The sequence below is a fragment of the Hevea brasiliensis genome, chromosome 9 (genome assembly GCF_030052815.1).
Source record: "Hevea brasiliensis isolate MT/VB/25A 57/8 chromosome 9, ASM3005281v1, whole genome shotgun sequence".
NCBI lineage: Eukaryota > Viridiplantae > Streptophyta > Magnoliopsida > Malpighiales > Euphorbiaceae > Hevea > Hevea brasiliensis.
This window is the reverse complement of record NC_079501.1, coordinates 95,602,941-95,747,119: the sequence shown is the minus strand read 5'-3', so window position 1 is coordinate 95,747,119 and position 144,179 is coordinate 95,602,941. Positions and strand designations below refer to the sequence as shown.

Genomic DNA, 144,179 nt, shown 5'->3' with positions numbered 1-144,179 from the left:
ATGACAGCTACTCTAGCTGGGTTGCAGAGAACCATCGACATGATGGCGCAATGTATGGTCCACCCTCCACAGCAGCACCAATCTACCGCATCAAGAGAGGAGCCTTACAAACAGATAATCAATTTCAAGAAGTTGGTGCCTGGTATTTATGATGTGTCAGACGATGCATATCGGTTTTTAGATTCCTGTAGACAGGCAGGAACAGAGTTGTAGTTGACTAATAGAAGATTTATAGAGTGTATACAGCATGTCATGGGACCTATGCCTAGACAATGGATGAATGACTACATATTACCTCGGATGGAGGGTTTGTCGTGGACTCAGTTTGTGGAACTGTTCATCAACCGGTTTGTACCAGAAAGTTTCAGAGATCAAAAGCAGTGGGCCTTTGAGGCCTTAAGACAGAATGGCAGGTCTGTAGATGAATATGTTCTGAGAATCGAAGGCGGCGGTATGCCCCTACAAAGAGAGCTACAGAAACTATGAAGGTGAAGAGGTTCCTAAAGGGGCTTGACAGGAGGTATGCAAACCTGGCCATGATGTCTGATCAGTCTTTTGATGTGGTAGTTGATCGAGCCAGACAGATAGAGATTAGCTATGCTGTGGATGACAGCGGAAGGGCAAAGAAAAATAGAGCAGAGGGTTCCTCAGGTGTTCTCCACATGGGTACTACGGATAGTGGTAGCCAAACTAATTACAGCAGAAGAAGCAGGAATAAGAGGAGTGATTTTAGACACAAATCCCGAGGGTTCAGACCAAGGTACGGATCCAGCAGTGGTCACAGTTCGGGGTACAGCAGTTCTGGGTCTGGTTCAGGATCCTCCTTGGCACCTTGTGCACAGTGTGGAAGAGGACATTCAGGACCTTGTATGATGGGTTTAGGAGTATGTTTCAGGTGTGGCCAACCAGGTCACTTTGCTAGAGAATGCCCCGTGTTCAGCGAGCCACAGATGGGGTCACAAGGTTCTGCTGCAAATGTTCCTCGTCAGTTGTATCCTTGTGCTTCCAGCATGGCAGGCAGTCAGTTCAGTGGCCAACAGGGCCGAGGACAAGGGAGACGTGGATTTGGAGGCAGATCAGGAGGTAGAAGTCAGTATCAAGGTTCTGCCACCCAGGGTAGGGGTCAAGCTCGGGTTTTCACCCTGACCCACCAGAATGCTCATGCTTCCAATGCAGTTGTGGCAGGTATTCTTCTAGTCTGATCCTATGAGGCTCGTGTTTTGATAGATCCAGGTGCTATGCACTCATTTGTCTCCCCTGTGTTTGCCATGAGATTGGGTAGAAACCCTACAACTTTAGAATGCCCTTTGTCTGTAGCTACCCCGCTTAGTGACAACATAGATATAGATATGGTTTTTTCGGGTAGCCCAGTAGTAGTGGATGGAAAGATCCTCCCAGCAGACTTGGTTCCTCTACCAGTAATGGATTTCGATGTAATCTTGGGAATGGATTGGTTGGCAACTCCTTATGCCACTTTAGACTGCAGGAACAAAAAGGTGTATCTCCACATACTTGGTGTGGAAGAGTTTAGCTTTGATGGTGACAGGAGCATGGCTCCATATAATTTGGTGTCAACAATTAGTGCTAGAAAAATGTTGAGGCGTGGATGTCAAGGGTATTTGGCATTGGTGAGAGATACATCTGTAGAAGGTGTCAACATGGAAAATGTTCCTGTTATTAGAGAATTCATGGATGTCTTCCCTGAGGAGCTTCCAGGGTTGCCACCAGGAAGGGAAATAGAGTTCTGCATTGATGTTGTTCAAGGTACAAACCCCATATCAATGCCGCCTTATAGGATGGCACCAGCAGAATTGAAAGAGCTAAAGGAGTAACTACAGGAGCTTTTGGACAAGGGTTTTACACGTCCGAGCACTTCATCCTGGGGCGCTCCTGTGCTATTTGTAAGGAAGAAAGATGGGTCATTGAGGTTGTGTATTGACTATAGATAGCTGAACAAGGTGACTGTGAAGAACAAGTATCCACTTCCTCGGATCGATGATCTGTTTGATCAGCTCCAAGGGGCTAGATTCTTTTCCAAGATAGACCTGCGATCAAGCTACCATCAGTTGAGAATTAGGAATGAGGATGTGTCCAAAATGGCATTCAAGAAAAGATATGGTCATTATGAGTTCTTGGTGATGTCTTTTGGACTCACTAATACACCAGCAGCCTTCATGGACTTGATGAACAGGGTGTTTAGGCCATTCTTGGACCGTTTTGTCATCGTATTCATAGATGACATTTTGGTATACTCTCAGACCGAGGAAGAACACGTGTGGCACTTGAGGATGGCGTTGCAGACTTTGAGGGAGCACCAGCTGTATGCCAAATTTTCAAAATGTGAATTTTGGCTAGGAAGCATCTCATTCTTAGGACACGTGGTTTCTAGTGAAGGCATTTAAGTAGATCCCAAGAAAATTGAAGCTGTAACTGATTGGCTTAGGCCTACAATAGTCACTGAGGTGCGAAGTTTTCTGGGTCTAGCTGGTTACTATAGGCGTTTTGTGCAGGATTTTTCCAGGATAGCGGCTCCCCTAACTAAGTTGACTCGAAAGAATGTTCCATTCATTTGGACAGATGACTGTGAGGAGAGTTTCCAAAAGCTTAAGGAGTGTCTAACCACCACCCCAGTGTTGACACTACCGATGAGTGGTGAAGGATATACCGTGTACTGTGACGCCTCCAGAGTTGGCTTAGGATGTGTTTTGATGCAGAATGGAAAAGTAGTGGCTTATGCTTCAAGACAGCTGAAGAGGCATGAGCAGAACTACCCCACCCATGATTTGGAAATGGCGGCTGTAGTCTTTGTACTAAAGATCTGGAGACACTACCTGTATGGTGAAGTGTGCGAGATATACACCGACCACAAGAGTTTGAAGTACATCTTCCAACAGAGGGATTTAAACTTGAGACAGAGGAGACGGATGGAGCTTCTGATAGACTATGATTGCACCATCCAGTACCACCCTAGGAAGGCCAATGTAGTAGCAGATGCTTTGAGCAGAAAATCTTCTGGCAGCTTGGCGCATATTTCAGCAGAGAAGAGACCGTTGATTCAGGAAGTACATGAGTTGATGGATCAAGGTTTAATCCTAGATCTTTCAGATAAGGGGGTATTATTGGCTCATTTTTTAGTGAGGCCAGACTTGCGAGACAGAGTTAGAGTTTCCCAGCACAGAGACTAATAATTGATGAAGATCATAGAAAGAGTACAGCAAGGTGAAGGTGGTGAGTTTGGATTTGCCAATGATGGTGCCCTAGTGCGAGGTTCTAGGATATGTGTGCCCGATGTCGACAATCTCAGAAATGAAATCATGCGAGAGGCACACTATACACTGTACAGTGTCCACCCAAGTTTCACCAAGATGTACCATGATGTGAAAGATAGCTATTGGTGGAATGGCATGAAGAGAGACATAGCAGACTTTGTGTCCAAGTGCTTGACTTGTCAAAAGGTGAAGTTTGAACACCAGAGACCGTCAGGGAAGCTGCAAGAGCTCCCTATCCCAGAATGGAAGTGGAAAATGATTACTATGGATTTTGTGACTGGGTTGCCTCGTACCACGCGAGGATATGATTCGATATGGATAATTGTAGACCGCCTAACTAAATCAGCTCATTTCTTGCCTGTAAAGACTACATATTCTGTTGCACAGTACGCCCCGCTCTACATTTGAGAAATTGTCAGATTGCATGGAGTTCCTGCTTCCATAATATCTGACAGAGGGCCTCAGTTCACTTCTCGATTTTGGAGGAAGTTGCAGGAGGCACTTGGCATACAGTTGAACCTTAGTACTGCTTTCCACCCTTAGACAGACAGACAGTCCAAAAGGACAATCCAAACACTGGAAGACATGCTTCGCATGAGTGTTTTGGATTTTAGAGGTCAATGGGATGATCAGCTAGCTTTGGTGGAGTTTGCCTACAACAACAGTTACCATTTCAGCATAGGGATGGCACCCTATGAGGCATTATATGGAAGAAAGTGTAGGTCTCCTCTGTGTTGGACGGAAATGGGAGAAGCGAAGGCGCATGATGTAGACCTAGTGCAGTACACTTCAGAGATAGTTCCTTTAATCAAGGAACGATTGAAAATAGCTTTCAGTAGGCAAAAGAGTTACGCAGACCCCAGACGGAGGGATGTAGAGTTTACAGTAGGCGACTATGTATTCCTGAAGGTTTCTCCAATGAAGGGAGTCATGAGATTTGGAAAGAAGGGCAAGTTGGCACCTCGATATATTGGACCTTTTGAGGTTACTGATAGAGTTGGAGCAGTTGCCTACCGGTTGGAGCTACCACCCAACCTTTCTCATGTTCATCCTGTGTTTCACATCTCCATGCTCAGGAAATACGTTCCTGATCCTTCTCATGTGCTACAGCCGAATGTAATAGAGTTGAAAGAAAACTTGACATTTGAGGAGCAACCTGTAGCCATAGTGGACTACCAAGTGAGGCAGCTAAGATCAAAACAGATCCCTATGGTTAAGGTTTTGTGGAGGAGCCAATCAGTGGAAGAGTGCACCTGGGAGTCAGAATGGGACATGCGTAGCAAGTACCCTTATCAGTTCAATGTATAATCCTATACTTTATTCTGCCTTGTGTAAAATTCGAGGATGAATTTTTTGTAAGGGGGGAAGAATGTAACACCCCTAATTTTTAAAGTTATTATTTTTTGGTAAATATTGATATTTTATTTTATTTGAATTTTAGAAAATTATTTGAAATTTTTTTCGAATTTTAGAAATCGAGTTCGATTTTCCGAAAATATAAACTTTGATGATTTTTAAAAATTAATTTAAAGATCACGTGGCAAAACTAAAAATATATTTGGAGTCTATGAATTTTTCTGAGTTTTCTAGAATTTTTTCAGAATTTTTGGGCCTCGTTTTCGGTCCCAAGGCAGAGTAAAAATTCAAAATTTTGTATCCTGAATCGAACCGGTCGAATCGAACCGGACCAGATCGGACCGGCCTTTCTTCTTCCTTTTTCTTCCTTCCCGCGCGTGTTCTCCTTCCTCTCTCTCTCTCCCGTTTTCTCTCTCCTCCCACCTCCCCTCGCCGACCAACTGCCTCCCCAACCACCCCAACCCACCGACATGCCTCTCCAGCCACCCCAGCTAGCCGGCCACCGCCTGGAACGCCGGCAAACGTTGCGCGAAGCGACGCAACGCGCAGCGCGTGATGCTTCGTCTTCCCGGCCAAAATCCGGTCGATCCGACCACCGATTGGGCCGGGTCTTGTGTCTAAACCCATCTACTCATTGAGAGCTTTCCATAGACACTAAGAACACCGAAATCCATTGAGCGGTTTGTCCAATTTTTGCCCAGGAACTTTTAGCCCATTTTGACTTTTGGGCTAGATTTCTCGCAAACCGTGAACCCCACGAGAAAATCGAGAGTACCAGAACGCTCCACTCGTCGAGAGCTTCGCGACGATATAAATTTCAAATTTTTCCGATACCATTTTTCGGTGGGTCCCACGGAACTTCATAGTGTTTTTCTGAGTATTAAATGAGCTTAGAAAATTTCGTAAAATTTATGTACTAACCCCCGTATTGTGGGCTTCATGTAGGTATCTTCAATTCACAGAAATGCGACAGTTGTCCGGATCTGTGAATTTCCAGCCAGACAGACCGGCTACAGAAAAAGTCTTCGAATTGGATCGAGGTTTTAGCTACCCCACCATTGTCAAACGTCCCAAGCGCATCCTCGAAGTCGGAATCGGCATAGGTAAACCTAAACCTTACTTTTTCGTAATTTTCTAGTACTTAAATGGGATTAAAAATCCATAAAATATTCGTGGTAGCTTAGAAATTATGATTCTTTTTGCAATAGCCTAATAATATTGCTAAGGACCGCAGGGCAAAGTTTTAGAATTTTTAGAGCTTATTTGTGCAGTTTTTGCAAAAATAATCAATTATAAGGACTAAACTGTAAATTTACATATTGTGATTGATGACTGTTTGGATGGGCCCAGGAGAGGTTGTGTGATATGATTGAGTTGTGGGTATATGGTTGGTGAATATAGAAGTGCGTTTTGAGCCCTTTTGCAGGTTGGGTAGGTCCTAGGTATATGGGAGACTCTGCCGAATTTTCGGCACGACTTAGGACGTATTTGGTCTTTTCTTGGTTTGTATTGAGTCAATTGTATTAAATAATTGTAATGTAATTGTCAGGTGAGCCGGAACAGCTTTCTTCCTCCGCCCAGCCGCTACAGTGATTGCTATCAAGTCTGTGAGTAAAATATTAATTTTAATTGCAATTTCGATATTATTATATGTTTAGGCATGCCCATGCATCATTTATATGTATTTATCTATGTAGTTAAACTCTAGGCATGTTTTATGTTGCATTCATAACTGTTAAAGTGCCATGGATGTTGTTGTGGTAATTTGGAGCAGTGTGCGTGCGTTGGTGTGCGTGTGATGTGGTGTTGACTATGGATAGGACATGGCTTGAGATCTTTGCTGGGACCCGGTCCTTCGGGGTAGACACGGCTTGAGTTCTTCGCTGGGACCCCGATTTGGTTATTAAGTGGAAGTCCGAAATTTGAGTTCTTCAGTACAAAGTTGGATTTAAGAGAGCTGTATAGGGGATCAGCTCTCATATATTATGATTGATATTACTGGGTTTGTGAGTGCTCCAAATTACCTTTTTACTGTTATGATATGAAATTATTGCTGATGTTGCATTTCACTCTACAAGGTACATTAGCTTTAGATAGTTATAGAGATTATGGTTAAAAATGATATTTTACTCTCTGAGTCGAACGCTCACTCTTGTTCAATATTTTTCCTGGCCACAGGAGGATATTTTTGAGGTTAACCTGCTTTTCTCCCTCACAGGTCGTTTATTTATTTTTGTATATACCTGTTAACTCTTAGAATTTCCGCATGTATTAGAAATATTTATTTGAATTGGGTTTGTAATATATATTGTTATTTTGGACCTGTAAACTTATTATTTTATGCATGTTGATGGGCTGGATAAGGGAGCTGAGCTCCCATTTATTTTATGACATTTGAGTATGTGGAGGGCGAGTTGAGCTCCCCAATTGATTATATATTGTGTTTACAGGTCGGGTGAGTCAAAAACTCCCCGTTGAAAGGTCCATTTTATGGCTGGACTCTGTCCGGTTGAATTCTTGAAATTGGGCCCAAATGGGCCTTAGAGTTGGGTTAAGGAATAGTTAGGCTTACTACGGGCCTCGGGATCTTTAGGCTAGCCGAGGTCCTAGTGCCGATTCGGCCCATAGGTTGGGTCGTGACATCGGTAGTTCATTAGGTATTCTACAGGAATATGTCATGCCTTACAGAGGGGTAAGGTGTAACATGGCTCGTTAATATTGTTTTAAGCTCGAGCTTGATCTCTAACTCAGTTTAAATTTTAACATTAAGGCTCGAGTTTAGCTCATTTGAAATATGTTAAATTCGAGCTCAGCTCATTTTAAGTTCATTTATTATATTAACAAACTAAACTCGAATTCAACTCATGTCAAGCTTGATAAACTTATTAAAACGAACTCAAACGCAAGATTGATAAGGTCAAGCTCAGTTCGAGTTCGATAAGCTCGAGCTCGAGCTCGAGTTTGAGTTCAATAATCTTGAGTTCAATTGTTATTATATTTATTTTATATAATTATTTTTATAATACATTATTATATGAGTCTATAATCATAATAATAGAAAATAACAAGAAAAACAGTTTAAAACACACTGCAAGTTATTTTAAAATAATACAAATAATAATACCATCATGATTCAAATAAAATTAATTATTTTTTAATCTTTCAATTCAAAATCACATAATTTTAAATCAAAACTATGTAGTTTTAAAATTACACTATAAATTTTATATAATTATAATTAAATTATTATTTTATTTTTCTAAAGTTATTCTGATAAAATATATTACTTTTTACATTATTAATTAATTCATACTGTCAACAAATTTTATTGTTTTTATATATAAATATATTATAATTTGAGCTTTTTACTATTTTTATATTTAATTTATTTAAATAAGTTTAAAAATATTAAATATATTAGATTATTTAATTTATCAAATTATATTTTGTACTTTTTACTAATACTCTTTTTAAGATATGAATAAATTAATTTGTATAAAATAAGTAGACCATTCATATTAAGTACAATAGTAATTATGAAAGCACATATCTAAGTTATACATAGAGAAGATAGACTAGTGCTAAACTTAAATCTTAACCTTTTAAAGTTTTACAGTTTAAAGAGAGAGATATTATAAAAGCATATACTAGGAAATGGATATTATAGAGAGTAATAATAATTATGGATAGATTAGTTAGTGTTAATAGAAAAAGATGAGTGAGAAACTGTAAAGAGAGAAAATAATAATAATAATTAGATAAATTAGTATTAAACTTGGAGTTTAATCTTTTAAAAGTTTAAAATATAGAGGAAAAGAAGAAGAGAGACAAATGAATTCATGTCTTAAGTCGTATGACCACCAGTAAAATTATGTAATTAAGTTCTGGTTTATTTAGTACTTTAATACAGATAAAATGATTTAAAATAATTTTTATGGATTTATTATATAATATTTTAAAGTTATTTCTCATATAAAAATTAACTTATTTTTTATAAAACTTATATTTAAAATAGAAATAATTATATTTTATAAATGTACTTTTTATTTTGATTATATCATAATTTTATATAATAATAAAATATTTAATAATATATTATTTTATTATATTGACCCCATATATTTAATATTCTTATTTTATTTTTATACAAATTAACTTTATTTAAAAAAATAAATTACAAATAACTATATTTTATATATTGATTATATATAATTTTAAATAATATATTTTTTATATATTATTCTTAAAACAACCATCAATAAAATAAATATATTTATAACATTATAAATTATAATTATTAATATAAATATTTTTGTAAATGAGCTAGTTCACAAGCTTATAAACGAGCCTTAAAACGAGCCTATTTACGAACTTATTTAAGAGTTAGTTTATGAGCCTGTTTAATGAGTCAGATCGCAAGCTTGTAAACGAGCCAAGCTCGAGTCAAATATTACTAAGTTTGAGTTTAGCTTATTTATTAAATGAGCCTAAAATTCGAGTTCAAACTCAGGTCGTTTAGAAAATTAATTGAATTGAGCTGAACTTTTATCGAGTCGAGTCTCGAATAACTCACGAGTGGCTTGATTTATTTATAACCCTAAGTAGGTCATCTCTCTCTCTCTCTCTCTCTCTCTCTCTCTCTCTCTCTCTCTCTCTCTCTCTCGTTTTTCTAGATAAAGAAAAAGAAAATCGCGAATAAAAGTTTCGTATTTTATTTATTTAATTTTATTGAAAACTTATATTTATATAATTTTAAATATAATTTTAATATTATTAATTAGAGTCTATTAGTATTATTATTTTTATCATTATTAAAAAATATTTTATTATATATTATTTGTCAACTATATATATAGTAAATACCAAATTTTAAAAATTATTTCTTAATAGTTAGCAAAAATATTAATAATAGGCAATAAATTATATATTTTAAGATAAATAAATTTTTAATATTTATGAAATTCTAAAACATAACATAATAAATAAATAAATAAATATAGAGAGAGAGAGAGAGAGAGAGAGAGAGAGAGAGATGAAGAAACCGTACTTGAGACTGGGGTGTAGAAATTTAAATCTATCATATTATTGATGACAATAATGGATTAGAGAAAAAAATTTCTAGGGTAAATATATTAAAAAAAAATATACACATTAAAAATTTAATAAAGTCAATCAAACTAATATTTTTATATAAAAAATTCAGAGAGCGAACTACTATATTCAAATAAGTTAAATTACTTTTAAATGCTATAAACTAAATAATTTTATTTTTAAAATAATTTATAAGTTAAAAAATATTTTTTAAATAAAAAATTAAAAGTAAATAGTGCATTGAGAAACTCATTTTATTTTATACACTTATGTTTCTTTATTCAAACATGAGTATGGAGGTTTAATTATTACTATAACATAAATTAGCCTTCATTTGAAAATTTGCCTAAAAATTAAGGTTAGTTTGTTATATCCCTAAATTATTTCCAACTCCTTTCTTAAGTCTTGACCTCATTAATTAATTAATTAGTTAGTTAATCAATAATAGATTAGGTAGTATGAAGCTTACTTAAACTCAATTCATCATGAATCCAAAATATAAGGATCCTATTTGATAATATTAGTTGTTTAATAGCTGTTAGTTATTTTAGTAATTGTGAGTTATTTTACTAGGTATTAAAGGTTAAATATTAATTGTTAGTAGTTAGTTATTTATATAGTGATTTAAAGCAGAAGTATTCAATAAAAATAATTATTGGATTAACAATTAAATGTAAAAATAGTGGTATTATTTTATTGATTCAAGTCAAAATGCTCTTTCATCCTCTAAAAGCTAGAAGGGATAAATTTTCATAAACCACTCTCTCAACCTCTAAACACTACTATAAATATTATGTCATTGAATAACATAAATAAGAGAGATAGTGTTTTAACTATGGTAAAAATACTAAGCGCTACCTTACAAGCTGTTACTAAATAAGGTCAAGATATATAACAATGTTCACTTATTAAATATATAGATTATATATAATTATATTTTAGGTCTATGATGGATCGAGTTTAGACAAAAATTTCTTTGGTAGTATAATTGTCTGGGACCTTCTAGCCCCTTCTTGTGTTTTTGTCAATTAATAAAATGTTGATTTACAAATCTTAGTTGCCATGGTCCATAAGGTTGAATATATATATATATATATATATTACTTAAGTAATTTTTATTAGAACAAAAGCTGTCAAGATATAATTCTGATTTAATGATGAGTTAAAATTTGTACAAATCATTTATAAATAACTCATTGGTATTTATTATATAGAAAGTTATTTTTTTAAAAAAAAAATCATTAAAGTAAATATTTATATTTAAATTTATGTAAAATTAATTAATTTTTATATAATAAATATATAAATTTAAATATAAATATTTAATATTACAATTACTAACCTCATTCTTATATAATACCAAATTTATAACAGCCATCTTGTTAAAAAAATTTAGGTATTACCATTTAATAACTTTATTTTTTTAATAATTGTTGAAATGATCTTTCTTGCTTAATTATCTGAAAGATTCAATGTAAATTCAAACCCTGGGAAGCCTATGATACAAAAGTCCACACGTTTATAAATTCTTGGCTACCCCAAATTCCTTGCATTAGCTGTTTATTAAGGTGCTATTGTGACGTTGGACATGGAAATGGAATTTTCACAAAATGTCTGTACATGAAGCTGTGTTAAGGAAGAACCTTGGAAATTACACCAACCCAAGAAAATTACTAACTATAATAAGGATACGTTGTATAAGAAAATTTTTTGCCTAAATTTGATTTATTATAAACTTAAAATATAAATTATTTAATAAGTGAATTCCATTGTATATTTTATATTTTAAATTCATAATAAATTGAATTTAGATAATTAAAATTTCATATCAGCCAGAGTTAAAATTAACCAACAAACTTTAGTTCAATAGTACTAAAATAATTTTTAGGACTATAAAATTTTAGGATTTTTTTTATTTAAATAAAATATATAGTGAAATCCACCTATTAAATATATGGTCTCTCACATTTATATTTTAAGTTCATAGTGATATGAGTTTATATAAAAATTTTCTAAAATTTTAAATTTGTTCTTAATAATTGTAAGTTCAGTTTCAAAATTAGATTGAAACCAATTAAATTGAATTGATGAAATTGATTTTGAATCAAATCAAAATTAATTGATTAGGTCTAATTTTAAGTCCAATCAAGTTTTTTTCTTATAAAAATTTAACTATTGAATTTAATTAAAATTAAAATAAAAAAATGTTTACCGTTCAATCTCAATTTCTCTAAATCTTAAGATTCATTATAATTTGTAATTAAAAGGAATGATATAATCTTTAAAGTAATGCTCATGCTAGAGAGTGGGCTTAGGGGTGTAAAACCGAGTTGAGTCGAGCCGAGCATAGCCAAATTTTAGCTTGTTCAGGCTTGGTTCGATAATATTGGTTTAAGCTCGAGCTTGAACTCTAACTCAGTTTAAATTTTAACATTAAGGCTCGAGTTTAGCTCATTTGAAATATGTTAAATTCGAACTCAGCTCGTTTTAAGTTCATTTATTATATTAACGAACTAAACTCGAATTCAACTTATGTCAAGCTTCATAAACTTATTAAAATGAACTCAAACCCAAGCTCGACAATGTCAAACTAAATTCGAGTTCGATAAGCCTGAGCTCAAGCTTGAGTTCAATAAGCTTGAGTTCAATTGTTATTATATTTATTTTACATAATTATTTTTATAATACATTATTTTATATAATTATTTTTATAATACATTATTATATGAGTCTATAGTCATAATAATAGAAAATAACAAAAAAAACAGTTTAAAACACACTGCAAGTTATTTTAAAATAATACAAATAATAATACCATCATAATTCAAATAAAATTAATTATTTTTTAATCTTTCAATTCAAAATCACATAGTTTTAAATCAAAACTATGCAATTTTAAAATTACATTATAAATTTTATGTATTATAATTAAACTATTATTTATCTTTCTAATGTTATTCTGATAAAATATATTACTTTCTACATTATTAATTAATTCATACTATTAACAAATTTTATTATTTTTATATATAAATATATTATAATTTGAGCTTTTTACTATTTTTATATTTAATTTATTTAAATAAGTTTAAAAAGTTTAAATATATTAGATTATTTAATTTATCGAATTATATTTGGTGCTTTATACCTTTTACCAATACTCTTTTTAAGATATAAATAAATTAATTTGTATAGAATAAGTAGACAATTAATATTAAGTACAATAACAATTATGAAATTACATATCTAAGTTATATACAGGGAAGATGGACTAGTGCTAAACTTAAATCTTAACATTTTAAAGTTTTACAGTTTAAAGAGAAAGATATTATAAAAGCATATACTAGGAAATTGATATTATAGAGAGTAATAATAATTATGGATAGATTAGTTAGTGTTAATAGAAAAAGATGAGTGAGAAACTGTAAAGAGAAAAAATAATAATAATAATTAGATAAAGTAGTATTAAACTTAGAGTTTAATCTTTTAAAAGTTTAAAATATAGAGGGAAAGAAGAAGAGAGAGAAATGAATTCATGTCTTAAGTCGTATGACCACCACCAAAATTATGTAATGTAGTTCTGGTTTATTTAGTACTTTAATATAGATAAAATGATTTAAAATAATTTTTATGGATTTATTATATAATATTTTAAAGTTATTTCTCATATAAAAATTAACTTATTTTTTATAAAACTTATATTTAAAATAGAAATAATTAGATTTTATAAATGCACTTTTTATTTTGATTATATCATAATTTTATATAATAATAAAATATTTAATAATATATTATTTTATTATATTGACACCATATATTTAATATTCTTATTTTATTTTTATACAAATTAACTTTATTTAAAAAAATAAATTACAAATAACTATTTTTTATATATTGATTATATATAATTTTAAATAATATATTTTTTATATATTATTTTTAAAACAACCATCAATAAAATAAATATATTTATAACGTTATAAATTATAATTATTAATATAAATATTTTTATAAATGAGCTAGTTCACGAGCTTATAAACGAGCCTTAAAACGAGCCTATTTACAAACTTATTTACGAGTTAATTTGTAAACGAGCCAAACTCGAGTCAAATATTACTAAGTTTGAGTTTAGCTCATTTATTAAATGAGCCTAAAATTCGAGTTCGAACTCAGGTCGTTTAGAAAATTAACTGAATCGAGCTGAATTTTTATTGAGTTGAGTCTCGAATAAATCACTAGCGGCTTGATTTATTTATAACCCTAAGTAGGTCATCACTAAACTCCTCTCTCTCTCTCTCTCGTTTTTCTAGATAAAGAAAAAGAAAATGGAAATAAAAGTTTCGTATTTTATTTATTTAATTTTATTGAAAACTTAAATTTATATAATTTTAAATATAATTTTAATATTATTAATTAGAGTCTATTAGTATTATTATTTTTATCATTATTAAAAAATATTTTATTATATATTATTTGTCAACTTTATATAGTAAATACCAAATTTTAAAAATTATTTCTTAATAGTTAGCAAAAATATTAATAATAGGCAATAAATTATATATTTTAAGATAAATAAATTTTTAATATTTATGAAATTCTAAAACATAACATAATAAATATATATATATATATATATATATATATATATATATATATATATATATATAGAGAGAGAGAGAGAGAGAGAGAGAGAGAGAGAGAGAGAGAGAGAGAGAGATGAAGAAACCGTACTTGAGACTGGGGTGTAGAAATTTAAATCTATCATATTATTGATGACAATAATGGATTAGAGAAAAAAATTTCTAGGGTAAATATATTAAAAAAAATATACACATTAAAAATTTAATAAAGTCAATCAAACTAATATTTTTATATAAAAAATTCAGAGAGCGAACTACTATATTCAAGAAAATTAAATTACTTTTAAATGCTATAAACTAAATAATTTTATTTTTAAAATAATTTATAAGTTAAAAAATATTTTTTAAATAAAAAATTACAAGTAAAAGTGCATTGAGAAACTCATTTTATTTTATATACTTATGTTTCTTTATTCAAACATGAGCATGGAGGTTTAATTATTACTATAACATAAATTAGCCTTCATTTGAAAATTAGCCTAAAAATTAAGGTTAGTTTGTTATCATCCCTAAATTATTTCCAACTCCTTTCTTAAGTCTTGACCTCATTAATTAATTAATTAGTTAGTTAATCAATAATAGATTAGGTAGTATGAATCTTACTTAAATTCAATTCATCATGAATCCAAAATATAAAGGTCATATTTGACAATATTAGTTGTTATAATAGCTGTTAGTTGTTTTAGTAACTGTGAGTTATTTTACTAAGTATTAAAGGTTAAATATTAGTTGTTAGTAGTTAGTTATTTATATAGTGATTTAAAGCAGAAGTATTCAGTAAAAATAATTATTGGATTAACCATTAAATGTAAAAATAGTGTTATTATCTTATTGATTCTTGTCAAAATGCTCTCTCATTCTCTAAAAGTTAGGAGGGATAAATTTTCAGAAACCACTCTCTCAACCTCTAAACACTACTATAAATATTATGTCACTGAACAATATAAATAAGAGAGGTAGTATTTTAACTATGGTTAAAATACTAAACGCTACCTTACAAACGGTTACTAAATAAGGTCAAGATATATAACAATGTTCACTTATTAAATATATAGATTATATATAATTATATTTTAGGTCTATGATGGATCGAGTTTAGACAAGAATTTCCTTGGTAGTATAATTGTCTGGAACCTTCTAGCCCCTTCTTGTGTTTTTGTCAATTAATAAAATGTTGATTTACAAATCTTAGTTGCCATGGTCCATAAGGTTGAATATATATATATATATATATATATATATATATATATATTTTACTTAAGTAATTTTTATTAGAACAAAAGCTGTCAAGATATAATTCTGATTTAATGATGAATTAAAATTTGTACAAATCAATTGTAAATAACTCATTGGTATTTATTATATAGAAAGTTATTTTTTTTAAAAAAAAATCATTAAAGTAAATATTTATATTTAAATTTATGTAAAATTAATTAATTTTTATATAATAAATATATAAATTTAAATATAAATATTTAATATTACAATTACTAACCTCATTCTTATATAATACCAAATTTATAACAGCCATCTTGATATAAAATTTGGGTATTACCATCTAATAACTTTATTTTTTTAATAATTGTTGAAATGATCTTTCTTGCTTAATTATCTGAAAGATTTACTGTAAATTCAAATCCTGGGAAGCTTATGATACAAAAGTCCACACGTTTATAAATTCCTGGCTACCCCAAATTCCTTGCATTAGCTGTTTATTAAGTGCTATTTTGACGTTGGGCCTGGAAATGGAATCTTCGCAAAATATCTGTGCATGAAGCTGTGTTAAGGAAGAACCTTGGAAATTACACCAACCCAAGAAAATTACTAACTATAATAAGGATACGGTAACTCAAAATTACTAACTATAATTTGAGTTACCGTATCCTTATTATAGTTAGTAATTTTCTTGGGTTGAATACGTTGAATAAGAAAATTTTTTGCCTATTATAAACTTAAAATATAAATATATAAGATTAATGTATTTAATAAGTGAATCCCATTATATATTTTATATTTTAAATTCATAATAAATTGAGTTTAGATAATTAAAATCTTGATATATAATGATAAAAAATTTCATATCAACCAGAGTTAAAATTAACCAACAAACTTTAGTTCAATGGTACAAAAATAATTTTTAGGACTATAAAATTTTAGGATTTTTTTTATTTAAATAAAATATATAGTGAAATTCACCTATTAAATATATGGTCTTTCATATTTATATTTTAAGTTCATTAGTGATCTGAGTTTATATAAAAATTTTCTAAAATTTTAAATTTGTTCTTAATAATTGTAAGTTCAGTTTCAAAATTAGATTGAAATCAATTAAATTGAATTGATGAAATTGATTTTGAATCAAATCAAAATTAATTGATTAGGTCTAATTTTAAGTCCAATCAAGTTTTTTTCTTATAAAAATTTAACTATTGAATTTAATCAAAATTATAATACAAAAATGTTTACCGTTCAATCTCAATTTCTCTAAATCTTAAGATTCATTATAATTTGTAATTAAAAGGAATGATGTAATCTTTAAAGTAATGCTCATGCTAGAGAGTGGGCTTAGGGGTGTAAAACCGAGCTGAGTCGAGTCGAGCCGAGCCGAGCCAAATTTGACCTTGTTTGTCACACCTTACCCCTCTGTAAGGCATAACATGATCCCGTATAATACCTAATGAACTATTGAACTTTACCTACTGATAACTCATTAAGTACCTTACAAGGGATTTTAAAATAATTTTCTTACTTTTTAGAAGTGGTGAGCATTTTTTAATTGGTATTAAAACATTTAATTAGAGTTTGAAAATTAATTAAAATTTTTGTCCATTTTTATTTGTCCGCAAATTTTAGAAAAATTTCAGCAGAGTGCTTTCTGTATTTTAATAAAATAATTCTTCAAATACCTGTAAAAACACTTCCAATAATTTGTTTCATCAATTTAACAACTACCACAACAAATTTCAACATCATTTCTCAAACTCCAAAATTCAAATCAATAATTTACAACTCAATATTTCCATTCATTTTTCATTAAAGTAAAAACAAATTACATTTATCAACCACTTTACATTAGCAAATCCAAAATGATATTATTACAACTTTATACAACTGCTCATGACCAGTTTTTACATATACATACAGTTACATACACAAATATAAACATTACATTCAGGGTATAAATTTATACCTGACAAAACTTCAGGAAAGGTGGCTCCAAGATCCTCAGCAGTTCACTCTGTTACTCTTCTAGTCTCTATATTTGCGACAGCAATAACAACCATTGCTGAGTACTATGACTCAGTGGTGCACAACATACTAAAAATAACAGTTTATGTATAATTCAAATCACATTTATTCAAATATTGAACTGAACATGAAAAACAGATACAATACATGATTTATAAATTTTTTAGTCCAACAATCTCATTTAGGAAAACTCAAAACGAATTCATAAAAACACATAGTTATATCATGCCATTCGAAACATATTCATCTCAATAGTTAGAGACTTATGAGAAATCACAAGGCTAGCTAGCTCAAATATATGGGTACCCATTTAATTTCTTGGCACACACCTCAATACTTCAGCCAGAGAAGGAATCAAAATTCGAAACTATTTCTTTCCACTAGTCATGCTAGTGAGGTATTCAAATATATGGTCATGACACTGTGGTTTCAAAACTATCTTAACAATTTACTAAATATTTATTGCCATTTCAAACACATACAAGTAAACTTTCAACAATTTAAGTCAAAAGTATAATACACATTTTGCAATATAAGTAATTCATTTCATGCACTTTGCAAATAAATTTTAAAGACTATTAATGTTGCGCACAAACCTTAAGCGAGTCGCCTCTTGGCCTTGACTCGATGCTTCGGGTTCTTTCCCAATATTCTTTTCTACTGAAACACACAATTTTACAGTGTTTCAATATCATAATTTATCATAAATCCAACAAAAATTTCAAATCTATTTATATCTAACTTTAATATGCTTAACTTGACGTTTTAAAAATTTGTATTTTGGAGTTACTATTCACGATACTATTTAAGTCAATTTGTTGACTTTCTAATGCTTAATAGGTATGGGAATTCTAATTTCACCCACATACCACATTTTGGTTACCTAATTTGTTGGTTTTGGTTATTTTCTCAAATCCTAAGTCTTTTAGGCACAAATTTCAAATTTTCATTTTTGGTGTCCAGTTTTGCACTATTTTATTGGTCATGTTGTTGTGGTAATTTGGCTAAGTTTTCTTCATAAAAGGTATTCCTTATTGTCTTAACTTTATTTCCCTTTTTGAAACACTCTATTTGGAGTTTTGTAGCCTAAGTTATAGCTATTTGAATATGGCTGGCCGGATTTAGGGTTACCTAGAATTCTGGGCAAATTCTGGATTTTGGCAATTTTTGTAGTTGACTGCAGGTGGATTTTCAGACAAGTGGATTTTCAAATAAGTTATGGTCAAAATTTAGATTTGTTTTCTTCATGAAAGTTGTAGGGCTATGTCTCAGCTTTCTATTGGTAAAAATTTAGGTCATTTGGACCTTCCTAAACCAAGTTATGGTCATTTATGTAACTACTATTCATTTGGTCATTTTTGTACAGGTAAGTATGCCAATTTTGGATTTGGCGTAATTGTTCACTAAGTTATGGTCACTTTCTGGGCATGATTCCTGAATGAAAAATGTGTCATTTTGTGTCTAGTTTCATTCCCAATTAGCCTAATACCAATTGGATTGGTAAATTTTTAGTTTTGGTCCCTGAAAGGGACCTAGGTCAAGCTGCCTGCAGATTGACCCTCACCAATCTGAATTTAAACTTGTTTCCAACAATTCATACACACCACAAATGGTCACAATTGACCATTTATCAACTCAAATAAGGTTAATAACATCATTTCGCCAATTCTCAAATTTTTCTTCAATTTTTCACATGCTCAAAACCCTAGCTACACACAAAGCTCAATCTAATTCAATTTAAAGTGTGTATTCCTGTTCTACACATCTAATTCACCTCAAATAGCAATTCAAAATCATCAAACTCATTCTTAACAAACCCTAACCCTAGCTGGATGAATTTCCTATTTACTCCCCCAACAATTATTTTTGTTTGGATTTAAGTTAAAATCTAAGTTAACTTAACTAAGAACATGGAAATTTAACAAAAGAATCCAATTTTACATACTAACCTTTGTTTGATTTTCCAATCACTAATTTTCTTCCTTTTTTTCTTTTTTCTTGCTTCTTCAATCTCCTCTTCTAGTTGCCCAAATAAGGTTTAATCATAATTTAGTGAAATTTTTGGGGGATTTCTAGGGTTTGTGCAGCTTTGAATTTTAGCTTCAATGGAGGAAATATGTGAGAGAGATGAGAGAGGGATGAGGGACGGCTGAATGTGTTGAGGAAGATGAAAATGAATTTTCTTTTTGTTTTTTTATGTCATTTATCTCTTTAAATTAGTCATTTGACTTGGTCAATTATTGAGCAAAATTCATTTTTATTTTGACATCATTTGTGATGTCATCAAGATGATGAAATAAAACTTTTTTCTTTTCTTTTTTTCATTTTCATTAATTTTTCAATAGTTCTTTAATTTAATTCTCGATCCCAAAATTTTCTTTTCTCCAATTTTATTGGACAGTTAGGTCAGGAGTCAGCTCTAGGGATGAATTGACCAAATTGCCCCTTGCTGGTTCAATACGGTTTGCAAGTTATTCAATATTTCTTTCGGATCCCTGACCTAATTATTTGACCTGCTTAACAACTCTTTTTCGTGATTTTCTCTTTTCCACTGTGTTCGCAATGGTCCTAAGGACCGCAGCGTCACATTTTACGATTCGAAATTTGAGTTTAGACTGACCTTGCAATCATTCCCAAAAAGGTCACCCATCGCTGTGACTCCCAGCTCATTTAACTTTTTGTGTTCTGTTTTTCTTCTTTATACTTAACTATTTGGCAATTACTAATTATTTGTGTTCAGGGCTTAACTAGGTGTCTTAGACATGGTTCTACTTCTCTTACTTGTCTGGACCGACACCGACCACCAGAATAGTAAAATATACCAGGCTATGCAAATAGGGGTGTTATATTGTTCAGGCTTGGTTCGTTAATATTGTTTTAAGCTCGAGCTTGAGCTCTAACTCAGTTTGAATTTTAACATTAAGGCTCGAGTTTAGCTCATTTGAAATATGTTAAATTCGAGCTCAGCTCGTTTTAAGTTTATTTATTATATTAACGAACTAAACTCGAATTCAACTCATGTCAAGCTTTATAAACTTATTAAAACGAACTCAAACGCAAGCTCGATAAGGTCAAGCTCAGTTCGAGTTCGATAAGCTCGAGTTTGAGTTCAATAATCTTGAGTTCAATTGTTATTATATTTATTTTACATAATTATTTTTATAATACATTATTATATGAGTCTATAGTCATAATAATAGAAAATAACAAGAAAAATAGTTTAAAACACACTGCAAGTTATTTTAAAATAATACAAATAATAATACCATCATAATTCAAATAAAATTAATTATTTTTTAATCTTTCAATTCAAAATCACATAGTTTTAAATAAAAAATATGTAGTTTTAAAATTACATTATAAATTTTATGTAATTATAATTAAAATATTATTTTATTTTTCTAATGTTATTCTGATAAAATATATTACTTTTTGCATTATTAATTAATTCATGCTGTCAACAAATTTTATTATTTATATATATAAATATATTATAATTTGAGCTTTTTACTATTTTTATATTTAATTTATTTAAATAAGTTTAAAAAGATTAAATATATTAGATTATTTAATTTATCAAATTATATTAGGTGCTTTATACTTTTTATTAATACTCTTTTTAAGATATGAATAAATTTATTTGTATAAAATAAGTAGACAATTAATATTAAGTATAATAGTAATTATGAAAGCACATATCTAAGTTATATATAAAGAATATGGACTCGTGCTAAACTTAAATCTTAAATTTTTAAAGTTTTATAGTTTAAAAAGGGAGATATTATAAAAACATATACTAGGAAATGGATATTATAGTGAGGAATAATAATTATGGATAGATTAGTTAGTATTAATAGAAAAAAGATGAGTGAGAAACTATAAAAAGAGAGAAAATAATAATAATAATTAGATAAATTAGTATTAAACTTAAAGTTTAATCTTTTAAAAGTTTAAAATATAGAGAGAAAGAAGAAGATAGAGAAATGAATTCATGTCTTAAGTCGTATGACCACCACTAAAATTACGTAATTAAGTTCTGGTTTATTTAGTACTTTAATATAGATAAAATGATTTAAAATAATTTTTATGAATTTATTATATAATATTTTAAAGTTATTTCTCATATAAAAATTAACTTATTTTTTTATAAAACTTATATTTAAAATAGAAATAAGTATATTTTATAAATGCACTTTTTGTTTTGATTATATCATAATTTTATATAATAATAAAATATTTAATATTATATTATTTTATTATATTGACACCATATATTTAATATTCTTATTTTATTTTTATACAAATTAACTTTATTTAAAAAAATAAATTACAAATAACTATATTTTATATATTGATTATATATAATTTTAAATAATATATTTTTTATATATTATTTTTAAAACAACCTTCAATAAAATAAATATATTTATAACATTATAAATTATAATTATTAATATAAATATTTTTGTAAATGAGCTAGTTCACAAGCTTATAAACGAGCCTTAAAACGAGCCTATTTATGAACTTATTTAAGAGTTAGTTTATAAGCCTGTTTAATGAGTCAGATTGCAAGCTTATAAACGAGCCAAGCTCGAGTCAAATATTACTAAGTTTGAATTTAGCTTATTTATTAAATGAGCCTAAAATTCGAGTTTGAACTCAGGTCATTTAGAAAATTAACTAAATCGAGTTGAACTTTTATCGAGTCGAGTCTCGAATAACTCACGAGCGGCTTGATTTATTTATAACCCTAAGTAGGTCATCACTCAACTCCTCTCTCTCTCTCTCTCTCTCTCTCTCTCTCTCTCTCTCTCTCTCTCTCTCTCTCTCTCTCTCTCTCGTTTTTGTAGATAAAGAAAAAGAAAATGGCGAATAAAAGTTTCGTATTTTATTTATTTAATTTTATTGAAAACTTAAATTTATATAATTTTAAATATAATTTTAATATTATTAATTAGAGTCTATTAGTATTATTATTTTTATCATTATTAAAAAATATTTTATTATATATTATTTGTCAACTATATATAGTAAATACCAAATTTTAAAAATTATTTCTTAATAGTTAGCAAAAATATTAATAATAGGCAATAAATTATATATTTTAAGATAAATAAATTTTTAATATTTATGAAATTCTAAAACATAACATAATAAATATATATATATATATATATATATAGAGAGAGAGAGAGAGAGAGAGAGAGAGAGAGAGAGAGAGAGAGAGAGAGAGATGAAGAAACCGTACTTGAGACTGGGGTGTAGAAATTTAAATCTATCATATTATTGATGACAGTAATGGATTAGAGAAAAAAATTTCTAGGGTAAATATATTAAAAAAAATATACACATTAAAAATTTAATAAAGTCAATCAAACTAATATTTTTATATAAAAAATTCAGAGAGCGAACTACTATATTCAAATAAGTTAAATAAATAAGTCATTTTATTTTAATATTTATTAAAAAGAGGATTTAATAATTAAATTTATTATTAACACTATAAGAAAATATCAGTACAGAAATCGACTTTAGAAACGGAATTAAGTCGGTTTATAATTTGAAATGGCTTTTGAAACAGAAACTGAGTAGAACGGGTTAAATGTATCAGAAACCGATTAGCAACAATTTTGAAACCGACATTTGAAATCGAAAACCATCGGTTTCTAAATTACGCGGCACATTTTTGCGGTAAATTTAGCATCGGTTTAGAAACCGTTTAAAAACTGACTTCTGAAACCGAATAACGTTCGGTTTCTAATTCAAAGGATCAATACTAGTTCCATTATAATTGAGTCATATTAGAAACCGAATATCGTCGGTTCCTAATTTACTTAGGTTTATTTTAGAAACCAATTACATTCGATTGCAAAATTAAGTTACTATCTATTTATATTTAGAAACCGAGTTATATTGGTTTCAAAATTAATATAATTTTTATTTTATTTACTAAATATTATGTTCAAAATAGAAACCGATTCATGTCGGTTTTTAATTTCATAAATTACATTTAGAAACCGATTATTTTCGATTTCAAAATTTATCTATTATATATTTTATTTAATAAATTTTAAAGAGAAGTTAGAAATCAATTTCTGTCGGTTTCTACTTTCCTTGGTTATATTTAGAAACCGATATATTTCGGTTTCAAACTAAATGTAGATCAATTTTATAAAGCTAAATTAGGAACCGATTTATATCGGTTTCTAATATTTTAGGTTATTTAGAAACTGATTACTTTCAGTTTCAAAAATTAAAGTGTTATCTAATTATATTTAGAAACAGATTTATGTCAGTTTCAAACTTAATATAATTTCTATTTTATTTAGTAAATATTAAAGTCAAAATAGAAATTGATTTATGTCAGTTTTTAATTTCTTCATTTTGCACTTAGAAACCGATCTATTTTGGTTTTAAAATTTATATATTATATATTTTTTTAATAAATTTAAAAGTGCAGTTAGAAACCGACTTTTGTTGGTTTATACTTTCCTAGGTTATATTTAGAAACCGATATTTGTCGGTTTCAAACTAAATGTATGATCGATTTTATCAAGTCACATTAGGAACCGATTTATATCGGTTTCTAATTCCATTAGTTATTTAGAAACCGATTAGTTTCGGTTTCAAAAATTAAAGTGAAATCTAATTATATTTAGAAACAGATTTATATCGGTTTCAAAATTTATATAATTTCTATTTTATTTACTAAAGCGTAAAGTTAAAATAGAAACCGATTATTTTGGTTTCAAAATTTATCTAATTATATATTTGCTTTAATAAATTTTTAGTTTATGTTAGAAACCGATTTTTATCGATTTCTATTTTTATGGTATGCCACCTTGAACATCGTGTCGGATTAGAGCCCTCCTATCTATAATCTTCCCACTTAAATTCAGCCATGAAATGTTTCTCTCTTTACTCCTTTGCAGGTCCCTTCTCCTCTCTCTCTTTCTATGCTTTTAAATAATGATGTCATGTTATCCATAATACCTTTTCATTTTCGCTTCCTAAGTACGAGTTTGATAGTTGGTTTGTCTTTTCCGTTCCTTGCAATTTCTTTTTTCTAATCATATAGTATATTCCCTTTATTTTGATGTGTTAGTTTTGTGTTTTGCTAATTTTTTTCCTGTTTTTGCAGGTATTTTTTGAGCAGGGTGCCTGCTGATTCTAAATCAGAAAGCGGAAAAGGGAACTAAATTCCTCTCTTATTATAAAGGTATTCCACTGTTAATATCTTATTTGCTTTCATAATTCTTTCTTTTTGGGTCGATGTTGAGGGTTGTTTTCATGTTGGATCTGCTTTTGGATTTCTGATATTCCCTAATTTTGTTTTCTATTGATTTTTCTCTCCAGATCGAGTTTAACTTTAAAACCCATATGGGGTTTCTAGTGACGAGTTAGATCTAAACAAAAGCTACCAAACATAAATAAGTTGGTGCTGTCACAAATTGAGGGTCATATAGTTTCATTTGTTTATGTTTAAAAATACAATTAAGTATATTTTTCTTGAAAGTTTAAGCAAGCTTTCGTAAAAGTTAGCACTTTTCTCTTGTCCTTTTGCATATATAGAGTACAGATTTAAGATTCCACATGGTTAGCCGAAAAGTTTCTGGCTCTGAAGTCATTTTTTTGTAGCCATTATTTTTGAAATTTGTATTTCTTTCTTTTTAATTTTTTGGTGTTTAACTGTTTAAGCACTTTATATTCCAACATAAAAATGGTTTTGGGAGGGAATATGCTTATCCATTTATTGGGAGGACATGGTTTGTCCCGCTTGCATAATCTCTAACACTTTCTGGCGTCCACTGGCCCAAGAAAACAGAACCTGCATTGGCAATCATCAATGTTTTAATTTTTAATTTGTTTGTTTTATGATGCTTGATTGTACCTATACGGCTTGGTTTTATTTTCCCTCTTTTCTCCAAGGGCTTCAAATGTGTTGGAGCATAGACTTTAGGACTTTAGGAAAAAATATGCTTACATTGAAGGGAAAATGAAGTTTGGGGGAAAAATATTATCTTGCAGCAATAGTTACAAGATCTAAAAAGGCCACTATTGAGGTAGAAATTGATGGTCATAATAGAATCAAACACATTAATAGCAGTGATTGGAATTAGAAATTTTAAATCAAACACAACCTAGATGTCATGCATATAGAGAAAAATGTTTTTGAAAATATTTTTAACACTATAATGAATGTTGAAGGGAAGACAAAGGACAATGGAAAATCAAGGGAAGATTTAAAAGAGTTCTATCATCGACCTGAGTTTGATTTAGAAACAGGTTGTGTTTGATTGGAATTAGAAATTTTATAAATTTATGATTTAAAATTTTAGTAGGATTAAAACGATGAAGAAATATTTGTCATGTAAAGTAGAATTGAACTTTTATTGTAGTATTATTCCTAAATTATAAGAGTGGAGCAAAAAAATTTTTGTTGTTTCTTTTAGGGGGAAGGGGGGAATTGTAATACATAAGTAAAATAATTTCATGCACACGTATACACATGTATAATAGAGTATAAAATATATAATAAATAAAAACAACACAAGATTTCAAACTATAAGAATTATTTAACCATTCAAAAAAATTATAACAAAAATCTCTATAATAAATATAAGTATTACAAAATTATAATTTTGATTATTATATAACTTCATAATATAAATTATGTTATTTAAAAAATAAAAATCAATAGCATCAAGGTATTATGTCAAATTCTTATATAAAATTCATATATTCAATAGTAAAAAAATAAATATAAATAACAAATAACTAGATTATATGACATAAAAACATAAGATTAAAAAAGTAATAATCATTAAAATTAAAGAGACACGGAAAATTATAGCTTAGTAAAATAATAAATGTATATTTAAGTTGGTCAATTCAAAATTTACATGAGAGATGAAATCATTAATTTTTTCTTTTGTTCTTATGTATATAAAATAATTTTTTAATTAGAATGAAATAAAAGAGAGAAAGCAAAATGAGAGGGAATATAAAAAAAAAATTATATTTGTAGAAAATTATTAAAGCAGAAAATAAAAACAAAAAATCCTATATAATTTTAGGTTTTGGTAGGAAATTATTAGATTCACTTTTGCTTAATTTTCATCAAATAGCAACTACCAATAAAAAAATTTAAATAATTACTTTTTAATTGAACTTTTATGCGTATTTAATGAAAGCAAAATTTAAATTTAAATAATAAAATGCAAATTATGAGACACCAATAGAAAATTTGAAGGGCCAATTGATAAACAATAAAATTTATTGCACTTACTTAATATTTTTTTATAAATATTTATAAAAATTAATATAAATTTTAGAGATTTGAAAAATAATTTTTATTATATACATAAAAAAAATTTTAAAAATGTTTGGGAGGCCAAGGCCTCCCTTGTCTCCACCACTACTAAATTAAATAAGATTTCTAATTAGATTAAAATTGAAGTGACCAGCATTATATTATAGAAAGAGTCCATGGAGAGTAAAGATAGGATGAGCATTTGATTAAAACGAAACCAAACCGAATCGAATTATATATAAGTTAAAATCAAACCGAATTATATAGAGAATCAAATCGAATTAAAAAAAAATCAGTTCGGTTCAGTTTGATTTTTCAATTTCAAAATTTTCTTTGGCTTACGAGATGTTCTGCTTTTTTCTCACATTTTCTCTCAAACCAAACAAGAAGATTTTGATCTATTATGTCTTTTTTTTTTTGAATTCTATCACGTTGTACACAAAATCAAAAGAAATAAAAAACACAAAGCAAAAATAATTCAAATAAGAAATTACAAATAAAAAAAAAACAACAAATCTTTAATCACACTAATAAGAATCTGTAATGGAGGCTACGAAGATATGCAGGCGAGAGGAAATGCGAGGTCATGATGGGTGGGTGTGGGTGTGCCACTGATAAGTGAGAGGCTGTGTCAGGGACGAGGCGATGCATGGACTGCCATGGAGAGCGAGGGACAGCATAGCCATTGAATGCGTTGGCGAGATAGGGCTCACTGGCTCACATCTGTTACTACATTTTGCGAGGCATGGTCGCATGGAGAGTGAGGAATGGAGACTCAGGGGTTGAAAAAGAACAGTAAAATACTAATGGAACATAAATCTAAGCCTAACTCCAAAGATGGAAGAAGAAGATGATGAAGAAGAGAATAGTGTAGATGGAGGCTGGGATAAGAAAGAGGTAGGGTTAAAGAAAAGGATAATTATATAGTAGACAATGGATGGCTAAGATTGAAATAAATGAATGGCTAAGATTAAACTTTAAACGTTTAGTAAAAGTAAAAAAAAAAAAATAGAAAAAGAAAGCTTAGTAGCTTAGACTCAATCCTACGCCTTTGACATGCCTAACTTACAATTCACCACTAGGCTAGATCAGAACATGTAACATTTTCCCCTTCATATTACATATATTTCAATTTGATTCAGTTTTATTGATTTTTTTGGCTCTAAAACTGAACCGAACTGAATAAACTGAGATTTTCTAAAATTAAAATCGAACCAAACTGAATTTTGGAAAAAACCAAATTAAATCGGTTCGGCCTGTTATTTCGATTTAAACCGAATAGTGCTCACCCCTAAGTGAGAGTCTATAGGGTGAGAGGCTTTGCCTACTGTTAAGGAGTGGCTTTCGCTAATTGAAGATAAAGGTTTTTACCCATTGAGGAGAGTGTTGCTTGCCTACTACAGTTCCATGGAGAAAGAGAGGTTTTGACCTAAAATGGAGAAGGGCATAGTATAAGGGTAAAGATTATTGTCCATTGTAGTTGAAGACATCTTTGTGTTATAGTAGTTAAAGTAGTAAATATATTAAATTATATCTAGAAAAGATTGAGAGGATTATTGTGAGGGTTCACTTATGTGTAGTTGGGATGATAGGTAGTTAATTCTGAGCTTGTAATTGATGATTTATTTTATTGATAGTGAAAGATGATATACCTATAGACTTAACTCTTTATGAAGAGGGTGAACAATGTATTGGTGTTTTGTGTATTTATTTTATTTTTTTTTTAATTTACACATTTCTACAAAGTTGAACAATTATGAAGGGTCAATTGAAGTATATATATATATATATATATATATATATATATATATATATATAAAAAGAGGGTCAAATTTACCCTCATTTGTTAATGTAATCCACCCCTAATTGATGAAGTAAGGAGTTATTGAATTGAAATTGTTTCTTTTTCTATCCTTTCAAATTCCTATTCATTTCTCATACTTGTTCACATAAAATTTTTTTTTACTAACTACATTCATATTTGTCAAGTTTCCACTTCTCAATTTTCTTCTCTCATTATTTCTCATAAATATATTGTATAGTCTCATCCTCTCACAATTAGGATAACAAAGCATCCACTTATTAACAATAAAATTCATAATTGGCACACTTCTAAATCAATACAACACTTTTAATTAGTAATATTGATAAACTATTTATTAAATGAAACGCAGCGTATACAAGAGCAGAAGAAGAATTGTGGAATTTAAATGAAACAGTGCGTATAAAGAAACTGAAAGAAAGGTCAGCCAAGGGTGTGATGCCTGCCTTCGAGTTCCTCTTCAACAGACCTAAAAAATAGAGTAAAGCAGAGATAGAAGTGAGTTTTCAGTTGTAACAAATTGGGTAGAAGTTAGTTAGAATCTTCTGGAAGAAGTTGTAAAAGCTAACTCATTCTGTATATAAACCTAGTTTTACTTAATGAAATACATACGATTTTCTTCCATTTTTGTTATCACACATTTTTTATCATGGTATTAGAGCACCTACAATAACCGTCTTTCTTGAGATTTGCTAACCAGATCTGGAAACTCAAGAAACTAGGGTTTCAGATCTGATTCTTTATTATTTGTTATTCTTGTTTAAATTGTTTTCTCAAAATGACTGATGCCAGTATCTAATCTATGAGTTCTGAAGGAAGTACCAAAAATGGAGATACAATGATTAATCTCCAAAATTCTGATTATCCTGGTATGATCTTGGTGAGTGCACCACTCATTGGAGGTAACTACCTGTCATGGAGCACATCTATGATGATAGCACTCCAGGCAAAGGATAAGTGACGCCCCTTACCCGTCTACTGTATAGCCGAGCAAGAAGTGTCACATTCGGTGCAGGAGCACCCTATCATATTTTATCATATCGATTGTAACCATTTAATATCATTTAAAAGTAGTAATCCATGTGTAAATTTTTTTTTTTTAATATCTTATTTCTATGGCGACCCGGACAAAGCCTTTCTTATTTTATTAGCATCTGGCTAGTTTCCACTAATCAGCTGTTAACATGTCCATATTCATTTCACACATTTCCATATCATATTCTCTTTTATTATATCATTCACAACTATTTATGAGATCTCAAAATGAAGTATCATCTATTGTATTCATATGGAAATTCATAGATAATAAATTACAAGTTTTCATTTCAATCTCAAGTTTAATTACAAGTCCAAAATGAAATACATCATAAACTAGTAATTACATCATGACTAAACATAATGAACCAAAATACTAGTCTATACATGGGCCCTACCAAAATACAAAAGACCGGTGAGGTGACTCTGGACAGTGGCAGATTTAGTCAAAACTCTGTCAGTGCACTACTAGTTCTGCTGCTGCGGCTGCTGGGATTGATCTTCAGTATCTATGCGATGAAAAACCAACGCGCTAAGCATAATGCTTAGTGGTGCATAATTTATAATAACAATAATTTAACAATTGAAATAATAATTGCAATTCGTAATTTCTAGATCTTTTACATTTTTTATTACACTTTAGAAATAATTAAAATTATTGAGATCTTTTCTGTTTGCTTATTGTATATTCAATATTAATTAATCATTATCAATGCCCAAGAAACCTATAACAAATTATAAAAGCTGGATGCACAAGAGTATATTGGTTAGACAGCCATATGTCTATCCAAAGATATCGTCAGCACGAGGCCACCGGTATCGAGCACGAACTGCATCAAGCTTGTAAAGCCAGAAATAAATTAGGCACAATAGCCAGTAAGTAGGTATATAGCCTGTAGAATAATCATACTAGACATATATTGTTAGTTCATGATTTTCTCGGTAGGCAATATTGCTAACTGTAGTCCCTAATTGGTATACCAATTTATCCAAATTAAATAAATAAATCTAAGTATACTATGGGCAATTAAATATTTTCAATTATTTTAGTACTATTCATTGTCACTATTTTCTGGTACTGTTCAGTGGTACCATAAATTTCATATTAATAGGACATTAGTCCCAATTTACATATTAATATCATTTTTAATATTTAATTAGCCTTATGAGTATTTTAATTACCATGTATAGCATTTTTCTTATGAACCTATCTTTAGATTTATTTTGATGTATTATTTTTATTTAGGAATTTGGCTAGGTTAGGATGTCTATTTGGTCACACTTCCTTCATAACAATTGCTCCTCTATGTTTGAACTTAAATTTCAGTTTTTGAATCACTCAATTTGGGGTTATAGAACTCAAGTTATGGTCAAAATACCATAACTTATCCCTTTTCCTCTAAGCTGTCCAGAATTGATAATTCCTAGTCAATAAAATTTGACCAGTCATTTGATCATTTTATGGTCATTTTTAGACTTAGGTTCCTTCACAAGATATGTTCCTCTATGTCTTAGGGACTCCCAGGTACAATTTCATAATTTTTCAAGCTTGTTATAGCGAGTTATGGTCAATGTATTGACCTAGACTCTTAATTCTATAATGGCAATAGTCAAACTTCAGGGCAGTATGTTTGACCCTCTTTTTAGGGTCTTTACACTTAGAATTTGGCAAAGGTGTCTAAATCAATATTGTAGCCCTAAGTATCATGTTTTCAAATCATATTGGCACATCTCAAATGGAATTTCCTAGTGGGAGTTATGGCCAAATGAATACAAGGGTATCAAATGGCATTCTAGGTTCAGTTTAACATTTCCAGATTTCAATTCCTAACTTTGGCTAATATTTTTCCTAGGATGCAATGGTTTCTGAGCTTGGTCAAAACATAAAAATTGTTGAACTATGTCTTATAAAACTTTTGGCACTGGTTTCACTCAATTTACAACTCTGGAGACCAAGTTATGGCAATTTCGCCAAAACTGGTCAAGCATACCAAAGGAACAGTGTTTTGGTTAATTTCTGGGTTGGCAGTTTTAGTGACCCAAATTATGCTAACAATTTGATTTGGTTAAAGGAAAAACTGGGTCAAGTGGTCCTCATAAAAAGTGTAGCCCCATGTCTAAGCTTTCCATTGATATAAATTTTAGGTCATTTGGACCAGTATAGAGAGAGTTATGACCAAATGAACAGTACTGTTCATTTGGTCATTTTCTAGATTTCAGTGTTTGGTCATCCGAGTTTGGGCAGAGAATTAGTCATGATTTTGACAAAATTTAAGTAGGGTTCCTTCTTGAAAAATGAAGGTTTGGATGTCCCAAAACATCTCCAATTAGCCTCATACCAATTGGGCTAACCCAAAGGGAGATATGGCAATAAAAAGCTACTGGATTCAACAACAACACAACCTGCAAAAAATTCACACTCCCAATTTCAATCTCCTCCTTCTTCCAAACTCCAAATAAGCATATATGGCACTTCTATAAGCATCAATCTCAACTCAATTAGGTCAAATTCATGCATTTACATAAGGTTCTCAATCATTTACACAAATCCTAGTTTCCAAAGTTTCAAATTTACACAAACCCTACACAATCAACTCTCAACATTTCAACTCATCACACATTCTCATTGAATCATTTTTTTCATTACTTAAAAGCAACAAACTTCAAGTTCCATGGCTGCCAAAAATCAAGAGTTCTTTCTTTTAAATTTTCTTTTCAATTTCATGCAAATTTTCACTTGATTTAGCATGATATTCATGCTTAAAGAGGAGATTAAAAGTTTAAAACACTAACCTTTTTGGGTGTCTTGCTAAACTTCAATCTTCTTGCTTCTTTTTGGTATCTATAGCTTCCTTAGGGTGTGGGGAGTATTTTTTGTGAAGGGAGTTATGAGTTTTGGTGTGTGGAAGCTTGGGAAATCAAGCTTGAAAGCTTGACAAAAATGGTGGAGAGGGGGCACAAGGGTGGACGGCAAGAGAGAGAGAGAGCGGAGAAGAAGATGGAGAGAAAAGTAGGTGGGTTTTGTTTCTTGTGCTTTATATATTTATATATTTATGTGTACTTAATTTGTTTTAAATTTTCATAAACCTTTTTCTTTTCTTTTCCTTTCTTTTCTTTTCTTTTCTTTTCTTCTCATTTCCCTAATTCAAATTCATAATTTTTAATTTGTGTTAATTATTTTATTCTCTAAATTTTTATTTTGATATTTAGGTCAAAATTCATCTTTGGAGGTAAAATGACCAAAATGTCCTTCATAATGCATATCGGGTCATTTTTATTATTTTTTTTGTACCAATTAATAAATTCTCTAAATTTTTTCTATATTTTCTTTACATTTATTTCTTCAATTTATGCTTTCTCACTATAGTTTAAGTGTAGTTTCAGACATTCTGACTGTCCGAACAAACATTAGTAGTCAGAACAGTAAAATGTACGGACTACCTATGGTGAGGGCATTCCAATTCTTCCCCTCTAATAGAAATTTCGTCCTCGAAATTTGCCTGATGTGAAGAGCTGAGGGAACTGCTGCCTCATCGTCTCCTCGCTCTCCCATGTTACTTTTTCTGTGTTGTGGTGTCTCCACAAGACTTTCACTAGTGGGATCCTCTTGTTTCTGAGTTCTTTCACTTCCCGTGCCAAGATTCTGATTGGTTCTTCTTCATATGTCAAATCAGGTTGCACAATTATCTCCTCTACTAAAATGACATGTGAAGGATCTGATCTGTATCTCCTGAGCATCGACATGTGGAATACACTGTGAATCTTGTCCAGCTCATGTGGTAAAGCTAGCCTGTAGGCTACTGGACCCATGCACTCAATGACATCGTATGGACCAATAAACCTAGGGCTCAACTTACCCTTCTTACCAAATCTCAGCACTTTCTTCCAAGGTGATACCTTGAGAAACACCTGTCTATTTGTGGCGACTTTCAAATTATCTATATCCTTTCTCCTCAGGTCGGCATATGACTTCTGTCTGTTTGAGGCGACTTTCAAATTATCTCTGATGAGTTTCACTTTTTCCTCTATCTGTCTCATCAAATCTGGCCCCACTACCTTTTCTTCACCCATTTCTGTCCAGCATAGGGGAGTCCTGCATCTCCTCCCGTATAATGCTTCATATGGAGCCATTTTTATGCTGGCTTAGTGGCTGTTATTGTATGCAAACTCTACCAAAGGAAGATACTTCTCCCAACTTCTTTCAAAATCAATGATGTAGCTCCTTAACATATCCTCTAATACCTATCATGTAATTCATGTCATTATTAGTAGTCTTTTAACATCTATAACAATTTACTAGGTTCTAAGGGTTACCTGAATCACCCATTCTGACTGTCCATATGTCTATGGATGAAAAGCCGTACTGAAGTGTAGTCGAGTGCCTAAAGACTCCTGTAGCCTCTTCCAAAACCTCGAAGTAAATCTCGGGTTTCGGTCAGATATGATAGATGTTGGCACTCCATGTAGCCGGACTATCTCATCTATGTAAATTTCTGCTAATATCTCTAATTAGTAGTCGATTCTAACTGGTAGGAAGTGAGCTGACTTGATCAATCTATCCACAATTACCCATATAGTATCATGCTTCCTCTGTGTCAATGGTAGCCTAGTCACAAAATCCATAGTGATGAGGTCCCATTTCCACTCTGGTATGGATATAGGTTGTAACAATCCCGATGGAACCTGATGCTCGGCCTTAACCTGCTGGCATGTCAAACATCTAGTCACAAAATCACCAATCTCTTTCTTTATTCCAGGCCACCAATAATGTGTTTTCAGGTCTTGGTACATCTTAGTACTTCCTGGATGCATAGTATGAAAGCTACTGTGCGCCTCTTTCAAGATATTTTTCTTCAGTTCCTTATCTTCTGGTACATAGATTCTGCCTTTATAATATAGGCACCCATCTCTTTTTAACTCATAGTCAATCTCCTTCCCCTCTTGAGTTCTGCCCATAACAGTTAGCAACTTTTCATCCCTTAACTGTGCTTTCTATATTTGCTGTAACAAGCTTGGCTTTACAAGCAACTCAGCCAAAAGTACCCCATCATGTGCTAAAGACAACCGAGCATTCAATGCTCTCAAAGCCATCATGGACTTCCTGCTTAGGGTGTCAGCCACTACATTTGCCTTTCCCGGGTGATAGTCGATCACAGAGTCATAATCTTTAAGGAATTCAATCCATCTCCTCTGTCTCAGATTGAGTTCCTTCTGGGTTGACAAATACTTCAGACTTTTATGATCCGTATTGTCACACCTTACCCCTCTGTAAGGCATAACATGATCCCATAGAATACCTAATGAACTACCGAACTTCATCTACCAATAACTCATTAAGTACCCTACAAGGGATTTTAAAATAATTTTCTTATTTTTGATAAGTGGTGAGCATTTTCTAATAAGTATTTAAAACATTTAGTTAAAATTAAAACTAGTTAATATTTTTGATCCATTTTATTTTTCCGCAAATTTTATAAAAATTTTGACAGAGTTCCCTCTGTATTTTGAGAAAACAGTTCTTCAAATACCTGTAAAAAGCACTTCTAAAAATTTTTCTCAACAACTGCTTCAATTTCATACTCAATCCCAATCAATTTCTCAACACATTTAGTAACTTTCAAATTTCAAATCCACTATCCAATAATCCTCAAAATACTAGCAATCCATTTCATTCAAATTAAATAAAATAGTTCCATTCGTATTTCATTAGAAACAAAACACATCATTACAAAATTTACATTAAGAGAATTTCAAACTACAATATATATTACAACTTTATACAAATTTTATACAAACTGCTGTAGACCCATTTACATGTCCATACTTTTATATGCAATACATACATCAAAAAAAAGTATTTACAATTAGGGTATAAATTATACCCGATGACTTTAAGCTGATAGCTCCTCACACCTTAGCAAATACCACGCTTCCTCTAGTCTCTGTATCTGCGATAGCAATAGAAGCTATCGCTGAGTACTAGGACTCAGTGGTGCACAACATACTAAAATAATCTTTATGCAAAACTTAAATCACATTTATTCAAAAATTTGGCTGAACATGAGAATTAAGTACAAATCATGCATTGTGAGATTTTAAATGTAAACCAAGTTCATTTCAAAGTATCAAAACACATTTCATAAAACCCATAGTTAGATCATGCCATTCAAAACAAATAGAATCTCAATAGCCAGAGGCTAAAAAGAAATCACATCACAAGGCTAGCTAGCTCAAATATATGGATATCCATTCACATCCTCTTCTACTGGCACACCTCAACACTTCTCCAGAGAAGGAATCAAAATTCGAAACTAATTACCCCCACTAGTCATGCTAGTGAGGTGTTCAAATATATGGTCATGACACTGTGGTTTCAAAACTTATCTTAACAATTTGCTAAACATTGTCATTTCAAATATACATAGTAACTTTCACAATTTAAATCAAAACATCATAATTAAGGTCACAATACTTTCAACAATTCAAAGAACAGTAAAATGCATATTTCATTCATTTAATCAATGAATTTTTAAAGCATAGTGATGTTGTGCACAAACCTCAAACGAGTCGTCTATTGACCTTGACTCGACTCCTCGGGTTCTGTCCTGGTATTCCTTTCCACTGAAACACACAATTTCACAGTATTTCAGTACCATAACTTAGCATAAATCCAAAAATAAATTTAACTTCACTTTTACCTAGCTCTAACGTGCTAAATTCGACGTTCTTGAAATTTTGTGTTTTGGGTTACTATTCATTGCACTATTCAAGTCAAATTATTGACTTTCTAAGGCTTAATAGGTATGGAAATTCTAACTTTACCCACATACCACATTTTGGTCACCAAACTGGTTGGTTTTGGTCATTTTCTCAAAACTTAGGTCTTTTAGGCAAAATTGCCAAATTTTTAGTTTTGGTGTCCCTAATTGTACTGTTTCATTAGTCAGTTTACTGTTGGAATTTGATAAAACTTACTTCATAGAAAATGTTATTTATTGTCTTAAGTTTATTCTCATTTTTGAATCACCCTAATTGGAGTTTTGTAGCTCAAGTTATAAGCAAATTACTATTACTGTTCATGCTGCAGAATTTGGTTCTGCAGATTTGTTGATCCAACTTCATTCAGTAATTTGATTAAGTTAAGTCCATAATTTGGTCTAATTTTCTTCATATGAAATGTTCTACTATGTCTTAGGTTTCCATCGGTTCAAGAATTGCCTAAATCGGAGTTTTCTAGAGAGAGTTATAGCCATTGAAACTTTACTGTTCATATGGCAATCTGCAGTTCTGCAGATTCAGGTCACCAACTTTGCGCAGTAATTTGATTGGGTTAATGGCATAATTTGGGTTGGTATTCTTCATGAAAGTTTTAGATCTATATCTCATCTAAGCCCTGGTAAAAGTTCAGGTCATTTTGACCAGCCTAGCTCGAGTTATGACCAAATGAACAAACACTGTTCATTTGGTCAGTTTGTGCAGAGGCAGCCTGCAATTTTCCGAATTCGGCCACTTTGTTCACTAGGTTTTAGTCACTTTTTGGGCAGGCTTCCTAAATGAAAATTGTGTCATTTAGTGCCTATTTTCATCCCCAATTGGTAACATATCCATTGGACTTGTAAAATTTCGTTTTTGGTCCCTCAAAGGAAATTTTGGTCATGCTGCAGCAACATGACCTTATCCAATCCGAATTGGCTTTTAATTCCAACACTTCTAACACACTTAATTAGGTAAAAAATGACCATTTCTCACTTCACATTAGGTCAAAGACACCATTTACAAGTTTCTCATATTTTTGGTCTCTAAACCCTAATGTTCAAAACCCTAACTCACTAATTTTGTTGCATTTAACCAATTCAAATCATACTAACATCACTCCATCACTCAATTAAGCTTCCATACATATTGAATTCAATCAAATTCATACATACACACATCAAACCCTAGCTGGCCTAAATTCAGCTTTGGTCCCTCACAATTATTTTTGTTTCATTTTAAGTTACTTTCTAAGTTAATTAAACTAAGAACATAGAAATTTAACAAAAGAATTCAAATTTACATACTAACCTTTGTTTGATTTTCCAATCACTAATTTTCTTCCCTTTTTTCTTCTTTCTTGCTTCTTCAATCTCCTCTTCTAGTAGCCCAAACAAAGCTTAATCATAATTTAGTGGAATTTTTGGGGAATTTATGGGGTTGATTCAAGCTTTGAAAGCTTGAATTTCATGGCTATGGAGGAAACTAAGGAAAAAAAAAAAAGAGAGAGAGAGGAGAGATGCACGTTTTTTTATTTGAAGAAGAAGAATGATTTTTTTTTCTTTTCTTTTATTTTGTCTTTTATCTCTTTAGGAAGACCAAAAATCCAAATAAGTAAATAAATTAATTTTATTCTTTATGGCATCATGCATGAGGTCATGTATGATGTCATCACCTTTTGACTTTTCCATTTTCTCTTTTTTTTTTTTAATTTTCTATTAGTTCTTTAATTTAATTCTCAATTCCGAAATCTTCTTTTCTCCGATTTTATTTAACAATTAGGTCAGAAGTCAGCTCTCGGGGTCAATTGACCAAATTGCCCCTCGCCGATTCATCCCGGTTTGCAAATAATTTAATATTTCTTTCGGCTCCCTGACCTAATTATTTGACTGGCTTAACAATTCTTTTTCATGATCTTCTCTTTTCCACTGTGTTTGTAATGGTCCTAAGGACCGCGGCGTCACTTTTTACGGTTCGAAATTTGAGTTTAAAATGACTTTGCAGTCATTCCCGAGAAGGTCACCCATCGCTGTGACTCTCGGCTCGTTTAACTTCTTCTGTTATGATTTTCTTATTTATACTCAACTAATTGAACATTACTAATTATTTGTGTTTATGGCTTCTCTAGTTGTCTTAAGTGTGGTTCTAATCTCCGTAATTATCCGGACCGACACCGGTCACCGGAACAGTGAAATCTACCAAGCTATGCAAACGGGAGTGTTACAATTCTCCCCCCCTTAAATAAATTTCGTCTCGAAATTTTACCTGGTATCAATCTCTGAACAGCTATGGGTGCTGTCTCCTCATGTCCTCTTCTCGTTCCCAAGTAGCCTCCTGGCCCGAATGATGGTTCCACAGCACTTTTACCAACGGTATCTGCTTGTTTCTTAGCTGCTTCACCTCATAAGCCAGAATCTCTATGGGTTCTTCTTCATATGTGAGGTCTGGATTTACTTCAATTTCCTCTACTGGTAGTACATGAGATGGGTCTAATCGATACCTCCTCAACATCGACACATGGAAAACATTATGTATCTTTTCCAACTCTAGAGGTAGTGCCAACTGATATGCCAAAGGACCCACTCTTTCCAGAACCTCATATGGCCCGATAAAATGAGGACTCAGTTTTCCCTTTTTGCCAAATCTCATAATTCTCTTCCAAGGAGAAACTTTGAGGAAAACTTTCTCACCTACTGCATACTCAATATCCCTTCTCTTCAGATCAATGTAGGACTTCTGATGGTCTGATGTAGTCTTAAGTCGATCTCTGATCACCCTAATCTTCTCCTCAGTCTGCTGAACAATTTCGGGTCCAATCATCTTTCTTTCACCCACGTCATCCCAACATAATAGGGTTCTACATTTTCTACCATACAAAGCTTCATATGGAGGCATTCCAATGCTTGATTGGTAGCTATTGTTGTAAGCAAACTCAATCAAAGGCAAGTGTATATCCCAACTGCCCTCAAATTCAATCACACAAGCCCGTAGCATGTCCTCCAAGATCTGAATTACCCTCTCGGACTGGCCATCTGTCTGTGGGTGAAATGCAGTACTGAAGTTCAATCTAGTTCCTAGGGCTCTCTGAAGACTACCCCAGAATCTAGAAGTGAACCTAGGATCTCTGTCTGATACAATGGATACTTGCACTCCATGCAGTCTCACAATTTCATCAATGTATAACTTGGCCAATCTTTCTAAATCAGAATCCATCCGATCGCGTAAAATGAGCGGATTTAGTCAGTCTGTCAATAATGACCCAAACTGCATCATGACTCTTCTGTGTCCTCGGAAGTCCCATCACAAAATCCATCGTTATTCTCTCCCATTTCTATTCTGGTACTGGTAGTGGATGTAACAACCCGGCGGGTACTTGATGCTCTGCCTTTACTTGTTGACAAGTTAGGCATTTGGATACAAACTCTGCCACATCTCTTTTTATACCCATCCACCAGTAATGCTCCTTTAACCCCCTATACATTTTTGTGCCACCAGGATGCATGGCAAAAGGAGACTTATGTGCTTCCTTCAAAATGATCTTCCTCAATTCAACATCATTAGGAACACATATTCTACCCCGGTGTAGCAGTAGACCATCATCTCTGATTGAGAATTCTGGTTTCTTGCCCTGCCGGACTTCTTCTAACAGCTTCTGATACTTCTGATCATTCTGAGCGGCCATTCTAATCTGATCAATCAACACTGGCTGTACATGCCATGCAACTGCTATCTGCCCATCATCATTAATCTCTAAGCTGACATGTAATGATCTCAACTCATGTACCAAAGACAAAGGAGTAACCCGTAGACTTGCCATAGTCTTGCGACTTAAGGCGTCAGCCACAACATTAGCTTTCCCTGGCTGATAGTCTATCAGACAATCATAGTCTTTTATCAACTCTAACCATCTCCTCTGTCTCAAATTCAGCTCTTTTTGGGTGCCTTAATACTTTAAACTCTTATGATCTGTGTAGATGTAACACTTTTCCCCATACAAATAGTGCCTCCAGATCTTAAGAGCAAACACAATAGCTGCAAGCTCTAAATCATGTGTTGGATAATTCCTCTCATGCGGTTTTAGCTGGCGTGATGCATAGGCAATGGCATTTCGATCTTACATCAATACACAGCCTAACCCATTGTGAGAAGCATCACTACATACTGTATATTCTTTACTCGGAGTAGGTCAAGTCAGACTGGAGCTTCAGTCAAACATCTCTTCAATTCATCAAAACTCTGCTGGCATTTGTCCGTCCACTGAAATTTTACATCTTTTCTAAGCAGCTTGGTCAATGGAGATGCCAACATGGAGAATCCCTTCACAAATCTACGGTAGTATCCAGCTAAACCCAGAAAACTACGAATCTCTGTGACATTTCTGGGTGGCCTCTAATTAAGGACAGCTTCAATCTTACTTGGATCTACTTTAATGCCCTCTTCTGATACTACATGCCCCAAGAAAGATATTTTCTTCAGCCAAAATTCATACTTCGACAATTTGGCATATAGCTCTTTCTCCCTCAAAGTCTGCAGTACAATCCGTAGATGTCTATCATGCTCTTCTGCATTCCTCGAATAGACCAATATATCATCTATGAATACCACAACAAACTGGTCGAGGTATGGTCTGAAGATAGTGTTCATCATATCCATAAAAGTAGCCGGAGCATTAGTTAACCCAAATGGCATAACCAAAAACTCATAATGGCCATAGCGAGTTCTGAAGGCAGTTTTAGGAATACTCTGCTCTTGTACTTTCAGCTGATAATAACCTGATCTCAGGTCAATTTTAGAGAACACAGCTGCACCCCTCAACTGATCAAACAAGTTAATGGATATCTATTCTTTATTGTCACCTTATTCAACTGCCGATAATCAATACACAAGCGGAGAGTGCCATCCTTCTTCTTAACAAATAACACTGGCACTCCCCAAGGTGACACACTAGGGCGGATAAAGCCCTTGTCAAGTAATTCTTGCAACTGCACTTTCAACTCTTTCAATTCTGCAGGTGCCATTCTATATGGCGTTATGGAGATTGGGTCCACACTAGGCATAACATTAATCTCAAACTGCTCCTCTCTTTCTGGAGGTAATCCTGGAAATTCATCAGGAAATACATCCGAAAAGTCACATACAGTAGGGATGTCTTTCAGTGCTGGACTCCCCACTTGGGTGTCTATTACATGTGCCAAGTATGCTTCACACCCCTTTCTGATCATTCTTCTGGCTAGTGTAGCCGAAATGATGTTTGATGGCAGTAAATGCCTCTCCCCATGTATTAGCACATCACCGTACAAAGGGAGACCAAAAGTGACTGTCTTCAGTCTACAGTCAATCATGGCGTGATGCCTGGCTAACCAATCCATGCCCAAAATGATATCATACTCTCTGAAGGGCATTTCAATCAAGTCTGACAGGAAAACATGTCCTTGGATCACCAAAGGACAGTCTCTATAGATTATGTTGACCCGGACTTCTTGTCCTAACGGACTAGTTACTAGCACTTCAAAACCCATTTGCACACATGGAACAGCAAGTGAACTGACTATGCTAGCACTAACATATGAATGGGTTGAACCCGGATCAAATAATACAAATACTTCTTGATCAGAGATAAAGAATGTACCAGCTACCACATCGGAAGTCTCAGCCTCTTCTCGCTGTCTCATTGTGTAGACTCTGGTTGACGCACTTCCTTGTGCAGATCGACCAATCAGGCCCTAATCCTCAAGCAAAGGTGCCTCTACCTCTGCCTCTTCCTCCGCCAACTGACTGTGAACCTCTAGGAGCAGGACTCTGAATAGATCCCTTGGCAGTAGTAAGAGCTGGACCATATCTCGAAGACGAAGTACTAGTGCAGTCTCTTGCTAAATGACCCTTGCCTCCGCAGTTAAAGCAGGCTCCAGTGGCCCAATAACACTCCCCCCCATGAATCTTGCCACAAGTCTCACAGGGGCGGGCAGAATGTGAACCCCTGCTCGACTGCTGAGCAGACCTAGGGGGGATCTGTCCGGAAAATCTACCCCTACCAAATCTTTCACTTCGACCCCTGTTGGGTCCACTAAATTTTCTTTTTCTTTTCAGAGGTAGCACCAGAACTCGGCTTTACTGATTTTTCCCCCTTGTCTTTTTCTGATTTCTCAGCTTTCTCTGATTTTTCTTTCACTGGGGTTGCTTCTGATTCTATTCTTTCCAACTCAAGTGCTTGAGACATGAGCTCTGAAAAGTTACTGTGTCGAAATCCCACAACTTGCATCCTTATGCTGGGCTTCAAACCCGTTTCAAATCTCTTGCACCTTGCCTTGCTGGTGGAAAGGAGACTCCCCGCATAGTGACTCAGGCGGGAGCACTCCCTCTCATATTCTACCACTGATCGATTTCCTTGTTTCAAACTCAAAAATTCTTGCAGTTTCTGATCAACATATGCATCTGGGATGTATTTCTGTCTGAACTCTCTGATGAAGTCATCCCAGGTCAGCACTAGTGGTTCAACCAAGCTGTGGGGGATGGTCTTCCACCAATCATACGCATCCCCTTGCACTGCTACCCTAGTCTCTTGCCTCTACACTGTTTCTACAGTAGGCCTCTGTGATGTACCAGCTGTATCAGGCCTCGCAGGTCTCCTACCCCTTTGTGCTACTAGGGCAGACCTCTCCATCTAAGGTGGAGCAATGGGAGCAGTAGTGTTCCTCTGTGGACAATCCTTCAGGAAGTGATCCATAGACCCACATCTGAAACATCCACCCATCAACAATCTGCATTCTCCTCCGTGGGGTCTACCACAATGTACACAAGCAGGTGGTGGGGCTGATCCCCGTGTAGCTGCACCAGGTGAACTACCCACTGATACACCAGACTGTCCTCCTACTCTCTTTAGAGCAAACTGAGACTTCTGTTTCTTGCCTCGACCCTGAGTCTGACCCTGAGACTCCCTGGGCCTCTTACTACCCGTGCCTACTGAATCGGACTGACCAAACCCAAAACTCCTCTTACGTTGCCTATCCTTTCTGGACTGCTCTTCATTTCTAACTCTCTCTACATCAAGGGCTGATGCTACCAACAGAGAGAAATCTGTGAAGTGGTGAGATGTCATTATCAACCTGATGTTGTCATTCAGTCCGTCCTCAAACCTTCAGCATTTATCGGTTTCTATGGGCATCAACTCCAATGAATATCCACTTAGTCTCATGAATTCCCGCTCATACTTAGAGACTGTAAGTTACCTCTGTCTCAGTGCCAGGAATTCTCTCTTTCTGGCCTCCAAGTACACATGACTTATGTATTTCTTTCTGAATTCAGCCCGAAAGAACTCCTAGGTGATCTGTGCAGGCTGTGCCACTCTCGATACTATCACCCACCATATATATGAATCCTCCTGTAGCAGTGATAGAGCACACTCCAACTACTGCTCTGGGGTGCAGTGCAACTACTGCAATACCCTCTCTGTCCTCTCCAGCCAATACTCTGCTGTGACTGGATCATCATCCCTCTTACCCCTGAAGTCAATTGCCCCATACTTCTGCAGTCTCTCTAGTGGGGATCTGTGTACAGGTTACGGCTGTAGGGGCTGTGGTGGCTGTACAGGTGGTGGTGGTGGTGACTGTGGCTGTGGAGGTGGGGGTCGCTGTGGTTGAGGAATGGCTCCGGTGACCTGACGGAGCAGTTGTGTCATCTGTTTATAGAAGGACTGCTGTGCCCTACTCACAGTACCTCGAGATGACTCCGCTCTTCTGCTACTTCACCCCCGATTAGGAGCAGGTGCCGGCGCGTGACTCTCTACTTCCTCCTCTATAAGTCCTAGAGGTCCGTGCTCTGAAGGATCAGATGCCATCAATCCTATAAAACAGACAAAGAACATATCTGCATTAGTGTCACCTTGACTCTATTTAAAGGCCCATGCATATGATGCACTCTATCTATTTCTAACTATCTAGGTCTAGGACCTCCTAAACCTCTACTCTGATACCACTAAATGTGACCCCCCTTACCCATCTACTGTATAGTCGAGTAAGAAGTGCCACATTCGGTGTCGAAGCACCCTATCATGTTTTATCATATCTATTGTAACCATTTAATATCATTTAAAAGTAGTAATCCATGTGTAGAATTTTTTTTTATATCTTATTTCTGTGGAGACCCGGACAAAGCCTTCCTTGTTTTATTAGCATCTGGCGGGTTTTCACTAATCACCTGTTAACATGTCCATATTCATTTCACACATTTCTATATCATATTCTCTTTTATCATATCATTCACAACTATTTATGAGATCTCAAAATGAATTATCATCTATTGCATTCATATGAAAATTCATAGATAATAAATTACAAGTTTTTATTTCAATCTCAAGTTTAATTACAAGTCCAAAATGAAATACATCATAAACTAGTAGTTACATCATGACTAAACATAATGAACTAAAATACTAGTCTATACATGGGCCCTACTAAAATACAAAAGACCGGTGAGGTGACTCGACAATGGGCGATCCGTCGAGCTCACAATGCACTATCGTGTCCGCCGCTACAACCGGGATTGATCTCCAGTACCTACACGATGGAAAACCAAAGCGCTAAGCATAACGCTCAGTGGTGCATAATTTATAATAACAATATTTTAACAATTGAAATAATAATTACAATTCGTAATTTCTGGATCTTTTACATTTTTTATTACACTTTGGAAACAATTAAAATTATTGGGATCTTTTCTGTTTACTTATTGTGTATTCAGTATTAATTAATCATTATCAATACCCAAGAAACCTATAACAAATTATAAAAGTTGGATGCACAGGAGTATATTGGTTAGACAGCTATATGTCTATCCAGTATACATCTGTCAGGCACGAGGCCAGCTGTTGGGCACGAGACCTGTTGTCAGGCTTGCAAAGCCAGAAATAAAGTAGGCACAATGGCAAGTAAGTAGGCACATAGCCTGTAGAACAATCATACTAGACATATATTGTTAGTTCATGATTTTCTCGGTAGGCAGTACTGCTAACTATAGTCCCTAAATACCAATTTATCCAAATTAAATAAATAAGTCTAGGTATACTATGGGCAATTAAACATTTTCAATTATTTTAGTACTATTCACTATCACTATTTTCTGGTACTGTTCAGTGGTACCATAAATTTCATATTAATAGGATATTAGTCCCAATTTACATATTCATATCATTTTTAATATTTAATTAGCCTTATAAGTATTTTAATTACCATGTATAGCATTTTTCTCATGAACCTTTCTTTAGGTTCATTTTGATGTATTATCTTTATCTAGGAATTTGGCTAGGTTAGGATGTCTATTTGGTCACACTTCCTTCATAACAATTGCTCCTCTATGTTTAAACTTGAATTTTAGTTTTTGAAATCACTCAATTTGGGGTTATAGAACTCAAGTTATGGTCAAAATACTATAACTAGTCCATTTTCCTCTAAGCTGTCCAGATTTGATAATTCCTAGTCAATAAACTTTGACTAGTCATTTGATCATTTTATGGTCATTTTTAGACTTAGGTTCCTTCACAAGATATGTTCCTCTATGTCTTATGGACTCTCAAATATAATTTCATAATTTTTCAAGCTTGTTATAGTGAGTTATGGTCAATGAATTGACCTGGACTCTTAATTTTATAAAGGGAATAGTCAAACTTCAGGACAATATGTTTGACCATCTTTTTAGGGTCTTTACACTTAGAATTTGGCAAATGTGTCTCAATCAATATTGTAGCTCTAAGTATCATATTTCCAGATCATATTGGCACATCTCAAATGGAATTTCCTAGTGGTATTTATGGCCAAATGAACACACAGGTATCAAATGGCAATCTGGGTTTAATTTAACATTTCCAGATTTCAATTCCTAATTTTGGCTAATATTTTTCCTAGGATGCAATGGTTTCTGGAGCTTGGTCAAAACATAAAAATTGTTGAGCTATGTCTTACAAAACTTTTGGCACTAGTTTCATTCAATTTGAAACTTTGGAGACCAAGTTATGGCATTTTTGCCAAAACTGGTCAAGCATACCAAAGGAACAGTGTTTTGGTCAATTTCTGGGTTGGCAGTTTTAGTGACCCAATTTGTGCTAACAATTTGACTTTGTTAAAGGCAAAACTGGGTCAAGTGGTCTTCATGAAAAGTGTAGTCCTATGTCTAAGCTTTCCATTGATGTAAATTTTAGGTCATTTGGACCAGTATAGAGAGAGTTATGAATAAATGAACACGTACTGTTCATTTGGTCATTTTCTGGGTTTCAGTGTTTGGTCATCCGGGTTTGAGCAGAGAATTACTCATGATTTTGACAAAATTTGGGCAGGGTTCCTTCTTGAAAAATGAAGGTTTAAATGTCCCAAAACACCTCCAATTGGACTCATACCAATTGGGCCAACCCAAAAGGAGATATGGCAATAAAAAGCTACTGGATTCAATAACAACACAACCTGTAGAAAATTCACACTCCCAATTTCAATCTCCTCCTTCTTCCAAACTCCAAATAAGCATATATGGCAGTTCTATAAGCATCAATCTCAACTCAATTAGGTCAAATTCATGCATTTACACGTGATTCTCAATCATTTACATAAACCCTAGTTTTCAAAGTTTCAAATTTACACAAACCCTACACAATCAACTCCCAACATTTCAACTCATTACACATTCTCATGGAACCATTTTTTTCATTGCTTAAAAGCAACAAACTTTAAGTTCCACGGCTGTCAAAAATCAAGAGTTCTTTCTTTCAAATTTTCTTTTCAATTTCATGCAAATTTTCACTTGATTTAGCATGATATTCATGCTTAAAGAGGAGATTAAAAGTTTAAAGCACTAACCTTTTTGGGTGTCTTGCTAAACTTCCATTTTCTTGCTTCTTTTTGGTATTTATAGTTTTCTTAGGTGTGGGGAGTATTTTTTGTGAAGGGAGCTATGAGTTTTAGTGTGTGAAAGCTTGGAAAATAAAGCTTGGAAAATAAAGCTTGAAAGCTTGACAAAAATGGTGGAGAGGAGGCACAAGGGTGGACGGCAAGAGAGAGGGAGAGTGGAGAAGAAGATGGAGAGAAAAGTAGGTGGGTTTTTTCTCTTGTGCTTTATATATTTATATATTTATGTCTACTTAATTTGTTTTAAATTTTCATAAACCTTTTTCTTTTCTTTTCCTTTCTTTTCTTTTCTTTTCTTTTCTTCTCATTTCCCTAATTCAAATTCATAATTTTTAATTTGTGTTAATTATTTTATTCTCTAAATTTTTATTTTGACATTTAGGTCAAAATTCACCTTTGGGGGTTGAAATGACCAAAATGCCCTTCATAATACATATCGGGTCATTTTTATTATTTTTTTGTACTAATTAATAAATTCTCTAAATTTTTTCTATATTTTCTTTACATTTATTTCTTCAATTTATGCCTCCTCACTATAGTTTAAGTGTAGTTCTAGACATTCTGACTGTCCGAATAGACATTAGTCATCGAAATAGTAAAATGTACGGATTACCTATGGTGAGGGCATTACAGGATAAGCTGGGATTTATTGATGGTAGATGTGAACCACCTGATGCCAAATCTGAATTATTTGAGAAATGGCAAAGAACCGACAGTATGGTAATTTCGTGGATTCTCAATGCTATGTCTAAGGATCTTGTGGAGGCTTTTCTTTATACAACTTCTGCCAAGAATTTATGGGAGGAGATCAAGCAAAGGTTCAGAGAATGCAATGGCCCATTGCTCTATCAACTCAAAAAGGAGATAAGTAACTTTTCTCAAAACAATATGTCTTTAATGGTTTACTTTACAAAGATGAAGAAACTATGGGATGAATTAGTGTGTCTGAGGCCTTTATCTACATGTTCATGTGGAGCATCTAAAACTTTCTTTGATATTGAGAATGATGATGGGATTAAATGATCAGTATGACCATGTTAAGAATCAAATCTTGCTGACAGAACCTCTTCCGGAGGTTAATAAGGCTTACTCCATGGCTCTCAGAATTGAAAGAAAAGGGGAGATTCACAATAGTGTAAATGAGGATTTTAATACTGCTATGATTGTTAAAGCTTACAAAGATGTAGGGGGAAATAAGTTTCAATCCAAAAAGAAAGATGCTAGGAAGGAAAATAGGACATGTAACTACTGTAATGCAACAGGTCATACTAGAGATACATGTTTTAGACTGCATGGTTATCCAGATTGGTGGACAGACTATAAGACTAAGAAAGGCAAAGAAAGGGTGAATATAGTAACACAAATACCAGAAACTCCTCTTAATGCTAGCAATGAGGTAACACAAAGAGGAAGGGAAAACATGAACATGGACTTATACAATATAATACAGCAAGAAATTGAAAGGTTCATGAGTAATCAAAACAATGCTGCTCCATCAAGCAATGCTGCAAGCTGTGTAAGCTTTACTGACTTTGAAGGTAAGAATTCAACTTACTACTCCTTAAATTGCTCTGCTAGTGATAAAGGAATATGGGTTGTAGACACAGGAGCAACAACTCACATGTGTCATGACATACACTCATTCACCAAATTAACTCCTTTAAAATCCCAAAGTAAAGTAAATTTACGAAATGGAAATCACACACCTGTCACTCACATTGGGACAGTAACTTTACACCCTAAATTGAAATTATAAAATGTGTTACATATACCAACTTTCAAATATAACCTTTTGTCTATTAGCAAACTTACCCAAACATCCAACATTGTAGCAAATTTTTCTTCTGAAACTTGTGTTTTGCAGGACCAAGTGACTAAGGAGGTTGTGGCAGTTGGGAGATTGCATGAGGGACTCTACAAATTAGATGCAATGTCTTTTAGCTTAGCTAAAAATAAAGAAGTTCCTAGTTCTGTGTCATTCTATAATAAAAATAACCAATTCAGTCATATGTCAAACTCTGTGAACAATCTTAGCTTGTACACACTATGGCATCATAGGCTTGGCCATACTTCTAGAAATAAAATGTCACATATTGAAGAACTGTATTCTTACAATTCTGATGATCAATATGTTTGTGACATATGTCCTCTTGCAAAACAGCAAAGAATATCTTTTTCAAAAAAGTAAGATTTCTACTCTTTCAATATTTGAATTGATACATGTTGATCTTTGGGACCCTTACTTAGTTTATTCTATTTCTGGTGCTAAATATGTTCTAACAATAGTAGATGATTTTTCCAGAGAAACATGGACTTACCTATTATCAGACAAAACAAAAGTTTATCATGTATTAGTTGATTTTATAGCCATGGTCTCAAACCAATTTCAAAAACTTGTCAAGGTCATTAGGTCAGACAATGGCACTGAATTTGTAAATCAATCGTGTACTAATTTTTTTAAACATAAAGGAATCCTGCATCAAAAAGCTTGTTCTTACTCCCCACAGTAAAATTGAGTTGTGGAGAGAAAGCATAAGCATTTACTTCAAGTAGCTAGAGCATTAATGTTTCATGCACAACTTCCAAAGATGTTTTGGGGAGAGTCCATTTTGACAGCAACCTACATCATTAACAAATTACCTACTTCAGTATTAAAATGGAAGACTCTGCATGAGACTTTGTATGACACTAAACCAGATTACAAATCCCTTAAGGTTTTTGGCTGTCTATGCTTTGCTACAAATATTAAAACTCAGAAAACAAAATTTGAACAATGAGCTTTTAAATGCATCTTTCTAGGATATGTTTCGGGTTACAAAGAATTTATACTATATGATTTAAAAAATAAAACCATCTTTGTTTTTCAGGATGTAGTATTTCGTGAAAACCATTTTCCATTTGCTAAAGAACATATTAACAACTATGTTCATCATCAAGTTCCTCTTCCTGTTGTTTTTGATAACTCAAATTCTCAATCTCACACTGATATCTCATCTGTACATACACCACCACATCTCTCTCCATCTCCTGCCCTTATCTCTCCTTTTAATTTACCATTTGATTCTTCTTGTTCAAATTCTCCTCAAGTTTTCCCCATGTCATCTAATAACCCTGTTACACCAGTATCTTCTCCTCTTCATCCTATTCTTAGAAGAAGTAACAGACCAACTACCAAGCCACAATGGCTAAATGATTTTATTGCATCTGTTGAATTTCCAACATCACATGCTTCCTCCCTTACCACAACTACCATTAGTCACAATGAAAATGCAAACACAGGTATGCTTTCTTTTCCTAACCTACCTCACTTTACTTCCTCACCTATATTTAGTCATGACTATATGCGCTTTGTGGCTAATGTCTCTACTTTCCATGAGCCTAAGTCCTATCAAGTAGCTAAGGAGGACAGTAAGTGGGTTCAAGCTATGCAAAGTGAATTGAATGCATTAGAAAGAAATCGTACTTGGATTCTAACTTCTACCTAAAGAGAAGAAAGCCATTGCTTCAAAATGGGTCTTTAGGATCAAATATAAGGCTGATGTGACAGTGGATAGATACAAGGCAAGATTGGTGGCAAAAGGGTATAACCAGCTCCCTAGAATTGACTACCATGAGAGTTTCTCTCCTGTTGCTAAGGTGGCAACTGTCAGGGTATTCTTAGCTATTGCCTCAGCTCACAGTTGGCCAATTCAACAACTTGACATCAATAATGCTTATCTTCATGGGCATATTGATGAAGATCTCTATATGTTACCTCCTGAAGGGTGTACAAAGGCTCACAAAGGGCAAGTTTGTAAATTGGTTAAAAGTTTATATGGGTTGAAGCAAGCTGGTAGACAATGGAACAAGGAATTAACTCAGAAATTGAAGATGTTTGGGTTTACTCAATCTATATTTGACAACTGCCTTTTCATTAAAGGTTCAGGTGGTCATTTTCTTGCTCTACTAGTGTATGTTGATGATGTTTTGATTACTGATTCTTCAGAAAAAAAAAACATTATTACAGTCAAAGATTTTTTGGATCAACAGTTTACCATTAAAGATCTTGGCTATGTGAAATATTTTTTGGGGCTTGAAGTGGCAAGGTCAACTTCTGGGATGTTCCTTAACCAGAGAAAGTATGTTTTAGACATCTTACATGATGCTGGTTTGACAGATGCTAAAGTTGCATCATTTCCATTGCCCAAAGGATCAAAGCTTGATAATGAAACTGGAGAAGTATTAAAAGACCCTAACAAATACAGACGCCTTGTAGGTCGATTACTATATCTGGGCATCACCAGACCAGATATCACCTATGCTACACAACATTTAAGTCAATTTATGCAGAACCCTCGCAACACACACTAGGATGCTGCAATCCATGTTTTAAGATACCTTAAAGGTTGTCCAAACAAAGGGATACTTTTCCCTGCCACAAATGATTTCAAAATTTTTGCATTTTGTAACGCAGATTGGGCAGCCTGCCCCATGTCCCACAAATCAATTACAGGTTTTTGCATATTTCTTGGTCCTTCTCTTATCTCCTGGAAGGCCAAGAAACAATCAACAGTAAGTAGCTCCTTTGTAGAAGCTGAATATCAAAGCATGGCTTCGACTGTATGTGAGTTACAATGGATCACGTACCTATTTAAAGATCTTCAAATCCCAGTTCAGTTGCCTATTGCTCTCCACTGTGATAACAAGGCTGCGTAACATATAGCTGCTAATTTTGTGTTCCACGAGCGCACCAAGCATTTGGACATCAATTGTCATGTTGTCCGCAATCAACTTTTGCAGGGCTTCATCTCTACAATCCATGTTCCTTCCAAACAATAGTTTGCTGACTTATTCACCAAGACGCTTGGCGCTACAAATTTTCAAACTCTTTTATCCAAGATGGGACTTTGTAGTCTCACCTCGTCTCCATCTTGAGGGGGGGCTGATAAATTATTTATTAAATGAAACGCAGTGTATACAAGAGCAAAAGAAGAATTGTGGAATTTAAATGAAATGGTGCGTATAAAGAAACTGAAAGAATGGTAAGGGTGTGATTCTCGCCTTCGAGTTCCTCTTCAACAGACCTGAAAAACAGAATAAAGCAAAGAAAAAAGTGAATTTTCAGTTGTAATAAATTGGGTAGAAGTTAGTTAGAATCTTCTGAAAGAAGTTGTAAAAGGTAGCTCATTCTGTATATAAACACAGTTTTACTCGATGAAATACATACGATTTTCTTCCATTCTTGTTATCATACATTTTTTATCAAATATCACTTCACTACATATAATTCTAGCTATTTAACTATTACCAAAGACCAAAATTATAATATTTACCCCACATCCTCATTATTCATTAATTCAAACACTAACCATTAATATACGAGTGTATAAAATCTATAACCTAAACTCTGATGCCATTAAATTTCACAACCAACCTTTCCATATTGCAAATCCTATCACATGGTGCCAAGCTAACCAATTCATTTATGATATAAAATTATACTCGTATATATCTTCTCATATAGGGTCAAAGGATAATCATATATATATATATAGGGTCAAAAGGGTAGACAAACAATTCATTAAGTGGTGTCTTCTCATACCTTGTTGATTCATTCGCTCATTGCATTTCTCTATTTCTTTTCTCAATTCTTACAAAATCTCACCTCTCCTCACCTGCTCAATGCTATCGATTGTTGGTTGTCTCTGTTTCTCCTCGCGCCTCGGCTTTCAATGGGAGAATATGTCGTTTCGTAGGTTACTTGAAGAAACATTACTCTCAGATTAATACTCTCATTTTTTTTTTTTTTACTTAATTGACGATCATTGGCTTCTTTTCTTAGTGTCCCTTTGTCATGCATGAAACGACTTTTAAGGTGAGCACTATTTAGTTTGAATCGAATAAATTGAACTGAACTATTTTAATTCGGTAATTCAATTTGTCTTTTAAGATAATTCTGTTCGATTTGATATTGCATTTTAAGAATTTCTATTATTTCGGTTCAATTCAATTTTAGAGAGAAAAAATTGATTGAATCAAACCAAATCGAATTACTTTATTGATTTTTAAATTGATTTATTTTTATAGGAATTTACGAATTATATGTAATTTTATATATATAAATTGTTTAATTTTATTTATTAATGGTTATTAGGTTCAAACTAAGATTAAAATCAAATCAAATAACTTGAAAATCAAATCTAAATTAAAAGATCCATCTAAACTGAAAAACCGATTGGTTCAAACCGAACCGAATCAAAATAGGACGATTCGGTTCAGTTCAATTTTTCATTTATTTCGATTCGATTCGGTTTCTGAAATATAGTAATTTGATTAATTCAATTTTGATTATTCGATTCAGTTCGAACCGAATACTCAGTCCTAGCGGTTGTTGTGTTGCTTAGACTATGATTGTCACTTCTCATGTTTCGGCTTTTATTTTTGTCTCTTTATAGTCTGTTTCATATAAATTTTTATAACTTTTAATTATCAATAATCAAACTGTTGTTTATCAACTTGATTTAATTCAATTATTTTTAGAATAGTAAAGTGGTTCGGTTCAATTCACATTTTCTTGTAATTGTGTATTTTGATTCTTCTTATTCAATTCAATTTGAAACAAAATTAACTAAATGTTTAATCTTATAGTTGTACAGACAGTGTTTTAATTACAATAATCGATTTTGCTAGTACAGACATTTGCCTGACTTCGTCAGATGGTGAACGACTTGTCGTTGCTGTTACAGTCATCCCAAGCCTCAAAGCTCTATATCACCAAACGTTGACTCTTCTCGTTATCGCCTTTAATCCAACTTCACTCTGAACAGAAAATGGCTACACTCTTGAGTCTCTCGTCCTCCACTTTCGTTCCTCTTTTAAAACCCCTTGAACCCTTCTCTTCTTTTACCAAGACCCGCACTCTCCTCGTCAAAAGATCCTTTTCTATATCTTCCTCTCTCCAACAATCAACAGCGCCATCGATAGCACTGCAAACCTTCTGGCAATGGTTGAGTGACCAAGGCGTTGTATTAACCAAGTTCCCTGCTAGGCCCGGTGTTGTCCCTGAAGGACTGGGGCTGATAGCAGAGCGAGACATTGCAAAAAAAGAGGTGGTTTTGGAGATCCCCAAGAAACTTTGGATAAACCCAGATGCAGTTGCAGCATCTGATATTGGAAGTGTTTGTAGTGGATTGAAGCCTTGGGTCTCTGTGGCTCTTTTCTTGATCAGAGAGAAATCGAAGGAGGATTCTACGTGGCGGCCTTATTTGGGTATACTTCCTGAGAGTACTAATTCCACGATATATTGGTGGGTCTTGTTTGGTTTTCGTTGTTTAAGTTTATTCCCACCCCCTTCTTTCCCCACCATCGCACACCACCCCCCGCCACCACCCCCCCCCCCCCCCCCCCCACCCTCTCTTCCTTTTACGCTTTTGTCATTTGTGATTTTGGGGGGTTGATGAAGTATTGGTTTGGTGATTCCAGCGCAGGTCAGAAGAAGAGCTCACTGAACTTCAAGGTTAGTCTGGTCCCTGCGTTATATAAATTTTCTTTTGTCATTTGGTTTCGTGTTGAGTTGGCAATGTATGAGCTTTTTAAGCGATAAAAATTGAGTTTGGAAATTAAGAATGGACAAAGTTTTGAGTATTCTTGTTGTTCTTTGGTTAGCTTCATCCTGATAAATGATATGGAGAAATTATGACAATTGTAACAGTTTGTCAATCTTAAATTCTTATGGCCTGTATGCTAGCACATTTTTGTAGCTTTCCATATAAAAATTATGTGCACTTTATGAGGATTTAAAGACTTCTCTGGTATTATAATGTCATAATTGGAGTGGTATTTGCATTTTATTTTTGCTTGCCTAGACTCTTCAATGTTCTCTCCCTATGCTATCTTTATATTTTCCATTTTCTTGTTTTTTTTTTTTTTTTTGGCATCATTTTAGTTTTCTTGAATTCTTGTAGGATCCCAACTGCTGCGCACAACACTGGGTGTAAAGGAATTTTTGCAGCGGGAATTTCTGAAAGTAGAAGAAGAAGTCCTTGTTCCTCATAAGGAGCTCTTTCCTTCCCCTGTAACATTGGATGACTTCTTTTGGGCATTTGGGATTCTCAGATCAAGGGCATTTTCTCGTCTTCGTGGGCAAAATCTTGTTCTGATTCCCCTTGCAGATCTGGTAAGGTTTTTCATTTCTTTCTTTAGGTCAATTTCCAGCAGCGAGTTGAAGTACATCTTTAAAGCTTGCTTGACAATTATTTTGTACGGTGTTATGTTTTGCTTGATATACTAATGAGATTTTCTGGACATAGCCATTGGCTGGATGGCCTGAAATTGTTTTTCAACACCCTATTTGGCGGAAAACCATTCTGGCTGTTAGTCTGCAGTTCCTTGAGATTGAATATTCTTTTAGGGATTGATACATTGAGAAAAAACCGTCATTGGACAATGGACATTCCGCAACATGTATATAAATATTTCAGATTGCAATTAGGTGATGTTCCTAAATAAAAATGGGGAAAGTGTGAAGTCATGCAGCCTATATGCTTGCAGCCAGGATCCTTGTGCTAAAAATGCTACCCAAAAGAAATATAGCAATAAAATGAAACAATGGTCGTCCTTTATGCAGAGGCCATGGTCACTGTTAAGGATAACAAGTCCAATCTCAGTAATATTGTGGATTTTCCATGACTGCCTTCCCTCTGAAATGTAATTTTCTGCAAACCTGGCTCTTGGATCAGGTCAATCACAGTCCTGATATAACAACAGAATACTACGCATATGAGATTAAAGGAGGTGGTCTTTTCTCCAGAGATATTCTGTTTTCTTTGCGGTCACCCATTTCAGTCAAGGCTGGTGAGCAGGTGAAGTATTTTAGCTCTTTAGTTCTAAAGTGATGCTCCCAAAATATTGTTATAACAGTTTTTGTTTAGGTTTGAGTAGTTCTGATAGATCAATGACCGCCGTGCTTTTTTGCCTACTTGATAGTTGATGTGGACATTGTTCTGAAAATTATTCAAATGTATAAAACTAAAATAACCATAAATATAATAAGATTTTTTTTTGAAATGAGATAAGATATTAATATTCACAAAATTTCAGAGTGCAATTGCACACTATATAAGATACATTTTCATTAGTATTATAAGCAAAAATTAGAGGTTTTATGGGTTAGAAGAAATGCTTTCACAAGTAAGGAGTCAGGACTTGGGAGAAATGAGAATTCAAGATGTCTCATAATCATAAACACCTGCAGTCTGTAACTTAGCCTTGAGAAATTACTTGTAGAGATAACTTCAGCTCATATGCTTGCTTTGTGAAGTTGTGATCCTGTTAATATGGCTATTCATTATGACTAAGTTGGAAGGCAGTTCTACAGATTCTGATCCAGTATGATTTAAATAAGAGCAATGCTGAGTTGGCTCTGGACTATGGCTTCATAGAAAGAAAGTCTGTCCGCAATGTGTATACCTTGACACTTCAGATATCTGAGTCAGACCCATTTTTTGGAGACAAGCTGGATATTGCTGAAACAAATGGTTTGGGTGAGAATGTGGATTTTGACATTGTTTTAGGCAATGCTCTTCCACCAGCAATGCTTTCATACTTGCGACTGGTAGCACTTGGTGGCACTGATGCTTTCCTCTTAGAATCTATTTTCAGGAACACCATCTGGGGCCACCTTGAATTGCCAGTAAGTCGTGCTAATGAGGAGCTTGTATGCAGAGTGGTCCGAGAAGCTTGTAAATCTGCTCTTTCTGGATACCATACCACTATTGAAGAGGTAAACTTATCATCCACATTCCTCATAAGAATACATTCGCATTCGTTGTTGATAGTTCTTTACTAGTCCATATTGTCTGTCTAATTTCAGCTTAGAAAACTTGTCTTTGTGTTAGACTGTTAGGTTGCATCCTATGTAAATAAGGTTATCAAATTAAGCTCAAGTCTACCGTTACCTCTTCTCTGCACCATTGAAGGTATTGAAGCTTGAAATGACTTGCGAAGAACTAATGGTCACCAAAACCTATATAGACACTGTTTATGAGATTCAATCATGTTATTAACAAGTAGGCAGTTTAGCTGTGATCACCTTTAAGATCAGACTTCTAGTCTTTCCATAAATCAGCTGAAGCCCGTAGGGAGCTAGGCCATACTCATAGTTTGATCACAAATTATTTCCAAAAAGCTCCATTTTCAAATGTTCTAAATCATTCTTTAATCAGTATCTTTGCTCACAATTTGTGGGCCTTTCCACTTTTCTGTAGCAGTAACAATTTATTTTCCAAAATCTTAAGCAGGTGGTTTCTTCTATCCTTTAGAAGTTTTATGCTTGTGGTAACTAAACACAAATATCAATTGCAGGATGAAAAATTAGAAGGGGCGGATCTTAACCCAAGGCTTGAGATTGCAGTGGGAATAAGAGCAGGGGAAAAGAAGGTGCTGCAGCAAATTGATGAGATTTTTAAGCAGAGGGAATCAGAATTGGATGAGTTAGAATATTATCAAGAAAGGAGGCTCAGAGAACTTGGTCTAATTGGAGAGCAAGGTGAAATTATCTTCTGGGAATCCAAATAGAGAATTGCATCAAATATCAAAGAATTTGAGATCATTAATAAAAAATAGAAAGAATTTGAAACCATTGCTATGAGGGAGGAAAGCAAGGACATCTGCGGTGGTAAACAGTCCTTTATGAGTTGTTTGAAGAGAGGAAATTAAGGACGCCCCTGGTAAACACCTTCAATCATGTAACAAGAGTTTTGCTTCAAAGTAATGCTCAGGATTATTTTTCATTGATATTCAAACCCCTAGATCTAAGATAGTTGCACGTTGAGCTATCTATTCTTGGAAACTGTTTGTTGTAACATGGATGGTAGCTGCTTGTGTACAGGAAGCATGTTGGCATTTTCATGCTTTGGCCCGGGGTGGTCTTTTATTAATGGGTAATTTATTATTTGGTCTCTGGATTTTGACTCATATTGGTCTCTATATTTTAGAAATTGAACGATCAATCTTACTAATACTTCCGTTAAAATCAAAAGTCTTTCTGTCTAATATTACAATTAGTTTAAGTGAAAAGACAAATATGCTCTTTATTCAATTAAGGAAAATTTATCATTTAGTCTCTAAATTTTGATTGATATTGTAACTTGATCTCTATATTTTAAAAATTGAATGATCTAGTCCCTATATTTGATAATTGTTGAAATTATTAGAATTTATTATTTTTTTATTAATTTTATTATTATTAAAATTTTTTCTTGAATTTTTTTTATAGAATACAAAGAATTAAATTATTTGATAACAATTAATTTTAATTGAAAGAAAACATAAGTAAGAGAATAAATTGTTCAATTTCTAAAATACAGAGATCAAATCGAAATATTGGTCAAACCTAAAAGTTAAATAGTAAATTTTTTAATATTTGAGGGAAATTTTTTTATTTTGATGGAAGTAAGGTAAAAGATTAAATCTTTCAATTTATAAAATATAATGAGTAAATTATATATCGATCAAAACTTAAGAATTAAATAGTAAATTTTCGTTTAAATATGTTATTTGGTGATAAGTCCAATCTCTTTATTATTATGTTTCACCGTGAACAAACAAAGAGGAAATAAAAACAAAGAACTGGTATCTTAGTTTAAATGTATATTTGCAATTATATGATAGGGAGGAGCTTATTCATTTGCACTCCTCTGGCGTTGACCATGCCAGAATAGGCAATTATATAACAAGTGAATCTCTTTTATACCATAAAATCCCATAACCAGTATCCCAATAGCTTTGAAAATAGAAGCTAGAACCTCCAAAAACTGAAATGTCCTCTCTAAGGACTCGACTGATCATAATTGTTCAGAAATAGTTCTGCAGTATATAAAATATTTATGAATTAAAGAATATGAATGCTACATGTGTGTTTTCTAAATGGGGGACTATATATAATCATTGAACAAGCTTTTACTCGTTGAATAAATCAAAATAAATATATCAACAAAAAAAAAAATGAACATAACCTTTGACTGCCTGAATGGACACTCCAGGATTGCTATCTGCTGTTGCTTACAATGCTTTAAGGCGTGTGTATAAATTCATCATCTGAAGCTTTCGGTCATGGAAGTCACACGGTCTGTGCACCACAGCTTTTGAACAATAAGTGGGACACTGTCTCAGTTTTTGCTTGGAATTGCGTGTTCATTCTCACGGTATGAACTCGAGTTATTAGGGCCTAGCAAGTCATCACAATTTGTTCTCTCGCAAAGGCACTCTTGAGGGTTTGCATAAAAATAGTCTTCCTCCTTCGGTTTATCTGCTATAACCCGGCGGCGCATTGGCTGTCCTATCCTTTTCTCATGTGCTGCTTGAACAGCAACTGCAAACTCATTCCATGAAAGTGTCCCATTTTGATGCAAATCCAATAATTCTACAAGTCTTTTTCGATCCAGCAGGATTGTCCTTTTAAACCCAAGATACCTACACAGAATCTAATCAGGTGCATCTCCAATAACCTTGAATAAAATTATATATTTTCCTTGTGAATAACGTGATAAATCACACACTTTGAGAAAGAAGGTATATACCGGCGGTGACCTTCCACAACTTTTGCCATGTTTCCATAATAAGTGGGTATGAAAGTATTACTGGCTATTGAGACCATGAAATCCAGAGCAGCCATCTGAGAAGAATGATTCTGGAATTGTTGCAGCTCCACTGGATCTAACAGCATTTCCTTTCTCACCTGAAATAAACTTTGAGACTGAGATCTAGAAGAAATAAGCTTGACATAAAAGTAAAAATAAAACCAAACATTGATGTTGAATTAACAAGTGAATACATGCATATGCCAGAGTCACATTCAACCATTTGATGGGGACTTCATGAATTGAGGTTCAGTAGTTAAATCAATGGAATAATTATTCTAGAAGAAAACCCATCAAAAAGCATCCTTGACCCATCGGCAAACATGCCTCAAGCACCAATCAATCAGAAAGGCAAGTCCTGAGTCTTCTGACTACTGTTCTTCTACACATGCCCTGGTGTTCGACAAGTATTTAGCCAGAGTTGCAAATATAAAAACTGCAAATAGAATAAAAAATTTAATGCAAGAGGCAGAACGGTAAACAACTTACAATCCGTGGAAATGCAGCCCTTAGTGCTGCAAGTCTCCGTTCACTGCCATATATCTCACCAGCTGCAATATATATCTGTGTTTCCTTGTCAAAACCCAATGCTTGCAAAACTAATGCTGTCTCTTCAGGTGTCAAAGGACACAAACCTTGTAGTCTCCTCTCTTCAGAAACTATCTCTTTCTCCCTCCACCAGGGGTATGCATACCTGGATGAAAAGTGCAAGGCAAAAAAAAAACACCTTTTAAAATATAGAACAGTGCACCCACCTTGATCAAAAGTACAGAACAGAGTGAAAGAATAAAATCACTACGATGACAATGGATGATAAGTTGTTCTTGCCTCTGCAATGTGCCAAAATATGACATGATAAGAGCTGTTAAAATCAGCCATTGCAATATCTTATTATTTTCGAAACATCTGGTCATATTACTACATATCTCACTGATTTTCTTTCTCAAGTTCTATATTTCCTAGGGGCTATTGACTGAAGGGAACATCTTTTACAGGCTAACCACCAAATATACAGAACAAGATGGATGAAGGTCATCTGGCAGGTCTTAAACTAGATATCCAAAAGAAAAACAACTGTCAATTTTCAAATGGAACAAACCTTAATGCCTTGAGCTCCTCAGATTCATCCTTGGTGCAGCCATGAGTACAACCTGAGAAAGCCAACATGTCCATCTCATATCTAAGATGCAAGGCCACAAAAGGTCCCCTCTCCTGAAGGATGCGAACCAATTTGTACCCCAAACTTTCAATCTGTGGAGTGAATTTCAGTGCCTGAAAATTAACACGGCATCTGAGTTCCTGAAGATTGAGTGAGATGTTGTTTGCCAAGCGCGCATCAGTTTTGTTGAAGTGCAACACCTTTAAATTGCCAAAAAGTGGTAGAATCTGCATCATACGATCAAAGCCATTTAATCATGACTTCTATTAAAGTGGACGCAAAATTATAACTCACATATTCACGCAAGGGTTCCATTTTCCCCTTTTCATAATCATTAAATCTTCACAATATCCCTAGTCTTGTTGATTACAGGTTTCAATTCCCGCATACTAACTTCATTAGCTTCATGGCACTAAGAATCACCAGTTTCTTCTTACACGCTTTGATCGACATGGAAACTATTGTCTCCAGGAGTGGAAACTAGAATCAAGCATTTCAAAATTTCTTCTTGTTCCCCCTTTATCATAATGTCATTAGTTTCTTCTAGACAGGGAAAAGAACCCCCCGACAGTTTTAAAGTCACATGTGAACCCACAAGCAATTTAGTTGCATGAAGATGACATTACTGACAGTTTTGGCATATCCTGCTAAACCTCTTACCAGGTCTTTGGGCTAGGAAATCAAAACCTTGTTTCTGAAGATGGTTATCCCATCCACAATTTAAGTCATTTCTTGATTAGACTTAAAGGTGTTACTCAAGAAAGCTTGGTCCGGTGTGTCTACTGATAAAAATAGACTAGCCAAACTGAAGTTTAAACTCAATATCTAACAAACCAAGCTGCGAATTATCAATCACTTGCCTAATCAACTGCTTCTTTTCTAAAAAAATTCCAGACCAACTAATACTAATTTAATCATACATAATCTAGATATCTTTTCAAATAATACTAATTTGCAGCAAGTTTTCTCACCTGTTGTAGGTAATATTTTTCATCAGACCAACTAACTGGGGGCATCTTGAACATTTTGTATCCATATTTCCTATTAAATCTTTTTGGCACCCTTCTGACAATTCGAACTTCATCTCTTAATGAGTCAATGAAATGTTTCACATTAAAGATGTCTTCAAAGTTACTGCAAAAAGAGCGAGAGTTAAAAACAGTAGCACCAAAAGATTTAAGCGTGTCAAGAACAACAAATATACCTAGGGTCAGCCCAGAAAGATGTCTTGTCAAGTTCAGGAACAACCAAAGTGAGATTCAAAAGCCGAGCAACAGTCACCATGTCACAGATCTAATATGCCAGAACAGCTCAGTTAATGCCCTGAGAAATTATTAGGAAAACAAACAATGGAAGAACTACAAACCGCAGCACGCATTTGATTCAAGCCCCCATTGCAGGACACCTTAAGATAACCGTTACTTGTATAATTTCCTGCAACATTGCCACAGTTAATATCTGATCTACATAGGTTGAAGATATATATATATATATATATATATAACAAATGACTGTTCAAGATTCACATGATGAAAGCTCCTGGAGGAACATACAGAAGCAGCAATTCAGGAACTTCAACCCAGAAGCCAGATATCGGGTACAAGTAAAGGTCGAAAGTTGCTATAGAACAAATAAGATAGAATCTTCTGATTCCAATTCAAAACTCTTAATAGCTTCCAAGGAAGCAAGAATTGCACATTCATTATCAATATTTGAATTGTCAGAAAATGTTTACATCAAGCCAATGGCCAAAAAAAAAAACTTTTTCATCCTGAAACTTCCAAATGAAGTGTTGCAACATTTAAATTTGAAGAATAATTAAAAATTTGTGGATTCCTAATAATTCCAAAAGCTATTAATTAATATATTATAACCAATATCACAAATTGCCAAGTGAGATAGACATCCCAAACTACTTCACAGACGATCATTTCAAGAGACTTTTGCGTCACCCAATAAAGCAAAAATTAAAAATAAAAAACTCACTCGCACGAAGAAGGGGCGGAGGAGGAGGTTGAGCATGGACTTGGACTTGAAGAGGGAACGGCGTGTTCTGGGTAATTTTATTGGTAATATTAGTGAAAAATCGCGGTTGCCATAGCTCCCCAACGGCCACAAGCTGAACCAAACCAGTCCACAGCAGAATACTGGAGCAAACCCTTATAAACCAAACTTGTAAGCGAGTTCTAGCGATCACTGGAGTCGTCCCCGACCCAACCTTCTCGCACCTCACTGGTAAACCCTCAGATCTAACCTCCATTTGTCACCTTCACTCCTCATCATCGCCACTTCATCCAAATAGATCTCCACATGGGTTTAGGGATCAAAATCTCCAAGAAAACATCCACATTGTAGAATTTACCAAAAGCTTATCAACGATCTTGGAATCAAGATTAGTGCTAAAAGCTTCAATCTTTAGAATCCGCTCACAGATAGAGTAAAAGGGAATTCAAGAGCGGAAAAATAAAGAATCAAAAGGATTAGAAAAAGGAATGAATCTCACCAACCAAACACTGTTTATTTGTTTAATTTTTCTTTCCAGCAAAAATTTAATTATCTTTTCTTCTTTCTGGAATGGCTAAAACTGTAGAATGCAATTAATTAAAATATAACAAAAATTATTCTAGTTAAAACTCTCAATCTGGCTGAAAATTTTCTGGAGAAAATTGTGAGAAAGGGAAGTGTTTGGCTGCCTGACAAATTCGACCCAATGACCATATCTTAGCTCGACAGCCGACGGCTGAGATTGTCACAATCCCCAATTCAATTTTCTTTATTCAAAAGGCAAATTTAAAAAGAAAAAATGTTTTAATTTTAAATTAAAAGTATTTTAGTATTTTTCAAAATTTTAAAATTTTTGAAATCAAATTTTTGTTAAAATTAATTATATAAAAAAGGATTTAATTATTTTTTATTTATGTCTATTAATAGAATTTTTAGCAAAAAACATGTGATAAAATGAGATGAGTTAATAATGTAAGAAAGTTTAATCATAAATTGTCTAACCAATTAATCTAGCACATATATTAAAATTTCTTAATTTTTTTAGCATAAAAATTTTTAATTTTTTATATATATTAAAAAATATAAAAAATAAAATAATTAGAATTTAAGTCTTAATCTTTTTTAATTATTGTATTTAATAAGTATTATAATTATATATAATAAATTATTTTAAAGATGTAAGAGAGTATAATAAATAAAATAAATTATGAATTCTTTAATTATTTTATCGAAATTCTTCTTTTTAAGATTCGATAATGTTTAATGGAAGAATTAAATTATGATCATATAAATATATAGTGTGTGTAATAATATTTTTACAAACTAAATACTCCATATGGGTTTACTTTCTTTTTAATTTATTATTATACTCCTATTTAATATGAATTTAAAAAATAAAGTTTACTATATAATCTAATAATATTAATTATTTACTACATCTATTTATTTTTATAAGTTATTTAAAATTTTTATACAGTCATTCAGAAAATAATTATATCATCTAAATTATAATAAAATTTTTAATAATTTAATTAAATTATTATTTATCTCACAGAGAGAAAGTGAAGTGATAATAGAGAGAATGATAAAATTAAAAAAATAATAATTGATATACCTTAATTTAAAAATAGATAATTTTAGATAAAATAATATTAAAAAGTTGACACATAAAAGTGAATTAAGATATTAATTTTTAATGGAGCAATATGAAGAATATTAGGAAAAAAATTAGTGAAAAAAATTATTAATTATATTTTTTTAATTCATATAACAAAAAAGTAAATTTATCTTCTTGGGACATAGCATTAAACTTATTAAACTTTAAAATAATAGATTAATTAAAAATTTATCATTAAAATAATTTTAAAATTCAATGTTTTATCAAATATAATTCACCATAAAATTGTAATATCTATATGATTAATTTAAATTATGTGTATTATCTATATAAATAAAACAGTAAATATAACAATTAATTTATGAAAATACAAATCACAAAGTTGTGGAGCAATAGACCATGTAATTAAAATTGGCTTAGAAAATTAACTGGGATTAAAAAAAATCAAAATTAATTTAATTAAAATTGTATTAAATTGAATTAGAATTAATTAATTTATTGAAAATCATATTTTTAAAAAATATAAAAAATATCAATCATTAAATTTATCAAATTTTTAATTGAATTTAATTTAAATTCTAGTCCTTGAATCCTAAATTGAAACTTAGATTCCGAGCCAAAGCCGGTCTAACTTGGTAAAATTTGTTAATGTTTAAATTTATTATTAAGATATGCTTATATGTATTTGCCTAAATAACAAAACAAAATCTAAAACTTTTGTAACTTTTTACAGTTTTATCTAAATTTTTTAATTTTATTAATTTAATTCTAAATTTTTTATATTATTTTTAATTTTAATAATAAATTTGATTAAAATAATTAAATTCATTAATTAATAAAAATATAACAACCCAAAATTTTAAATTATAAATAAAATAAATAAAATACTATGTTATTAATATTATGAAATTTATTTGAATTGATTTTAAAATAAATGAAGATAACTGAAATAAATATAAATATATATATGTATATATATATATATTTGTGAGCTATAGTATTTTAATGTTAAATATTTTGAAAGTTTAATTTAATAATAATAATAAAAAGAAAAAGAAAAAGAAAAAAAAAAAGAGGGAAAAGTAGGAAGTAACAGTGACGTGTAGCAGTGGACTACACTCACTGTCAGCTGTTGCTGTTGTTGCAGCAGTTTAGAAAAAAAAATTGATTTTTTTTTATCTCTCTCTCTTTCTCCACTACCACCACCTCTCTCTCTCATCTCTCTCCCTCTTTTCCTTTTCTTGCTCCGGTGACCCCTCTCATGGGCTGGCGACACCCTAGGTGGCACCAGCAACCACCAGAAACCTCCAACCGACCTCCAACAAGCCCCCAACGACTGCGACAGTGGCGGCAAGGTAAGAGAGAGAAAAATGGATCTCAAGCTTTGAACACTCGTATCCGGGGATCCCGACGTTCGATAGGAGTGATTGCAACTGCTATGGACTCCTGATAGAGAGCTCTTTCAGATGAGACTAGCCTCGCCGGATTTGATGGTCGTTTTAGGTGCCGGCGAGGAGAGTGAAAATCAGTTTTTTTTTTTTTAATTTCCGACGAGATTTTCGATAATCCGACCGTTGGATCGACAATCTGATACCACCTATAGACTCAGAAGGAGGAGAGGAACATTTTGGTATGACCAATTCCGGTAGATGTCTCCGACGACTGACCACCGTGAGTGGTAGTTCTGGCGGTGGCTTCGGCGAGCTTTAGGGATATTTCAACTTCCATAGGCTTCCTCATAAATTTTTGGAATTTTCGAGACACAGATAAGCTTTGGGTAAAATTATTTTCCTTATTTCTCAATCTGTGGTACTTAAATGCAGTGTTTCTTAAACAGGAAAAATTGGAGAAAAAATTCTAAGAAAAATATATGATGAAAGTAAAATTATTTGGAGATGTTCTATGGTATTTGTTGAATTTTTAAGTGATTATGGAATAGTTTTAAAAAATATATATAGATTTTAGTTAGATTTTTAGTATCTGAGCATATAAGATCATCTGAATTCATAGTATTTAAATTTTATATGATTAGTTGAAACTTGAGAATGGAGAATTAAATATGTGAATGTTGATTTGAATTGAATTACGAACATGTTAGCTGTCGGAAACTTATGAAATTGAGTAATAGTCTTGAATAAAAAATCATAAAATATTCAAGAGTTATTAGAAAATTGAAATTCATTCTGCAATAGCCTTATAATATTGTTAAGGACCGTGGGACAAAGTTTTAGAATTTTTAGAGCCCGTTTGAGTAATTTTTACAGAATATCAGTTTTAGGGACAAAGACATAATTTTTTATTTTTGCTTGGATTAGAGTGCCCAAGAGGGGCCATGTGTTGTTGATGAGATGTAGAGATGGGATGTGTGATTTTAGAAGTGTGATTTGAGCTACTTTGCAGATTTGGTAGGTCCTAGATATAAGGAAAACTCTATCGAAATTTTGGCAAGATCTTAGAAACTATTTTGATTTTATGGTCTAAATCAATTATTTAATTTTGTCAGTCTTTTGATAAAGGTCAGTGTGTATATTTAGGTGGTTGGTGCCGACTGTCTTCTCCTTTCAATCGGACTAGCTGCAGTTCAATTGATTAATCTATGAGTAGATATTAATTTTATTTATAATTTCAATATTATTATATTTCAGGCATGTTCATGCATTACTTATACATATAAGTATGTAGTTAAATATTAGGCACGCCCCATATTGTATTTGTATTTGATGATAATATTATTATTGCTCTGTTATAGCGATCTGGAGCTATGTGTGTGAGTTGGTGTGTGTGTGAATATGGGTAGGACGGATAGACGCAGCTGGAGTTTGACTTACTGGAACCCGATCCTTATTATAGATAAGTCGGGGTAGGCACGGCTTTGAGTTGATCTTGCTGGCCCCCGCAATTGGATATTAAGCGAAAGTCTGGCTTTGAGTTGATCTCACTGGCAGAGGTTGAAATTAAGAGAGCTGGGTAGGGGGATCAACTCCCCATATATGTATATGTGAGTGCTCCATATTGGCTTTGATGTGATCTGACTTGATTTGTATGGTTTATATGAACTTATTGCATTTCATTTCCAATGATGCATTAGAATTAGATAGTTATAGAAATTGTATGTAAAAATCGATATCTTACTCTATGAGTCGAACGTTGACTCATGTTCACCCTATTTTTCTATAATACAAGAGGAGTTATTTTTCAAAGTAACTTGCTTTTTTTGTTGCAGGTTTATTATCAGCTATTCATGTATATAATTATTTTCTAAATTTGTAATCTAGAATTCTGCATGTGTTTGTAGCATTGATCTTGTCAGAGGCTGCAATAATTTAAGTTTTTGTTGATATTAATAAATGAAAATTTTTATGTTATTTAAATAATTTATAAATGATGGCATCAGGGTTGAGCTGAACTCCCCTGATTTTAGTTTCTAAAGGTTATCGGGCTGGGTTGACCCGAATTAAAAATTTAATGTTTTATTTCATTTTATTTACATATGGGGCCTCAGTTTTTTTGTCTTGATTATGGATTTGTGAATGGTAAGACTTACTACGAGTCTCGGGGGCTTTATGTTGGCCCAGGTCCTAGTGCTAGTCCAGTCCGCCCAACAGGATCGGGTACGAACAAAATATAATTTAAAATATTTTCACTCGTTATTAATTTTTATCATTTCTTTTAATTTTATTAATTTTATTCAATAAATGTTAATATTTTATTAATTTTACCAAATTTCCTATTGTTTAAAAAAATATATTAATAATTCAATAACATATTTAATATTATTATCTTAATTTTTAATATTTTTAATTCATATTTTTCCTATATTTTATTTTAAATTCAAGGCTTAACAAAAAAAAATTCAATACAATATAACCCACTATGTATTTATAAAATAAGTGTGTATATATAAAGAAGGAGATAAATTAATTAAAATAATATTTTATTTAATTTAATGAAATAATAATTTTTTAATTTGAGAATAATTTGTTAAGATTAATTAAAATTAAAAGGATTGACTAATATTGATAATGTAGAAAAATATTTGAATTATTTTTGTTAATTGAATAATCAAATTAAGTGAATTATATTTAAATTAACATAAAAATTTTAAAAATTAAATTAATAAAATCAAAAGATTTGGCTTTTTGGTCATTCACATTTTTTTTTTTAATATGACAAATCAACTTTGTTTGAAAATTGGGTTTGGTTTCTTGTTTATGAATGTCACTATTATCATATGTGAATGTCACTATATGTCTTCATCACCCTTTGATTTGAACCACTTTGATGCTTCATTATTTGGTACATTTAATTTTCTTCGCCTGAAAATATTGTTGTTAATTTGATGATATTAAAGTCAACTTCATTCAACTTTAATATATAATAATTATATAGAATACATTTAATACAAATTTAAAGAAACAAATTTAATCAGGTTAGATATTGATATTAAAATATGTATAAAATTAATTAAAATATATAATTTAAATATAAATATTCAATTTAATCATTTTTAAATTCATTATCTAGGAATGACAGTGAATAAGATATTTATAAAAATCACTATAGTCAAATTTAATTATTATTTTTAATACTTGAATCCATCCTAAATTTATTATTATTATTTGAATAATACCTAACTCTTTTAATTTTATATATTTTAATTAATAATCTAAATACAATATATATTTTATTAATAATTTATATTTTAAAAACAATAATTATATAAAATATTTAAATTTCATTTATTTAAAATATAATATATGAAAATTTATAAAAATATATTTTTATATTTAATTTACTATTTATATAAATATATTTAAATAACAGTACACAAATAATAAAATCCAAATTCAATATAAATGTTATAAGATATTTAAAAATATTTGATTCATTATTATCCTTATTATTTTCATAAAAAATCGAATAAATAATAATCACACTATATATATATATATACTTATTTTTGTATATAAAATGTAACACCCCAAAATTTTAAATTTTATTATTTTATGAGCATTTTTGGTATTTTAATTTTATTTAAATTTTAGAAATTTTTTTTGAGATTTTTCGGATTTTAAAAATCGGGTTCGATTTTCCGAAAATATAAACTTTGATGATTTTTAAAATTAATTTAAAGACCACGTGGCAAAACTAAAAATATATTTGGAGTCTACGTATTTTTCTGAGTTTTCTGAAATTTTTTCGGAATTTTTGGACCTCGTTTTCGGTCCCGAGGCAGAGTAAAAATTCAAAATTTTGTATCTTGAATCTGACCGACTGAATCGAACCGGACCTGATCGGACCGGTCGAATCGGACCGGCCTTTTTCTTTTTCTTCTTCCCTTCCCTGCGCGCGTCGACCTCTCTCCCTTCTCTCTCTCTTTTCTCTCTCCTCCGCCGCCACGCCACCACCTCTCCTTGCCACCCAGCGCGCCTCCCACCTCCTCCCACGCCCCAAACGGCGGAACGCGAACTCCTCCTCATGGCGCTTCGATTTCCCTGGCCAAAATCTGGTCGATCCGGCCACCAATCGGACCGGGTCTTGTGTCTAAAATCATCTACTCGACGAGAGCTTTCCATAGACACCAAGAACACCGAAATTCATCGAGCGGTTTGTCCGATTTTTGCTCGGGAAGTTTTTAGCCCATTTCGATTTTTGGGCTAAATTTCTCACAAACCGTGAATCCCACTAGAAAACCGAGAGTACCAGAGCGCTCCACTCGTCGAGAGCTTCGCGGCGACATAAATTTCAAATTTTTCCGACACCGTTTTTCGATGGGTCCCACGGAAATTCGCAGTGTCTTTCCGAGCATTTAATAAGCTTAGAAAATTCTGAAAAATTTATGTACTAACCCCCGTGTTGTGGGCTTCGTGTATGTATCCTCAATTCGCGGAAATTCAACAGTTGATCGGGTCTGTGAATTTCTAGTCAGACAGACCTGTTACCGGAAAAGTCTCCGAATTGGACCGAGGTTTTGGCTACCCCATTGTCGACGCCCCAGCGCCCTCAAGTCGGAATCGGCAAAGGTAAACCCGAACCTTGTTTTTACGTAATTTTCTAGTGCTTAAATAGGATTAAAAATCCATAAAATATTCGTGGTAGCTTAGAAAATTATGATTCTTTTTGCAATCGCTTAGTAATATTGCTAAGGACCGCGGGGCAAAGTTTTAGAATTTTTAGAGCTGATTTGGGCAGTTTTGGCAAAAACGGTCAATTATAAGGACTAAATTGAAATTTTACATATTGTGATGGATGATTGATTTGATGGGCCCAGGAGGGGCTGTGTGATCGGATTGAGTTGTGGACATATGGATTGTAAATATAGAAGTGTGTTTTGAGCCCTTTTGCAGGTTGGGTAGGTCCTAGGTATAGGGGAGACTCTGCCGGATTTTCGGCACGACTTAGGACGTACTTGGTCTTTTCTTGATTTGTATTGAGTCATTTGTATTAAATAATTATAATGTAATTTTCAGGTGAGCCGGGACAACCTTCTTCTTCCGCCCAGCCGCCACAGTGACCGTTGTCAAGTCTGTGAGTAAAATATTAATTTTAATTGTAATTTCGATATTATTATATGTTCAAGCATGCCCATGCATCACTTATATGCATATATCTAAGTATATAAATTCTAGGAACGATTTATGTTGCATTCATAACTGTGAAAAATGCCATGGATGTTGTTGTGGTAATTTGGAGCAGTGTGCGTGCGTTGGCGTGTGTGTGATGTGGTGTGGACTATGGATAGGACGGGTAGACACGGCTTGAGATCTTCGCTGGGACCCGGTCCTTCGGGGTAGACACGGCTTGAGTTCTTCGTTGGGACCCCGATTTGGTTATTAAGTGGAAGTCCGAGCTGAGTTCTTCGCTGGCACCAGGTTGGATTTAAGAGAGCTGTATAGGGGATCAGCTCCCATATATTATAATTGATGTTACAGAGTGTGTGAGTGCTCCAAATTACCTTTTTGATGTTATGATGTGAAAATGTTGTTGATGTTGCATTTCACTCTACAGGGTACATTAGTTTTAGATAGTTATAGAGATTATGGTTAAAATTGATATTTTACTCTCTGAGTCGAACGCTCACTCCTGTTCAATATTTTTCCAGGCCACAAAAGGATATTTTTGAGGTTAACCTGCTTCCTTTCCTCGCAGGTTGTTTATCAATATTTGTGTAATTTTATTTACTCCTAGAATTTCTGCATGTGTTAGAAATGTTTATTTGATTTGAATCTGTAAACTAAATTATTATTGTGGACCTGTAAAATTATTATATGCATGTTTGATGGACTGAATGATCATTATGATGATATGAGTATGTGGAGGGTGAGCTGAGCTCCCCAATGGATTGTTTATTGTGTTTACAGGTCGGGTGAGTCAAAAACTCCCCGTTGGTAGGTCTATTTTATGGCCGGACTCTGTCCGGTTGGTTTCTTGAAATTGGGCCCAAATGGGCCTTAGAGTTGGGTAAATGAATAGTTAAGGCTTACTACGGGCCTCGGGAGCTTTAGGCTGGCCCAGGTCCTAGTGCCGGTCCGGCCCATAGGTTGGGTCGTGACATAAAAAAAAAGGTGAAATGAAATCCACTCAAACTCACCTCCTAAAAAACAAAAATAAATGCAACACTAATTTAATTAGTAGCACCGAATACAAATGGCATCCCTTTGAGTAGGAATGTGTCATAGCAACCCATTTTAATTAGTTATTTTAATAAGATGGTTTGATTATATCTAATATATAAAAATATTTAACTTATTTTATAAAAAATAATTAATAAATATTTAAATATTATAAGTTAATTTAAATTTATAAATATTTAAAAAATTAAAAAACTATGTGTTTGATTAAATTATTTTATTTTAATAGAGATATTACAGAAAAGAAGACTTAAATTGAGTTTACTATGAAATGATATAAGCTTTTAGGCACTTGATAAGTATAGTTGACACATTTGTTAAAAGTAATTTATAAATATATTTATTATTAAAATTATTAAAAAAATATTAGATAAGATATATGATAAAAATTAAATAAAATAATATAATAAAATATTTTATCAGATTAACTTATAAACATTCAAATAAAATGACGGTTCCCTCAACTTGGTTTTTCCAACCCAGAGTTAAGCTATGACAAATAACCCCTAGAGAATCAAATACTTTAATAAGAAAAATAATAAGTTAATAATAGAAATAGTAAAAAGAAAATGAGTAATATTTAAAATGATGTAAAAGAAAGTAATATTGAAATATTTATTATTTTTAATATTATTATAAAATTAATTTTAAATAAAATTAAATAGAAAAAAATTATATAATTGACTCTAATTAATTTAAAATTAAAAGTTAATTATTTTTATCATAAAAGTGTATGAAAATATAAAATAATAAAAAATTATAATAAAAAGTAATAAATATAAATTAATAGTATTAATTAATAATATTCATATAAATTATTTATTATAATTTCTTAAAATAATCATACAAAATATATTTATTATTATATTCAAATATTTAATTAATTTAATCTAAATCCAACAATAAACAACTTCAAAAAAAAATTAAAGTCAAAATTTATTCACTTTATCTATTTTATGAAAAATATTTTATATATAAAAAATACTTTACATAAAAATTAATTTTTTTAAAATATTTTCTCTAAAAAGATTTTCATTACTGAATTATGACATTAAATTAATATTATATATAAAAATTATTTTTACCTTTTAAATTTAGAAATTAATTATTTAAAAAATATCATAATTTTTATTTTTATTAAAAAATATTTTTTATCGATATATTTTTTTAAATACTGTAAACATTGAAAAATATACAGTAATTTTTTTAAAAAAATAAACAGAGGCTAATATTGATGCCATCATCCTAAATTTTCTATTCCGATTCCTCGATTTTTGTCAAAACGAAGGAAAATCACTTCACCAACAGGAGCTGACAGTGGTGGATAGATGCTTCCAAATTTACGTGTCTGATCCAATGAAATTACACCACCTGGCCATAACCCACGTATTGTTCCCCTTCTCTCACCGTCCCCGGAATCCAAGCGATCGTCACTCTGCGATTCACTTTTAAGTTCTCATCAAAACCCAAAACCCATCTGCTAAAAGGACTGCGATAATGGCTAGATTACAGGTTTCTGTTCTTGCAATAATAACAATCCTCGGGATTTTATCGTCTACATCACAATGTGTTCGCTTCGATCTGCAATCTGGGCACACTAAGTGCATTTCAGAGGATATCAAAAGTAATTCCATGACCGTTGGCAAGTATAGCATCGTTAATCCACACGATGGCCAGCCCTTGCCGGAGTCGCACAAGCTCATCGTCAAGGTGGGTGCTCGTAGAACAAAAGAGAAACCCCTGTTTTTTTTTTTTGAATTTTTAAAAATTTTGGTTTTTACTGGTGTGTAGGTGACATCCAGTTATGGGAATAGTTATCACTACGCGGATCATGTGGAATTGGGGCAGTTTGCGTTTACGGCGGCGGAGGAAGGGGATTACATGGCGTGTTTCTGGGCGGCGGATCATATGCCTGAAGTTACGTTGACTGTGGATTTTGATTGGAGGACTGGTGTAGCTGCTAAGGATTGGACTAATGTTGCCAAGAAAGGCTCTATCGACGTAAGTTTCTTAATTTTCCGGTTATAGTAGAGTTGAGTAATGATGAAAGGACGTTGAAGTTGATCTAACTAAGAATTTTCTGGGAAAATTTAAGCGACCCTTTTGTCAAAGTGGAAATTTTTGTAATGAGGATTGGTAAAAGTTTAAACTTTAAACACTGGGAGGATTGGAGCAAGCCCCAGCAACCTTAGTTAAATTTGTTCAATGTCAATTAAGCTATACACATGATTGAAATTGAAATGATGAGCATGTTAGATTTTATAATAATTTTGGTGTTTAGTTTACAGTAGTTGCATATAGGAGTTGAGAAAGTTATTTGGTTTCTTCTTAGCTAAATTGGATTAATAGTTTGAGGAAGTTGCCTTGACCTTGAGAGCTCACTTGCTTTACTCCTTTGAACTCCTTCGAGTTACACTATTTCTTCTGACCTTGCTTGAATTGTTCATAAACTTGACATCCAAGACCACTAACCGATGTTGGCTTGTTAAAGCCTCTCCTGGAATGACCTTGCAATCTTTGCATAGAGCGAAGTCGATTTGGCTTCTATGTTGCCCACTTTTGAAAGTAACTAAATGTGACTCTCTTTTTATAAAATAGGTATTTGCTAGTATTAGGTCGTATGTCATAGCAAAATCCAGGATGTTTTTTCCCTCATCATTTCGACTGCCAAAACCAAAACCTCCATGAACATTCTCACAGCCTTGCCTATCACTTCCTACATGTCCATTCAAATATCCACCAAAGAAAATATTCTCTTCATTCGGTATGTTTGCATTAAATCATCCATATCTTTTCAAAATATTTATTTACTCTCACTATTTAGTCCTATTTGTAGGGCATAAGCACTAATTACATTTATTGTTTTTCCTTCTAGTACTAGCTTTACTAGTATAATTCTATCTCCTACTCTTTTCACAGCTATTACAGCGTCTTTTAATGTCCTGTCTATAATTATGCCCACTCCGTTCTTATTTCTCTCCTTTCCGATAAACCACAGTTTGTACCCTGAATTACCCACTTCCTTGCTTTTCTCTCCTACCCATTTAGTCTCTTTAATGCAAGCAATATTCACCCTTCTCCTTTCCAAGGTATCCACAAGCTCTATTAATTTTCCTGTAAGTGATCCAACATTCCAAGTACCAACCCTGATACTCCTCCTATTCTGTTCCTTCTTAATTGATCTCCTTTTATGATATCTTCTGTTGTTTTCTATGTCTATCTTGTGTTCTGTTCCACTATCTGATCTACTATCTATCCTATGGACTAACTTCTTTACCCACACCCGTCCATGATGTGGGAACCCTTGCTCACTTAACACCACACCCGAGCGCCCTACACCCTTGTATATTTCTCACTACACCCGGGCTTCGATGTAGCGCATCGTTAGTAGAGGACGCCCCAACGTTTATATCATTTGAATCCATATCATAAAGTGTGATCAAATATAAATGAAATTTATAATAAAATTTTGAAAATTAAATGAGAACAATATAGTAAAATACTTAGTCAAACAAAAGCACCAAAATGAAAAGTTGGGTCCCTATGTTTAATTTTTTTTAGCTTCTAAGCTCAAAAATAGTTATAAGAGTTTGTAAGCTGGTTTGCTAAGACAAACACCCTCTTAGTATTGTCTAGTGGATACTCCACCTAACTAGTTAAGCAAATAGACAACACCATGTGTATCCTGACATTATCGAAGGCAATTGCATAGGTTATGCTTTTGGGGTGTATTGATGCTTTGACCAAGTGAAGTTCCTTTTATAAGAATTGTATGATCTGCTTGTTGTCCGAGTATAAAGAGCTGCTGCCTGTATTGGTCACCTGAGAAACCCAAAATATGTAGCAGGTGAGTGCCCCTTAACCCAACTAGAACTAGGAACAGGTGGTGGCAAAGCAATTAGATGACTCTGTACAATTGAAAATCTACAGAAGCAGCATGCGGTGGGTGATTAATTTGCATACCTACTGGCATAGGAAAACGAATATCAGTCAATAAAATAACTTAGAAAATTGAGTATTACTAGCTACAAATGCTGTATGTAGAAACAGAACTGAATTGGTAATTTGGTTATACATAGAAGGTAACTATTTAAGTTGTCGAAAGGATGGCCGGGAAAGCATGGCCCTTATTGTTGTTCTAGCTCATTAGGTTTCAACTTTCAACCCTCAGAATTTAGCTAGAAATTAGGACAGCAATTAAATGCCATATAATATGTAATGTGAAAAAAAAAAAAGGTTTGGACCCGAAAGTGGAGCCGTACATCCTTCCTTCCTCTTAATGTTTCACCTTTCTGTTAATGGTGACAGATCTATTTTCCATCTCAAACCATTCCCCCCTTTGTAACTTTTGATGACTTGATGTTGGAATATTGTTTCTTGGCCAAAAGCATATTTTGCCTCCCTAAACTTTCACAGAAAAGTCAATTTGCCTCCTTAATCTTGTATTGAACTAATTTGTCCCCTGAATTTAAAAAATTGCACCAATTTAACATATTTTTGTGGAGTCAGCTATTCAGTGTATTTCACACACAAATGCACGCGTTAATGTAAGGAAGGGTGCAGATATGGAAAATTTGAAATTTGAACCAATTTAATATTCAAGTAAATGCTTGGCATATGTTATCCTGTACTTATGCAGATGCTAGGCATCCATCATTCAATGTTTAAGAGCTGATACTATGATAGCCCACAAAACTTGTCATCCATTGTTTTATGTGTATGATTGTTTAATGACAAGTTAACATAATCTTCACTAGTTTTGTAACTTCTATAGGTTTCAATCAAATTTCAATGATTGGTTTTGCCATACCGTAGCAACTTGAATCTGGACAGTGATGAACAGAAATATATATATTCCTTAAATGTTCTGTACATGATTTCAGAAATTCTGCATCAGTTTTATATTTTAAAGTTTGACTAATGGAACATGGAAAGATTCATATGAATTTGTCTGTATTTTAAATACCAGGTAATGGAATTAGAGTTGAAGAAGCTGCATGATACTGTAATATCCATTCAGGAGGAGATGTATTTTCTCCGTGAAAGGTAAGGGCGAATATGGTTTCTCAAAGAGTTACAAAAGTTTATATATGTTGTTAATATGTTTGATGCTTGCTCCAGGGAAGAAGAAATGCAAGAGTTGAACAGAGCTACTAACTCAAGAATGGGCTGGTTCAGTTTTCTCTCTCTTCTTATTTGTCTCTCAGTGGCAGGCTTGCAAGTATTTCACCTGAAGACCTTTTTTGAGAAAAAGAAGCTCATTTAATTCTAATTTTAACCGACTAATACAATTTTATCTCCTTGTTTTTGCTCTACAAGTGATGTATGCGTTGCAGAAGGATAATTTTTAGATTTTTTTGGGGATTTTGACAGCATTACGTGCAGTTGTCTTCTATGAGTGTTTTTCAAGTTACAACAGGCAACAAATCGTTGTTCATGGGCTGAAAATACCAAATAAGCTTTTTGCTATGTTTCGGTCTGTGCATCGTTTGTCAAGTGTATCATCTGGAATGGCTATTTGCATAAACACTTCGAAGAAGATAAAGCCCACCTGGCTGAAAATCGTCACGGTTAGACCCATTTCAAACCGGCTCAGAACAGCCGGTACTGGTTCACCTAAAGGGGTAAACGGTTACTGAAACCGTGAATCTCCACGGTTTTGGTTCAAGTTCCGGTTTGGTCTAGGTCCAAATCGGATGGCTCAGAATTTTTTTTTCAGATTTTTTTAATTTTTAAATGAAAAAAAAGGCAGTTTAGCTGGTTCAATTCATTTACAGTTTTAAGTTAAAGATGGGTTTGACTGGTTTTGATTCTGACTTGATTTAAACCAGTCTAATTCCGAATCGGCCCTTGGCCTGGTCTAGTCATGAAACAGCGTAAGCGTAGTGGCTCTTCGACGTAATGATGAGCATCCAGACGATGTAAGATGGTGGCCTGTGAAGAAGGCACAACCCTCTTATGTGATAACCGCATCCTAGCACAAAGAAAACTGCTCAAGTGCTATTCGTTGTGCAACAGGCTTACCCAATTTTTTTTGTTCTTTATTTTTTTCCAGAAAAGGAAGTGAAAAGTCTAGGCTAAAACGAAATTGGAAAGGGCACTGTAATTTGTAGGACGCGCTTAAAATGACCTACATTTAGAGAGTCCAGGAAAGAAAGTAAATGTCTACTTCTATGAGATGAAGTCTTGCATATACAAGAAAAACACCTAGGAGCTTCACAAGTTTGAACATTTACCGTTGCCAACTCTCATATCTCACAAAATCACAGCAAATTACAATTGGAAAACAATGGAAAATACCTGTCAGAGAATGAACATATTTATGCATCTTAATTGAATGATATTTACTTGAACGGCTCACTTGAGATCAATATGAAAAGACCAGTGAATAACAATTCTGACTCTGAAAATCTGGTGCATTTCGTGACAAACCAGCAACAGTAGTAACTCACAATCTTTCTAAATTGAATCTATTCACAGGTCATAACTCCATCTGCACAATTGTGGGTTCAAGAAATGATAAATGAGTGGCAAATATCTTATATATCTTATATTTGGCCGTGTCATCTTTCTCAGTGTTATGCATTGAATATGCTCCTTATAGAGTGATCTGCAGGTAAAATTTCCTTAATCTTTTCAAGCCGCTTGAGAATATCCAAAAAGGAAGGTCTTCTGTTCATATCAGCAGCCCAACACTGATCTGTTAATCTAATAACAAAGGAAGGAAGGAAGGAAGAAATTAGCAATTAATAATGATCAGCAAGCATGGGAATGAGGTTGGACAGTGCCTTGGAAGGAAATTTCAAGCTAAAAAACACATTGAGTATTAACCATTATATTAAGATGATAAACAGATAGAAAACTACAAATGAACCTACAATGTCACTTTCTTAAAACCTTAGTAAGCGAAAACCAGAAAACTACAATGATAAATGAATATCAACACTTATTTTTTCATTTATTTTTGAAATTCTACAATGTAAACTTGGTATGTTGGTTGTTTCAATCGATTTACTAGCTTAAGAGGTGAACTGACGGTCCTTTTGTTTTCTTAACATACATTCCCCATCATTCATCATTTATTTCACTGTGTGGGAGGTAGGGAGAGGGGGGAGGGAGGAGAATCTGATTAACAGGAAATATATCAAAATGGACTTACTCTCTCAGTTCAGGGGTAAATCCTTTGGCACGAAATGTTGGTCTGTGCCCCTCTGCCACAATCTTGGCTGCTTCATAAGGCTCATAATTTGCAAGTGGTGGTTCCCCTTCAAGCATCTGCATTAGGGAAGAAAATGCATTACATCTCATTTTGACTTTGCTTCATTATGGTGTCCTAGAGAAACCAAAAATTACCTCGTATAGTATCATCGCAAAAGAGAAAACATCAACCTTCTTATCATATTTCCGGTGCTTGAAAACTTCAGGAGCCATATACCGATCTTTTGTTTTATTCCAAGAAAGCAATGAAAAATAAGAATATATTTCATTCGATTATAATTTTACAACTTACAAGAGACATTAACACTCACAGCTCCCTGTCTCGCCAGTCATTTTGTAAACATCATGAGAATTCTGAACTTTGATGAGCTTGCTTAGTCCAAAATCTCCAACTTTCAAATGGTCAGCATTGGAGTTGACTAAAAGAACATTCCTAAGATTTATAGAAAAAATTTAATAGGTAAAAAGGGAAAAGAAGCTGGAACTGTCTGCTCAATATTCTCAATTCTGGAAGCAAGAATGTCAGGAAATGCTAAAACTGCAAATTTACTATGCTAAATTTAATGCGCTGCTTAAAGCTTTAAACCACAGAATGATTAACAAGAAGTTAATTAAAGACATGATTGTTTTTCCAGAAGAATTTGATAAATAATCTCACCTTGGTTTCAGGTCTCTGTGAATAATAACATTTGGCTCATTGTGAAGATAAGTCATGCCTCTGATCACATAGAATTTACAAAATGTACATTAGCACAGTAACAGATTTTACTGAAATTGCATATACAACTTAATAGAATTTTTACGGCAACATATAAAATAATTTTCTTGTTTTTTGTTTCCTCAGGTAAATGAAATATGGTATAATGCTATATTATACAAAGCTAAATTGCCTGCAAATATTTCATTCTCCTCCTTGTTTAATTATTAGAACTGATCCAAGAAAATAAACAATAAAGTAATATCTGCTTATGACCAGCTAAGAAAAAAAAAAAAAAACCAAGCATATAAAAGCCACATAATGTGATATAAATGGGCCGCACAGCCCTCTAATGCAGGGATGGATCTAGGAATTTTCTTCTATGGGGGCAAACAAAATTATATAAGCATATTCTGATTGATCAAAATAACCAACTAACCAACAATCAAAACTATTTTATTATTTTACAATTGTTCACCGGGCAAATAAAAGCCACATAATGTGATATAAATAGGCCGGCGTAGCCCTCAAATGCAGAGATGGATCTAGGAATTTTCTTCTATGAGGGCAAACAAAATTATATATGCGTATTCTAATTAATCAAAATAACCAACTAACCAACAATCAAAACTATTTTATTATTTTACAATTGTTCCCTTCGTGTTTTCATATTTTGATAACATTAAATAAATTTTTTCATTTTTAACACTATCAAATACATCTTTATCAATAAAAGTAACTAAACAATCATTTATTAAGGCATCTCCCATATGATTACGCAATCAATTTTTTGCGATCTTTATTGAAGAAAATATATTTCTATAGATCATGTTGCAACTCGTAAAATAAAAGATAATTTCAGAAGCAAATTCACCAAGGATAAACCACATTATTTGATAATTGATTTTCCTATGAGAAATTTATCCATAGCCCTTGGCATAATTTTTTTAATTATAATAGAAACAATGAATTAATCATATTATTAATCTCTAATTTTGACACTAATTTTAAATGGCTACATTCCTCCAAATAACAAAAAATTGAAAATAACATAGCATGAATAATAAATGTGTAGATATGGAAAAAATTTGGGAATTTAGGTTATATTTTCAATAAAAGACAAATATGAAAGAAAATAAATTTACACAATTAGACAATTAAATCTAAGAAAGTTAAAATAAAATTAAAAAGAAAATTAAAGATAAAAAGGTGAAACTAACCTGAGAGTATTTTTTTATTTTTCTGTAAAGATAAGTGAATCACAATTTTTCCTTTGTCTCCTAATACTTCTTGGCTTTTCTACTACTTGAGATGTGCACCTATGGTTGTATTTGAGATTTGGTTCATGAGTTTCTCTTTTTCAATTTTACAATGTTGCTTGAGAGATGAAGAGTGAAGAAGAAGCTTGAAGTGGAAAGAGTTCTTTTTTTTTTTTTTTTTTTCTCTTCAGTTTCAAGTTTCAACGTGAAAAGAGGAAGGAAAGAGCTAAAAAAGGTGGGAAGAGTTGAAAAAAGTGGAACCAAAGTGAGAGAAAAAGAAGAAAGCATTGTCTTGAAAAAGAAGGGAGTAGTGCCTTGAAAAAGAAAAAAGTTGTATCCTAGAAACGAAAATGTTTGACTTTTATCAACTTAATTATTAAGAGAATATAATGGGGCAATTTTAAAACATAAAGTGGGGGCAATTTTGAAATTATAATTCAACAATTAGCAGAATTTTTAAGGGGTCTGGGGGCAAGTGCCTCCATTACCCCTATTATACATCTGTCCCTGCTCTAATGTTCCAATTTGAATGTGATATAAGATTTACCGGTATAATTAGTAAAGCCAAAATGATACATCTTTACCATGGAATTATAGATTGAAAGACTAACTACCAACAACAAACCAAATATACAGGTACAAAATCCCCACATTCCATCAGTAGCAAGCACAGCAAATGAAAGCTTGCAATACCTGGCAATATCCAATGCAAAGTTAATGGCTGTTGAAGGACTTAGTGCACCCTTTTCCTTAAGGTACTGATGAAGATCACCCTATGACAACAAATGAATGCTATGATCAAGCAAGATTCATTATAAAGGTAAATTTCCATAGGCTTTGTGAAGGGAATATGAGATTTGGAACAAAAACGGATATTGAGATCATATACCCCTCGTAAATACTCAGTGATCAACATAAGGGGCTTCTTCTCAGTGACAGCTCCTAGAAATTGGACTATATTTGGGTGGCGAAGCTTCACTAGCAAATTAACCTCATGCCTGAAATCCTGACTGAATTTGGAAAGTGAAAGATGTGTAAGGGAAACCATAATATATTAAAGGACAGAGTTGAATGAAAGTAGAATATATAGCTACAGTAAGCAAAATATCAATCAATTCCTAAGAATTATGGCCACCTATAATACTTAGTATAAGAGAAGTCTTAGTCTCCATCACGATTAAAATTCAAGCAGAGAATCATCATCATCATCAGAGAAGAATTCTGGGAGAATCATGTAAAAGTAGTTCCCATGCCTTTCAGAGTAAGAAAATATATCAGTCCAATCTTTTATTTTGGTTCTGATTAACTTTCATTAAAATGAAGTTCAGAGCATAGCGTAATACCTATTTGTAGAAAACTAACACATCTTTTGAAGAAGTTTATAGTAAGGATAGGCTAATGATGTCATCTTTTGTGTTGGTTATAAGTTATAGTTGATCAGAGTTTATGTATCAATAAAAATGATTATTTGCAACCATAATAGGATGCATAAGCACAATCCAACTTGAAGGACTCACATCACCAATCTATCATCTGAAAGGGATGGTAGAATGCGCTTGACAGCTACAGGTGTTCCACGCCAATAGGCTTTCAAAATCTCCCCAAATGATCCCTAAAACATGAAGCACTATTAGCAGTAGAATTTACATGTAGATTTAGAGAAAAGGCACTGAGAACTTGAAAGATGACCACTGCAATTTAAGAAACAGGTGACTTTACATTGAGCAAATTGGGAGAACCAGAAATTTAATGTTTGAAAATCAAATTAAGCTATAATAACATTATACCTCTCTTCATGTAATGTTTTCAACTATATGTAGTGACTAAAAAAGGTGCTAGATTTTATTTATAAGTTCAAAGTAATTCTTCACTTGAAGTGCTAAAAATATAAGATAATTCATCACTTAACAAATTCATAAAGCATAGATGATCTACGAAAGGAATGTTGGGCTACACCATTAAAATTTGAAAGTTTCACCTGAGTGTCTAGACCTTTCACTTCAGAGAAACATTTTTACTTTTCTTTTCAACAGGGATAATTCCCAAATAAATTATGTTGCACTTTATTTTCCTTTTCAATTTTCCCTTATGTGAAAAGTAAACAGGAATTTTACATATAGCCACTTTTATACTTATGTTAATAGAGAAACAAAATATCCACTTAGAGGAAAACTCAGACTAATAAGTTTATGTCAGTGGCAACATTGATATTTAATGGGAGCAGTACCAATTGCAGTGCCAGGCTTGGAGGCTGATGGTACTAATATGGCTCTTCCACTAGTTGCAAATTAATTGATGGAATGAACAAGTCTAAGGGTCCAAAACAATAAACAACAATATAAAACTCCAGGTATATGATAAGGAGTGAATTTTTTTGTCATACTAGGTTCAAGCAACTTCAGCATTTTCATAAACATCACTTTCATGAATCAGCGAATTCTATTAAGGATTGAGTTTGATTGCATAACATGGCAGCCTACTTAAAACAGGTAAAATCTTCCATAATAAAATTGAAAAAACTAATAAGCTTCCACGTTATGACTATTCACACAAAAAGTTATTTTCCACTATGCAAGTCATAGACAAGCTTCAAACACAAACCCTGTTTCAAAGATGACATAATCTTCAAAAACCACTAATAATCACAGGCACTACTAGTTGCTGCAGATTAACAGCCATAGTATCCCACTTATAATGTTCAAATGAAAACTTAACCATCTTCACAATAATAAGCATAGCTTCATAAAACAGTTCTTCAAATAGATTCATAATAATCTGCACAATCAGGAACCAAAAAGATAAAACCACACCTTTCCAATAATTGCTGAGTTTGAAAAATCGAGCTCAGATGGGTCAATTTCCCAGTCACACTTGTTTGGTAGGGGTGGTGGAACAGGCTTTGGTTCAAAATGGCTTCCATTTTGGCCCTGCAGTTTGAGTTCACAACTTAGGTAGGTCCCACATAAATAACTGAAAAACAGAATGAACAGAAACAAAAGCATCTATATGATATATAAAGCACATGCATATGATATTGACAGTATGCATAAAAAGTAAGCATGAGAGCTCAGTATCCATTTGTATCTTCCAGAAAATTGATATATGTGTCTGTTGAAGTATTATCACATCAAAAAGAATACACAAGCTCAAGCTTTGAATTTTGAACTTGCTATCAATGCAATATGAATCATCTTAGACAATGTAAGCCAACTTCTGATGTACGGCAAAATATATTATTACGAGCATCTAACATTACGGGAGTCATCAGCACAAGTTTTAAAAAATACAAGGAACCAGGCCTGGGAACTTCAAATCCAAACACCACATAAAGCTAACCCCAATGCCTGAAGGCTCATGATAAAGCACCACTAGCATAGCACATATAAGTTACCGCTAACTGAAAAAACAAGACTGCAAGAGGTACAAGTTAATCCCAATAAAAGTTGAAAGCAAGTACCAAGAAAAGGTACCATTCATTAAATTTTGTTCATTCACAAGCAGTTTAGTTTTGGAAGGGTTGATAAGCAGGTAAAAACTTCATTATAAGGTCAAAGTAAAATATTTTTCTTCTTTTTTAGTGAAAGTGAAATGTATGCCATTAATTGACCAATAAATCCACAATAGACACAATATATAGATTCATGGTTTAAAAATTTGAGAAGATCGTTATGCAGGTGAGGTGATCATAAATTCATAATAGTTAATGTTGGAAGAGACTACCTGAAGCTACTATCTCCTAACCTTTTTTTTTTTTAACCCACATTCATTTTGTATGTTATGAAACGAAACAATAGATATAAAATATTAAGTCAGAAACCCCCAAAGGCATGACTGAACAATTGCTGATGCATACTGTGAAAACATGTAAACATCTGAAATTTCTTTAGTAATGAACTGTGCAGCCTGCCATTTATCAAATATTTCCTTCAGAAACAGAATTTGTTATTCCACCATCAAATGCAGACAAACACAAATGTAAAGACAAGTTCACGGGCTTGAAAATTAAGGGCAAAAAGTTATGGTTGAAAATAACGAAGAGAAGAGGAAGCACAGCACTTACATAGGACAAACCACCATATGATTTTAAAAGCTCAATCATGGCGTGCTTTTTTGCTCCTTCTGCATCGGCCAAAGGCTGCCATGACAAAGATTAAAAGTTCAATTAAGGATATTAAGCTCAGAGCAATTCTTCTCTGTATAAATTTAAAATTATTCAGAAATGTACAGAAAGAAATCGGACATTCGCCATATATAATCAAATTAAATTGAATTCTGGAACAGTGAACAAGTAGACGGCAAAGAATATAAAACGACAAGAAACAATACCGTATTCTTCCATCGATCCTGGGCGTTGACATCAGCGCCAAACTCGATCAAACACTTGGCAACGTCGATCCACCCATGGAGTGAGGCAACATGGAGAGAAGTGCGGCTATCGTAATCCCTAGCGTGGACAAGCGATGGATCTTCCTCAAGAAGCTTCCGAACAGCAGCGGCATCGTTTTGGTGAGCGTGCCACAGTATCATTGAAGTCCTGCTGACTCTGGCTTTCTCCTTTTGCTTGGCCGAAGAAGGTGGTGGAGGTCCACGCTCGCCGGACGCAACATCGCCAACGGAGGAGGATGAGGAATTGCCAGAGCTCATGGGGATACGGCGGATCGGATCAGAAGAGAAGATTGTTTTTCAGTTGCTTTTGGAGAGCGCGTGTACTGCATGTAAGTTAAGTTTCTTGGATATTGGGACTGAGTGATGGAAACGGGGGAAGACGGAAAGGGGGTGGGTTTGCATCCGTTATTCCGGTTTTACTTTTTCAACCGAAAATATGGAGTATTTATTATTTGAATTTATTTATATAATATATATTTTTTTATAATAATGTTATCTATTATATTTTAAATAAATATAATTTAAATATTTTTATAATTATTAAAATATAAATTATTGACAAAAATAATTTTATATAAATTAATAATAATTGAATTTTGATAATTTAAAATAAATTTTAATTAATTTGAGGGGAGTTGAATTTAGATTTAAAAATTATTTGTATAATAATTTATATAAAATAATAAAAAATAAATATATTAATAAATCTCTCAAAATTAAAATCATTTAAACAGTTTTTTTAAATTAATAATAAAAATTATGTATAGTAAATAATAATATATCTATATAATAATATATTAGAATATACTTTAAATAATTTGAAATTAGTCTCTAGGAGACATCCCTGGTTTCCATGCCCGTCCTTTGGATTCCATACCCTTCAATTTGGGTTTTTTATACCTACCTTACCCTTTTTCCTCCTTCTTCCTCTCAAAAACTTTGATCTGATTCACTCTCTATCATCTTATGCTAGACAACTTCCTTTTCCTCCCTCTTCCTCTCAACTGCTTTGATCTGAATTACTCTCTATCATCTTATGCTTGACAGCATTTATTTCTTCAAATTACTAGCTTCTTCCTCTACTATATTAGACACCCTTATTTATTACCCACCAATCACCATTACTTCTCACTCCAATTTTCATTGTCTCTTGCTTAATACACCTAAGATGTCTGCTAATGAGGTGAATATAACGGAATTGGCCAATATGGCTCAGCAACTTAAATGTGATGATCCTATCTTAGATCTTATTGCAGAGTCTGAACAAAGCCAAAATGTGCAGGAAAAATTTTAAGTAGGGAAACTCATCACCGATAAGACCATCAGCCTCAATGTGATCAAAAAAATTCTTCTTAAGTCTTGGAGAACAAGAAAAGAGTTTCAAGTCACAGCGAAAAGGCAAAATACATTCATTTTTTCTTTTGAGCACTCTATTGATGTGAAGTATGTGCTGAACAATCGACCGTGGTCTATCCATAACCAGCTTCTGCCAATTCGTGACTAGCCTCGGATGTGCCATTTAAAGATTTGGATTTTAATGACACTCCTATATGGGTTGAAGTGCATGGTCTGCCCCCCAATCAATTGAATTCTAGAAATGCTCAAGTTATAGGCAACTTCATGGGAAAATTCCTTGATGTTTATCTCACACAAGATGGGGTCCTGGGTTTTCCACACTTCTTGTAACGCCATCACTTTAGGTAGTCCGTACATTATACTTTTCCGATAAATAACGTCTGCCCAGACAGCCAGGATAACTAGAACTACACTCCAACTAGAGTGAGGAGCCATAAATAACTCAAATAACGATAAGAAAAATTTAAGAAAAATTTTAGAAATACAATACAACAAAGTTAAGTGAGCCGATGCTTTGGCGATGGGTGACCTAACGGAAAGTAGCGGTGAAGACAGCTAGTAACCCTAAACCTGAGGGGAACCCTATAAAATAATTTTTGGGATGCCAGAGAAGAGTTACGGTGCCCTAGATAGTATTAGAATGTCAAGAAAATGCTTAGACAAATTTTTAAATCGGTACAGACAATTTTAGCTCGTTAAGCTAAACGGAGGACATTTTAGTCATTTCGCCTTCAGAGATGATTTTTGGCCAACTTATCTAATTAAGTAAATAAATTATATGACATAAAATATGAATAAATATTTAAAAAAAAATAATGGAAAAATAGAAAAAGAAAAGAAATGAAAGAAAAGAAAAATTTACATTTATGACATAAGCTTATATGATGTCATAATGACATCATAAAAAGAGATAACCAATGGGAAATTAACACACAATTGAAAGGGATAAGGAAGAGTTTAAATAGAGACAAATTTCATTAAAAATTTAATTTTTCTTCTTCTTTTCCAAGAATGGCCGAACCATTGCTTCTCCTTTCCTCCATTGATACTCTTCCTCCAAGCTTCAAATCTTACCAATTCTCACCATAAAATTTCCTAGTCTCTTCATTAAACCTTAATCTTATACCTTAGAGAGTCTATTAGTAGCAAAAAGAAGCAAAGAATTTGGAGTTTTACAAGCTTGGATACCTCTTGAACAAGGTTAGTGCTATGTAACTCTTTCTTTCTTCTTAAACTATGTTAAGCATGCATAAGGAAGTAAAAATTGAAAGAAATTAAAAAGGATTGTCGAGTATATTACATGGCCAAATTTCGGCCAGCCTAGGGTAGTGATAGAAAATGGAATTAATTGTAATAAAATCCAATCTCTAACTTAGAATAGATGGAAGACAAGATATATATGATAATTGGTATAAGGTTTGCATGATTTGAGAAATTTTGAGTTAGGGTTTGAATTAATTTTGGTACCTTGATGTTATGGCTTGAGATTAATTTTGTTGAGACTGTTTGTTGATCATTTAAAGTGTTATGAATGATAAATTGTAGTTGGGAGTAACGAGGAAAGAATATTGGGAGTGCTTCTCTTATGCAGGAATTCGGACCTATGAGTCCACTGTACTATTTGAGTCATAACTGTAATTGTGTGACTCCAATTGGTATGAGGCCAATTGAAGGTGAAACTAGACTCAAAATACTCCATTTTTCATGAAGAAATCCTACCCAAATTCTATCAAAATCTTGGTCAATTTACTGTCCCAATCAGGGTATTCAAACACTAAACCCAGAAAAATGACCAAATGTCATTTGGCCATAACTCCCTCTAGACAGGTCCAAATGACCTGAATTTTATACCATTGGAAAAATTAGACATAGGACTACAACTTTCATTGAGAACACTAAGCCCAGAAATGCTTCTAACCAAATGAAATTGTTGACTCAAATTAGGATATCAAACTGACCTACACCATTTTGCCCAAAATTTCCTGGACTAAAGCTCACCCGACCAGTTTTGGCAAGATGGCCATAACTTGGTCTACAAAAACCCAAATTCACTGAAACTAGTGGCAAAATTTCTATAAGACATAGATTTACAAAATTGGTCTTTTGACCAAAATCCAGACACTAAGGAAACTAAGCCAATTTATTATTTTAAATTAGTATATGAATTCTGGAAATGTTCTAAGTGATCATTTGACCCCAGAACACTCATTTAGCCATATCTCCCACTAGGAAGCTCTAATTAGGATAAGCCATACTTATCTGGAACCCTAAGAAATAGGACTCCAACTTTGTTTTAGACTTAGTCCTTAAATTATGAATATAAGAACCTTAAAATGGGAGTCAAAGTTTCTGACCTGAACATGAATCCTGGTAGAACAGGATACATGAGTCCAGGCTAGTGATTTGGCCATAATTAATTCTATAAAACTTGAAAAATTGTAATAAAAATTTTTGAGTGACTATAAGACATAGGGTAACAACTTCTATGAAGAACCTTAGACCTAAAAATGACTATAACATGACCAATTAATTAGACAAAAATAGACTCTAGAAACTACCAAATTCTGGACCTTGAGAAAGGTTCATACACTAACTTAGCTTATGATATGAAATAAAATAGAATACTTTTTAAGTATAAAAATGACATGAATTAATGAAACTATAGGTATGAAATAACATTATTTTGCCCAAAGTATACCTAGACTCATTTATATAGCTTGGATCGATTGGTATACTAATTAGGGACTATATATTACAGTACTGTCCACAGGGATAATCATTGACAGACAATATATGTCTAAGATGATTGTTATACTGGCTTTATGCCTGCCCGATGGCTATAATGCCAATTTTCATTATTACTAGCTTATGCCTTCCTGCTGGCCTTGTGCTTGATATTAACGTTGTCTACTGGGTAGACATACGAATGTCTAACTAGTATACTCTCGTGTATCTAGTCTTTATAGTCTGTCATAGGTTACTTGGGTAAAGATAAAAGCAATAAGCCATAAATATAAATAAGTACATGAGAAAATCATTAATATAAATTTTATAAGACTGAATATAAGGTATATGCACAGAAAAGATTCCTATTAGCTTATTTACTTTCAAAGTTCTAGAAAACATGTAAATGATTTTAAATACATGAAAATTGATATTTATTTATAAGGTTATCTGTAGAAATAATTATTTTAAATTGTTTAGTTATTTTTCCTTTCTTTTTTGCACCACTAAGTATTATGCTTAGCACGTTGGTTCTTACCACACGTAGGTATTGGAGAGCAACAGCAGTCGCAACAGTAGTAGGAGAGTACAGATAGAGCGGATCAGATCTGCTATAGGGTCGGTGTCACCTCACTAGTTCATTTTTGGTAGGGCTCATGTGTATTTAAATTTTGCATTTTGGATCACTGTACATAAGTAAATGGTGTAAATTATTTTAAGACATAATTATATTTTTGGATTATATATAAATTATAAATATTGTACTTGACTCTATATGAATGAAATGAGTTATTTTATTTTCTTGAAAAATTTATATGAGCAATTGAGACTTGATGTAATGAATAAATAGATGTAAAGGATATGAATTGTTTTAACAGGTAACATGAAACCTACCATGCACTAATAGAATAGAGGGGACTCTGTCTGGGTCTCCATAAAAATAAAATGGGAAAAAAAATTTCTACACATAAGATAATATAATTGAATTAATATTGTACACGACAAGACAGGATAGGGTGCTTCGACACAGAATGTAGTACACCTTACTCGGCTATACTATAGACGGGTGAGGGGTGTTACATTTATTGGTATCAGAGCAAAGGTTTAGGCATTCCTAGGCATAGGTAGATTGAAAGATATAGTGTGTATAACATGCATGAGCCCTTATTTAGGAATCGAGGTGACACTAATGCAGATCTGCTCTTTTTTTATTTTATAGGATTGATGGAGTTCTATCCTTCAGAGGAAGTGAGCCCTTATTTAGGAATCGAGGTGACACTAATGCAGATCTACTCTTTGTTTATTTTATAGGATTGATGGAGTTCTATCCTTCAGAGGAAGGGTCTTATAGACCAGTGGAGGAGGAGGAGATTGGTAGTCATGCACCTATCCGCAGTCAAGGGCGAAACAGGAGAGAGGAGTCATCCTGGGGTACAGCGGGTAGAACGCAGCAGGCGTTTTTAGAGTAAATGACTCAGACGCTCCGCCAGTTTATTGGAGCCACCTCACAGCCTACACAACGGTCCCCACTAGAGAAGTTAAAAAAGTATGGGGCCATTGACTTTATGGGTAAGAAGAAGGATGATCCATCTGCTACTGAGCATTGGCTAGAGTGGACTGAGAGAGTGCTGAAACAATTACATTACATGCCAGAGCAGCAGCTAGAGTGCGCTCTGTCGTTACTACAGGAGGAAGCCTATCAGTGGTGGGATACGATTTCCAGAGCGGTACAGCCGACGGAGCTTACTTGGGACTTCTTCTTGACTGAGTTCAAGAAGAAGTATATTAGTCACATATACTTAAAGGCTAGAAGGAGAGAGTTTCTGACCTTGAGGCAGAGACAGTTAACGGTATCTGAGTATGAGAGAGAGTTTGTGAGGCTAGGTAGATATGCACGGTAGGTAATGCCTACAGAGACAGAGAGGTGTCATAGGTTCGAGGATGGACTAAATGATAATATCAGAATTATAGTAATGACACATGGGTATACGGATTTCTCTTGACTAGTGGCTGCATCACTTAATGTGGAGAGAGTACGAAATGAGGAGCAGTCTAGAAGAGATAGACAGCGAAAGAGGAGTTTTGGACAAGGTCAGTCCAGTATACCAGTTTTTGAGGGTAAGAGGCCTAAGGTTTCCCAGGACCAAGGCCAGAGACAGGGGTCTCAGTTTACTCAGAGAGGAGGACAGTCCAGAGCATCAGTGGAGAGTTCTCCAGGCACAGCAGTAGAGGGATTACCCTCCATACCATTATGCACCTACTGTGAAAGGAGGCACCAAGGAGAGTGCCGATTGTTGACTAGGAGATGCTTCCAATGCGGAGCTACTGACCATTTTTTATGGGATTGTCCCCATAGGAGTGTTCCCATTGCCCCACCACTGACTGAGAGATCTGCCCTTGCAGTTCAGATGGGTAGGCGACTTGTGAGGCCAAAGGTGATGGGTACATCACAGAGACCGGCTTTTGAGACCATTGAGCGACCCGAGGCCTGAGTAGCACCTCGTGTATATGCTATGAGGCACAGGAGGAACCAGAGCCGATAGATGTTGTCAGAGGTATACTTTCTCTTTATAATCCTTTAGTATATGTAATAATAGACCCAGTAAATGAGATGAGAGAAGATAGGTGCAATATTAGTTGAAAATAAGAATGTATAACTAGAACTAGTAAAACAGACTAAAGATATAGTAGTGCCTCGATTATTTACACCGAGTAAATTTTGAGGATGAAATTTTTATTAGAGAGGGAGAATCGTAATGCCCTCACTTTAGGTAGTCCGTACATTCTACTGTTCAAATGACTAACGTTTATCCGAACAACCAAGATGACTGGAACTACACTCCAACTAGAGTGAAGAGTCATAAATAACTCAAATAACGATAAGAAAAATTTAGCAAAAATTTTAGAAATACAATACAACAAAGTTAAGTGAGCCGATGTTTCGGCGATGGGTGACCTAACAGGAAGTAGCGGTGAAGACAGCTAGTAACTCAAACCCGAGGGGAACCCTTTGAAATAATTTCTGGGATGCCAGAGAAGAGTTACGATGCCCTAGATAGTATTAGAATGCCAAGAAAATGCTTAGACAAATTTTTAAATCGGTACAGACAATTTTAGCTCGTTAAGCTAAACGGAGGGCATTTTGATCATTTCGTCTTCAGAGACGATTATTGGCCAACTTGTCCAATTAAGTAAATAAATTATATAACATAAAATATGAATAAATATTTAAAAAAAATTAATGGAAAAATAGAAAAAGAAAAGAAATGAAAGAAAAGAAAAATTTACATTTATGACATAAGCTTATATGATGTCATAATGACATCATAAAAAGAGATAACCAATGGGAAACTAACACACCATTAAAAGGGATAAGGAAGAGTTTAAATAGAGACAAATTTCATTAAAAATTCAATTTTTCTTCTTCTTTTCCAAGAATGGCTAAACCATTGCTTCTCCTTTCCTCCATTGATACTCTTCCTCCAAGCTTCAAATCTTACTAATTTTCACCATAAAATTTCATAGTCTCTTCATTAAACCTTAATCTTATACCTTAGAGAGTCTATTAGTAGCAACAAGAAGCAAAGAATTTGGAGTTTTACAAGCTTGGATACCTCTTGAACAAGGTTAGTGCTATGTAACTCTTTCTTTCTTCTTAAACTATGTTAAGCATGCATAAGGAAGTAAAAATTGAAAGAAATTAAAAAGGATTGTCGAGTATATTACATGGCCAAATTTTGGCCAGCCTAAGGTAGTGATGGATAATGGAATTAATTGTAATAAAATCCAATCTCTAACTTAGAATAGATGGAAGACAAGATATATATGATAATTGGTATAAGGTTTGCATGATTTGAGAAATTTTGAGTTAGGGTTTGAATTAATTTCGGTACCTTGGTGTTATGGCTTGAGATTGATTTTGTTGAGACTGTTTGTTGATCATTTGAAGTGTTATGAATGATAAATTGTAGTTGGGAGTAAGGAGGAATGAATATTGGGAGTGCTTCTCTTATGCAGGAATTCAGACCTATGAGTCCAGTGTACTGTTTAAGTCATAACTATAATTGTGTGACTCCAATTGGTATGAGGCCTGTGATATCCCATACCTGTCTACAATATAGCCAAGCAAGATATGCCACACAGTGTACCGGAACACTATATTTTTTTCTCAATTATTTTTATCTTTCCTTAATTTATTTCTTCATTTTTCCTTTCTTTTCTTTTCTACTTAATTTCAATTCAATTTTTAGCAATATTTATTCACATTTTATGTCATATAAATTATTTATTTAACTAGATAAATTGGCCAAAAATCATCTCTGAAGACGAAATGACCAAAATGCCCTCCGTTTGGCTTATTAAGCCAAAATCGTCTGTACCAATCTAAAAATTTTTCTAAATATTTTCTTGGCATTCTACTGCCATTAAAACCTCAATGACTCTTCTCTGGAGTCCAAAAAATTATTTCATGAATTTTCTCTTGAGTTTAAGGCTCCTAGTTGTGAAAACAGCAACTTCCCATTGGGTCATCTATCGCTAGGGCACTGGCTCATTTAACTTGGTTGTATTTTATTTCTAAAATTTTTTCTAAATTTTTCTTATTATTATTTGAGTTATTTATGACTCCTCACTCTAGTCTAAATGTTTTTCCAAATGTTCTAGCTGTCCGAACAGACACTGATCACCGGAACCATAGAATGTAAGAAATTACTATAGTGAGGGTATTTCAATTCTTCCCCTCTAACAAAAATTTCGTCCTCGAAATTTACCTGACTTAAGTAATCGTGGAGTTGCTACCTCCTTGCTTCTTCACTTCCTTGTATCGCCTCATCAATGTCTAGGTTTGGCTCCTCCTGAGCTTCCATAACATATACCCGTGGTGCCACCCTGACTTCGGGCCTTTCGATTGTCTCAGAAATAATCTTTTATGAAATGTCAGCCGTCTCTGCTCTACCCGAACTGTTACCCCTTTAAACTATAAGGACAGGTCTATCAACTTGTACTGGAGCTGTTGAACCACTCCTCTAAGGGCAATCTCTTATGAAATGATCCGTAGCCCCACAGTTGAAACACTATCCAGTTAACTGTCGACACTCCCCTCTGTGTCTCCTACTGCAGTGCATACATTCAGGCACTGAGACTGATCCCCTTATTACTGTGCCTGGGGAGCTAGCTATAGATATCCCAGTCTAGCCTCTCTGGCCCTATGTCTGATCTTGTAAACCAGAACCCTTAAGCTTCTTACTATCAGTCGGTATACTTGATTGCCCTGGTCCAAATTCCCTCTTACGATGCCTATCTTTCCTATTCTGTTCACTTACTCTGACCTTTTCTACTTTCAGTGCGACTTTAACTAATTTCGTGAAGTCCGTAATCCCCAAGGCAGTGATCATTATTTTGATGTTGTCATTTAGCCCCTCTTCAAACCTTCTGCACTTTTTGGCCTCATTAGGGACTATCTCCCTTCTATAACAGCTCAATCTCACAAATTCTCTCTCATATTTTGCTACAGTCAGCTGTCTCTGCCTCAAGCTAATAAACTCTCTTCTTCTCCCTTCCAGATATACACTATCCACATACTTCATTCTGAACTCTGAGAGGAAGAAGTCTCAGGTTATTTATTCTGGCTGCACTTCACTGGATACTGTATCCCACTATTGATATGCATCATCTTGCAATAGAGATACAACAGCTTCTAGGTTTTGCTCTGGGTTGCAGTGGAGTTGTTTTAAAACTCTCTCTGTTCTATCCAACCAGTTCTCAGCTGCAATAGAATTATCTTCTCTCTTGCCAAAAAAATCCACTGCTTCAAATTTCCTGAGTTTCTCCAAATGAGATTTTTGCTGTGGAGGTGGTGGTAGTGGTGGCATTACCCCTGCCATTTGTCTGAAAAATTCGGCCAATTGCTGAAACATAGCCGGCGGAGGCTGTGCAGGCACCTCTGGTGCTAGTGGAGCAGGTTCTCCCCTGCCTCCAGTCTCAGCTGCAGGTGGAGTACGACTCTCTACTTCCTTCTCAACTGCCCTCTGAGACGTGGGGTCCATATCCTAATCGAAATAAGAAAACCAAACAGATCTACATTAGTGTCACCTCGACTCTTACAAATGTAATGCATGGTATGAACTCGATCTAGACCCAGAAACGCCTAAATCGTGCTCTGATACCACTAAATGTGACACCTTTTACCCGTCTACAGTATAGCCGAGCAAGATATGACACACAATGTATCGGAACACCATATTTTTTTCTCAATTATTTTTATCCTTTCTTAATTTATTTCTTCATTTTTCTTTTCTTTTCTTTTCTACTTAATTTCAATTCAATTTTGAGCAATATTTATTCACATTTTATATCATATAAATTATTTATTTAACTGGAAAAGTTGGCCAAAAATCATCTCTGAAGATGAAATGACCAAAATGCCCTCCGTTTGGCTTATTAAGCCAAAATCATCTGTACCGATCTAAAAATTTTTCTAAATATTTCTTGACATTCTAATGCCATTAAAACCTCAATGACTCTTCTCTGGAGTCCCAAAAATTATTTCATGAATTTTCTTCTAGGTTTAGGGCTCCTAGTTGTGAAAACAGCAACTTCCTACTAGGTCACCCATTGCTAGGGCACCGGCTCATTTAACTTGGTTGTATTTTATTTCTAAAATTTTTCCTATATTTTTCTTACCACTATTTGAGTTATTTATGACTTCTCACTCTAGTCTAAATATTTTTTCAGACGTTCTAGCTGTCCGGACCGACACCGGCCACTGGAACCGTGGAAGGTACGGAATTGCTACAGTGAGGGTGTTACAAGGCCAAGGTATGAGGCCAATTGGAGGTGAAACTAGACTCAAAATACCCCATTTTTTATGAAGAAATCCTACCCCATTTTTGTTAAAATCTTGGTTAATTTACTGTCCCAATCTGGGTATTCAAACACTGAACCTAGAAAAATGATCAAGTGAATAGGCCATAACTCCCTTTAGATAGGTCCAAATGACCTGAATTTTATACCATTGAAAAAATTAGATATAGGACTACAACTTTCATTGAGAACACTAAGCCCAGAAATGCTTCTAACCAAATGAAATTGTTGACTCAAATTAGGATACCAAACTGACCTGCACCATTTTGCCTAGAATTTTCTGAACTAAAGCTCACCCAACCAGTTTTGGCAAGATGGCCATAACTTGGTCTACGAAAATCCAAATTCACTGAAACTAGTGGCAAAATTTCTATAAGACATAGATTTACAAAATTGGTCTTTTGACCAAAATCCAGACACTAAGGGAACTAGGCCAATTTATTAGGTTAATTTAGTATATGAATTCTAGAAATTTCCTAAGTGATCATTTGACCCCAGAACACTCATTTAGCCATATCTACCACTAGGAAGCTCTAATTAGGATAAGCCATACTGATCTGGAACCCTAAGAAACAGGGCTTCAACTTTGTTTTAGACTTGGTCATTAAATTATGAACATAAAAACTCTAAAATGGGAGTCAAAGTTTCTGACCTGAACATGAATCTTGGTAGAATAGGGTACATGAGTCCAGGCCAGTGATTTGGCCATAATTAATTCTACAAAACTTAAAAAATCATAATAAAAATTTTTGAGTGACTATAAGACATAGGGTAACAACTTCTATGAAGAACCTTAGGCCTAAAAATGATTATAACATGACCAATTAATTAGACAAAAACAGACTCTAGAAACTGCCAAATTCTGGACCTTGAGAAAAGTTCATAAACTAACTTAGCATATAATATGAAATAAAATAGAATACTTTATTAAGCATAAAAATGACATGAATTAATGAAACTATAGGTATGAAATAACATTATTTTGCCTAAAGTACACCTAGACTCATTTATATAGCTTGGATTGATTGGTATACTAATTAGGGACTACATATTGTAGTACTGCCCACAGGGATAACCATTGACAGACAACATATGTCTAAGATGATTGTTCTACTGGCTTTATGTCTGTCCGATAGCCATAGTGCCAATTTTCATTATTACTGGCTTATGCCTGCCCGTTGGCCTTGTGCCTGATATGACCATTATATACTGGGTAGACATACAAATGTCTAACTAGTATACTCTCGTGTATTCAGTCTTTATAGTCTGTCATAAGTTACTTGAGCACAAATAAAAGCAATAAGCCATAAATATAAATAAGTACATGAAAAAATCATTAATATGAATTTTATAAGACTGAATATAAGGTATATGCACAGAAAAGATCCCTATTAGCTTATTTACTTCCAAAGTTCTAGAAAACATGTAAAAGATTTTAAATACATGAAAATTGATATTTATTTATAAGGTTATACGTACAAATAATTATTTTAAATTGTTTAGTTATTTTTTCTTTCTTTTACTAAGCAATATGCTTAGCGCATTGGTTCTTACCATACGTAGGTACTGGAGAGCACCAACAGCCGCAACAGTAGTAAGAGAGTATAGATATAGAGGATCAGATCTACTATAGGGTTGGTGTCACCTCACCAGTTTATTTTGGATAGGGCTCATGTGTATTTAAATTTTACATTTTGAATCACTGTACATAAGTAAATGGTGTAAATTATTTTAAGATATGTAATTAAATTTTTGGATTGTATATAAATTGTAAATATTGTACTTGACTCTATATGAATGAAATGAGTTATTTTATTTTCTTGAAAAATTTATATGAGCAATTGAGACATGATGTGATGAATGAATAGATGTAAAGGATATGAATTATTTTAATAGGTAACATAAAATTCATCATGCACTAATAAAACAGAGGGCACTTTGTCTGGGTCTCCATAAAAATAAAATGAGAAAAAAAATATTTCTACACGTAAGATAATATAATTGAATTAATATTATACACGATAAGACAAGATAGGGTGCTCCGGCACCGAATGTAGCACGCCTTGCTCGACTACACTACAGACCGGTGAGGGGTGTTAAACTTCTTGAAAATCAGAGTTAGATAAATAAACCCTTGCCTACTGGGTTTCAAAACAGAAAACCAGATGGATCTCTTTATCGAGTTCACTTCCGTTTCGTAAGGTTACTTGATTATTGTTATTCCTGTGGAATTATAGGTCAGTTGAGCAAAAATTGTGTGCAGTAAGAGACTCTCATGATAAAGAGTCATACTTCCTCTTAAACCATTTATGGGCCTTAGCTTAAGGCTTTCGCATTTGCTAAGGTACCTCCTCACCCCTTACAAACTGATGCCCTGAAATCCCCCACTGTCGCTACTTCAACCTTGTTACTGCCATCTAAAACATCCATGGAACCACCTTCAACCAATCACGGGCCTATGGCACCCATTAGCATACCCAACCCTGTTGTTCAGAATCCATCATTGGAAAAGGTGAATACCATTTCCCTGCCATGTCAAACTTCCTTTACCAACCCCAGCAATTCCAATACCACCTTTGATACCACCATCTCTAAACCCAGCAAAACCAATACTACATTTGTCACCACTATACCAATACATGACAACCCACCTACCTGCCTTGGTAAATCTATTGCCTGGGAAGAATCGAGCTCTAATCAGACCCCTTCTGGTGCTACCTCGAGTCCTAAGTCGTCCTCTCCCCATAATTACATTTGTCTGAAACACTTCTTCCCCCAAAGTGAAATCTTATCCCTTTTTCAAGATTACCTTGCTTCTTTGGGTATCACTCATGTCAACTCAGATGATTTCTTTAGAAAATTTCCCTACCTTCTGTCCTGTTTCCATTCGGCGGCACTAAATGTGATGATTGCCTCTGAACATGAGCTTGAAGAAATTCTGAAACAAGGTAATGTCACCTTTTTCACCTCTAACTAGCGGGCTCATGTACCTTTTGAAGCCCACCAACTTCAACGCGTTAAACAAGCCCAATCTCACTCTCCCTCACCAAGCCACCTAAACCTGCTACACATGCTATCTAAGGTCCAGCCAAACACAACTCTTCTACCAGTTGGCAATAGGACAAGATAGATGAGAAAGCCCAATGTAATCCACTCCATATCTCTCTAAAGACAGTTGACGTCCAGGAATGGATCCCTCATGATCAGCAAATTCTAATTGCAAAGGAACTTTTCCATTCTTCCAACCACATGAGCCCAACAGCAGCTAACCCACATACTCAAAATAGCTTGCCACAGTCACCAAATAATCCACCATCTCCTCAGCAGGTGGGAAGTCAAGCTTTTGTTCCACCTATTCATTGCTGGAAGGAATGAGCTAGAAATAAGAAAGTAAACTCTCTAGGGATTCTTATTCGGGAATTGCTAGATAATCAGAATACTGATACTATTCAAGGGGGCTCGAACACTACTGTTATTGGAGAACAGAGGACACCACTAGAGGAAGGGAAAGGTAGTAATTACAAAAAGATGTCTCTTCATGAAAACTATGGGAAGGTGGGGGAAGCTAGCCTCAAATGGCCCCACCAGCCCCAATGAAGATTATCAGTTGGAATTGTCAGGGTGTGGGGAACCCCTTGACAATCCATAACCTCAAAGGGATGTGCCAATCCCATTCCCTTGCTATGGTTTTTCTCATGAAGACAAAGAACAAGAAAAGATTAGTTCGTAGACATCTCAATCATTGTGGGTTTTTTGACATGGTTTTTGTTGACCCTACTGGTCTAGCATGGGGTTTAAGTCTTGCATGGAAGGCAAATTGTAATATTACTATCATTAAGTTAGCAAACTTGTATGATCCATGCTGTCGTTTTTGATACCAAAACTCAAGTCTAGTGGGACTTACTACTTGTTCATGTTAATTCAGAAGAAGATGTAATGCGTGATCAATTGAATTTCCTTTGTGATTATGTGAGTTGTCTGAATAATTCTAAACTTCTGCTGGGAGGCTTTAATACTTTTCTAACTTCAGATGAAAAAACTGGGGGGAATCACCATTCGGACTCTAAAATGAACATGTTTCGATCTTTTATAAATCATTTGAGGCTGATAGACCTGAATTTTGTTGGCCCTGCTATGACCTGGAATAATAGGAGATCAGGCAATTAGAATATTCAAGAAAGAATTGATCTGATCATGGTTTAGCGTCAAATCAGTGGGTGTTATCCTTCCCGAATGCTACAATACACCACTTGCATGACTTAGGCTCAGATCATAGGCCTTTACTGTTGGTTCTGGATCCGATGACTACAAAAGCTAAATGGTATTTATATTTTGATAGACGATGGAAAACACACCCAGAAATGCAGCATCTAATCTCTTCTGCTTGGAATGCTGCTCCTCTCCAATCTGGTATATCTTGAATCCTTCTCAAATTAAAGAATTATCCTCATGCTTTATTTACTTGGAGCAGAAACAATTCTCAGAATGCTAGAAGAAATATCAATCTCCTATAAGCTAAAATTGAAGAAGTAAGCTGTTCTGCTAATACCTAGGCTGGTAATCGAATCAGGGACTTGGAGAGTCAGTTGGCTGAAGAGATCAGAAGGGAAGAATGCTTTTGGACTCTAAAGGCACGATTAGATTGGCTAAAGTTGGGTGATAAGAACACGACATTTTTTCATGCCAAGGAATTCAAAGGAGCAAACGAAATTTTATAGCTGGTTTAGAGGATGATAGGGGAATCTGGAGAACCTCTCTTTCGGATATTCAACATGTTGCTATAAGTTATTTTCAGAAAATCTATACTTCATCCAGGCCAACTAACTTCTCCATAGTTACTCAAGGCTTCCAACCACGAATATCTGAGGAAATGAATGAGCATCTTATTCATCCCCCTTCTAGAGGAGAGATTAGCAAAGCAATCTTTGCCATTAACCCATCTAAAGCTCCTGGAGAGGATGGGTTCACAGGCTTATTTTTTCAGCAATAGTGGCACATACTGGAAACTAACATTTGTAACTCGGTCCAAGAATTCTTTGAAACTGGGAATACGTGGAGAGGTTGGAACCACACACTGTTAACCTTAATCCTAAAGTGAAGCAACCAAAGTTGATATAGGATTTATGTCCTATAGGGCTCTACAATGTTTGCTATAAAATCATTTCCAAGATTTTGACTACTCAACTACAGCCTTTGATGGATTAGATTATTGGACAGAAGCAAAGTGCCTTCACAAAGAATAGGCTCATTTCTGACAACATCCTTATTAACCATGAGGTCACGCACTCTCTTAAGCTGAGAAGGAAGGGATAGGACTATGGAATGGCCTTGAAGCTTGATATAAGCAAGGCCTATGAATGTGTTGAGTGGGGATATTTAAAGCATATGCTTACCTATTTTGGTTTCCATGAGACTTGGGTGAAATGGATCATGGCTTGTGTTTCTTTTGTATCATACTCTATTCAAGTAAATGGACATAGGACATGGTTCCTCTTACCTTCCAGGGGTCTAAGACAAGGAGACCTACTCTCACCTTACCTTTTTCTTATATGTGTGGAAGGGCTATTTCATATGATAAGAAATTCTCCTTTACAAGGGCTGAAGATTTCTAGACATGGTCTAAGCTTAACTCACTTATTATTTGCAGATGATTCAATTCTCTATACCAAAGCCATACTTAGAGATGAATTCATTATTAATCATATCTTGCGAAATTATGCAGCTACTAGTGGACAATCAATTAATCTTAGCAAGTCTAGCTTGGTATTTGGTACCAATAGACCAAAGAGAACTAGAAGGAGAATGGTAGCTATTCTTCATATTAATAAATTGGATGCTCCTGATAAATTTCTTGGCCTTCCAGCAGAGATTCCTAGAACCAAAAAGAAAGCATTCTCAGCTATTTTGGATAAAATTAGCTATCAAACTGCAGGGTGGAAGGAGCAGCTTCTATGTAAGGGCGAGAAGGAAGTCCTTATAAAAGCAGTAACAACTGCTATTCCAGTCTATGCAATGTCATCCTTCAGGTTTCCTTCCTCTCTTTGCAAGGCTATCAATTCTATGATTTCTAATTTTTGGTGGGGACAACAAGGAGATGAGAGGAAAACTCACTGGATAGCTTGGTCTAAGCTTTATGAGCTTAAGGCTAAGGGAGGTTTGGGATTCAGAGATTTTGAAAGTTTTAATATGGCTCTTCTAGCGAAACAGGGGTGACATTTACTTACCAAACCAAATTCCTTACTTTCCTGATTGCTTAAAGGGAAATATTTCCCCTATACAAATTTCATGCAAGCAGTTCTTGGTAGCAAACCTTCTTGGGGATGGTAAAGCATTTTATGGGGCATATAAGTGTTGCTTAATGGCACTAGATAACAAGTAGGAAAGGGGGACTTGATTTTATGCAAGGAGGACAACTGGATTTCTGCTTCTTTTCCTCTTCGTCCTAGAGTGAAAAGGGATCATAACCCTCAAATTGCTTGGGTTCGTCAATTAATTAACAAGCAATCCCATTCTTAAAATATAAGAATCCTACGAGAAAATTTTGAAGAGGAGGTTAGAAATGTTCTATCCATCCCTTTGGGTCTAGGACAAACTTGTTTGGAATTTTGATAGAAGAGGTATTGATACTATGAAGTCAGGCTATTATGTAGCTTGAAGCATCCAGAGGTCTTCATCTTCATCCTTGCAAAGCAATCTTGGTCCTAGTTCATCAACACCAACTGAATCCTTTTGGAAGAGTATTTGGAAAATTACCTTACCTCCTAAGCCCTCTATCTTCTTATGGACCCTGTTACAAGGCAAGCTACCTACAAATGAGCTAGTGCATAGTCGAATCCCTCACATAGGACCTGAATGTCATGTTTGTGGTGAAACTAAATCTTCAAAGCATATGTTTTTTACCTATCCTCAAGCTGTAGTTGTGTGGATTGAATCTCCCCTTCGTCTTAGATCAAGCTTAATCAATGGGACTAGTATAGAGGATTATTGGTCTGCGTTAGTGGATTCGCTGCTCAATCACTCAGAGAAGATTTATTTTATACCGATGATTAATTTTATTCTCTGGCACCTATGGAAAGGAAGAAATGCCTTCAAACAGGAGCAGCAAACTCCACAGGAAATTGTTGCTCGATCTATCCACCATTTTTAGGATTTCTCTGCAACCCAACAGTCCACTCTTGTAGGTTCCGCTCTTACTATCAATTTTAAGGCCTGGCTTCCCTCTCCTGCTCATGTCATCAAGCTTAACTTTGATGCAGCAATTGATATAAGGCAAAATAAGGGAGCTACTGCAGTGGTAGTCCGTGACTCTAATGGGAAGCTTTTGGATTGGGTTTGTAAGTTTTTATGATTTTATGATAGACCCTTTGGTTTTGGAGAGTTTAGCTTGTAGAGATGCCACTCAGTTTGCTGTCACTAGAGGTTTTGATTCAGTGATTGTTGAAGAAGATTCTTTGGGAGTGATCAATGCCTTGACGGAAAGGAAGGATACTACTGTTCCCTTGGGCATCCAAGCAATGATTCATGATGTCAAAGAGCTTGCTAGATCTCTTAACTCTGTCTCTTTTTCCTTTGTTAAGAGATCTTGTAATCATGCAGCACATGCTCTTGCTACTAAATTTCTCTCCAATGCTTTCTTTTCTTGTAATTTAGTGGCTCACCAAATGTATGTTTTAGGCTATTTTGCCAATGTCATTTATAAAATACAATCTTTTGAAAAAAAAAAAAATCTATCCCATACTAATGCCTAAATAGGCGATTGATTTGAAATAGCATGGGTTAGGTTTAATTAGCAAGTAATTTACTATTTTGTTTATTTTTAGTATTTCAAAATTTTTTAGAAATGACATTCTTCTTTTCTTCGGCATTCCGATATACCTGAATTGGCATATGAATAAGAGTGTGATTAAAAGATTAACTGACATATTTAATTACCTTTATATATATATATATATATATATATATATATATATATATATATATATATATATCAACTTACTTAGAATCGTAGCCCTATAAATTCAAGTGAAAAATTATGGGATCTTTATCTTTTAGTAAGTGTTTCAAGTTCCAAGTAACCGGAGATACGATGGGCGAGCATTGAGCAAGTGTCCTAGTACACAAGCAGTTGGACTTTACTTGGGTCGGCTTACCCATTAGTCAGTAGCCACCCATAAATATCATTTTAAAAGGCTATAGTATTGAAAAAAGGAATATAATTGTCAATTTAAAACATATAACATTTTATTGAAAAAAATATAAAAAAAAAAACTATATAATTTTGCACTTTGATATTGAGGGGCTGATTTAATTTTTATCAATTTGATATATTGTATTTTCTTCGATTACTAAATATGATATAAATTGTTAATTATCATTAAATGATACTAACATAACAAGAACACATAGCATGATGAACACATGACATATATAACAACACATCAATAATTTTTATGTTATTATTTATTTTATAACTTAAGTGTAAATAATTAAAAATATAGCTCTAAATTAAAGAAAAAAAAAACCAAGTCTTAAATTGAAAAAGGAAAGTTACTTTTCCTTTCTTGACAAATATGATGTGATGATTATTTTTAATCCATTTGTCTACTCTTCTTCTTTGGAGTAGCTAAAAGTCAGAGCAACAGCTAAACACATCTACGGGGATAAGAAACCTAAGCTCAATCATGATGAAGCACATGGAGAACACTAGCTGGAGAAGCTTGAAAAAACTGATAATCTTGACTAGATGAGCCTTCATTATCATTATTTACTTCATCACTTAAGTGTAAATAATTAAAAACACGTCTCTAAATTGAAAAAAAAAAAATCTTAAATTGAAAAGTAAAGTTACTTTTTCTTGACAAATAAATCCTTAAATATTATGATTATTTTTAACCCATTTGTTTACTCTTCTTCTTTGGGGGAGCTAAAAAACGCATCTACGCGGATAAGAAACTCAAGCACAATCATGATGAAGCATATGGAGAACACAGGCTGGAGAAGCTTGGAAAAACTTGATTATCTTGACTAGATGAGCCTTCATAATTAGCTAGCCAATCAGTGAGGGCGAACTGCTTTCTCTGTATAAACGGCCATAGTGTTGAGGAATTATACAGTATAATTGTGATTTGTGTCAATATTTGATATAAAATAATAAATTAATTATAAAATAACAATTAAGCATAAAAAAATAATTATTATTTAAAAAAAAAATTATTTTTAATACATAAATAAAACTGAATTTTATGTGATCCATTATAACTTAATTATTACTCTATGATTAGCTTATCATTCCATGTAAACCATCATATATGAAATCAACGATGTATAATATAATTTTTCCATAGTGTTGCAACATAAAAAGGTGAAAAAGCTCACTTGTTAACATTCCGAACCACATTTATGGGAATTGAATTTCCAATTTCTCTATGGAAGAAACATCATGAAAATTGAACATACATAAAAAAATGTAAATCGAATAATGTTTCTTCATATCCTACAATTTGCCAACATCATTTGAATTACAATATTTACCTTCAGCTTTGATATGTGAGATTGTTAACAGGTCCTTGCAATATTACAAGAGGTTCACTTATGATTGAAAGAAAAGAACTCAAAGTTCAGTCCAATCCCAAACAGTCAAATGGTTGAGGAAGATGTTGCTGGTGCTGATATTGTGGATAATGGTTCTGCCATGTTCTTAGTGTTCCAAGTTATTAGCCATAATGTAAAGAATTCAGTTATTATTTATTATTGTTTCCTTAGTTGTAGGAGCGTGATCCTCCATAATGGTTTTTGCCATTCCCTGTTTGTGGGAAGGTTATCTTTCTACTTCTATTTAAGTGCACCAAGTTATAATAACAGATATCATTGAAAATTCCAAAAGTTTGAGTACTATAACTCAAGAGATTAGAGGTTCTCTCTACAAATGAGCCTGAGCAATTGCGAGCATAGGTCACAAAAAGAAATTGGCATTTCTGCCTTCATCCACTTCATCTGAATCTGCATTCCATTGTCCCATAACTCGTTCCATGTCGAGGGACCATAACATTTTGGTATCAGAGCCAGAAGTAATGGGTGACACTGTTCAACAGCAACTTGATTGCACACTGGCAAGCTGTTAACAAGGCCCGCCAAGAGGAACTTAATTCAAAGTTAAGAGGCACTCACCCGTGAATGTAGAATTTAAAAGGGATTGAATGTAGAATTGTAAGTTCTGATGGTATCTTTAGAAACATAGTGGATGACATTAAGCATGGGATTTTAGGTGGACCAACAGTAAAAATAATTCTTGACGATTTCTACAAGTCCATCTGTACTAGGCAGGAGTCAACTTAGCTGTTCAGAGTCAGTTTTTCTATTAGCTTCCTGCTTCTGCAATGTGGCCCTCCTGCTTGGTGTTATATTGCAAAAGAAAAAAACTCGTTTATGCTCTCTGCGCCTCTCCCCCACCAACCCCCCAACACACATACAAGAAAGGGGGAAAAATAACTCATACATCCAGCAAAACAAGCAAGCACACACCCACATAAAAAATATGGTGCTTGCCTTATTCATGTATTCACCTTCAAATATATTGCATTACTACGAAAACCCAAGTCAAGAAGCAACTAATAGAAATAAACACTTACAAGCACGCCCTCCCTAATATCTTCCACAATAATCTGGAACTTTGTCCCCATTCTGGACTGTTTAGCTTGATTTCCCATTTCAGGCCTCCACTTTCCTCCATAGGGAAATAGCAGCCCACACTCCCTTTTAACCTCGCTGTTTCAAAAGTAAATTCTGAGCTGGAACTCAGACAAAATAAAATAACAAGTATTCAATAGAAAATAGAACACCAAAAACAATGCAGACCTGCGATTTCTTTGAGTTTTCTCTGTGGGTTCGTACATATACAGGCTATGAGGCTTCTCCGCATGGGTTGGCCTCCAATACTGCACAACATAAAAAGGAAAGAATTTGTGAAACTTCATGGAGAAAAGCAAGCAAGGAATACAGAACATATGACATTAATCCTGCATCATTGAAACAACTTTCAAGCATAAATGAGTAACCCATATATCCATAGTTGTTAAAGGCACACCCAAGGCATAAGGAGTACAAAGATGAAGAAGAATAAGAAAAGAAAAATTAAAGTAATTAATCTGAATTGGATAATGACGAATTGATGATGGAAAAATTGGAGGGCAAAAGAGAAAATCAATCAAGCTAACATCAGGAACGCAAAAATGCCTTGATATGAAGCTAATTTCACAGATGAAAGGCACAAGATGCAAACAAAATGTAGTTGGCATCAGTACTATTCTGCAAGAATACAAAGTCAAATGCCAGCACACATTTAACCTGGTTATTGGCTTCAAAATTTTGCGCCTCACATGTATGCCTAAACCAATAGCAAGCTGCTATTTGATTCTCACAAGTCGAGAATGTAAACAAAGAGGTTAACTTCACAATAAAAATATATGGACTCCTTTTTTCTTTTCTTTTCTTTTCTTTTCTTTTATTTCTTTTTCCAATCTTTTTTCCCTTTGAACTGAGGATTTCATTACAGAGCAAGGGAAATAGAAACATTAAGGCAGTTAAAAATCTACCGACATGTATGAGTGGCCAATAACTCGTTAACAAGAGACAATGTATAATTTACAGCCTTTAGTCTTTGATAACGAATGAACGCATATCTGGCATTTACGATGGCCAATGCATGCATGAGCAACAGCTCAAAGATTGAAGAACCTGCTATTTATATGTTGGATAGGAAGAGAGAGAGAATTTCCACGTTACTAAAATATAAGAAAGAATAATTTAAATAAAATAGAAATTGGAGAGAAAAAGTGAAGGAAAGTAAAATTGTATAATTATAGAAAGGTGCAATGTCCATTCATTGTCTATAAATACAGAAAAATTATTCAATTTATACTTACTTCTGTCTATTCTTCTTTTCTTCTTATCTCTCTAAATTTCCTTTGTACAAAAGTTCTGAAGACAAATCTTCAGAAATTATTTTGTTATATTCCGGAGATATGGCAATTAATAGTTTAAAGATAGTAATTTAATCACGCCTCAAAAGCCTATTCTACCCCACTATCTCACCACAACCATTCATCAAGAATAACAGTAACACCTATTTCATACCAAGAGGAAATGTGGAATTCCCAAGCAACTCCCTTGAAGGGCAGATTGGGGAACGGAAATAGAATTGAAAAGCAACGGAAAGGCTCAAGAACACCAACTAAGAAGAATTGATGTAATGGAGTGCACAAAAAACTATAATAAGAAGAAAGAATTATATGGAAAATAATAGAATTAAATCGTAGGATTTATACCGTCATTGCTGCTGCTATCAAACGATTGTTGAAGATATCTCCGCATATCGTAAGCACGAGAAGACACCTGATTGACGAACTCATTCGAAGTCCCAGGAATGGCGCCGTCCAAGTGAAGCGCCCTCTCCACATCCTCTCGCCCATCATCTTCTTCAGATTCATCCGGATGTTTAGCTCCATCAACGCTCAATTTACACGAAATTTGTCTCCATCTACTCTTCCTCCTCGAAGAACCAGAAAAATACGAGAAAGCAAACAAAGAGGAACGGCGAGGAAGAAGATGATGGTTATGAGCGTAGAAAAAAGAGGCGGCAGGGAGTAAACGACGTCGTAGATGGAGGGAATTACTGGGAGGGAGAACTATGGTAGAAAAAACTGAGGGGAGAGAATCCATGATTGAAGCTGCCCTCTGGATTAGATCACACACTGAATATTTTTCTGTAAATATAATTAAGTCATAGTTTTGATGAATGCAAACGAGAATTTTTTTTTTCCTTTTTTGTTGAATAGCTCTTTGAGTAATTTAGTCGAACAAGTGGTGCGAACGTGGAAACTGTGCAACTGGCACAGGGACCGGGGAAGTTGGCTCTGTGAATCTGCTCTGCGGGATATTTTTGTGAACGCTGAGAAAATAAGAAATGGAACTTTGATCAGGCCGCCTTCAGTCCACGTGGTTGCATTATATCGCTATAGTTTTGCTCTTAATAAAATATTTAAAATATTATAATGACTGATATCATTAATTTGAGATTCCCTTGAGCAGTTCTCTCTACTGTTTACTTAATGGTCTGATTTCAAAAAGCCATGAAGTTTTATTTCTTATTTATTCTACATCAATCTTTCTTTAGAAATTCTAAAGAATTCTCTGATCACAAAATTTATAATTTATTAAAAATATATTAATATATAATTGAGTATTATGAGTTCAATTCACATCTTTGTCCATGATTTTTAATTTTGCATTAAATAGTCAAAATATTTATTATTAAATTAAATTTAAAAAATTAACAATAAATTATAATATAATATATAAAAGTTTATTTAATTAATAAAATAACCTATTAACTAAACTTTATACTTAAAAAGAATATAAAATGTTATAATAAATTCAATTTTTTATATATATTGCACATAAAAGGTTTAGATTATTCTACCATTTGATATTATTTTTAAATATAAAATTTAGTTAACGAATTATTTTATTAATTAAATATTATATCATTATTTATTGTCAATTTTTTTTTCTCTCTGAATATAATAATATCAAAATTTAAAAATTTAACTATTTCACATCAAATTAAAAAATTATAAATATAAATATAAATATAAATATAAATTAACCTAACCATTTAATATTTTTAGTTAAATTAGCCATTTATAAAAAATACTAATATGAAATTATATAATTTCCGCCGCTTGCACGGCGAATTCAACTCAATTTCATTTGAAGGCTTAGAGAAGCTACCCTCTGGACGCGGCTACAGCTGTATACCAATCCGCACAAATCGATCAATCTCATTAATTTAAATTTAAATTTTAATAAATAAAATAATTTAATTATATTAAAAATACTAATATATATATATATATATATATATATATATATATATATATATATAAAATTTTAAATATACAACTTCATTATTTATCCATGAATAGAGTAATTAAATTTTATTTTTTTAACCGTTTCCAAAAAAAAATATTTTATTAATAACAATCAGTAGATTTAAAGTCAAATATAAAAATGAAAAGAATAAAATGTAAATAAAATAAATTAAAAATAAAATAGCATTATATCCAAACTGCCAGGATTGAAAATGTAGAAAGATGATAACCTCACTCCTTACTCCTCGGTTCTCACACATGCAAGTCGAAGAATGAGTAATCAAATTGATGTTATATGAAACTTTGCTTCCAAGACCAAGCGTTCTCCATTCTTTCTTTCTTTCTTTCCTTTCTTTTTTATTTTTTTTTATTTTAAAAAACACCAAAATTTTGCTTTGACATGGCCAGAAATAAAAACTGTCTTCAAATAAAAGAGTGATGCAAAGATGAACAACTGATTTAAATGAACTCACATGTCACAAACAATCTCAAATACTTGGCCTTACAAAGACCTTTAACCTTTTTTATGTAACAAAAAGGGAAGGAGAAACCTGGCATTTCTTCTCCAATGGTATTTGTCCAAGTCACATACTTCTCACATCGGGAGTTATTTTTATTATTTTCTTTTTTTTTCCCCAGAAGAATATTGTATCATATATAGCAAATAGCAGCATAAATTAGACCATATAAATATATGATTAATGCATACAGACAAGAAAAACAATGGCAAGCATATGTGATTTCAAAGATACAGCATGAACAGCAAATAGCAGATGTTTAGTAGATGACAGGTAACAATATATACAAAATACACAAAAGTAACAAAGTATAACAGGTACCAAACAATCCCGGGTGTTAGTGATGAGAAATTTTAAATGAGATAATAAAGATGATCACAATCATAAGAGCAGCAATCACTGAGCCAACAATCCACTTGTTTCTGGTTATTCTTTTTGACATAGATGTCAAGACTTTCTTACTCTTGTCAATGGCATCATCCACTCCATGAAGCTGAAAAATGGTAAAATAAATAAAGAAATTAAATTAAATTACCTATACTAATATACAATAAGACTACAAGTTTTTCAACAGTAGATTAAATAGTGATATGAATAATGCTTTGGCTGGGACTTAATCAAGGATATGCTGGAAACTTTAGGTGTAAAAAGAAAAATTGTATGTTTACAGGGAGATTATTCAATGCACCTGATGTACATATACACTCTCACTCACAATTATGTAGGCATTGACTCCCTTTATTTCACAAAAGAACCACATTTTTTAGTGAAGGAGCACTACACTGAGTGTATTCCAATATTTCCCATGTTTGCATTCTGTTGCGCTCCAGGGCTAAAATAGGAAATATCTATTTTGATCAGTCCTTCCTACATGTGTTGCAATTGGAATAAATTTCAACAACTATCCCTGAACTTATATAGTTGTAACACTACAATCCTTTAACTTTAAAATGTAACATAAAATAGCATAAACTTTCAAATTTTGCACAATAAAATCCCTCTAACTTTCAATTACTGATTTTTTAGTTAAAAACTGATGTGAATAGCTCCCACATGGCACTTAGTTAACATTTCTCTATCCTCTCTTATGCAAAGTGTAAAATTATTCTCTTTACACATGAAAAATTATTCTATCTATAGAGAGAAAAATGATTCAATTTACACATGGCTTGAGAGAGAAAAGAGAAATACTGACTAAGCTACGTGCTGAAACTGTCCAGATCAGCGTTTAACTGAAAAACTGGTAATTGGAGGTTAGAGGATTTTACTGTACAAAATTTGAAAGTTGATAGGGTTTTATGTTACATTTTTAAGTTTAGGGACTGTAATGTTACAACTAGATAAATTCATGGACAATTGTCAAAATTTATCCGTTGCAATTGACCCCAATTAGTTAGGTTTTTTTTTTTTTTTAATCGAACACATGTCCTTCATATATTTGCAATCATTTTTGGACTTGGCAAATAGGGGAAAAATTATATAATAAACTAGTGATTCCATATAGAATATCCTACATAAAATAACAATCCAATAGTGAGTAGACATATATACATGGATGGATCCCAAAAATCTATAACCACATTGCAATTTTTTTAAAAAAATAATAACCATATATATGCTTAATTGTCTAATTACCATTTGTTTGCCATTCCATATCAGCAAAATTACAGTGATACTATATAATTTCTCTAAATACGGCGGGTCAATTAAACTTTTGTTGAACTTTCTTAAATTAGCTTATTACATAAATGAAATAACTTTATGCTCTATTTGAACAAATGTGAATACTCAACTCAACTCAACTCAACTCAACTCAACTAAGCCTTTATCCCAAAAATTTGGGGTCGGCTATATGGATTCGCTTTTTCCACTCTGAACGATTTTGGGTTAAATCCTCAGAAATGTGTAATGCTTCTAAGTCATGTTGTACTACTCTCCTCCAAGTCAATTTAGTTGATGGAATTTCCATGTATAACCCAATATACAATATCAATTAATTTTAATATTTATGACAATAAAAGCAATAATTATTTTATCTTTTATAATGTTCAAAGTTTGATCTTGACAATATATATAGCTCATTTCATTATAAAAAAAAAAGAAAATCATATTTTTAAATAGCTATTCTATAATTTATACTTATTATTTTAATATAAATAATAATTCATTATGTTGCTCATAGAATTTCATAATCTCTAAAAGTTTTAAAAGTATTTTTGACAAAAATATCTTACTAAATGATGCTTAATTCCATGACATGCTGTCACTATATATATAAACCAAATATGGAGATGTTATATGAGCTATATTTTTTATTTTTTATAGTCAATATAGTCAACGAGAATATATTCTAAAGGAAAAAAAGATAAATTTGATATATATACCAAATGAATTAGATGTAATGTTATAACTTTTTGTCATTATCTAATACATTTGATAGTAAACATTCATATTTTTTTTATTTAAATATTTTATTATGTGCACCTATGTGCGGGTTGTCAGCTACTTATATGATAAACTGCTACTTCTAGTCTTCTACTTCATTGGTTCACAATTTTGATAACAAATACACTAACTTGTCAATTGAAGAATTGTGAAAGCTATCACTGAACATGCATCAATTGCTAATTGACATAACAGTAACCAGCAGAACTCAAGATCTGGACACAAGAAGATTAGATTAAGTGGAAAAAAATGAAGTTCAACTAAACAAAAGACATCACTACAAACACCCTTTCCACATCAAACTCAGTCCCCATTCCCCACTCAAGAGGGGAAAGAGAGAGAGAGAGAGAGAGAGAGAGAGAGAGAGAGAGAGAGAGGATACCTTAGTATGAGCATGTAGGAGAGTTTGGCGCTGTTGATGCAAATCTTCAAGAATTGAAACACCAAGCTCTTCAGTCTCCAGCATTGTTCTTCTACTCTCCTTAATCCTGTCACCAGACTGGTTTAATCTCTCTACTGACATAGACAATCTTTCTCTCTGATCTGCAGAAACCTGTACCATCATTGACCAATTAAGAAAAAGTTCTCCAACAAATAAACTACAAATTTCACGTGTAAATTGCTCAGAAGTACCAAGGCATCAAACATGCCCTGCAATCATCACATAAGTGAAACCAAATGATAAATGCCAAAGAAAACAAAAAGGTTAAATATGTTAAGTTGTCGACTGAAAATTGTGAAAGCAGTATCTTAGCTGACTATCAGCAAATCAACTAATCTTGCGTCTACTCCATACTAAAGTACATTCAGTCAATTCATTAAAGAAAAGTAAAAAGCGGTTTGGCACCCAAAGCTTTTCTTTACTTTTCTTTTCTTCATGCCACCCAAAAAAGAAAAAAAGTAAGCAGGAAGCTGGTCCTGCTAAAAAAAAATCCCTTGCAGCAGACTATATATTAAGCAGCAAACCAACTAAACAATAGCTGCAGAAGGAACAACTGATAGATTATCCACTCTAGCAAACATAACAATTGAATTCCACAAATGAAATACACCATGAAATTTATCCCCCCTCCCCTCCCAAAAAATAAAAAATACATAATGAAATTCACCAGAAAGCTACACTGATAAGAGCAACCAAGAACACGTTAAGTAGGATGCAATTAGAAATTGAGGTAAATTTTTCTATAGAAACATATTAAAAAAAAAAAAACCACTATGATACACAGAGTCTACAACACGAGATTCAATCAAGTTAATCACACAATAGAAAATAAAAGGAAAAAAAATCATCTTAGAACAAGATATGTTACCGCGTGAACATCCGCCATTCCAGCCTCCAATAACTCTTCACGGGAAGCCTGATCAGCATTACCAGACGTTATTCTCTTAAATTCCCTCTTCAACTTATTCAAATCAGACTTATATTCCCTTAATTTAGCAAGAAGCATAGCCTTCACACTCGGCTGCAGGCTCCTCGCCTCAAGGTCCATTTTCCGAATCTACCCAAAAGATAAAAATTTAAAAATAAAATAAAACCTAAAAATCCAACATAAATCGAAAATCAAAAACAGAATCAGATCTTCAAAACCGTACCAGAACATCACAATCATCCAACCCAGATTTTATCAGAGAGATCTTCTCCTTCTTCTCCTCTGCAAATTTTTCCACAAGATTAACGAAAATTAACAATCAATACAGTTATCAAAAAAAAGGAAATGGAAAATCGATGGTTATGATCAGGAAGCAGAGCATACCTCCATCGGGAAGAATAAAGGTGGAGTTGCATTTACGTGAGAGATTTGCAGAGAGCTCGCAGTACTGGCGCTCGTATCCTTCAAAGACATCACTCATGATTGCTGAGCAAGAAGAGAAGAGAAGAGAAGATGGGTCGATTACAGAAGAGAAGGAAAGTGAGTAGGGAGAGATATGAACGGATGTAAAATGGCAACCGACGGAGCCGTAAATTCTTGGAAATAGGTGACTTCGGACAGCTGCAAAATATTCTCCGATTTGACTTCAGGCTGAAGACGGCATTTTATTACCTTCTTAATTCTTATCAAGTAAAACGGTGCGTTTTTGTCCCCGTAAAAATTTGCCACGCAATTTGAGTTTGGCTGAATATTTAATTTCATTTACCTGCTGTTTGGTTTAAATCTGTCCTCGAAAATTTTAAAACAGAATTCATTTACAAATGAATTCTTTTATTTGATATGGTGAATATCAAATTTGGAATTCATTTTAAATAAAATAAATTTTATGTTTGGCATTAATGTAAAATTCAATTCAATATTTTTTTTTTCAAAAAATGTTATTTTCTATTTATCACTATTACCACTCTACTACAAACACCACCACCACTCCTCTAACACCACACTACTAACAAACACCACCACCACAACCCCTCATCCTCCACCACCACCACCTCTCCTCCACCACCACAACACTACATGTCCTTACCAACTTACAACAAGAAAAGAAGCAAAGTCTACTAATAATGCATTAAACAAGGTCTCAACAAGTTCACAATAAAAAAAAAAAAAAGCAAAGTATGCTAATAATGCATTAAACAAAGTCTCAAAAAGTTCATAATAAATGAAGCAGGTAAATAACAAAATGCAAAAAGTATAGTGTCAATCTACTACTTCAAAACCTATCATTATAACCTCACATTTTCTAAGGAAACATAGCAACAATATTCAACATCCATATACATAAATTTTATTACTGACGTGATCCCATTTTCATCTTCAGCCAAGAAAGTTTAATGTCATCATTACATGCAAAGAATCTTTCAATTAAATATTCATGATCCTTCACATGCAAAAAGTCAAGGGCTTCCATGACCTCCCATTTGTTCAATCCTAGTTTTTTCAACTTTGTTGTAATTTCATTTGCACTATATCAACGTTGACTGGTACTTGTAATAGCACGTGCAATTTCTTTCATTGAGGATGTCACCTCCAAAATCTCATCACTAATAATATTAGACATCAGTTTTTTCTTTTATCCTCTTTGGATGTCATTTTTTATTGATGAGAAGCAGATGAAAAGCTATCACGACTTGGTGAATGTTGAGCAAATTGAGTTAAGGGGTCTTGATTGTCAAGGTTCATCTCATTATTTACCTGAATCTCATCACTTTCATCAATTTGCAAACCTCGATCCGATTGCCACTTTCGAACCTTTTCTTTTGCACTGGTAGCACCATCTCCATTTGCTCGATCCTTTTCAAATAAATCACGAGTATCCTCTAAGAAATAAAGTTCCTTATCTTGCACTAATTTATACTCATTCTTCACCTAAAAAAATTGATAAGAATACAAAACAACCTCTTTTTGCTTAGTTTAGCACAAGTATACAATAATATAAACTCATATCAACAACATCATAAACAAAACTATACATGCAACAAATTAATACTTGTATTATACTTTCCCAAATGCTTGGAATAGCCTCAATTTTCTTTGTAATGTCATTCCACCCAAAGCCACTTTTTTTATCCAAAAGTTCAATTGCAAGGTTCATCAACTTTTGGATAGTGTTCAACCTATTAACTACTTTTCCTTTATCAATTGCCTTCCCTTTCTTTTGAAACTCCACATTAAGAACAATAATAACATTGTCCCATGCGCTCTTATTAAATTGTTTCTCTTCCTTATTTCCTTTTGCCTTTTCTTCTTTCAAAAGATTAAGAAGAAGCTTATCCATCTCCTTAGGCCATCTAAGATACTTTTTAGTTTTTTCGGAGCAATTATCATCTTCTGTTAATGTGGCCATCTATTTACAATATTACAGTACATAGAGAAAAAAAATAAAACAATAAAAAAACAATATGAAATAAAAATAAACATAAAGGAAATTTAATAAGGTAATTAACACAAAGTAATGTCTCTTAAGAATAATGAAATAAAAATAGGCTTAAGATCTAAACATATAATCTTGCCACATGTGCATAGCCATGTCATTTCTTATTTGCTCTCCGAGTCGAGCATCTGCATTCCTAATATTAGATCTAATTTCATTAGCTTCAAAGTCATTTTGCATCAATTCATTATCAACTTGACATAAGAGATCTTCATCTGGATCATACAACATAAGAAAATTATGCAAAATACAACATGCTAAAACAATTTCAGAAATTGTATCAACATCATAATTTGCCTCTGATCCACTAGCTATAATAGGGAACCTCTTTTTTACCACTCTAAATATCCTTTCAATCACATTGCATAGTGATGCATGTCGAAGATTGAAGAGCTCTTTCATATTTTCTGGAGGATAATGAGAGTACTCTTTCAAATGGTACCTAGTACTTCAATATGGAGTGATAAATTTGGACCTTAAAGGATACCCTGCATCAACTAGATAAAATTTACCTATAGAAAATTTGAAAAATTTTAAATAACTACTTAAAAAATGGGTAATTAATAATAATGTTTTAATTTTTATTACAAATACCTTTAGAAACTTTCAATTTATCTTCCCTAGTTAATGCATTTTCTAGTATCCTTGAGTCTAAAGCTGATCCTTCCCAACTAGATGACACATAAGTAAATCTCAAGTCAAATGTACATGCAGCCAGTATATTCATTGTAGGTATTCCTTTCCTTCCCTTATATCTCGATACATCTGCTTTTGGAACTTTGACTCGAATATGTGTTCCATCAATTGCACCAATGCAGTTCTATACAATTGAATTTAATTGATTAGTATGGTAACCATGTAATTAAAGTCAATTGACTAAAATGCCAATATTTATAAGTTTACCTTAAAATAAGGATAAAATCTTCCTTCGCTATTCAATATTTCTGGAGGAATCATGGAACCATTTGGCTACACCAAAAACTCATCTTCTAGAGAAATGATTGCTTTAAGTACTTGGTGAAAATGATGACTTATTGTTTCCCCACTCAACCAAAGAAAAAGTTCATAAAGCGATTTCTCATATTATGAGCTAAAATGCATAGAAATTTAGCAACTTGTTCCTCAACACTACTGAAACGAGTATCTTTAAGTAAATTTTTTTGCTTTAGAAGGCCTACTAGTGTTCTAAATGCACTAGGTCCCATACATAAGATGTCTCAAACATTTGTATTATTCTCTATCTGCCACATTAACTCTTGTCGAACATTATGTCTCCTAATATTGGATTCCACCATAGGCCTTTCAATATATTGATAAACACGAAGCAAGAAAGTTAAATATCCAGCATATGCAATTAAAGCTGCTATTGCATTCCTATGAACATTCTTCATATTTCCTTATTTTAATTGCAATATAAATTTTAATTAGTAATGGTAACATAGAGCAAAAAGGTGCAATGCACATGCAAAGTTGTTAAAGAATTACACTACACATTTGATAAGTGACATAAACAAAGATTAATCTGTAGCAGAATAAAATAGAAAATAGATTAATCTGGTTTCAAAATGAGAATAAAATTGCAAAGGTGATCTTTTATATATATATATATTAATTAGGAGAAAAGCTTCTAATGAAACTCTAAATTCATATATATATATATGAATTTAGAGTTTCATTAGAAGCTTTTCTTTCTCCCAATTAAAAGAATATAGTCTACACATTTGATTTTGTATTTTGTCTCTTTTGAATATTTTGTGCTTTTGGGTGGCAGCTGCACTACATAATCCAAAAATAATTAACATTTTTTTACTTTTCTGTGAGACCCTTTTGCTAATTCATGTGGCCTTTTGGAGTTTTAAGAAAATGACAGATTAAGAGTGGATATATAATGCATGTTTTTTAGTTAAACAAGTAGACTAACCAACTATATAATTATTTACATCATCATGGCTCTATTGCATATAGCTAGCTATGTATATGGTTTTGTAATATGGTTTCTCATCAGCAACCTTATTGCATATATTTCCGCTTGACATTTTTATAGATAAATAAAAATAATAGAAAATAAAGTAGATATATGTTTTAAATTCTCTAGGAGATAAGTTATGCCCATCATCATCTTATATCATGATATAGGATAAATTTTGACAACCATCTCTGAACTTATCTAGTATAACATTATATTCCTTCAACTTAAAAATATAACATAAAACCCTTTCAACTTTTAAATTTTGTACAGTAAAAAGAACCTCTAATTGTCGGTTTTTCAGTTAGATGCTGACCTGAACAGTTCTAGCATAGAGCTTAGTCAATATTTCTTTTTTCTCTCTCAAGTTATGTGTAAATTAAATCATTTTTCTCACTGTAAATAGAATAATTTTTCAGGTGCAAAGTGTGACACCCCTTACCCGTGTACAATATATCCGAGTAAGCAATGTCACACGGTGTATCGGCACACTCTATTTTACCTTAATCAATTTTTGTTATAGTTTTGAATATAATTTATGAAATATAATTTATTTAAGCCATTTATCGAAATTATAATTTATTTGAGGTTCCAAAAATTTTATAGAAAATCCGGCAGAGTATCGGCTAAAAATGGAGAAAACAGTTCTTCGAAACCTGTGAAAAACACTTCCCATAATCATATTCAATCATCTCAAACTCCAATATCAAAATCTCAATATTTTTAAATTTCATTTCTCAATCATTCATCTCATGTGATAATCATGTACAATTCACAGATAAGTATTCACTTTTCCATTCACAAACATAATTTTTATTATTTACATGAACATCAAAATATGTTACATAAGTTCAATTACATATGAGAAAATAAAAGTTAGTTACAAAATACCAAAATGAAACCTAGTGTCCTACCAATGCACTGTGGATGGTGAGGTGACACGGACACTATCTTGAGTGCGGGATGGACTCACCCGATCTGCGATCTCTGGGCTCTCGATCGGTATCTCGGAACCTCTGGCGTGGCAAAACAACGCGCTAAGCAATAATGCTTAGTGGTGCAAATAGTAAAATAGAAAGAAATAACATAAATAAATATGCATTGAATGTATCGATGTTTTACTGGTTTTGTACTTGTTATAATCATTTATTTCGTTAGCTTTATCCACTTTCATTCTTTTGGTTGCCCAAGTAACCTATACTGGACGACTGGACTAGATAAACGGGTAAACTGGCACTGGGTATCTAGTACCTCGGGCCGTCACACCATCGGTCACATGTGCATCTCCCGGTGTGCAACAGAACAGCTAATAAGCTGTAATGACAATAGGCACAAGGCCAAATATCAACACAAGGTCAGAATGGCTAAAAGCCATAAAATCACAGAATGGCATAATGCCATGTGCAGTACTGCTAACTGAACCCTATTGTCATGCCAAACTATCCAAACCAATCTTGTTAGGTATACTAGGGCATTTGATACTTTTGAATTCTTCAATTTTTGAATTTCAAGTTTTGGTGTCACTATTCACTTCATTGGTCAATAAAAATGTTGACTTTTGGATAGAAAATAGGTACATTGGTTTTAACACTCTCAATATGCCACATTTTGCCTTCAAAACTTGTTGGAATTAATCACCAATACCATTTCTAAGCTTAGAACTAAGGGAGCAGAATTTTCAGTTTTTGTACCCCAATTTTACTGTTCCATTAGTGACTGTTACAGTGGGAATTTGAGGAAATGGTAAACATGAAAGTTGTTCCTTATTTTGTCTAGTTGAATTTCCTTTTTTGAATCACTCCATTTGGAGTTTTGTAGCTCTAGATATGGTCCAAAAACCACAACTGGCCGGATTACAAAACTGCAGAATTGACCATATCTACAGTGCAGTGAACAGTGACTGCAACTGCCTTGTTGGATAGGTTCTAGTCATATTTTGGGGTAGGTTTCTTCATGAAATCTTATCTTGTTGCTGTAAAAATTTCAGGTCAATTGGACCATTCTACAGTGAGTTATGGCTTACTGTTCATTTGGTCATTCTGCAGAATTTGATTGCAGGGTATCTAGATTGGGGCTAATTTTTGGTCCACTTGCTTTGGTCTTTTGGGCATGGTTTCTTCAGCAAAATTGTGCCATTATATGTCTAGTTTCATGTCCAATTGGCCAAACACCAATTGAACCTATACAGCCAAAGTTATGGCTGTCTAAGTGGGCTGGAATCACAGCCACCCTGCTGCACTCACTAGGCAGCATACCCATTTCAGTTTGCCATGCAATAGTTCACTCCAAATTATGGTCAACTTACCTCAAATGGTCACTAATTGACCATTAGAATGTTCTTTAACAATTTCATAAGCAAAGTCCAAGTTTCACTCCCAAACCCTAGCTCATATTCAAGGTTTACACAAATTACCTTAATTAACTAACTAATTCATTATCCTTATGTTTATATACTTTAAACATGATTTCTAGTTCACTCCAAGTCCATCAAAAACACTCCATCTTGTTCCTTCCTTAGGGCTGCCGAATTCCATGGGGTATATACACATAAATTTCATTCATTTGATTCACAAATTCTTACTTATATTAAGTCTTTAACATGGAATAAAAGAGGTATAAGTGTAAATAGGCACTAACCTCTTGTAGGGCAGAATTTTCCAAGCTTAAACTTCACTTTCTTTTCTTTTCTAGGCTGCCAAACACTCCTCCTTGGTGTTGGTATAATTTTTAGTGAAGAGAGGATAAGGTTTTGAGGTGAAATAAGGTGAGGTTTGGGAGCTTTAGTGAGCTTTCATGGTGGAATGGTTATGGAATTTGAGAGCTACAGGTGGGTTTTGTGAAAGTGATGGCTGCTGGAATTTTTAGGAGCTTTTGCTGTATTCTTATCCATATTTTATTGGTTAATTTAAGTGTTGATTAAATGTGATTGGTGGGTAAGTGTTTAATGACATCATATGATGTCATAATTGGTATTTTCTTCCATTTTCTTTTCTTCTTTTCTCTACTCATTTTCAATTCAATTTTTAGCAATATTTATTCATATTTTAGATCATAATAATTATTTACTTAACTGGACAAGTCGGCCAAAAATCACCTGTGAAGGCGAAATGACCAAAATGCCCTCCGTTTGGCTTAACGGGTCAAAATTGTCTGTACCGATTGAAAAATTTTTCTAAATATTTTCTTGGCATTCTTGTAACACCCTCCCGGTAACCACTCCGTACATCCTACTGTTCCGGTGACCGGTGTCGGTCCGGACAGCTAGAACGTTCGGAAAAATATTTAAACTAAAGTCAGGAACCAAAATTAACTCAAATATTAATAAGAAAAATTTAATAAAAATTTTAGAAATAAAATACAACCAAGTAAAACAAGCCGGTGCCCAAGCGATGGGTAACCGGAGGAAGTTCGGTTCTATAGCAGGAGCCCTAGACACAGGGAAAAATTATAAAATAATTTTTGGGACTCCAGAGAAGGGTTATTAAGGTTTCCATGGCATTAGAATGCCAAGAAAATACCTAGAAAAATTTTTCAATCGGTACAGACAATTTTGACCCGTTAAGCCAAACGGAGGGCATTTTGGTCATTTCGCCTTCAGAGGTGATTTTTGGCCGACTTGTCCAGTTAAGTAAATAATTATTATGACCCAAAATATGAATAAATATTGCTAAAAATTAAATTGAAATGTGGTAGAAAAGAAAAGGAAAGAAAAATGAAATAAAAGCCAATTTTGACATAATGTGATGTCATTAACATACCCCCAACCAATCAAAATTTGACAAGCCTTCTTAAACCACTTAAAAGAGTCAAAATGAAGACCAAAATCACTAAAATTTCCAGCAGCCCTCACCTTCACAAAGAGCTCACCCGTAGCTCTCAAATCCCATAGCCAAACTTCCATTGATTTTCAACCAAAGCTTACTTTCTTCCTTCATTTCACCACTAAACCCTAACCCCTTTCATTAAACCTTGACCATATCACTTGGAGAAGCTCTTGGCAGCCAAGAAGAAGAAGGAAAGTGAGGTTTAGAAGCTTGGAAAAATCTGCCCTAAGTGAGGTTAGTGCATATATGAAGTTTAAAACTCATTAGTTCCATGATCTATGCTTGCAATGAATGAAAAATTGTGAAATAATGAAACAAATCCATGTGTATCTCTACCAAGAATTTAGGCAGCCCTATGGGAGATTGAGGTTGATTGTTTGATAAGCTTAGAATGGTTGGAAATCATGGTTAAAGTATTAACATGCATGGAGACTTAAGTAAGTATGTTAATCAAAGTGTATGAGTAAATTTAGTTGAACATTAGGGTTTAGGATGGTGAAATTGTGAATTAGCCTTGGAAATGGTTAGAGGACTTTTTAATGGTCAATTAGTGACCATTTTAGGTAGGTTGACCCTAATTAGAACTGAAAAATGGGATGGAAAGGTGAAGGTATAAACTGCCCTATGGACAGCAGCATAGGGACTGAAATTTTAGTCCCTTTGCACTGCCATAACTTGGGCAGTGGTAGTCCAATTGGTGTTTGGCCATTTGGACATGAAACTAGGCTTATAATGGCACATTTTTGCTGAAGAAAGCATGCCCAAAAGACCAAAGCAAAAGGGTCAAAACCCAGCCACAATCCGGAACCCTGAAACTGAATTCTGCAGAATTTGCCAAATGAACAGTAACTGTTCATTTGGCCATAAGTCACTGTAGATTTGGTAAATTGGTCTGAAATTTTTACAGCAACAAGTTAAGACATAGACAAACAACTTTCATGAAGGAACCTACCCCAAATTATGGCCAGAACCCATTCAACCAAGTGACTCAAGTCACTGTTCATGCACTGTAGATATGGTAAAATTCTGCAGACTGCATATCCGGGCAGCTTGGGTTTTTGAGCCATATCTGGAGCTACAAAACTCCAAATGGAGTGATTCAAAAAAGGAAATTCAACTAGACAAAATAAGGAACAACTTTCATGTTTTACATTTCTTCAAATTCCAACAGTAACAGTGTCCAATGGAACAGTGAAGTTAGGGCACCAAAACTGAAATTTTCTGCTAGTGTGGGTTACACTTTGAAATTGCAAAAACACTTAATGCCAACAAGTTTTAAACACCAAATGTGGTATGTTGGGAGTGCCAAAGTTGATGTACACATTTTTATGCTAAAAGTCAACATTTTTGTTGACCAATGATGAATAGTAACACAAAAAAAGTTGAAATTCACAAATTGACGAAGTTAAGAGTTTCAAATGCCCTAGTATACCTAACAAGATTGGTTTGGATAGTTTGGCATGCCAATAGGGTTCAGTTAGCAGTACTGCACATGGCAAAAATGCCATTCTGTGATTTCATGGCTTTTAGCCATTCTGACTTTGCATTGAGACTTGGCCTTGTGCACGATATCAATTGACTTGTTAGCCGTTACATTGCACTGCCGGGAGATGCATATGTGACCGATGGTGTGACGGCGAGGTACTAGGTACCCGGTGCGGTTACCGTTATCGATCCGATCGTCTAGTGTAGGTTACTTGGGGCAACCAAATGAATAAAAGTGAACAAAGTTAATGAATTAATGAATATACCAAGATCAAACAAAGAAAGCATACACATTGTATACACATTTATTTTCTTGCTATTTTCTTCTATTATATTATTGCACCACTAAGCATTATTGCTTAGCGCGTTGCTTTTGCCACGCGTAGGTACCGAGATCCGATCGTGAGCCCAGTAGACCACAGGGTAGGTGAGTCCATCCGATTACGCTCGATGTCGTGTCACCTCACTACTGCGATTGCATCGGTAGGGCACTAGATGCCATTTGTCATCTTGTAATTAACTTTTATTTTCTCATATGTATTTAGGATTTATGTAATGTATTTTGAGGTTCATGTAAATAATAAAGATTTATGGTTATGTATGGTATTAATTTGAGTATTTAATGGTTGTTTATATATGAGAACCACGAAAGGGATGTTTTGAAAAATGAAAAGGTTGTTGAGACTGAAATTGACAAATTCTTGAGATATTGATATTGAGTTTTATTGATGATATTGGAGTAGAGAATGAATGAAATTGTATATTGGAAGTGTTTTTAACAGTTCAAGAACTGCTTTCTCCATTTTTAGCGGTACTCATGGATTTTCCTTAAAATCTTGAACCTCAAATGAAATAATACTTTTGATAAATGGTTAAAATAAATCATATTTCATAAATTAATTTCAAAAGCATGACACAAATTAAGTAAGGTATATTAGAGTGTGCCGATTACAGTGTGGCATTACTTATTCGGGTATCTTGTACGAGTAAGGGTGTCACATTTAGTGGTATCGAGCACGGTTTAGGCGTTTCAGGCCTAGATTGAGTCCATACCATGGATTGCATTTGTAAGAGTCGAGGTGACACTAACGGAGATCTGTTTATCTTTCATATTTTAAATCGGATATGGATCCTTCATCTCAAAGAGCCGATGAGTAGGAAGTGGAGAGTCATGCTCCACTGCGGTGAGGCCCAGGGGCATGAGAGAATGCACTCGCCCAGCTCAAGCAGAGCCTGCTCAGCCTCCACAGGCCATGTTCCAACAAATGGCCGACTTCTTTAGGCAGATGGCTGGGGTAATGCCAGCACCACCACCACCACCACCACCAGCTCCACAGCAGAAGTCACACCTGGAAAGGTTAAGAAAATTTGGGGCAGTGGATTTCTATGGCAAGAGAGAAGATGACTGCATTGCGGTAGAATTGGTTGAGCAGGCAGCGAGTACTAAAACAACTTCACTGCACTCCAGAGCAAAACCTGGAAGCTGCCATCTCTTTACTGCAAGACGATGCTTATGAGTGGTGGGACATTGTGTCCAGTGAAGTGCAGCCAGAAGCTATAACTTGGGATTTCTTTCTCTCGGAATTCAAGAAGAAGTATGTGGGTACTGTATACCTGGAAGAGAGAAGAAGGGAATTCATTAACTCGAGGCGAGACGGTTATGCGTGGCCGAGTATGAGAAGGAGTTTGTTCGGTTAAGCCGCTATGGAAGGGAAATAGTCCCTAACGAAGCTGAAAGGTGTAAGAGATTTGAAGAGGAACTGAATGACAATATTAAGATCCAGCTCACTGCCTTGGGAATCACAGAATTTACCAAGTTAGTGGAAGCTGCAATAAAGGTGGAAAAAGTAAGAATTAGTGAGTGGACTAGAAGGAGAGACAGAGAAGAGGGCCAGGTCGGTCTAGTTCGGCTCTGCATCGGGGAAGAAGTTCAAGGGTCCTCCCGCACGAGTTCGGGTTAGCCACGGGGCGAGTCGGTCTCGGGGCCCGGGCCACGATTCACCTAGGAGAGGTCGGTCCACACCATCGGTGGGCGGCTCTCCGAGGATGGGGTTGAGGACCAGCCGGCATCTTCTGCATGTCCACACCGAGAAATGGCATAAGGGGTGTTGGAGAATGACTGGTGCTTGCTTGAGGTGTGGGTCAACAGAGCATCGGTTGAGAAACCGCCCACGCAGAACCATTACAATTGCTCCAACACAAGCATGACACTGCTCTGCACCACCAAGGGGTAGAAGGTCCGTAAATCTGGTTGTGGGACCATCTCGAGAGGCTGCATCGAGCCAGCGAAGAGGCCGGATAACGGACCACCCGCCGAAATTATGCCTTGAGAGCTCGGGAGGAGCAAGATGCCGGGCGTCATCGAGTGCGTTCTTCCTCTACACTACACTGTGCATGCATTGGTGGATCCGAGATCCACTCATTCATACATCTGCATCAATCTACCCGTAGAAAGGGGATCTTGGTAGGGAAAGTGACCAAGACATTACGGTCACTAATCCATTGGGTCACGATGTGGTAGTGAACAAGGTATACAAGGGTTGCGTTAAGGATTCAGGGTATGAATTCTTGGCGGACTGATTGAGTTACCCTTCCATGAGTTTGACGTGATTTTGGGAATGGGTGGTTGTCACGTCATCGGGCAATAGTTGATTGCAAATTGAAGAGGATTTCTCTAAAAACTTGAGGGTAATGAGATCACGGTTGTGGGGAAAGGGATTTCTTGTCCAATGTCATCTCGACCATTGTTGCAAGAAGAATGATGAGAAAAGGTGTGAAGCCTACCTAGCACATGTGGTGGATACTAGGCGAGCTAAGCCAAACTGAGTGACATACCCACAGTGAGAGACTTCCCAGGTATTTCTGAAGAGTTACAGTTTGCCACCGAGAAAGGGAAGTCGAATTTGCTATTGAGACAACTGTAGATCTGACACCCATTTCTATTGCTCCTTATAGGATGGCACCCTTGAATTGAGGAGTTGAAAACTTCGGTTGCAAGAGTTGCTTGATAAAGGGGTTCATACGCCCGATGTGTCACCATGGGGAGCTCCAAGGTCTTTGTTGTAAAGAAGAAGGATGGGACTTTGAGGCTATGTATTGATTCTGGCGGATTGAATAAAGTGACCGTGAAGAACAAATATCCGTTGCCTAGAATTGATGATCTGTTTGATCGGTTGAAGGGAGCGAGAGTATTTTCTAAGATTGATCTCGATCGAGGTATCATCACCGAGGGTGAAAGATGTAGATGTGCCCAAGATCGCATTCAGACCCGGTATGGGCATTATGAGTTTACGGTGATGCCCTTTGGCCTAACAAATGCACCAATGGCGTTCATGGACCTTATGAACCGTATCTTCCATCCATACCTAGATCGGTTCGTAGTGGTTTTATTGATGACATTCGTGTACTCCAAGACCGAGGAAGAACATGATGAACATTTGAGGATTGTTACGCAAACCTGCGAGGAAAAGAAGGCTGTATGCTAAGTTGTCCAAGTGTGACTTTTGGTGGATGAGATTGCATTCCTTGGACACATAGTGTCGGTGATGGGATTAGGTGGATCCCAAGAAAATAGAAGCGATGATGGAATGGAAGCCTCCCGAGAAACACAAGCGAGGTCGAAGCTTCTTGGTGCTAGCTGGGTATTACAGAAGATTTGTGAAGGGATTTTCCCTAATAGCTGCTCCAATGACCAAGTTGTTACACAAGAATGTCAGATTTGACTGGAATGACAAGTGTCAGACCAGTTTTGAGAAGTTGAAGGCTATGTTGACAGAGGCACCAGTGTTAACACAGCCAGTGTCAGGAAAAGACTTTGTGGTCTACAGTGATGCCTCTCATAATGGGTTAGGGTGTGTGTTGATGCAAGAGGGGAAAGTGATTGCCTATGCTTCCAGACAGCTAAGGCCACATGAACAAAATTACCCTACCCATGATTTAGAACTTGCAGCAATTATCTTCGCACTGAAGATATGGAGGCATTACTTGTATGGTGAAAAGTGCTACATTTACACAGACCACAAAAGCCTGAAATATTTGCCAACCCAGAAGGAGCTCAACCTTAGACAGAGGCGATGGATTGAGTTCCTGAAGGATTATGACTGTGTAATTGACTACCATCCTGGGAAGGCAAATGTAGTTGCTGATGCTTTGAGCAGAAAATCCATGACAGCCTTGAGATCATTGAATGCCCGTCTATCCTTGGTTCGAGATGGAGCTATTTTGGCTGAGTTGCAAGTGAGGCCAAACCTGCTACAGCAGATTTTAGATGGGCAAAAGGCAGATGAAAAGTTAATGGCTATTATGAGCAAGATCCCAGGGGGAAAAGCAGTTGACTATGGGGTGAAAGCAGATGGGTGTCTGTATTACAAAGGAAGACTGTGTGTACCAGATGATGGGGAATTGAAGACCAGTATTCTAAAAGAGGCACACACCAGTGTATATGCTATGCACCCAGGAAGTACATTTGAGTATGTGGATGGGATGTTTGATGGATGTTTGATGGATGGGATGAGGGAGCTGAGCTCCCATTTATTTTTATGACATTTGAGTATGTGGAGGGAGAGCTGAGCTCCCCAATTGATTATTTATTGTATTTACAGGTCGGGTGAGTCAAAAAACTCCCCTTTGAAAGGTCCACTTTATGGCCGGACTCTGTCCGGTTGATTTCTTGAAATTGGGCCCAAATGGGCCTTAGAGTTGGATTGAGGAATAGTTAGGCTTACTACGGGCCTCGGGGGCTTTAGGCTGGCCCAGGTCCTAGTGCCGGTCCGGCCCATAGATTGGGTCGTGACATTTTATATAAAAATATAATTAAGAGATAATTTATCCATAAAAATATTGATATTTAATTAAAATTAAAAAATAATTCTATTGAAAATTAATGATAATAAAATATGAATAATCAAAATATTAGTTATCATTATAATTCGATATATAATTATAATGAAATAAAATATTCAAAAGTTTAAAAGAAATTAAATAAGAAATTTATAAAAAAAAATAATTAAATAAATATTAATTAAAAATATTTAAATAAATAAATTTTGGTAATGATAACCGATAACTTTCAAAGAAATAATAAAAAAATAGTGCAAATCAAAATAAGATTTAAGAGCATTTTAGTAAAATAAAAATACTTGATAAGAAGAGAGTGTTTGATGTGACACCCCTTACCCGACTACAGTGTAGCCGAGCAAGTTATGCCACTCAGTGTGCTGGAGCACTCTATTTTATCTTAATTCATTTTTATCGTAGTTTTGAATATAACTTGTGAAATATAATTCATTTATTGAAATTGTAATTTATTTGAGGTTCCAAAAATTTTAAAGAAAATCCGGCGGAGTACCGGCTAAAAATGGAGAAAACAGTTCTTCGGAACCTGTGAAAAACACTTCTAATAATCATATTCATCTATTCAAAAACTCCAATATCAAAATCTCAATATTTTTCAACCATTCGTTTCTCAATCATTCATCACATTTGATAGTCATGTAACAGTCACAGATCAATATTCACTTTTCCATTTACAAACACAATTTTTGCATTATTTACATGAAAATCAAAATACATTACATAAGTTTCATTTACACAAAGAAAAATAAAAATCAATTACAAAATACCAAAATGAAGCCTAGTGTCCTACCAATGCACTGTAGACGGTGAGGTGACACGGACACTATCTTGAATCGTGAACCGCCTTACCGAATCGTGGTCTCTGGGCCCTCTGTCCAATTCTTCTATAACTACTCGTTGCAAAAGCGACGCGCTAAGCATAAAGCTTAGTGGTGCCAATAATACAAGAAAATTTAATATGCAAATAAAAATAATAATTTCCTTGCTATTGTGTTCATAAGAAATGAGTAATTACTAACTTATTGTTTAGTCGAGGGCTAATCATGTTTTATGATATTAACTTCTTCATGCATTTCGTTAATTATTTTTTTTATCATGATCTTGAGCTTCCTTGTATTTTTGTAATCATTCCTGATACTTAATTTTCGTATTTTCTTTAATAATCAGTTCACAGTTATACTTTTCCATTCATTTGGTTGCCCAAGTAACCTATACTGGATGACTGGACTTGTAACACCCCTGATTTTATATATTATTATTGGGCTTCGTGTAGGTATCCTCAATTCGCGGAAATTCGGCGATTGGCCAGATGCAGTGAAATTCGCCCGATGCACGTTCTGGAAAAGTCTCCGAATTGGACCGAGGTTTTGGCTAGCCCCCCATTGTCAGACGTCCCGAGCGCGTTCCTGAAGTCGGAATCGACAAAGGTAAACCCGAACCTTATTTTTACGTAATTTTCTAGTGCTTAAATAGGATTAAAAATCCGTAAAATATTCATGATAGCTTAGAAAATTATGATTCTTTTTGCAATAGCTTAGTAATATTGCTAAGGACAGCGGGGCAAAGTTTTAGAATTTTTAGAACTTATTTGAGCAGTTTTTGCAAAAATGGTCAATTATAAGGACTAAATTGAAATTTTACATATTGTGATGGATAACTGATTTGATGGGCCCAGGAGGGGCTGTGTGTTGTGATTGAGTTGTGGATATATGGATTGTGAGTATAGAAGTGTATTTTGAGCCCTTTTGCAGGTTGGGTAGGTCCTAGGTATAGGGAGACTCTGTAGGATTTTCTACGACTTAGGACGTATTGGGTCTTTTCTTGATTTGTATTGAGTCATTTGTATTAAATAATTGTAATATAATTGTCAGGTGAGCCGGGACAGCCTTCTTCCTCCGCCCAGCCGCCACAGTGATTGCCGTCAAGTCTGTGAGTAAAATATTAATTTTAATTGTAATTTCGATATTATTATATGTTCAGCATGCCCATGCATCACTTATATGCATATATTTATGTAGTTAAACTCTAGGCACGATTTATGATGCATTGATAACTGTTAAAGTGCCATGATGTTGTTGTGGTAATTTAGAGCAGTGTGCGTGCGTTGGCGTGCGTGTGATGTGGTGTGGACTATGGATAGGACGGGGTAGTCACGGCTTGAGTAATTCGCTGGGACCCGATCCTTTGAGGGGTAGTCACGGCTTGAGTAATTCGCTGGGACCCTCGATTTGGTTATTAAGTGGAAGTCCGAGCTTGAGTAATTCGCTGGCACCAGGTTGGATTTAAGAGAGCTGTATAGGGGATCAGCTCCCATATGTTATGATTGATACTACAGGGTGTGTGAGTGCTCCAAATTACCTTTTTGATGTTATGATGTGAAAATGTTGTTGATGTTGCATTTCACTCCACAGGTTGCATTAGTTCTAGATAGTTATAGAGATTATGGTTAAAATTGATATTTTACTCTCTGAGTCGAACGCTCACTCCTGTTCAAAAATTTTCCGAGCCACGGAGGATATTTTTGAGGTTAACCTGCTTTCTCCCTCGCAGGTCGATTACTACTGTTTGTATAAACTTGTTAAATCTTAGAATTTTCGCATGTGTTAGAAATGTTTATTTGATTTGGGTCTGTAAACTAAATTATTATTTTTGGACCTGTAAACTTAATATTCTATGCATGTTGGATGGATTTGATGAGGAGGGTGAGCTGAGCTCCCCAATTGACTATATATTGTGTTTACAGGTCGGGTGAGTCGAAAACTCCCCGTTGGAAAGTCTATTTTATGGCCGGACTCTGTCCGTTTGTTTTCTTGAAATTGGGCCCAAATGGGCCTTAGAGTTGGGTTAATGAACAGTTAGGCTTACTACGGGCCTCGGGGGCTTTAAGCTGGCCCAGGTCCTAGTGCCGGTCCGGCCCATAGGTTGGGTCGTGACAGATGTGGTATCAGAGCTTAGGCTCCAGATTCATAGGGAAAAATTATCTAAGTGTTGGGAAGAGTCTACTAGGAGTCACATGCGGAGTATAGGATTCTGTTTCGTCTTTTCCTGTAATTCTTTGTTTCTAGATTCTACGTTATACCTCGGGAAATATAAGATTACCTCAGTTAGTGTCTTGATTTTCGTGGAGTACACAGAAATGTGAAATAGAGTTAGTAGACATGTGAGGTCCATCATGAGGATACGTACTCCAAGAAATGCTATGTTTCTTTTTGTATGGGTTTAAATGGTGTGCCCATTTCGTGCAAGGCACGAGTACATAAACGTGAGTCTTGAAAGTACAGTTGCCCTAGATAAGGATGAGGATACCCTTTGCAGCGATCATCAGTGGATGACCCCGTCAGAATAAGTTTGTGATAATAGAAGATTCAAGAGAGATAAGAGATTAAGAGACCTAGTCTTCCAGGACGTATCGTAGTAACTATACAATGTTCTCGATGTCTGCTCTGTAAGCTGCAGATTACAGTACCGACATGAGATTATTGTGTAGAGCTGCGTACTTCCCTGTAGTGCTTATGATGAGGATGTTGCGAGGTCTCTGTTTTGGTCTGAGAATACCGAGCGTAGTTTTATATCTGCAGAGGAGTTGGGAACTCTGGTTAAGAGCCTAGAGCTAGAATATCGAAGGTCACGGTTGGGTGGTAACTAGAGTCGATGACTCGATTACCTAGCATGAGCTAGAGTTCTGAAGAGTTGCCATCGGACTGCAGGTTTGGACTAGTTGCAAAGTAAAGGTGACACCTATAGAGTGAGACCATCTAGTCTTCGGTATGGAATTTTGGATGATTTTTGTAGTATGACAAACATTTTGCTTAGAGCTTAGTGAGAATAGTATATCTTGTGTGTATTAGTATGGAATAAAGTACAACCCTACTACCTAGGGAAGGTCGAAACTATGAATTGATGATTTACGGAGCTATGATATAATAAATGAGACATTAATTTGACATGGTTTTGGGCAAGGTGGTAAATGTAGTACCTTGGTTGCGCAAGTTATGGTATAGTCCTATCTTTTCAGAAGGGATCGAAAGTTATTACTAATAATGGTGACCAATAAAATAGTGCCCCAGATAGGACTGTAGAGTGTGGTAGAGAGTAGTTGGCTCGGGTATCTTGCAAAGGATACAAGTTTCATTATAGGAATCATATATAATCAGATCACGATGGATGTAAATCCTTTAAATTGGATGACGGGTTTGGGTGCCCGGAATCTTAAGTTTTGGCTAATTGAGTAAACATGGAAAATAATAATAATAACAAATAAATAAAATTACTGCAGAATCAGTTCTCGAGGTAGTAAAGGTATTATGTAAGCTAAAGGATAAGAATAGAAATCATACGATAAAAGTATGACTGTAACTTCCTGAGTTCCTTTTTGAATTCATATTATTCAAAACAATAGTATAATCTAATTATAATAGTGTTAAGAGTAATAAATTAGCAAAGATAAATTATAGAAGGCCAATGGATAGAGAAAGTGCAGAATGAAAGTTTGGACAAGTGATTGCAGATACAATATAATCTAAATGCTAGTGGAAGTACTAGCTAGAGTGGTCAAAGGACCAAATCTGAGTAGCACAGATATGTGATAACGCGGTAGAGACTCTGAAAGATATAGTTAGCAGGTACAGCTGTCATGTTAGGAAGAAGAATGGAACCAGGAATAGAATAGTTAAGTTCTATTTTGGGTAAGACAAAAGAAATAAATGAAAGGACAATCTGAATGGCGCATAATAGAAGGAACAAAGTTAAGATATAGGGTAGGCTAAGTGTTATTCTTGGCAAGGTGAATGACAAGGATGGAGAACCCAAAATGGGACCATATTAGCAAGAATAGTGATGGAGGTATGGAATACAATAATAATGAGTAAATGCTAGAAGGTATGCGATGGTATTGTGGACTACCTAATTAGGTAGAGAAAACGAAGTTAGTAAGTAGTAAGTTGATTAAAGGTCAATCTAAGGGATCAAATAGGTATGATGATAGGAAAAGAATGATAGATAATGATACATATGCTTAGTTTAGACTTTTGAGATAGTGATAAGGTAGTTAGAGGTTCGTTATGAATCTCAGGCAAACATTGTTAGTGTGATCAACAGAATCACTTTGTAGTGAAGCAATAACGACAGGATAATAGTAGGGGTAGAACGAAAAGTGACAAGTCTGGGTGGTTATAAATCACTAGAAAGTTTAAGGATCAAATTAATGACCATAGATAAGGGTGGAATTAGTGTTGAAAGAATCTATTAGCGAGAGAAATCTTTCAGGATTCAACAAGGGTTAAGGGCACAATATAAACGATGATGGATATGAATCATAGGTCGAGTATAAGTAAAGTTAATAAATTATAAAATATTATGTCAGGAAGGACGATGGTACGAGAAAGGGTTCATGCAGATGATACCTTATAGGTAGAGCACAATTGTGCTAGGAGATGATGAAATTTGAAGAGAAAGACTAAGAAACATAGGTTAAACGTTATTATATGGACAATCGGGCGTAGTTGAATATAGAGGATATTTTCCTTTCTTTTCAAGTTTAGCTCGTGTTTTGATTCCAGGCGTTATATAAGGAGCAGAGGCGAGGCAAGGAGACCTAGTTATTTGAGATTTTGATAGGCACCAATTCATATACAATTTCTGATATGAGAATGACAGTAAGTGCATACCTAGTGTTAAGTATGAAAGGACGATCGAGTAATGACAGAGTTAAATTGAGTTAGCTACTAAGGCTTGCATTTGTTTTAAACTATGAGCTAGATGAAGTACTATTTATGGATGAGTTTCAATAGATGAAATTGTTGTGATGGGTAATTTGAGGTTGAAGTTTAGAAAGCTATGGGCGTATATATGATTATATTAAGGAGAATGAACACGTGAAGTATCTTGTTTGGAATTAAGGCATGACACATATTTCCTACAGCCGTGTTAGTTCAGATGGAACTTATAGTTTATGGGGCTCATATTCATCCAGGATAAGAAATATTCTACTAAGGATGGTAGGGAATGATAATGTTCTGATAGTTAATTTGGAAAAAGGTGATACAAGAAAAATTTTCTATGGGTAATTATAAGTGTTACATAAGGTGAAGAATGTCTTTGGTAGGAGTAAATCATAGTGTTAGAATTCTTGAAGTAATGAAAATAGTAATCAAGATAAGACTAAGAAATAAAAAGAAAGTTAAAGTTGATGATGGGATAGACATCTTTGAAGAAAAAGGTGTAAGGATGAGATAGGACTAAAATTAATGAATAAGTACAAGAGTTGAAAAGATACCAACAATACCAAAAATAGGAAAAGGGAAGTGGATAAGATGCAAAGGACGGGAAGAGAGCTCAATAGAGTCAGTTATAATGATGAGGATAAGGAGTGTTTAACCACTGCCCCTGTGTTGGCACTACCTGTGAGTGGTGAAGGATACACCGTGTATTGTGACGCCTCCAGAGTTGGCCTTGGGTGTGTTTTGATGCAGAATGGAAAGGTAGTGGCTTATGCTTCAAGGCGGTGAAGAGGCATGAGCGAACTACCCCACCCATGATTTGGAAATGGCGGTGTAGTCTTTGCCTGAAAATCTGAGACACTATCTGTATGGTGAAGTGTGCGAGATATACAGACCATAAGAGTTTAAAGTACATCTTCCAACAGAGGAATTTAAACTTGAGACAGAGGAGATGGATGGAGCTTACGAAGACTATGATTGCACCATCGGTACCACCACAGGAAGGCCAATGTTGTAGCAGATGCTTTGAGCAGAAATCTTACGCGCTTTGGCGCACATTTCAGTGAGAGAAGAGACCGTTGATTCGGGAAGTACATGAGTTGATGGATCAAGGTTTAATCCTAGATCTTTCGGATGAGGGGTATTGTTGGCTCACTTTTGGTGAGGCGGACTTGAGGGACAGAGTTAGAGTTTCCCGGCCACGAGACCAACAATTGATGAAGATCATAGAAAGAGTCTGACAAGGTGAAGGTGGTGAGTTTGGATTTGCCAATGATGGCGCCCTAGTGCATGGTTCTAGGATATGTGTGCCCGATGTGGACAACCTCAGGAATGAAATCATGCGAGAGGCACACTACACACTTTACAGTGTCCACCGTGTTCCACCAAAATGTATCATGATGTGAAAGATAGCTCTTGGTGGAATGGCATGAAGAGAGACATAGCAGACTTTGTGTCCAAGTGCTTGACTTGTCAGAAGGTGAAGTTTGAACACCAGAGACCATCGGGGAAGCTGCAAGAGCTCCCTATCCCAGAATGGAAGTGGGAAATGATCACTATGGATTTTGTGGTAGGTTGTCTCGTACCACGCGAGGATATGACTCGATATGGGTAATTGTAGACCGTCGACCAAATCGGCTCACTTTTTGCTGTAAAGACTACCTACTCGTGGCACAGTATGCGCTCTACATTCGAGAAATAGTCAGTTGCATGGAGTTCCTTCCATAATATCGGCAGAGGGCCCATTCACTTCTCGGTTTTGGAGAAAGTTGCAGAGGCACTTGGCACCTGATTGAACTTTTGTACGGCTTTCCACCCTCAGACAGACGGACAGTCCGAAAGGACAATCCAAACACTGGAAGACATGCTTCGCATGAGTGTTTTGGATTTTGGAGGTCAATGGGATGAGCAGCTAGCTTTGGTGGAGTTTGCCTACAACAACAGTTATCACTCCAGCATAGGGATGCCACCCTATGAGGCACTATATGGAAGAAAGTGTAGGTCTCCTCTGTGTTGGACGGAAATGGGGGAAGCGAATGTGCATGATGTAGACCTAGTGCAGTACACTTCAGAGGTAGTTCCTTTAATCGAGCAGTAACGACTTTCAAAGAGGCGTAAGAGTTATGCAGACCCCAGACGGAGGGATGTGGAGTTTGCAGTGGGCGACTATGTATTCTTGAAGGTTTCTCCAATGAAGGGAGTCATGAGATTTGGAAAGAATGGCAAGTTGACACCTCGGTATATTGGACCTTTTGAGGTTACGGATAAAGTTGGAGCAGTTGCCTACCGGTTGGAGCTACCACCCAACCTTTCTCACATTCATCCCGTGTTTCACATCTCCATGCTCAGAAAATACATTCCAGATCCTTCTCATGTACTACAACCAGATGTAATAGAGCTAAAAGAGAACTTGACATTTGAGGAGCAACCTGTAGCCATAGTGGACTACCAAGTGAGACAGCTAAGATCAAAACAGATCCCTATGGTTAAGGTTTTGTGGAGGAGCCAGTCAGTGGAAGAGTGCACCTGGGAGTCAGAACGGGACATGCGTAGCAAGTACCCTTATCTGTTCAATGTGTAATCATGTACTTTATTCTGCCTTGTGTAAAATTCGAGGACGAATTTTTTTGTAAGGGGGGAAGAATGTAACACCCCTGATTTTATATATTATTATTGGGCTTCGTGTAGGTATCCTCAATTCGCGGAAATTCGACGATTGGCCAAGATGCAGAAATTAGGCAAACGACAGACCCGTTACCGGAAAAGTCTCCGAATTGGACCGAGGTTTTGGCTAGCCCCCCATTGTCAGACGTCCCGAGCGCGTTCCCGAAGTCGGAATCGACAAAGGTAAACCCGAACCTTATTTTTACGTAATTTTCTAGTGCTTAAATAGGATTAAAAATCCGTAAAATATTCGTGGTAGCTTAGAAAATTATGATTCTTTTTGCAATAGCTTAGTAATATTGCTAAGGACAGCGGGGCAAAGTTTTAGAATTTTTAGAGCTTATTTGGGCAGTTTTTGCAAAAATGGTCAATTATAAGGACTAAATTGAAATTTTACATATTGTGATGGATGATTGATTTGATGGGCCCAGGAGGGGCTGTGTGATGTGATTGAGTTGTGGATATATGGATTGTGAGTATAGAAGTGTGTTTTAAGCCCTTTTGCAGGTTGGGTAGGTCCTAGGTATAGGGGAGACTCTGCCGGATTTTCGGCACGACTTAGGACGTATTGGGTCTTTTCTTGATTTGTATTGAGTCATTTATATTAAATAATTGTAATATAATTGTCAGGTGAGCCGGGACAGCCTTCTTCCTCTGCCCAGCCGCCACAGTGATTGCCGTCAAGTCTGTGAGTAAAATATTAATTTTAATTGTAATTTCGATATTATTATATGTTCAGCATGCCCATGCATCACTTATATGCATATATTTATGTAGTTAAACTCTAGGCACGATTTATGATGCATTGATAACTGTTAAAGTGCCATGATGTTGTTGTGGTAATTTAGAGCAGTGTGCGTGCGTTGGCGTGCGTGTGATGTGGTGTGGACTATGGATAGGACGGGGTAGTCACGGCTTGAGTAATTCTCTGTGACCGTATCCTTTGAGGGGTAGTCACGGCTTGAGTAATTCGCTGGGACCCTCGATTTGGTTATTAAGTGGAAGTCCGAGCTTGAGTAATTCGCTGGCACCAGGTTGGATTTAAGAGAGCTGTATAGGGGATCAGCTCCCATATGTTATGATTGATACTACAGGGTGTGTGAGTGCTCCAAATTACCTTTTTGATGTTATGATGTGAAAATGTTGTTGATGTTGCATTTCACTCCACAGGTTGCATTAGTTCTAGATAGTTATAGAGATTATGGTTAAAATTGATATTTTACTCTCTGAGTCGAACGCTCACTCCTGTTCAAAAATTTTTCCAGGCCACAGGAGGATATTTTTGAGGTTAACCTGCTTTCTCCCTCGCAGGTCGATTACTACTGTTTGTATAAACTTGTTAAATCTTAGAATTTCCGCATGTGTTAGAAATGTTTATTTGATTTGGGTCTGTAAACTAAATTATTATTTTTGGACCTGTAAACTTAATATTCTATGCATGTTGGATGGATTTGATGAGGGAGCTGAGCTCCCATTTATTTTTATGCTGTTATGAGTATGTGGAGGGTGAGCTGAGCTCCCCAATTGACTATATATTGTGTTTACAGGTCGGGTGAGTCGAAAACTCCCCGTTGGAAAGTCTATTTTATGGCCGGACTCTGTCCGTTTGTTTTCTTGAAATTGGGCCCAAATGGGCCTTAGAGTTGGGTTAATGAACAGTTAGGCTTACTACGGGCCTCGGGGGCTTTAAGCTGGCCCAGGTCCTAGTGTCGGTCCGGCCCATAGGTTGGGTCGTGACAGGACTGGATAACGGGTCGTTGGCACTGGGCACCGCGGTGCCTCGGGCCGTCATACCATGGGACGCAGAACGTCAACCACGTATACAGTCAATATAGCTAAAAGCTATGATATCACATAATCGGGCATAAAAGCCATGAATACGGGCATAAAAGCCATGGATACAGGCATAAAGCCATGAATACAGGCACAAAGCCTTTCCTTTCGCAGTACTGCTAAAACAATACCCTATTGGCATGCCAAACTATCCAAACCAATCTAGTTAGGTATACTAGGGCATTTGATACTTTTAAATTCTTCAAATTTTGAATTTCAAGTTTTGGTGTCACTATTCACCTCATTGGTCAACAAAAATGTTGACTTTTGGATAGAAAATATGTACATTGACTTTGGCACTCCCAATATACTACATTTGGCATTCAAAACTTGTTGGCATTAAGCATTTATACCATTTCAAAGTTTAAACCAAGGGAAGCAGAATTTTCAGTTTTTGTAACTCAACTTTACTGTTCCATTGGACACTGTTGCAGTGGGAATTTGAAGAAATGGAAAACATGAAAGTTGTTCCTTATTTTGTCTAGTTGAATTTCCTTTTTTGAATCACTCCATTTGGAGTTTTGTAGCTCCAGATATGGTCCAAAAACCACAGCTGGCAGGATTTCCATTCTGCAGAAATTATCATATCTACAGTAACATGAATAGTGACTACCACTGCCATTTGGGTTTGGTTCTGGTCATAATTTGGGGTAGGTTTCTTCATGAAAGTTGTTTGTCTATATCTTAACTTGTTGCTGTAAAAATTTCAGGTCAATTGACCTTATCTACAGTGAGTTATGGCCAAATGAACACTGTTCATTTGGTCATTTCTGCAGGTGCTGTTGCAGGGTATCCGGATTGGGGCCAACTTTTGGTCCACTTGCTTTGGTCTTTTGAGCATGGTTTCTTCAGCAAAAATGTGCCATTATAAGCCTAGTTTCATATCCAATTGGCCAAACACCAATTGGACCTACACAGCCAAAGATATGGCTGTCCAAGTGGACTGAAATTTCAGTCATCTTGCTGCTATCTTTAAGCAGCCTACACATTCACTTTGCCATGCATTATTTCAGTCCAAATTGTGGTCAACTTACCTAAAATGGTCACTAATTGACCATTAAAATGTTTTCTAACAATTTTATAAGCCAAGTAAATTTTCACTCCCCCAAAACCCTAGCTTCACATTATGTTTTCTACAAGATGCCTTAGTTAGCATACCAATTTATTATCCTTGTGTATATGTACCTTAAACATCATTTCTAATCCACTCTAAGTCCATCAAAACACTCCATTATTGTTCCTTCAATAGGGCAGCCGAAATTTATGGTATGTATACACATAATTATTGTTCATTTTAGTTACAAATTCTTACTCAATTCAAGTTACTAATCATGAAAATAAAGAGTTTTAGGTATCTAATGCACTAACCTTTAAGTGGCACTTTTTTCCCAAGTTTAATCTTCACTTTTCTTGTACTCTCTTGGCTGCCAAACACTTCCTCTAGGTCCAAGGATTCATTTTAGTGTTGGGGTCTTGAGGAAATATGGTGAGGAAGCATGAGAATGAAAGCTTGCAAAGAATGGCTATGGTGGAAACCCTATCTTCTCTCTCTCTACGTTTTGGCTGGTTTTGGGGAAGGAGGTGGCTGCTGTATTTTTGGTTAATTTGGTCTTCATTTAGTCTCTTTTATTAGTTAATAATATGGTTGTTTAATTATAATTGGTGGAGACTTTTAAATGACATCATAATGATGTCATATTTGGCATTTTTATGGATTTTTCTTTTCTTTTCATCACTACTCAATTTCAATTTAATTTTTAGTAATGTTTTTTCATATTTTATGTTATATTAATTATTTACTTAACTGGACAAGTCGGCCAAAAATCACCTCTGAAGGCGAAATGACCAAAATGCCCTCCGTTTGGCTTAACGGGTCAAAATTGGTTGTACCGATTAAAAAATTTTTCTAAATATTTTCTTGGCATTCTAATGCCATAGGAACCTCAATGACCCTTCTCTGGAGTCCCAAAAATTATTTTATGAATTTTTCCCCGGGTCTAGGGCTCCTCGTTGCGAGAACCATAACTTCCCTCTGGGTTACCCATCGCTTGGGCACCGGCTTATTTGACTTGGTTGTATTTTATTTCTAAAATTTTTCCTAAATTTTTCTTATTAATATTTGAGTTAATTTTGGTTCTTGACTTTAGTTTAAATATTTTTCCAGACGTTCTAGCTGTCCGGACCGACACCGATCACCGGAACAGTAGAATGTACGGAGTTGCTACCGGGAGGGTGTTACAGTTTGATGTGTATTACATTTCTCATATAACATATTACATATAGACAAACAAATGAAAATTATTTAAATAAAAAATTAATTTATAATTAAATATTATTTAATTAAAAAATGATAACAAACATTCAAATTCAATTTTTATAACAGTAAAATATTTATTATTTATTTGGTCATTTCAATCAAATTGTCACAAGTTGACCATAATGATAATAATAATAATAAGCATTAATTAATCTAAAAAAATAAAATAAAAAAAATTAAATTACTAAAATAAAAAATAATACATACAAATTATAAATAAAGCAAATCTCTATATTTTATTTTTATAACTTTTATGTAAATTACACTTTTTGTCTCTCAAATTTTTTAGTGAAGATTTCATAATAAAAATAATAGAAAATATAGAAATGTAATAAAAATATTTATTAAAGATATGGAATAATTTAAGGTTAATTAAATTATATGATAGTGATTATGAAATCACAAATTAATAGTCAATTTTCTTTAAACTAATGGCTATAAATGACCCTTTATTATTATTATTATTATTATTATTATTATTATTATTATTATTATTATTATTATTATTATTATTATTAAGCGTAGCATGTAACAAATAATGTTTTTGCATAAATAAATTAAATTTTAAAGAAATAATATTTTAAATCATAAAAGTTAAGGTGGTATTATAAATAATAACAATAATTAAAAGAAAAATTAAATAATAATTAATAATTATAAAATGATATAAATAATTTTTAAATATTATATTTAATTACAAAATGTCTTAATTTTTTTAAAATTAAATTTAAAAAAATAATAATTTAAATTATAAATGTTAAGATAGCATTGTAAATAACAATGATAATTAAAAAAAATTAAACAATAATTAGTATAAAGGAGAATACTGATGATTATTATGAGATCATAAATTAAAAGTTAATTTTCTTTAGATTAAAGGCCATTAATGACCTTTTATTATTATTATTATTATTATTATTATTATTATTGTTGTTGTTGTTGTTGTTGTTGTTGTTGTTGTTGTTGTTGTTGTTGTTATTATTAAGGGTAACATGTGGTAAGTAATATTTTTGCTTAAATAAATTTATAAAAAAATAACATCAATAATTTTTAAATATTACATTTAATTATAAAAAGTCTTAATTTTTTAAAAAATTAAATTTTAAATAAAATAATAATTTAAATCATAAATATTAAAGTACTATTTAAATAATAATGATAATTAAAAGAGAAATAAAAAAAATTAAATAATAATTAATATTTATAAAATAATATAAATAATTTTAAATATTGCATTGAATTACAAAAGGTTTTAATTTTTAAAAATTAAATTTTTAAAAAATAATAATTTAAATTATAAATGTTAAAGTAGTATTGTAAATAATAATGATAATTAAAAGCGAAATAAAAAAACTAAATAATAATTAGTATAAGGAAGAGTATTTATGGAATGTAACACGTGGCAAACTTCTCAAAGAAAGTGTCATGTATCATTTTTTTGGGAATACCCTTTTGCTTTATGACCCACTCAAAATGTTAGTGGTGTAATCTGAATAAAATATTTTATGAGGTCTATGGTGATAATGTCGTGGACCAAAACAATATTTCAAAATTAGTGTTAATAATTGAATTCATTAAGTTTAAGATTTTAGCTATCTTATTTTTAATTTGAAAAAGTTTTAATTATAATTTACAAAATTTTTATAAATATTTACTATATTAAAATTAAATTTATATTTAATACTTAGTATTGTGAATCAAAATTTAAATTAGTAAAAGTTATACATCATTCAACAAAATTTTAACTTTTTGAATTGAATGAAAATATAATAAAGAATTTTTCTAAGGTAAAAAATTGTGTAATTTTGTACTCTTGACTT

General features: G+C 34.0%; 7 protein-coding genes and 1 long non-coding RNA gene across 9 annotated transcripts; 3 read left to right on the top strand and 5 right to left on the bottom strand.

The window, feature by feature from the left end:
- Positions 1–28,997: 28,997 nt before the first annotated feature.
- LOC110651137 (uncharacterized) lies at positions 28,998–49,330 on the bottom strand. Its single transcript, XR_009151442.1, has 2 exons — positions 49,227–49,330; positions 28,998–29,209 (listed from the first exon to the last, which is right to left on the bottom strand). It is a non-coding gene; the product is annotated as an uncharacterized LOC110651137 (long non-coding RNA).
- Positions 48,428–51,359, top strand: LOC131183313 (uncharacterized). Its single transcript, XM_058154033.1, has 2 exons — positions 48,428–48,952; positions 49,279–51,359. The coding sequence occupies exons 1-2, from the start codon at positions 48,508–48,510 to the stop codon at positions 49,290–49,292; spliced, it is 459 nt and encodes a 152-aa protein (XP_058010016.1). The 5' UTR covers positions 48,428–48,507; the 3' UTR covers positions 49,293–51,359.
- Positions 51,360–54,167: 2,808 nt separating this feature from the next.
- LOC110652291 (ribulose-1,5 bisphosphate carboxylase/oxygenase large subunit N-methyltransferase, chloroplastic) lies at positions 54,168–58,365 on the top strand. 2 transcript variants are annotated; one of them, XM_058154031.1, is made up of 6 exons: positions 54,168–54,699; positions 54,881–54,909; positions 55,358–55,569; positions 56,132–56,254; positions 56,770–57,174; positions 57,692–57,830. In XM_058154031.1, the coding sequence occupies exons 1-6, from the start codon at positions 54,224–54,226 to the stop codon at positions 57,710–57,712; spliced, it is 1,266 nt and encodes a 421-aa protein (XP_058010014.1). In that variant the 5' UTR covers positions 54,168–54,223; the 3' UTR covers positions 57,713–57,830. The 2 variants fall into 2 exon arrangements, with proteins under 2 accessions (XP_058010014.1, XP_058010013.1); XM_058154030.1 differs by having other exon boundaries at positions 54,175–54,699; positions 57,756–58,365.
- Positions 58,366–59,198: 833 nt separating this feature from the next.
- LOC110652290 (rhamnogalacturonan I rhamnosyltransferase 1) lies at positions 59,199–63,943 on the bottom strand. The gene is made up of 8 exons (XM_021807856.2): positions 63,177–63,943; positions 62,557–62,624; positions 62,395–62,483; positions 62,162–62,324; positions 61,131–61,417; positions 60,521–60,725; positions 59,972–60,129; positions 59,199–59,864 (listed from the first exon to the last, which is right to left on the bottom strand). The coding sequence occupies exons 1-8, from the start codon at positions 63,448–63,450 to the stop codon at positions 59,561–59,563; spliced, it is 1,548 nt and encodes a 515-aa protein (XP_021663548.2). The 5' UTR covers positions 63,451–63,943; the 3' UTR covers positions 59,199–59,560.
- Positions 63,944–73,724: 9,781 nt separating this feature from the next.
- Positions 73,725–77,821, top strand: LOC110671547 (transmembrane emp24 domain-containing protein p24delta9). Its single transcript, XM_021834030.2, has 4 exons — positions 73,725–74,153; positions 74,235–74,444; positions 77,413–77,489; positions 77,565–77,821. The coding sequence occupies exons 1-4, from the start codon at positions 73,941–73,943 to the stop codon at positions 77,707–77,709; spliced, it is 645 nt and encodes a 214-aa protein (XP_021689722.2). The 5' UTR covers positions 73,725–73,940; the 3' UTR covers positions 77,710–77,821.
- A 775-nt stretch (positions 77,822–78,596) lies between these two features.
- LOC110671546 (serine/threonine-protein kinase VIK) lies at positions 78,597–86,428 on the bottom strand. The gene is made up of 11 exons (XM_021834028.2): positions 85,944–86,428; positions 85,678–85,752; positions 84,428–84,544; positions 83,135–83,229; positions 82,507–82,627; positions 82,311–82,390; positions 80,320–80,379; positions 79,973–80,094; positions 79,797–79,882; positions 79,603–79,718; positions 78,597–79,151 (listed from the first exon to the last, which is right to left on the bottom strand). The coding sequence occupies exons 1-11, from the start codon at positions 86,259–86,261 to the stop codon at positions 79,022–79,024; spliced, it is 1,320 nt and encodes a 439-aa protein (XP_021689720.2). The 5' UTR covers positions 86,262–86,428; the 3' UTR covers positions 78,597–79,021.
- Positions 86,429–107,168: 20,740 nt separating this feature from the next.
- Positions 107,169–109,929, bottom strand: LOC110671540 (uncharacterized). The gene is made up of 3 exons (XM_021834025.2): positions 109,268–109,929; positions 107,799–107,878; positions 107,169–107,708 (listed from the first exon to the last, which is right to left on the bottom strand). The coding sequence occupies exons 1-3, from the start codon at positions 109,445–109,447 to the stop codon at positions 107,552–107,554; spliced, it is 417 nt and encodes a 138-aa protein (XP_021689717.2). The 5' UTR covers positions 109,448–109,929; the 3' UTR covers positions 107,169–107,551.
- Positions 109,930–111,586: 1,657 nt separating this feature from the next.
- Positions 111,587–115,852, bottom strand: LOC110671560 (vesicle transport v-SNARE 12). The gene is made up of 5 exons (XM_021834050.2): positions 115,590–115,852; positions 115,429–115,487; positions 115,146–115,334; positions 114,218–114,388; positions 111,587–111,883 (listed from the first exon to the last, which is right to left on the bottom strand). The coding sequence occupies exons 1-5, from the start codon at positions 115,684–115,686 to the stop codon at positions 111,728–111,730; spliced, it is 672 nt and encodes a 223-aa protein (XP_021689742.2). The 5' UTR covers positions 115,687–115,852; the 3' UTR covers positions 111,587–111,727.
- Positions 115,853–144,179: the final 28,327 nt, after the last annotated feature.

Coding starts and splice junctions, on each gene's coding strand:
- LOC131183313 (XM_058154033.1), top strand. CDS start 48,508: ATGGCTCTCAGAATTGAAAGAAAAGGGGAGATTCACAATAGTGTAAAT.
- LOC110652291 (XM_058154030.1), top strand. CDS start 54,224: ATGGCTACACTCTTGAGTCTCTCGTCCTCCACTTTCGTTCCTCTTTTA. Junction 54,910..55,357: donor AGAGCTCACTGAACTTCAAG/GTTAGTCTGGTC, acceptor GAATTCTTGTAG/GATCCCAACTGCTGCGCACA. Junction 55,570..56,131: donor TGATTCCCCTTGCAGATCTG/GTAAGGTTTTTC, acceptor CTCTTGGATCAG/GTCAATCACAGTCCTGATAT.
- LOC110652290 (XM_021807856.2), bottom strand. CDS start 63,450: ATGGAGGTTAGATCTGAGGGTTTACCAGTGAGGTGCGAGAAGGTTGGG. Junction 62,484..62,556: donor TGAATCAAATGCGTGCTGCG/GTTTGTAGTTCT, acceptor CTGGCATATTAG/ATCTGTGACATGGTGACTGT. Junction 60,130..60,520: donor GGGCTGCATTTCCACGGATT/GTAAGTTGTTTA, acceptor AGTTTATTTCAG/GTGAGAAAGGAAATGCTGTT.
- LOC110671547 (XM_021834030.2), top strand. CDS start 73,941: ATGGCTAGATTACAGGTTTCTGTTCTTGCAATAATAACAATCCTCGGG. Junction 74,445..77,412: donor CCAAGAAAGGCTCTATCGAC/GTAAGTTTCTTA, acceptor TTTAAATACCAG/GTAATGGAATTAGAGTTGAA. Junction 77,490..77,564: donor ATGTATTTTCTCCGTGAAAG/GTAAGGGCGAAT, acceptor TGCTTGCTCCAG/GGAAGAAGAAATGCAAGAGT.
- LOC110671546 (XM_021834028.2), bottom strand. CDS start 86,261: ATGAGCTCTGGCAATTCCTCATCCTCCTCCGTTGGCGATGTTGCGTCC. Junction 80,095..80,319: donor CACAGAGACCTGAAACCAAG/GTGAGATTATTT, acceptor TATAAATCTTAG/GAATGTTCTTTTAGTCAACT. Junction 79,883..79,972: donor GACTGGCGAGACAGGGAGCT/GTGAGTGTTAAT, acceptor ATAAAACAAAAG/ATCGGTATATGGCTCCTGAA.
- LOC110671540 (XM_021834025.2), bottom strand. CDS start 109,447: ATGGAGCTAAACATCCGGATGAATCTGAAGAAGATGATGGGCGAGAGG. Junction 107,879..109,267: donor TGATAGCAGCAGCAATGACG/GTATAAATCCTA, acceptor TATGTTGTGCAG/TATTGGAGGCCAACCCATGC. Junction 107,709..107,798: donor AAAACTCAAAGAAATCGCAG/GTCTGCATTGTT, acceptor CTTTTGAAACAG/CGAGGTTAAAAGGGAGTGTG.
- LOC110671560 (XM_021834050.2), bottom strand. CDS start 115,686: ATGAGTGATGTCTTTGAAGGATACGAGCGCCAGTACTGCGAGCTCTCT. Junction 114,389..115,145: donor GAATGGCGGATGTTCACGCG/GTAACATATCTT, acceptor ATGATGGTACAG/GTTTCTGCAGATCAGAGAGA. Junction 111,884..114,217: donor TCCTACATGCTCATACTAAG/GTATCCTCTCTC, acceptor ACCATTTTTCAG/CTTCATGGAGTGGATGATGC.